The sequence below is a fragment of the Macaca nemestrina genome, chromosome 14 (genome assembly GCF_043159975.1).
Source record: "Macaca nemestrina isolate mMacNem1 chromosome 14, mMacNem.hap1, whole genome shotgun sequence".
Classification (NCBI taxonomy): domain Eukaryota; kingdom Metazoa; phylum Chordata; class Mammalia; order Primates; family Cercopithecidae; genus Macaca; species Macaca nemestrina.
The window spans coordinates 51519101-51651452 of record NC_092138.1 but is presented as its reverse complement, the minus strand read 5'-3'; the positions used below and the strand labels follow the sequence as shown (position 1 = coordinate 51651452).

At 39.2% G+C, this 132352-nt stretch overlaps 1 protein-coding gene and 1 pseudogene across 1 annotated transcript; one reads left to right on the top strand and one right to left on the bottom strand.

Moving 5' to 3' along the window:
- Positions 1 to 27058: 27058 nt before the first annotated feature.
- On the bottom strand, positions 27059 to 79410 carry MTA (methylthioadenosine phosphorylase). Its single transcript, XM_011770480.3, has 8 exons — positions 79252 to 79410; positions 66875 to 66961; positions 65627 to 65685; positions 64206 to 64373; positions 51423 to 51525; positions 34607 to 34846; positions 29986 to 30108; positions 27059 to 27436 (listed from the first exon to the last, which is right to left on the bottom strand). Exons 1-8 carry the CDS (start codon positions 79282 to 79284, stop codon positions 27398 to 27400), a joined length of 852 nt encoding a protein of 283 aa, XP_011768782.1. The 5' UTR covers positions 79285 to 79410; the 3' UTR covers positions 27059 to 27397.
- Positions 69211 to 70733, top strand: LOC112429600 (tubulin beta chain-like; annotated as a pseudogene).
- Positions 79411 to 132352: the final 52942 nt, after the last annotated feature.

Genomic DNA, 132352 nt, shown 5'->3' with positions numbered 1-132352 from the left:
TTGTTGTCAACTTTGTCAAAGATCAGATGATTGTAGGTGTGCAGCTTTATTTTTGAGTTCTCTAAATCTGTTCCACTGATTTGTGTTTGTTTTGTACCAGTATCGATATGGTTTGGCTCTGTGTTCCCATCCAAATCTCACCTTGAATTGTAATCCGCATAATCCCCATGTGTCAAGGGCGGGACCAGGTGGAGATAATTGGATGGGGGTGGTTTCCCCATGTTGTTCTCATGACAATGAGTGAGTCTCACAAGATCTGATGGTTTTATAAGCATCTGGCATGTCCCTTGCTTGCACTCACTCTGTCCTGCCACCCTGTAAAGAAGGTGTCTTGCTTCCCGTTCACCTTCTACCATGATTGTAAGTTTCCTGAGGCCTTCCCAGCCATGCTGAACTGTGAGTCAACTGAACCTCTCTCCTTTATAAATTACCCAATCTTGGGCAGTTCTTTCTTTCTTTTTTTATTATTGTACTTTAAGTTCTAGGGTACATGTGCACAAGGTGCGGGTTTGTTACATATGTATACATGTGCCATGTTGGTGTGCTGCACCTGTTAACTTATCACTTACATTAGGTGTATCTCCTAATGCTATTCCTCCCCCCTCCCCCCACCCTGCGACAGGCCCCGGTGTGTGATATTCCCCACTGTGTGTCCAAGTGTTCTCATTGTTCAATTCTCACCTATGAGTGAGAACATGCGGTGTTTGGTTTTCTGTTCTTGCGATAGTTTGCTCAGAATGATGGTTTCCAGCTTCATCCATGTCCCTACAAAGGACATGAACTCATCCTTTTTTATGGCTGCATGGTATATATGTGCCACATTTTCTTAATCCAGTCTATCATTGATGGACATCTGGGTTGGTTCCAAGTCTTTGCTATTGTGAATAGTGCCACAATAAACATACATGTGCATGTGTCTTTATAGCAGCATGATTTATAACCCTTTGGTTATATGCCCAGTAATGGGATGGCTGGGTCAAATGGTATTTCTAGTTCTAGATCCTTGACGAATCACCACACTGTCTTCCACAATTGTTGAACTAGTTTACAGTCCCACCAAGTGTAAAAGTGTTCCTATTTCTCCACATCCTCTCTAGCACCTGTTGTTTTCTGACTTTTTAATGATTGCCATTCCAACTGGTGTGAGATGGTATCTCATTGTGGTTTTGATGTGCAGAAACTTCTGCAGACTTAAACGTCCCTGTCTGACAACTTTGAAGAGAGTAGTGCTTCTACTAGCACAGAGTTTGAGATCTGAGAACAGATAGACTGCCTCCTCAAGTGGGTCCCTGACCCCCGAGTACCCTCACTGGGAGACACCTCCCAGGAGGTGCCGACTGATGCCTCATACAGCCGGATGCCCCTCGGAGACGAAGCTTCCAGAGGAAGGATCAGACAGCAACATTTTCCATTCTGCAATATTTGCTGTTCTCTAGCCTCTGCTGGTGATACCCAGGCAAACAGGGTCTGTAGTGGACCTCCAGCAAACTCCAACAGACCTGCAGCTGAGGGGCCTGACTGTTAGAAGGAAAACTAACAAACAGAAAGGACATCCACATCAAAACCCCATCTGTACGTCACCATCATCAAAGACCAAAGGGAGATAAAACCACAAAGCTGGGGAGAAACCAGAGCAGAAAAGCTGAAAATTCTAAAAATCAGAGTGCCTCTTCTCTTCCAAAGGAACGCAGCTCTGTGCCAGCAAGGGAACAAAGCTGGATGGAGAATGACTTTGACAAGTTGAGAGAAGAAGGTTTCAGATGATCAAATACCATGTGAATGGGACTGCATTCACAATATGGCTCTCAGCTTGGATGTTATTGATGTATTGAAATACTACTGACTTTTATACATTGATTTTCTACCCTAAACTGTTGAAGTTTTTTTTTTTTTAATCAGAGGTAGGAGGCTTTGGAAAGACACTATGGAGTTTTCTAGGTAGAGATTCATGTTTGTGAAGAGAGATAGTTGACTTCTTTTTTTTTCTATTTGGAAACTGTTATTTCTTTCACTTGCCTTATTGCTCTGGCTAGGACGTCCAGTACTATGTTGAATAGGAGTGGTGAGAGTGGGTATCCTTGTCTTGTTTCAGTTCTCAAGGGGAATGCTTCCAGCTGTTGCCTGTTGAGCATGTCAGCTGTGGGTTTGTCAAAGATGGCTCTTATTATTTTGAAGTATGCTCCTTCAATACCTAGTTTGTTGATTTTTTTTTTTTAACGTGAAAGGATGTTGAATTTTGTCAAAAGTCTTTTCTGCATTCATTGAAATAATGTGGTATTTGATTTTTGCTTTGCTTTTGTGACAAATCACATTTATTGATTTGTGTATATTGAACCAACCTTGCAGAACAAGAAAAGGCTACTTGATCATGGTGGATTAGCTTTTTGATATAATGCTGGATTTCATTTGCTAGCATTTTGTTGAGTATTTTTGTATATATATTCACCAGGAATGTTGGCCAGAATTTCTGTGTGTGCGTGTGTGTCTGCCAGGTTTTGGTATCAGAATGATGCTAGCCTCATAGAATGAGTTAGAGAGGAGTCCCTCCTCCTTCGATTTTTTTTTTTTTTGAATAGTTTCAGTAGGATTGGTAATAGCTTTTGTTTTTTACATATGGTAGAATTCAGCTGTGAATCCATCTAATCTAAGGCTTCTGTTTGACAGGCTTTTTGTTACTGATTCAATTTTGGAACTCATTATTGGTTTGTTCAGGGTTTCAATTTTTTCCAGGTTTAATCTTGAGAGGTTGTATGGCTCCCAGAATTTATCCATTCCTTCTAGGTTTTCTAGTTTGTGTGCACAGAAATGTTCATTTAATCTTTGAGGGTTTTTTATATTTCTGTGGGGTTGATAGTAATGTTCCTTTGGTCATTTCCGATTGTGTTTCTTTAGATCTTCTCTCTTTTTTTATAAGTCTAGAAAGCACTCTTTCAATCTTATTTAATTTTTCAGAAAACCAACTTTTGGTTTCATCGATGTTTGAAAACAATTGTATGTATTTTGCACATTAACTTTGTTCAGTTAAGTTCTGATTTTGGTTATTTCTTTTCTCCTTCTAGCTTTTGGGTTGATTTGCTCTTGTTTTTCTAGATCCTCTAGGTATAATGTCAGATTGTTTATTTGAGATTATTTGTGTTTTTGTTTTTGTACCAGTGCTGATATGGTTAGGATCTGTGTTCCCACCCAAACCTCACCTTGAATTGTAATCCCCATGATCCCCATGTGTCAAGGGCAGGACCAGGTGGAGGTAATTGGATTGGCAATTTTAATGTCGGCATTTAGCACTGTATGTTTTTTTCTCAACACTAGATTCTGGTATGTTGTACTTTTGTTTTCATTCGTTTCAAAGAATTTCTTAATTTCTGCCTTAATTTCATTGTTTAGCCAAAAGCCATTTAGGAGAAGGTTGTTTAATTTGCTTGGTAGATTTTTCTCCATCCCTTTACTTTGAGCCTGTGGGTCATTGCATACGAGATGGGTCTCTTGAAGATAGCATAGAGTTGAGTCTTGCTTCTTTATCCAACTTGCCACTGTGTGCCTTTTTAGTGGGGCATTTAGCCCATTTAGGTTAATATTGCTATGTGCAGATTTGATCCTGTCACTGTGTTGTTAGCTGGTTGCTATGGAAACTTGATTATGTAGTTGCTTTATAACGTAAATAGTCTATATACTTAAGTGTGTTTTTATGGTGGCTGGTAACAGTCTTTTGATTCTGCATTGAGCACCTCCTTTAGGACTTGTATGGTAGGTTTGATGGTAACAAATTCCCTTAGCATTTGCTTTTCTGAAAAAGATTTTATTTCTCATGTTCTTATGAAGTTTAGTTTGGCTGGATAAAATTCTTGGTTAAAATTTCTTTAAGAATGTTGAATATAGGCCACAATTTCTTCTGGCTTATATTGTTTCTGCTGAAAGGTCCATTTGTTAGCCCGATGGGGGTCCCTTTGTCAGTGACCTTCCTATTCTCTCTAGCTGCTTTTAGTATTTTTTTCTTTTGTGTTGACGTTGGAGAATCTGATGACTATGTGTCTTAGGGATGGTCATTTTGTATAGTATCTCACAGGGTTTCTCTAAATTTCCTGCATTTGAATGTTCGCCTCTCTAGCAAGGCTGGGAAAACTTTTGTGCACAGTCTCATTAAATATATTTTACAGGTTTCTTGCTCTTGCTCCCTTTCTGTCAGGGATGCCAGTCATTCATAGGTTTGGTCTCTTTATATAACTCAACATTTCTTGGAGGTTTTTTTCATTCTTTTTTCTTTATTTTTGTCTGATTGAGTTGATCTGAAGAACTGGTCTTCAAGCTCTGAGATTATTTCCATAGCTTGGTTTACTCTGCTGTTAATCCTGATTGTATTGTGGAATTTTTGTAGTGAGTTTTTCAGCTCTATCAGATAAGTTTGGTTTTTTCTTAAAATGGCTATTTTGATCTTTTAGCTCTTGTATCATTTTACTGTATTCCTTAGATTACTTGGAGTAGGCATCATCTTTCTCCTGAATCTCAATAATCTTCATTGCCATCCGGATTCTGAATTCAATGTTTGTCATTTTAGCCATTTCAGCCTGGTTAAGAAACATTGCAAGGAATCTAGTGTGGTTATTTTGAGGTAAGAAGACACTTTGGCTTTTTGAATTGCCATCATTTTTGTGCTGGTTCTTTTTCATCTGTGTGGCTTGATGTTTCTTGAATCTTTGAACTTACTGCCTTTCGGTTGGGAATTTTTGCTTTTATATTCGTTGGTTCCCCTGATGGTTTGACTATGGCCATATAACCTTCTTTCAAGGTTATGTTAGAAGAGCTGTTCTCAAACTATGATTCCTAGACCAGCAGCATCAAAGTCACATGGCAACTATTAGAAATGCAAAATATTGGGGAAAATGGTGGCTAGAAGGCAGGACTAATTTGCAGCTCCCACTTGGACGAACAGAACAGTATGTGGAGGCTTACATCATAAACTTTTGCTCCAAGAACTACCACAAGAATGTACCAGGAAAACTGAAATAATTCACAGACCTTTTGAAGGAAACAGCTTGCCACTGCAAGCTCTGTGAGACAGTCAAAAAACTGGGAGCGCCCAAAGTGTCAGGGGGAAGGTCCACCTCTAAACACACATCCTCACTAGGGAACCTGAAAATTCAGATCACAGAAGAAGGATTTAACCTTACCTAGAGCTGAAACGAATTTAGAGAACACAGCAAAATGTAAAGGTAGAAGAAGCAGCAGTAAGAGCCCTGTGGGCACTCCTGATCCCCAGGGAAGCCATTTCTGACTTTTTCTCACAAGGGTCCTTGGGGAGGGCTGCCAGTGGAATTGGGAAAGAACCACAGGGAGAAGAAAACATCCAGTTGAACTTTGTAATAATTTTGACCAACCATGAACTTTCCTGGGCAGAATCCAGAAGTGAGAGGTCAATGAGAAGTGCAGATATGAGTGCAGAAGCCATGGCAAGTGAGAAGGGATGGGGCCTGAAAGCCCTGCTTGGATTCTCAGCAAGGAGGCATGTAGCCTGGGGCAAGATCTCAGGCCTGATTGCTGGTTGCCTGAATATAAACTTGGTGCTGTTGGTGGGAGTGAGACTGGCCTTGCTGGCTGCATGGGAACTGGGTGAGGCTGGGCACCACTAGCTTTCCCCCACTTCCGGGCGACCTATATGATGCAGGAGAGGCAGCCATAATCCACCTGGGAACATAACTCCATTGGATTGAGAACCACACCCCATTCCCCACAGCAGCTACAGCAAGTCCCACCCAAGGACAGTCTGAGCTCAGACACACCTAATCCTGCCCCCATCTGATGGTCTTTCTCTACCTGCCCTGGTAGCTGAAGACAAAAGACATAATCTCTTGGGAGCTCTATGGTCTTTCCTATCACCTGAGAAACCTGAAAAAATTGCCCAGGTAATTTCCTATCACCTGAGAAACCAAGTAGAAGAAAGAACTCCAGAGCTTGAAGACAAGGCTTTTGAATTAACCCAATCTGACAAAGACAAAGAAAAAAGGATTCTAAAAAATGAATAAAGTCCAAAAAGTTTGGGTTTATGTTAAATGACCAAACCTAAGAATAACTGATATTCTTGAGAAGGAAAATAAATCTAAAAGTTTGGAAAATTTATTTGGGGAAATAAAGAAAATTTCCCCGGCTTTGTCAGAGATCTAGACATTCAAATAGAAGAAGTTCAAAGAAAACCCAGGAAATTCATCTCAAAAAGATCATCACCTAGACACATAGTCATCAGGTTATCTAAAGTCAATATGAAGGAAATAATTTTAACAGCTGTGAAGCAAAAGCATCATGTAACCTATAAAGGAAAACCTATCAGATTAACAGCAGATTTCTCAGCAGAAACCCTACAAGCTAGAAGAGTGGGGTCTTATCTTTAGCCTCCTTAAGCAAAACAGTTATCAGCCAAAGAAACTTTTATCCAGCAAAAGTAAGCCTCATAAACGAAGGAAAAATAAAGTCTGTTTCAAACAAACGAATGCTGAGAGAACTCACCATTACCAAGCCAGCACTAAGAACTGATAAAAGGAGTTCTAAATGAAACAAAATCTCAAAATACACCAAAATAGAACCTCCATAGAGCATAAATCCCAATGGGCCTATAAAACAATAACACAGTGAGAGAAAAAAAAAAAAAAACCCACACAAAATATTCAGGCAACAGCTAGCACAATAAACAGAATAGTACTTTACTTCTCACTTACCCATGCTAAAGATGAATGTAAATGGCCAAAATGTTCCACTTAAAGATACAAAATGGTAGCATGGATAAGAATTCACCAACCAAGTATCTGCTGTCTTCAAGAGACTCACCTAACACAAAGGGACTGACATAAACTTAAGGTAAAGTGGTGGAAAAAGATATTCTATTCAAATGGATGCTGGAAGCAAGCATGAGTCACTATTTTTATATCAGACAAAACAGACTTTAAACCAACAACAGTTCAAAAAGACCAAGAGGGACATTATGCAATGATAAAAGACTAGTCCAAGAGGCAAATATCACAATCCCAAATATATATATACATCCAACACTGGAGGTTCCAATTTTAAAAAACAATTACTACTAGACCTAAGAAATGAGATAGACAACACCACAATAATAGTGGGGCCTTCAATACTTCACTGACAGCACTAGACTGATTATGAAGACAGAACAACAAAGAAACAATAGACTTATCTATACCCTAGAACAAATGGAATTAATACATTTACAGAGCATTCTACCCAACAATTGTAGAATACACATTCTATTCATCAGTACATGGAACATTCTCCAAGATAGAGCATATGATATACCCCAAAACAAATCTCAACAAATTTAAGAAAATCAAAATTATGTCAAGTACTCTTTCAGACCACAGTGGAACAAAAGTGGAAATCAACTCCAAAAGGAATCCTCAAAAGCATGAAAATACATGGAAATTAAATAACCTGCTCCTGAATGATCATTGGGTCAACAGTGAAATCAGGGTGGAAATTAAAAAATTCTTTGAGCTGAATGATAATAGTGACCCAATCTATCAAAACCTCTGGAATACAGCAAAAGCAGTGCTAATTGGAAAGTTTACAGCATTAAATGCCTACATCAAAAAGTCTGAAAGAGCACGAATAGACAATTGAAGGTCACACCTCAAAGAAGTACAGAAACAGGAACAAATCAAACCCAAGCCCAGAGGGAGAAAAGAAATAGCAAAGAACAGAGCAGAACTAAATTAAATGAAATAAAGAATTACAAAAGACAAATGAAACAAAAATCTGGTTCTTTGAAATGGTAAACAAAATAAATAGACCATTAGTGAGATTAACCAAGAAAAGAAGAGACAAGATCCAAATAAGCTCAATTAGAAATGAAATGATATAAATTCAACTGATATCACAGAAATACAAAAGATCATTCAGGGCCACTATGAACACTTTTATGCGCACAAACAGGAAAACCTAGAAGAGATGACTAAATTCCTGGAAATATATAACTCTCCTGGATTAAATCAGGGAGAAACAGAAACTCTAAACAGATCAATAATAAGCAGTGAGATTAAAATAGTAATTTTTAAAAATTGCGAGCAAAATCAAGTCCAGGACCAGATTGATTCACAGCTGAATTCTGTCAGATATTCAAAGAATTTGTACCAATCCTACTGAAACTATTCCAAAAGATAAGAAGGGAATCCTCCTTAAATCATTCTATGAAGCCAGTATCACCCTAATACCAACACTAGGAAAGACATAACCAAAAAAGAAAACTACAGACCAATATCCCACATGAACATAGATGCAAAAATCTTCAACAAAATTCTAGCTGACCAAGTCCAACAGCATATCAAAAAGATAATACCCCATGATCAAGTGGGTTTCATACCAGGGATTCAGGGATAGTTTAACATGTGCAATTCAATAAATGTGATACAACACATAAACAGAATCAAAACCAAAAATCACAGGATCATCTCAATAGATGCACAAAAAAAGCCTTTGAAAAAATCCAGCATTCCTTTATGGTTAAAACTGTCAGCAAAATTGGCATACCTTAAGGTAGTAGAATCCATCTACAAGCCTACAGCCAACATTATACTGAACAGGGAAAAGATGAAAGCATTCCCCCTGAGAACTGGAACAAGGCAAAACAAGACAATCATGCCCACTTTCACCACTTCTATTAAACATAGTTCTGGAAGTCCTAGTCAGAGCAATCAGACAAAAGAAAGAAATAAAGAGTAAAAACTCACCAAAGTGGAAGTCGAACTGTCGCTTTTCACTGATGATATGATCGTATACCTAGAAAATCCTAAAGACTGATCCAAAAAGCTCCTAGATCTGATAAATTAATCCAGTAAAGTTTCAGGATACAATATCAATGTACACAAATCAGTAGTACTGCCATATTCCAACAGTGACCAAACTGAGATTCAAATCAAGAACTGAAACCCTTTTACAGTAGCTGCAAACTCCCCCCCGCCAAACTTTGGATATACCTAACCAAGGATGTGAAAGCTCTCTATAAGGAAAACTACAAAACACTGCTGAAAGAAATCACAGATGACACAAACAAATGGAAACACATCCCATGTTCATGGATAGGGAAAACGAATATTGTGAAAATGACCATACTGACAAAAGCAATGTACAAATTCATTGCAATTCGTATCAATATACCACCATCAGTCTTCACAGAACTAGAAAAAACAACCCTAAAATTAATATGGAATTATAAAATAGCCCACATAGCCAAAGCAAGACTAAGCAAAAAGAACAAATCTGAAGGTATCATATTATCCAACTTCAAACTATTCTATAAGGCTATGGTGACCAAAACAGCATGGTACTGGTATAAAAATAGGCACATATGCCAATGGAACAGAATAGAGTACCCAGAAATAAAGTCCAATACTTACCTCCAACTAATCTTTGAGAAAGCAAACAGAAACGTAAAGTGGGGAAAGGACACCCTATTCAACTAATGGTGCTAGATAATTAGCAAGCCATATAGAAGAATGAAACTGGATCCTCATCTCTCACCTTATACAAAAGTCAACTCAAGATGGACCAAAGACCTGAAACCATAAAAATTATGGAAGATAACATCAGAAATACCCTTCCAGACATTGGCTTAGGCAAAAAGTTCATGACCAAGAACCCAAAAGCAAATGCAACAAAAACAAAGATAAATAGATGGTACTTAATGTAATGAAAAAGGTTCTGCACAGCAAAAAGAAATAATCAGCAGAGTAAACAGATAACCCACAGAGTAGAAGAAAATCTTCACCAACTATGCATCTGACAAAAGACTAATATCCAGAATCCACAAGGAACTGAAACAAATCAGCAAGAATAAAACAATCCCATCAAAAAGCAGGCTAAGGACATGAATAAACAATTCTAAAACAAGATATACAAATGGCCAACAAACATGAAAAAATGCTCAACATCAGTAATTATCAGGGAAATGTAAGACAAAACTACAAAATGATATGACCTTACTCCTGCAAGGATGGCCATAATTAAAAAATAAAAATAAAAAAATAGATGTTGGCATTGATGTGGTGAAACAAAACACTTTTACATTGCTGGTGGGAATGTAAACTAGTACAACCACTGTGGAAAACAGTATGGAGATTCCTTAAAAAAAACTAAAAGTAGATCTACCATTTGATCCAGCAATCCCACGACTGGGTATCTACCTCTACCCAGAGGAAAAGAAGTCATTATATGAAAAAGACACTTGCACAGGCATGTTTATAGCAGGACAATTCAGAGCTGCAAAAATATGGAACTAGCTCAAATTCCCATCATTCAAAGAGTGGATGAAGAAAACGTGATATGTGTACACACACACACACACACCATGGAATACTACTCAGCTATAAAAAGGAATGAAATAATGGCATTTGCAGCAACCTGGATGGAGTTGGGAACCATTATTAAAAGTGAAGTAACTAAGGAACAGAAAAACAAACATCGTATATTTTCACTTAGAGCTATGCTATGAGGATGCAAAGCCACAAGAATGATACAATGAACTTTGGGGACTCAGTGGGGAAGGGTGGGAGGTGGGTGAGGGATAAAAGACTGGATATTGGGTACAGTGTACACTGCTTGGGTGATAGGTGCACCAAAATCTTGGAAATCAACACTAAAGACCATCCTCAGGTAACAACACCTGTTCCCCAAAAACTACTGAAATAAAAAAAGAAATGCAAATTATTGGGCCCCACCCCAGACCTACTAAATCAGAATCTTGGGGGATGGTGCCCAGAACTTTTAGGTTCTACTAATCCTGCCCAATCTCTTAAGAACAAATATATTGGAGTATACAAGATTCAAAGAAGAGCTTTCTCCAAAGTATTCTTTGGAAATAATTACATAAAATTATGATTATTCCTTCCATAAATGTATGATATACTTTGCCTATAAAATCTCTGGGTGGGCCTGGCTGGATTTTGTTGTTTCCTGGCATAAACTGTTTTTCTTTTTAAAAGATATAACACATATAGACAGAAAAGCACATAAAATTTATATATAAAGTATGAATTGTAAATAAGCATTTATAAAGCAAACATCAGCTTAACTATCATCAGATTGAGAGAGATAGTTCTGGTACCCTGAAAGCCCCTCCCACCATATATTCCTTGTCTATCATAACCCTTTTGATGGTATTCAAAGGCGGGAACTTTGGGAGGTAACAAGGGTTAGACGAGGTCATGGAAGTGGAGCCCCCATGATGGGATTAATGTCCTTATAAGAAGAGAAAGAAACTAGAGTTCACTAGTGGCCGTGTGAGGCTACAGCAAGAATTCTACAAGCCGAAAAGTGGGGCTCCACTACATACCACATCTGCCAATACTTTATCTTGGACTTCCCAGTCTTTAGAACTGTGAGAAATAAATGTTTGTTGTTTAAGCCATTCAGTCTATAGTATTTTTACAATAAATAGCTTGAATTGACTAAGACATGTAATTTGTATTATACAGTGTCTTGCTGTTTTTCACTTAACATTATGTTTGAAAGTTTCAGCCATATTGTTGCACAAGCTCTACTTTGTTGATTTTAATTGATGTTATTATTCCATTATACCACAATCCATTTATCCATTCTGAGCATTGTGTTGTGTCTATTTGGGGCAATTAAAATAAAGCGTCTATGACCGTTTTTATATATGTGTTGGTGTATCCAACACAAATTCATGCCTTTCAAATTACAGGGTATTTCCATTAGCAATTGTTCACTTTTCAGCTCTAAATGCACTCTTCAATATATGGTCTACAATTAATAATAGAATTCTCCCAAGTGCTTCTCTTTTAAAGTGAGCATTACGCTAACTATTTTTCAGGGAGGATGTTGACAGGACATTGCAGGATAAAGAAGTTTCTTGCAATTTTTTCAGAGGTATGGATGTGAGGACATCCACTAGAACCCACTAAGGCCTAAGATTACTCTGCAATATTGCAGCCTCAGCTTGATGATAACCTTTCCACAGCCCTCTGGACATAAAAACCAAAGCTCCCACATGACCTTTACAACAGCCCCCTGTGGCACAGAGGCTCACAACACAGAGCTACCACTTCCTGTGCGGGCTCCCGTGTGTGGGTATGCTCTGGTCTCCTGCTTTCATCCCCAGCTTCCTATTGCAGGCCACACTAGGTATTGCTGATTGCCTGTTTCCCTACCTGTACACTAGAGGGTTCCCTATTGTTTGCTTGGAAACTCTAGACCAGCTGTGGTCTGGCTACATCAGCAGATATTTTTTTGCTATCTAATGGCCAAACACACGTTCTCCAATGAGGTCTGAAACTCTTTCAGGTTTGTCTTTCCTTAGGTACTCTTTCCTCATATTTTATAGTTGCTATTTAATCATAGGTACTAAGTCTGATATTTAACTTCCATGTTTAGCCTACTGTGGGGTTTCTATCTCCTGATTGGATCCAGACTGCTACAGTAAGCTTATCTTCAATTTAGTTGGATAATGTCATATTATTTTCTCAATGTGGTTTATCAATTTATGCTGTCACTAGCACTGTATGAGAATTCTTGATGCTCAAACTTGGAGTTGTCAGACTTAATTTTTTGTTCAACTGATGGGGTGTAGAGGTATCTCATTGTATCTCATTGTAGAGGTATCTCTAAATTTTCATTTCTCTTATCACTAAGCATTTATTCATAAAGTGATTGACCATGCAGGGTTTCTCTTTTATTGAACTGACTATTTAAGTCTTTTGCTCCCTTTTCTAATTGATTGTCTGCCTTTTTTCAGTGATTTGTGAAGGTGTTTTTGGATACTCTGGATATCAGGTTTTTTTTTTTCATTTATAAGTATTGCATATATCTTCTCCTGTCCTGTAACTTATTTTTAAATGTATCCTCGTTGTTTTCTACTTCATTAATTTAATTAAGTTCTGCTTTTCTTTTTAAATCACTTCTTGAGTTAGGGGCCTCACTTCTTAATTTTTTGTTTTTCTTTTTGAAAATAAGCATTAAAAACTATAAATTTCCCTCTGAATATATTTGGCTACATCTCATGGTTTGATAGGAAACCAAAATTCCTCTGCAGTGGAACAGCCCTTGCTACTCTCAGACTAACAAAGGAACAAAGATCCTAAGTGCCCTATCCATACCTCCAATAAACTGTTGTTGACACAAGGAGAGAAGGCCAGTCTGTCTCCTGTGGGTCTCACCCATCCCCTTGCTCATCACCAGACAGGATACCCCCAGCTTGGGCCCACATCACAGACCATCCATCCTAGGCTGATTACACTGAGTGATTGCTGATCTGCATCTCTGGGGTGGAGCCTCCACCAGGAGACAAGCAAAAGACCCTTGGCCACAGCCACTACTAAGGTCCCTTCCTCTGCTGCCTCCAAGTTGGGGCGGGAACATAAACCTTGAGATCACCAATGACAGTCAAGCTGAGAGCCAAATCAGGAATGCAATCCCATTCACAACTACCACAAGAAGAATAAAATACCTAGGAATACCTAGGAATACAGGTAACCACGAAAATGAAAGATTTCCACAAGGAGAATTACAAAACACTGCTCAAAGAAATCAGAGATGACAGAAACAAATGGAAAAGTATTCCATGCTCATGAACAGGAATAATCAGTATCATTAAAATGACCACACTGCCCAAAGCAATTTAGAGATCGAATGCTATTCCTATCAAACTACCAATGACAATTTTTCACAGAAAATTTTTTTTTTTTTAATTCACATGGAACCACAAAAAAGAGCCCAAATAGCCAAGGCAATCCTATGCAAAGAGAACAAAGCTGGAGGCATCACGTTACCCAACTTCAAACTATAATCCAAACTACAGTAACCAAAATAGCAAAGTACTGGTAGAAAAATGGATACATAGACCAATGGAACAGAACAGAGAGCCCAGAAATGAGGCTGCACATCTATGACTGATCTTTGACAAAATTGACAAAAACAAGCAATGGCGAAAAGATTCCCTATTCAATAAATGGTGTTGGGATAACTGGGTAGTCATATGCATAGGATTGAAGCTGGATCCCTTTCTTATACCATATAAAAAAATCAACTGAAGATGGATTAAAGACTTAAATGTATAACTCTAAACTATAAAATCCCTGGAAGACAACCTAGGCAATACCATCCTGGACATAGGAACGAGCAAATATTTCATGACAAAGATACCAAAAGCTATTAACAACAAAAGCAAAAATTGACAAGTGTGATCTAATTAAACTTAAGAGCTTCTGCACAGCAGAAGAAACTATCGACAGAGTAAACAGACAACCTATAGAATGGGAGAAAATATTTGCAAACTATGTATTTGACAAACATCTAATATACAGCATCTATAAGGAACTTAAATTCACAAGAAAAAAACAACCCCATTTAAAAGTGGACAAAGGAAATGAACAGGCACTTTCTAAAGAAGACATACATGTGGCCAACAATCATACTTTAAAAAAGCTTGGTATTACTGATCATTAGAGAAATGTAAATCAAAACCACAATGACACACCATCTCACAGCACTCAGAATAGCTATTATTAAAAAGTAAAAAAAAAACAGATGCTGACAAGGTTGTGAAGAAAAAGGGAATACTGATACACCGGTGTGAGTCGAAATTAGTTCAATCATTGTGAGAAGCAGTGTGGGGATTTTTCAAAGAGCTAAAAACAGAACTACCATTTGACCCAGCAATCTCATTACTAGGTATATACCCAGGGGAACATACATCAATCTATCATAAAGACACATGTAGCACTACTCACAAAAGCAAAGAAGTGGAATCAACCTAAATGGCCACCAATGACAGACTGGACAAAGAAAATGTGGTACATATGTACCATGGAATACTATGCAGCCATTAAAATGAAGGAGACCATGTCTTTTGTTGGAACATAGATGGAGCTGGATGCCATTATCCTTAGTAAAGTAACACAGAAACAGAAAACCAAATACCACATGTTCATACTTACAGGTGGGAGCTAGATGATAAGAACTCACAGACACAAAGAAGACACAACAGACACTGTGGCCTACTTGAGGGTAAAGGGTGGGAGGAGGATGAGGAGCAGAGAAAATAACAATTTTTGCAATCTATCCATCTGACAAAGGGCTAATATCCAAAATCTACAAGGAATTTAAACAAATTTACAAGAAAAAAACAAACAACCCCAACAAAGAGTGGGCAAAGGATATGAACAGACACTTCTCAAAAGAAAATATTTATGCAGTCAACAAACATGAAGAAAAGCTCATCATCACTGGTCATTAGAGAAACGCAAATCAAAACCACAATGAGATAACATCTCATACCAGTTAGAATGGCTATCATTAAAAAGTCAGGAAACAATACAGTGTGGTGATTCCCCAAGGATCTAGAACTAGAAATACCATTTGACCCAGCAATCCCATTACTGGTCATATACCCAAAGGATTATAAATCATTCTACTATAAAGACACATGCACACGTATGTTTATTAGCGAAGACTTGGAACCAACCCAAATGTCCATCAATGATAGACCTGATAAAGAAAAGGTGGCACATATACACCATGGAATACTATGCAGCCATAAAAAAGGATGTTTTTTTTTCATGTCCTTTGCAGAGACATGAAGCTGGAAATCATCATTCTCAGCAAACTAACACAAGAACAGAAAACCAAACACTGCATGTTCTCACTCATAAGTGGGAGCTGAACAATGAGAACACATGGACACAGGGAGGGGAACATCACACACTGGGGCCTGTCAGGGTGTGGGCTAGGGGAGGGATAGCCTTAGGAAAAATACCTAAAGTAGAATGACGGGTTGATGGGTACAGCAAACCACCATGGCACGTGTATATCTATGTAACAAACCTGCATGTTCTGCACATGTATCCCAGCACTTAAAGTATAATTTTTTTAAAAAAGAAAAATGATTAAAAAATAATTTTCACTAGTCTTTCCGGATGAATCCAGAGTTCTTTTCTACACAGAAGAAACTACCATCAGAGTGAACAGGCAACCTACAGAATGAGTGAAAATTATTTTAAAACAACCATTCAAAGTGTCTGGAAATCGTCCGTGAACATACAGCAAGTTAAGAAACATTCAAGGACATTTACTAAAAGAGATGGCGTAGAATAAAAGAAACACAAAATATGTGTTAACCAATTGCCATGTACAGACTTTACTTGGATCCTGATTTAAATAAACAACATGTAAAAAATGGCATTTATAATACATTTGAAATTTTGAATACTATTTTCTGACTTAAGAAATTTTTATTTTTTATGTGTGCTAGTGGTATTGTGGTTATCTTACAAATATTTATCCTTTAATAGTATCATTGAAATATTCATAGATGAAATCATACATGAGAAATGCTTCAAAATAACATCGGAGGTGAATAGTCAGTGGGATTATAGAATAAACAGATTGTCTATGAAGTAATTCTTGAAGCCGGGTGGCAGACAGGGGTTCACTATATTGATCTTTGTATTTCTGTATACATTTGAAGTTGACTTTCGTATCACTTACTGCTTTAGTCTTGTAATCTTGATTCCTAAGGGGTGGGAATTTATAAACTAAAGTGAGGTCAAAGAGAGCAGCTAATGAACACATCATCACATTCCGATGTGTGGAGTTTTTAAGGCTGAATCATCTATAAAATGGAGGGCACAGTTTGATAACACTATTTCCTGTTAATCTTCCGTAAATGAAATCATCAAATGTTTTTATTTTTTATTCTGAAAAAAAAGTGCTCTGCAACAAAATGCTTACTAAACCAAGAACAGGTCCCCTTTTCACTTATATGCTGAATTCTGAAACATTTTCATTTTGATATTTATACTTTTTCAAAAATAACTTCCTTAGGATCCAATTAGTATGACTGTTGTTCAACTTCTATAGCTGTTCCTTTTAAATTGCTGATTGAGATAAAATGAACATTGCTGTCTTAGTCCTTTTGGGTGGCTATAACGACGTATCTTAGACTGAGTAACTTAAAAACAATAGAAAGTTGTTTCTTACAGTTCTGGGGGGTGGAAGTCCAAGATCAAGGCACCAGCAGATTCAGTGTCTGATGACGGCCCACTCTACTTCATAGATGCCACCTTCTAGACGTGTTCTCACATGGCAGAAGGGGCAAAAGAGCTCCCTCAGGCCTCATTTATGAACTAATCTCATTTATGAAGGAAAAACGATCACCACCTAATCACCACCAAAGGCTCTACCTCTTGATACGATTGCATTGGAGATTAGATTTCAATATATGGATTTTATGAGGACACAGAAATTCAGACCACAGCAGCTGTTCATTAAGTGCAAATCATGTGCCAGGCCCTCAGGAGTGGCATCTAAATTAGTTCACAATTTAATAGAAGCCTACAGTCTCAAGAAGACAAACTATAAGATAAAAAACAAAGTAAATAACTGTCAAGACAACAGAATACATTTTATATAATTTTTTTCCAACTTAAAACACAGTATTCAGAATTCCAAATTCCTTCCATCCTAGGTACTTTTTCAACTTAATTACATCCTGATTAACTCTCACATCTGTTAAGGTAATAAGGGGGCATGAATTAGGAAAAGAGGAGAGAATAGGAAGAAGGCTCTAGTAATGTTAAGGAACCAATGTATTTATAAACATTCATTCCCTTGGAAAATGTGGACTTGGGTGTCTGTCATGCCAGGACACCATGATCCTTACCAGGCATGAACTGTTAGAGAGGGCCAGACCCCAGACTCACACTCCTCCTGCGAGGGAGTGCTCACTATCTGAGGAGGTAGAATTTTACACAGTAAAATTATGTATTACAAATGGCCTATGAGTAATATGAGCTCCAGGTGGTTTGGGAGTACAAAAGAGGAAATATTTGCTGTAGACTGCTCTGACAAGAATCCTGGGAAGAAGCAATTTGAGTTGGAAACAGAAGGATGGCTAAAACTTCTATAGGCATAAATTTCATAGATTTATAAATTTATTTAACATATATATGTTATATATATATATATAGACACACATAGTATCACTTAAATGACAGGTACTGTCTGAAGAGTCTGGGGACACAAAAGTAAACAAGGTAGAAATAATTCCTGAACCATCAGACAATGAATCAGACAATTATAATACAGTATGACTAGTAACGTAACAGAGCAGGGTGTTTGCAAAGTGCAGAGAAAGGGCTAATTCAGACAGTGAGTCAGATAAAAATAGATGATGGTGGAGCAAAGAAGAGTCTTCCAAGTGGAGGGACAACTTACAAAAGGCTAGAGACAAGGAGGAGGCTGGCCTGCTTGGAGATGGAGTCAAAGAGTCATGCTAATACATCACTAGCCAAGTGTGCCTGTTGAACACTTGAAATGTAGCTAGTGCAACTGAGCAAATGAAATTAATTTTATTTAGTTTTAATTAAGTTAAATTTAAAAGTTGATAGCCACTTCAATATAACTGGAACAACTTAGGTATGTGAGTCTATTTTTTCAAAGTAAATTTTACGAATTTTAAACACAGATAGAACATTTCTTATAAAAATTTAGCCTTATAGCCAGGCATGGTGGCTGACGGCTGTAATCCTAGCACTTTGTAAGACCGAGGCTGGCGGATCACTTGAGGTCAGGAGTTTGAGACCAGCCTGGCCAACATGGTGAAACCCTGTCTCTACTAAAAATACAAAAATTAGCTGGGCATGGTGGCAGGCACCTGTGATCCCAGCTACTTGGGAGGCTGAGGCAGAAGAATTGCTTGAACCCGGGAGGTGGAGGTTGCAGTAAGCCGAGAACATGCCACTGCACTCCAGCCTGGGAGACAGAGACTCCATCCAAAAAAAAAAAAAAAAAAATTAACCTCTGAATTGAGATGTACTGTTAGTATTAAAATATGATTCCAAAGGTTTAGTATTTGAATAATATAACATTTCATAATTTTAAAATATTACATGTCTCCATAACATTTTGGATATATTAAAATATATTACAAATAATTTCAACTGTTTTTTAATTTGTAAATATGGCTCCTAGAAAATTTAAAATTACATATTGGCTCACATATTTCTATCAGACAGCACTGATTTAGAGTGCCATGAGGTGTAGGAGGTGAGAAACAGGCTGGAGTAAGTCACAACATGCAGGGCTTTGCAAGTCATATGTATTGGGAAGCTGTACATTCAAGATAGTATTGGCTGGAAGCCTACTAAATCCCAAGCACTAGTCTGGTCATTTGGGATATCAGTAAATGACAAGTTTCCTGCTGTCACAGAGGTTCTATATTTTGGAGGAACTGTGTGTGTTGGGAGTCACAAAACAATAAACAAATATATACAAACACTAGAGTATGTAGGGAGAAGTTAAGAGCTATGGGAAAATTGAAAGGTTGTGCTTGTAAGAGTCCTTAGGAGTACTTTGGGCACGGAGTGAGGGGTATTATCTGTTAAAATACGATATTTGGGGTTGACCCACTAAGGTGATTCTGGAGCAAAGATTTGAAGGAGGTGCTGTAGTGAGGCCAGGTGGTTATCTGCTGGGAGAGTTTTCCAGGTAGAAGGAACACAAACCAAATACTCTAATGTTAAAGGCAGGAGGAGGCCTGGTGTGTTCTTGGAAAAGGGCTGGAGCAGAGTGAGTGAGAAGACAGTAGTGAGAGGAAGTCAGAGAGGTAGGAGGGCAAGTGCAAATCACATGAGGATTCATAGGCTATCATAAAGATGTGGGATTTTAATACAAGTGAAATAGCATTTTGAGCAGATCATTCTGCCTCCTGGGTTGCTTGATCTAGGGAACAAAAGTAGATGCAGGACCTGTTAGGGGTTATTACAGTATCCAGGTGAGATGAGAGTGGCTCAGACTAGGTTGGAAGCAGTAGCTGTGGTGAGGAATAGTCAGTATCTTGACACATTTGGATGGTAAATAAATTTTTCCTGGTTTGAATGTGGGTTTTGAAAAGAAGAGTCAAGGACTTCAAGTTTTTAGTCTGAAGAACTAGAAGGATGGAACTGCTAGACTGAGATGGGAAAGCGGGTGTAGGGGAAGTTGAGGAGTGACCACGAAGGAACAAGTGAAGATGGAGAAGTTCAAGGATTGAGCCCTAGAGCAGGCAATGTTAAAAGATCAGGGAGAAACCAGCAAAGGAGACTAAGAAGCAACAACCATCAATGAAGGAAGAAAATCAAGAGTGTGGTGTCCTTGGAAGTCAAGTAAAGAAAGCTTCCAAAGAAGAGGAAGGGGTCAAGTGTATCAAATGTGGCTGATAGGAAATGAAGGGTTAAGTGTGAAAATTGACAATTAGTAAATCGGCGACCTTGAGAATCTTGGTGGTGCTGAAGGTGGTGCACTGGCAAAATCTGAAATGAAGAGGACTAAGGAAAGTCTGGAGAAGAGGAATTGCAGGCAGGAGAATCAACTCAAGGGACTTTATGCCAACGAAAAGCTTAAAAATGAGACAGCACATAGAACTGGGGTCAAGAATTCAATGGGAGAAATAAGCATATTTGTGTGCTGAAAAAGTGATTCAATAATAAGGAGAAAAATGATTATGAAAGGGGTAGTTACTAGACTGATGTCCTTACTAGGTGAGAAGCATGGGGTCTGGTGGTGCATAAGAGAATGATTAGGGAGAAACACCTATGACAGTAGTTCTAAGTGGGACCAGCATCATCTGGAACTTGTTGGAAATGCAAATTATCAGGCCATGCCCCAGATGTCCTGAATCGGAAACTCTGGGGTGGCGCCATGCAACCTGTTTTAATAAGCCCTCCAGGTGATGATGATGCATGCTCCCGTTTGAGAAGAACTGTCACAGATGGTAACAAGAGGGAAAACAGTTTGGGAGAGAACAGAGAGGGGGTCTTGAAAGTGTGCTGCTGATGTTTCAGTTCTGTCCGTGAAGAGGGAACTAAAGTCACCTGCTGAAAGTGAAAATGGGGAGGTGTTTGGGAGAGCTGATGAAGGGTTTTAAGTAGGAAAGAAATATAATCAGATTTTTATTTACACAAATATTTGTTGAGCTTGTGCTAAATACAAGGAAAAGAGGCTCCTAAACTGATGAGTTAAAAAAACAACTTCCTGTCTTTACAAAAGCTTACAGAACAGTGAGGGAGGCACATGTCTGTAAGAGAATGACAGCCCCTAAACAAAGTTATCATTCAAGGCTTTCTCCTAAATAGTTAGATATACTTAACCCATTTAAGTATTACATATGTGGCACGGTTTTTTTCAGTCCCTTCACCCTTCTCTTGGTGCTTTTTAGATAGTCATCCTCCTGAAAGCATGGTGCCCAGAACTGGATACAGTGCCTCAAGCATAACCTATCAGAAGTTAAGGCCAAGAATCATATATTTTATGTCATGTTACATGAACTGCTATGAAGCTAGGTCTCCTCTAGTATCCACTCCTTAAAATATATACATTAAAGGAACAGTTGCCTACGGTGAAAAGTTCAACCACTATAGAAAGGTATGAAGTCGACAGTTTAAGTCTCTTGATTCATCCCTCAGAATCTATCAATAAGTTTCTTTCCAGAAACTTTCGGGAAATATAAACATCCTATCTATACATCACCACAAACTTATACTTATTTTACTCTATGTATTTTTGATTTCCACTTTTGTCATGAACATTGTTCCATACTGGTGCATAAACAGATATCTATTCTTTTTGACAACTTCACATTACTTATTTGAATTGATGTACCTTAGTTTATTCAGAACATCCTATGACCCTGAGAATTTTAGTCATTCCCAAGCTTTTGCCTATAACAGTTCCAAGATGCACTTATATCTGCAAAATATTTTTAGGTATCAAATGTAACCTGCTGTTCCAGCCTTTTTCAATCTTTTTGGTTAACATTCTGTATATAAACAATTCAGGCTGTCATCTTTTTTTTAAAGTTTATTTTTATGTTAAAAATATATGTTTGTAAATGTCAAAATTAACCAAGCCCTGACACCTGACAAGACTTACAAGAAAGGAAAATCACAGACCAATCTGTCCCATGAGCATAGATGTAAAAATCAAACAAAATATCTGCAAACCAAATCCAGCATTATATAAAAGGGATAACATACCATTACTAAGTAAGGTTTGTACCAGGAATGCAAGATCAGTTTAACATTAAAGAATCTACATTAACGAAATAAAAGAAAAAAATCAAGATTTTTTCAGTAGATGCAGGAAAAAGTACTTGGCGAAATTCAAGCGCACTCATGACACTCTTGGCAAAATAGGAATAAAAGAGATCTTCAATCTGATAAAAACATGAAACAGAAAAAACTTATAGCTAACATATTTTAATAGTGAAAAATTAGACGCTGTCCCCTGCTGTTGAGAGTAAGACAAGAATAACAACTCACACCACTTCTATTCAACATTAGGTTGAAGGTCCTAGCCAATACAACAAAGCAAAAAGAAATAAAAGGTAAAGACTGGAAAGAAGAAGTAAACTGTTGTTAATCATATATGAAATGATTGTGTACACAAGGTATCCCTAAGGCACTTGCAATAAAATAAAAATAAGAACTACTACTGAACTAACTGAATTTAATAAGATTACAGAATATAAAGTCAATATAAAAAAATAAAACGTATTTCTGTATACCAGCAATAAACTTAAAAATGAAATTAAAGTACTATTTACAATGACATTTCCACAAAATATTTAGGAATACATTTAACAAAAGATATACAAGACTTCTTCACTAAAATTACAAAACATTGCTGAGATAAATTTTAAATTTTAAAAGACCCAAATAACTGCAGAAACATACCATGTTCATGGATTGAAAGGTTCAATATTGTAAATTCTTCCCAAATCGACCTAAAAATTCAGTGCAATCCCAATAGCAATTCCAGCAGATTTTTTTTCTTAAAGAAAAATGGACAAGCTTAATATAAACTTTATAAAGAAAGGACCTGATAGACAAAACAATCTTGGAAAAGACTGCAGGGCTTAACAATACTTAATTTCAAGACACCATAAAGCCACAATAATCAAGACAGTAGAGTACTGGCATAAGAAGAGACACAGATAAATGACATAAATAGATCATCCAGATCCATAGATAAACGGTAAATTGATTTTGACAAGGGCACACAGGTAATTCAATCAGTAGGCAAAGATTTCTTGGAATACACAAAAAGTACCAACCATAAAAAAAATTGATAAACTAGGCTTCGTCAAAATGAAACACTTGTTCTTTGAAAGATATCATTAAGAAAATGAAAGGGCAAGCTAAAGACTAAGAATAGTCACAATACATATATCTGAAAAAGAGTATATCCAGAATAAACAATTCTTACAATTCAATAATAAAGCAAAACAATCTAATTTTTAAATAAAAATATTTGTACAGATAGTTCACAAAATATGTGAATGGCCAATAAGCACATGAAAAGAAGTTCAACATTTTCAATCAGAAAAGTGCAAATCAAAACCACAGTGAGATATCAAAATAAGACCCAACAGAATGGCTAAAATTAAAAACGCTGACAATACCAAGCTTTGTCAAGAATTCTTGTAAATTACTGGTGGAACTGTGAAACCCCATCTCTACTAAAAAATACAAAAAAACTAGCTGGGCGAGGTGGCAGGTGCCTGTAGTCCCGGCTACTCGGGAGGCTGAGGCAGGAGAATGGCGTAAACCCAGGAGGCGGAGCTTGTAGTGAGCCGAGATCCGGCCACTGCACTCCAGCCTGGGCGACAGAGCGAGACTCCGTCTCAAAAAAAAAAAAAAAAAAAAAAAAAAAAAAAAATTACTGGTGGGAGTGTAGGCATTTGCACAAGTGAAAATATGTTCACAAAAACACTTGTAATTTCATGCTTATAGCAGCTTTATTCGTAAAATTCCTCAAATGGAAACAATTCAAACATTCATCAACAGGTGAACAGAAAATCAAATTGTAAGATAGGCATATGACAGAATACTACTAGGCACAAAAGGGCACAAGCTAGAGATGCATGCAACAACATGAGTGAATCTCCAAAACAAAGAAATAATGCACGCTGAAATTGTCTTTCTGAAGAAATTCCCCTCATTCTTCTGGATCCCAAGGTTCTCAAAGGCATAGCTGGCAACAGGCCCTGAAACGGCTTCCTCTGGACTACCCTACTAGTCTTGGTAGATTTCCTCTATCTTTGGCATTCCTTTTTTTCTTCCACGGTCTTCATTCACTGCTGTCCTTCTTGCCTATCTTGAATTATTCTATACTATTATGAGGACAACACAGGTTCTTCCATGTTGAAACTTCAGTTCTTTGCCTTGCTGGGCCAATACATATATTAAGCCGGATTCCATGCACACTGGTGTTCCAAGGTGCAACAATCTTCAAAACATTTGAGGAGTGTATTAGTCTGTTCTCACACTGCTGTAAAGGACTACCCAAGACTGGGTAATTTATAATGGAAAGAGGTTTAATTAACTCACAGTTCCACATGGCTGGGAAAGCCTCAGGAAACTTACAACCTTGGTGGAAGGCGAAACAAACACGTCCTTCTTCACATGATGGCAGGAAGAAGTGCTGAGCAAAAGGGGGAAAAGCCCCTTATAAAACCAACAGGTCTTGTGAGAACTCATTATCATGAGAACAGCAGCGTGGGGGTAACCACCCCCATGATTCAACTACCTCCCACTGGGTCCCTCCCACAACATGTGGGGATTATGGGAACTACAATTCAAGATGATATTTGGGTGGGAACACAGACAAAACACATCAAGGAGGCACTCTAGAAATTGTGGCACAAACTCCTCAGTCCGTGACTTCCTAACCTAGCAGATGCTCCTCGAAACCTTATCAAATTGTTTCACTGGATAAGTGCTGGCTAAATGCTTGTTGAGAAAATTAAAAACATGTTCAGGCCACTGTCACAAGAATGAATAATTATTTGGAAAATACGTGTTGCTGTGGTCACAACCATGCCCCTGAAGTAACAGCCAGAGAAGAGGCTCCAGGAGCATCCTGTGGATGCCAGAGCAGGCTCACATGGCACTTGCAGGGTGGCTGGCTCAGGGCACGTTGGGGGTCACCTTAGTCACTCCCTCTTCAAGGAAGTTCGCTGTCCTCTGCTCCTGAGGGTGCCACTGTCCCGGAGTTTTCTTCCTTGAACCAAGCCATGGTAGCTACCTCTGGCCCTGCACAGCGACTCATGCTAATGAAGGGGGCAGTGAACAGGGTACAGGTCATAAGGACCATGACCCTCGGGGACCACAGGGCCAGGATGTCACTCTCAAAACCATGAAAATCAATGCCAAACACAACAGCAGATTATGCCAACAAAGACTTCTATGTACATGCAAATCTATTAATCAGTAAGGGCTAAGTCACTAAACTACAGCTTCTCATGATGCTCACCATTCATCCTTTGGGGAAACCAAAATGCTCACAACTGACCATGGTGTTCACTTAATATACTAGCTTAAATAATAATTAAAAAAAAAACTAGTACAGCATCACAAGTGAGAAGTGTTCCAGGAAGTGTTCTTCAACAATATCCTCAAGCATAAGGTATGAGGAAAAGTATATTGGCTTTGCGTAAGGCATGAATGATTGGGTGAAAGAAGAGTATACTGCATTCATTTGGTTAGTCTGAAAATGATGTTGCTAGAGAAGGCTATTTAATCAAGAAAAGTACCTCTGCAAGTTGGAGAGAACTGTACTTTCTGAACACAGCAGGAAAAATGCCCATATTTTTGCCCTGACATTCAGACACCTACTAAGAATGAGGAAAAGTAAGGTACCATCTATGTACCATATTGTAGCGAAAACAATCACAGGTTACAGAGCTAGAGAAGCCTGGGTTCAGGTTCATTAAGTTCTCTACGGATTGCTAATGGATAACCAGAGTTGAAATTTAATACTACATGAGGGAATCCAAGGGTCATAATCATACTTGACCCAAATGGCTCACACTAATGACTCAGATTAATAATGGAGAGTAACTGTTTTGTTTACAATCAGCAGCTTATTATCTTGAAGTCAATCTCACAGACACAAACAAACACATTGACTTTACAAACTTTTTAAATAAAAGGTTCTGTATCCTGATCCTTAAGTATCCTGTAATAGTCTACAGTGAAAAGAAAATAATTCTGAGGAAAAATATCTCCCCATGATAAAAACCTGAAGAAAACAAAAAGCCATTTTTATAAAATTAACAATAAAAAAGAGTTAAAAAAGCAAGCTTCCACTTTATTAAAAAGCAAAAATCACCAACTTGTGTAAAATAATTTAACTCATAAAAAGGAGAATCAAACATTACTTCTTAAAATATCAGACACCATAAAATGTGCCTTCAGTCTTTTAAATAGTTTGCTTTTAGACTACCTCACTATTAAACACCTAGCTCTTCTCAGAAAGCTGTTGCAAACCCAAGTATTGTTCTGACTCTACAGAAATCAATGATCCTCTTCTTTTGCAGAATAAAGATGTAACTCCCTTAAATGACATTCACCTTAATATTACCGTCTTAAATTCTGCTTCATTACCAGAAACAATGTTTTCAAGAACTGGATCTTTCTAAATCCATTTTTATTTTTACAACAACTTTACTATTTGATTATATTCATTGTAGAAAAATGTGAAGACACAGAAAGATTCAAAGAAAATAAAAATGATCCCAGTATCCCTCCCCTAAATACAATAACAAGATTATATATATATTTCTTTCTAGTTTTGTTGTATATTTACACAGCATTTAAAAGCAAAACTAGTACTATAAAATGCTCCCGCATCCTTTTTTCATTTCATATATAGAGCAACCATGTCTTTTTAGGACATTAAAATATGCAAAAAGGATTTTCAGTTGGCTGATTCACAATCTAATTATAACTAAGACATAATTTGCCTCCAATTGCTGGGTATTCAGATTGTTTTAATTATTTGTTATTATAACTATCATTATTAAACACCCTTCTTTATATGTAATTCTTTGTATGTATCTCTGATACGGTTTTAAAGAGAAATTCCTAGATGTAGAGTTCCCAGCACAAAGTACATCAGTATTTTTAAGTCTTTTGATGCATTTTACCAAATCGCCCTCCAGAAATACTGTACCAATTTATAGTCGCATCAATAAATAACCAAAGAGTCCCATTTCTTCCTCATATTCTTTGGCAGTATAGGAAAGTAGAGATTACCCTCCAACCTTTATTGTTGCAAATTTAATAGGGGGAGAAGATAATGGTGGTTTTTTTTTTCCCTCTACAATGTAATATTTTTTCCCACATGTTTACTGATCATTTGCTTTTCTTCTGTATTTTGAAGTTGTCCAAGTCATTGAGGAGTCTCTAATACACACAATGTCTTGTCTTTCTTACAACATGCTCTTTGACAGGCAAGGGAATGAAAGCTGCATGTCTTTCCCATATTTTTTTCAAGTTAAGCAGGAATTTCCAAAATGACTGGAATTAGAATGTCTTCTTTTCTCCTGGGCAGTCATGCTACTTTAATGTCTTGGTAATAAAACAGAAAACTGGGCCATATTCTGAAAGGAAGAAAGGAGGCAGTGATATTCACATGTAGGCGTAATTACTGAGATGTTTGTTTAAAAAAAACAGATTTTGATTTTCTAGATCAAAGTGAGGACTCAGGAAACATACACTTTAAATAAATTCTACAGATAATTTTCAAGTTCACTAACCAGATGTGGAACTTTAGGTACTCTAAACTCTTGGTTCCTCACCTCCCTTTCCTGTTAAGTGAGGTTAATAATGCTTACCTCAGAGCATTGTTCTGATAATCACTTACTGCCACACCAACCCCCAGCCTGGATTATTGTTTATGCAACCTCTATCCCTTATCCTTATCCCACTGTAAGAAATCATTGAAATTTTTATGTGTATCTCCAAACACCATAGTATCATCATCACAAGTCTTTAACTCTGCAAACCAGACCTTGACATATAGTAGGTGCTAAGTGTTTCTGAAATGACTTAGTGAGGGAATGAATGATATATATTTCAGTGCTTAGAGGACTAAAAATACTACCCCAGAATAAGGGATTATTACTATGGTGTTCCTTAATGTTACAGAATGAAGGCCAAGATTCTCAGTTTTGTCTAGAGCAGGAATTCCTAATTTTTTTTTTCTCTCTCTCTCTCTCTATATATATATATTTATATCTATCTATCTATCTATCTATCTATCTATCTATCTATCTATCTATCTATCTATCTATCTATCTCATAACCCCCTTTGAAAATCTGATGAAAGTTATGTAAACTAAGCCTCTTTAAAAATGCATACAAATAAAACCACACAATTTCAGAAGCTCCAGGAAAGGAGAACACTGATTTCTACTCTCCAAGCATTTTTACTTAAAAATAAAGCTAAAACAGTAAATATATTACTTGAGAAATTAACTTCAAGCTTTTGAAAGACTATGGTCAAAGTGGGGTCAGTTGGGAGACTTAAATAAATGAACTTGGCTGGGCGCAGTGGCTCACGCCTGTAATCCCAGCACCTTGGGGGGCCGAAGTGGGTGGATCACGAGGTCAGGAGTTTGAGACCAGCCTGATCAACATGATGAAACCCCGTCTCTACTAAAAACACAAAAATTAGCTGGGCATGGTGGCACATGCCTGTAATCCTAGCTACTCAGGAGGCTGAAGCAGGAGAATCGCTTGAACCTGGGAGGCGGAGGTTGCAGTGAGCTGAGATCGTGCCACTGCCCTCCAGCCTGGGTGACAGAATGAGACTCCGTCTCTAACAAACAAACAAGCAAACTTCTATGACATTTTGCTAATAATAGTACGAGTCACATTTCTGGCAAACCAACATGCGTTTTTTATGCAAGCTCCAGTTGTGCCACTTGACTGCACTCAAATGTATTTTTTCCCTTTTAATTCTAATAATAAGGGTTTCCTGCATCTCTATTATGATAAAACACTTCATGGGGGAAAGGGGATATCATTTATTCATTAAATAACATTTAGCTCCTAGGTATACAGTGTTGAAACCAATAGATTTGTTTCTTAGTAGGGAAGATAAACTACAAATTCCAACATTCCTGACTGTCAGTCCTAACTGCTGAGAGACACCTTAGTTACAGTGGTGTGCTGGATCCTGTTCGTACCAGCTTGCAAGAGCTGACTGTGTGTATCACTTCTCAACTTGTCAGTGGCTTCACATTAGTAGTGTGAAATTGGCCGTACTGGAGCACTTGTACTATGTAAATCAGCAAACATTACAAATCAAGGGTCTGCCATGCCCAGTGATTGGCAGTCACTTACCACCATACAACGTCCTCATTATACTAAAACTGTGGCTCTCTTATTCCAGAGCTCCTAGGTGGTAATTCAGGTAGGGAGGGCTTAGATCAACCTTTCAAATCCTCTCTCCACCACCGCCAGAAGACCCAAAAGTACAGGTGTATTCTAGGAGACTTCGAGGTATGGTCCTCTTTGCATAGTAGGGGAATGCAATATCTGATCAGTTTGAGACAAGTCTTTCCCTATGTGGTTAAGAAGAGTCACAAAGTGCCCAAACAAAAATCATGCAACTCTGAGTTTATCAGTTACTTTAAATTATATTCTGAGAATTAATACTAGAGTTGGAAAGCTACCAATCTACAAACATCCCAGAGGTATCATTAATTACTGTTTAGTTTGATGCATGATTAACCTTAAGCAGATATTTTCTGGCACCATTTTGGTACTATTGTCAGAATTTTGGCTTTAAAGGATTGCCACAAATTTGAATGGATCTGCCAAAGAGAAAACAGCTTTGTCAACAATGTAAGCAATATGCAGAGAAAGCACTATCAGTCTTCTGAAGTAAGACTTAGGGATATTACAGAGCAGGATAATGTGGAAATCTGGTACACTAGATAATAAAACTCTCTCAATGGTCTTGCATTACCAGCCAGAAAATATGACTACTCAATTTCACAAGTGGTTAGTATGGTAGTAGATGTCACAAAAACTTGTTGAAAACATCTAGGGCATAAAATACATGAGGACCAAAGGTGAAATGCATGTAAGAAAAGAATAGAGAGTCTACAGACATGCCTGATTGTACATGGCTGACACTTACCTTCAGGTTATGGAGGGTTTCTGACCATTCCGTGGACCCTATCTGAGGTATAGTAGTCAGCAGTAAGCTTTTGGCTTTATTAGCATTTTCTTTCAGGGTCTTTAAGACCCGGTCCACCGAAACCTAGAGAAACAACAGCACTGGAGGTTACTAGAACTTAAAATCCCACTGCTTGTCATAAAACATTTTTCTGAGTTCCAGCCTTGCTACAGTCTAAATGTTTGTGTCCCCTCAATTTATCTGTTGAAACCTAATCCTCAATGTAGGAGATTTGGAGGTTGGGCACTTGGGAGGCAATTAGGTCATGAAGGCAGAGTCCTCGTGGATAGGATTAATGACCTTACAAAAGAGGCCCCAGTGCCATTCTTCGAGGGCCCCTTCCACCATGTGAGGTTCTAATGAGAAGATGGCTGTCTATGAGAAAGTGGGCTCTCACTAGACACCAAATGTGCCAGTCCCTTGATCTTGGACTTCTCAACTTCCAGAAATGTGAAAAATAAACTTCTGTTATTCAGAAGCCACCCATGTTATGGTATTTTGTTACAACAGTCCAGAGTAAGAAAAACATGACTTGTGAAGGCTTTTTATTCTACATTTAAACCCCTGAGTTCAAGTTCTGCATTTATCAAGATGGTCTTAGTCCTAGGAGACCTAGGGAGGTCCCGGAGAAACTCAGTGACATCTCTGAAAAGCACTGATGAATTCTGATATGATTTGGATCTGTGTCCTCACCAAATCTTATGTCGAACTGTTGGAGGTGGGGCCTGGTGGGAGGCGGTTGGATCATGGGGTTGGATTTCTCATGGTTTAGCAGCATCCTCAGGTGCTGTTCTACTGACAGTGGGTTCTTGTGAGATCTGATTGTTGAAAAGTGTACAGCACCTCTCCCCTCTCTCTCTCTCTTGCTCCTGCTCCCACCATGTGAGATGCCTCACTCTCCTTTTGCCTTCCACCATGATTGGAAGTTTCCTGAGGGCTCCCAAGAAGCTGAGCAGATGCCACCATCACACTTCCTGTACAGCCTGTAGAACCATAAGCCAATTAAACCTCTTTTCTTTATAAATTACCCAGTTTTAGGTATTTCTCCATAGCAATGTGATAACAGACTAATACAGATTTCAATATGGTATCTGAGAAAATATCTCAGATGTATAATGGGTTAGTATGGTCTAGAAAGATGTGGCTGTTCTCTTCATGTCCACAGTTGAATGGATTACAATGTTAAAACTGTTGCTACACTGGATAATCCAACAGAAGTATGTTTCTCCTTAGAAAATTATTCCAGCTAATAAAGAAAAATATTATGGAATTAAAATACCACCATTTTTATGGCTCCCAGTGAATTAATGGATTGGCTGCTAACATCACAAACAGAACCAAACAAACAAAATCCCAAATAAACCACTCATTATGTGCTTCCTGATGAAAAAATAAAATGCTACCTTAAGACACCTGAATCTGATTAAATATCTAAATCTAGCTACCAATTTATAGACAACACAGAGGACAGAGAACCCTATTAAACTACTCCAAGGAGACGATTTCAGCAATTCAGACTGTGGGAAACTCAACAGGACAAATGATCTGGTTCCTTCATAAAAGCTTGCAACCAAAAAAATAATTTAAGGCATTTAACAAGAAATTTAAATTTTGGCTGGGTATATTAAAGAATTATTATTGGAGAATGAAAATGATAATGTGCTCATGTTAGATACCTCCTGAAGTGTTTATGGATAAAATTATTGATGGGAGCAATAATCATGTTGGTTGTAAGTTAATATAATGGTTGAAGCTAGATGCTGAATTCATGGAAGCTCGTGCTATTGGCTACTTCTGTATATGACTAAAATAGCTTCATAAGAAAAAGTTGAAGAAAGTGAATATAAAATTACCATCAAAGATAGAGTACTTGACATGCCTTCCTACGCTTCGAAGAAATCCAACATTCAGGGACACAAGGATTACACCTTTCTATTTCCTTAAGTATAGTCCAGACCCTACCCAGAAACACCAAGATGTGTGTAGGAAAAAATGATGAAGACTGCAGCAGAGGGGAGTCTGCACTACTATGGGAACACAAAGCAGTGACAGGCTGGGTATCTGCCAGGTACATGTAAATGATGTATTTTAAGCTGAGTCTTTGGATGTAGAGACATGAAGCATCCAAGAAATTTGCCTTGTATTTACTTATTTCCTTATATATTTTTCCTGTGACTGGTTATTTCTGTATAGATACTGACCTCCCTTTTCTTTGTTCCAGCTGTTGGGCTTCACCCAGAACGTCCTTTCCACAATAAACCCTCTGTTCAAGGTGCAGTTCAATGCTTTTCCCCGATACTACCCACCTCTCAGGCCCCCGTACTCCATCAGTCACCGTGTGATGACCACCCTCTTATGAGCCAGCATTATACCAGTTGTTTTACATATATCATTTGGTTTAATTCTTCCAGTAATCCTTCAAGGTCTAACTGACTAAACAATGACTAAACAACCTCCACTCCTCACCCAGAGCCCTGGCTTCATTCTACAGAAGAGTAAACAAGTGAAATAACTCGCCCAATGTGACAAGCAAATGGAGCAACTAGAATCTGAAGATGGGTTTAGAAAACTCCAAATCCTTCTTGCCACGCCAGGCTGCACATCTGCACAAAGCACAACGATACACACGATTGGCTGAAATAATGCCATCTTTATGTGGGCCCTCCTTGTGGCATTTAACACTGTCTTCAAGCCTTTCCACTTACAGAGCTTAATTTCTCTGCTTTTCAAAAGTAGCTCCAGCTGACTATTTCCCCAACCTCCTTTGGCTACTAAAGGAAATCACTGCTGGTTCTACAAAGGAGGAGACATATGTTATTAGACTGAGCAGAAAGCCACAGGCAGGAAGCAAACCGCTCTCAGGGTGTGGCAGGGGCTGGAGTTTCCTATTAATTGGAAGCAGCTTCTTGACATTACGAGGCTGAGTTGTTCCTTAGGTTACCAAAGCTGCCAAATAAGATATTATGTTGTGACTTAATGTAAGAATTTGCAAATCTCTTACATAAAAGGCATCCTAGTACTAAGCAAACAGTCTATTACACTGAGGAGTCATCATAAGGAATTCATGAAAAACAAAGAACCTGAGTTCATCTACGACCCAAAATACTGTACACATGGATGGACAGATGGCAAAAAGATCTAACCCCATTTTACGTGAAATTAGATAGTAAAACAAACAACTCTCTAAAACAGTGGTACAATATTAGTCCTCTTTGGAGACGTCACTTACCCTAAATGTGCTCAGAAAGGTCACCCCTAAATTTTTTCCCTACTTCAAAAGTGACTGCAGTTTTGTCCCTTTCTTTATCTTAAAATGAGATAAATGACAGGACAAATGATCTAGTTTCTTCAAGTAATACAAGGAATAAAAAGAGAAAGAGGTGAAAATCAGATTAAAAGAGACAAGAGGTATATCATTAAAATACAATGTATGGATTGTAAGGGATTCTGATTTGATCAAATTGTTAAAAATTATGAGACTGAAGGAAAAAGGAATAGTCTGAATAGTTGATTATATTAAGAAATTAATATCACTATTTTTGTACAATGATGGCATGGTTATAACTTAATTTTAAAAAGACCTTTTAGGAAAATATTTACTTCACAATGAGGGCAGGGGAGAGGGAATTAGGTAGGGACGTACCTATGACACAAGATTGCCCATGGCTAATTGTGGAACCTAAGTGATGGGTACCTGGAATTCATTATATTCCTCCCTGTACTTACACAGATGTTTAAAGTTTTGTTTTGTTTTGGAAGCTGACATTGTTTCAGTGTCCTCAAATTCCAGCTGGATCCTGCTGCCTTCTCTGCCTGAACCCCTCACTGAACTTCCATCTGAAACCCTTACCATGGTCTATAAGGCCTGGCCCGGCTGTATCGCATCCTTCCTCTCTCTCCCTTCTCCCCGGTCTCCCTCCTTTCCACTCTACTCAATCATGCCCTTCTTGCCCATCACACTTAAAACAGGAAGGCTTCTCATACTTCAAATATTTAGTCTGGTCAACTCTATTCAGTTGACCTACTGTACCCTTGTACCTCGCCATTCTATTTCTTTATAACCATTAGCTTTCTTATATTGGTTTGCTTAACTTCTATCTCCATTAACAGAATGTTGTCTCCTTAAGGACTTGTCTATTTGCTGTCACATTTCTATGCTGAACATAGTATCCAGCCACGGTAGGTTAAATAGATGGATGTGAACATACAGCCCTCTCACGAGGAAAGGGTTAAGTTATAGATTTTTTTCCTTCTTGAAAACAAAAAGTAGCACAGCAGAAGAAATTGGCAATCAAAATACACCTTTATCCTTAAAATAAGGACCAGGTCATGGCATGATTCTCAACACATCTACATGCCTACAATGTACTATTCACTGTTAATCCTTGGGTAAAAGTGTCTCTTTCTTTCCTATGATCTTTGTTCTTACCTTCCAATAGGAACTATAGAAAATGTTGACAACTTAAAACCTTGTAGAAAGGCACTTTCTGAAACTAATGTAATAGAAACAAACAGTTAAGACATCCTCTTATTGGCACCCAGAAACCCATGCTATATGTGCTCAGAAGAGAATTCCACCTACTGCTTCCTCATGCTCCTTCCAGCAGTCATAATCTGTCGCCATGGCGATACTTGCGTAACAGATTCCAGCCTCCTTAGCAAGAACCACCTCTGGAACTGTGGTCATGTTGATTACATCCGCCCCCCAGGTGCGGAACATGAAGCTTTCTGCCCGGGAGCTAAAACGAGGTCCCTCGATTGTGACCACTGTTCCCTTGGAGTGGCACCGGAGTCCTAGCTTCTTAGCAGTCTCTATAAGAACCTAGAAAAGAAAAACCAGAAACTTCAAAACATACAAGCACATGCACAACTTAAGGCTGCATTTCCCCCCAGTGTTTAACAAGTTGACTTCTTAAAGACGATATGTCACCATAATAAATGCCTACTATCTGCCAGGCTCTCAGAAACAACATAGAGGACCACAGAAGGGTGTTTCCTGGACCCTTTCTCATTTACATAATCCTCTTGTTTCCCCAGCCCTTTGCATATAGAAACTAATAGCTACACAAGTGAGCACCCAGCTCTTTCTACTCACCAGGCATTTGTTTATATGCTTTAATCTCATCTGCTTCTTAACAACTTTAAGAGACTAAGCTGGTTTGAGAATACAGACTTGAGTCTTAACTTTCAACCTCGCAGGCTAAGCTAAGATGCCTCTCATTGCTCATCTTCTCAAACAGGTGTGTTGAGTTCTACTTCCAGGTTCCTGAAAAGTTAATTCTCATTACTTTTAAAAACACAGAATCTGAAGACTTCTGTAAAAGCTTTTTCTGGTTAGAAAGTGATTTCTCTTTTGCCTACTGCCTTTCCACAGACTTGTGCTGATTGTTTTTCTATCCAGGGATAAACATCTTGGAATTCCTTTAGCAGCAAGGTTAGGCATGGGTTTTTAGAAACATCATTGAAAAGTTTGATGGTTTTCTCCAGTGTTTTATCTAATACTTCACATCTAATCTTCAAGTTATTAATTACCTTCATTTTTTCTTAGCTTATGCTTCAATATTCCCTTTAAATTAAAAAAAAGTCTTTTCAACTTAACTGTTAACTTACTGAAGAACTGTTGAAAAATCATCTCTGTATGCCTTAGTTTTCTCAAGTGTAAACTGAGAATAATGATATCGCATAACTCAAATATATGAGGAAGATTAAATGAACTAAGGTATACACAAGCAGAGAAGCATGCCAGGTACGCTGTATGCACTAAGCTGGTCTTCTAACAATTATTAATACTCGCAGCTTCTACACATATTTGGCTAACCTTCCTGGGATACTCTATAAATAAAGTGGAGTGACCCAAAGTCAAAGTCTCTAATCTGGGCAAAGTCTCACCTGCACGTGTGCTCATCACATAAACAAATTAACTTATTTCCTTAAAAAATAACTTACACTATGCCACTGCAATGGGAAACAGAATTTTAACAAGAGTCTTGGCAACTCAAAATTTAGCAAGCTATGGACAATGAACAGTTGATGCTACATCATGTTTATCTTATAAATGCTGAAAATACAATTATGCTTAATTAACACTTTTCCCTAAAAAGTGTATGTTACGAATGCAAAAGCCTAAATCTCTACCCCCACTCCCTTTTCCCCTCAAAATTAAGACATACCAAGCCCACTCCTGCTGGTTCAATAATGTCTTTAAAGATCCCGAATAACTGAGTTGTATGCCTTGGCTAAAGTTCAGAGTGCTTCTAGAGATGAATGGCTCTTGACAAGTCCTCATCGTCACTCTGGCACTTTGGGAGATAGGTACCATGCTTGTGAGGAGGAGGAAGAAATGGAGGCTATTAATATGTGTCAGCCACCTGAACGAGCATTTTGCACTCCTTTAAGAACAGCTAACACTATCTTAAGGTAGCAAAAAATATCAAATACAGGGTCAAGGTCCAGGTCTGAGGTTAAGATGATTTCATTTTCTTACTTCGTGTAATCACTGTGAACTACTAAAAAGACGGATGTGGTAGTGAAACTACCACAACCCTCACCAAGGAACTAGCAGTATTAGATCACCAGCCTAAATAGATTTAATGTCAGGACTTTCAATATTAACTCCTAAAATGAATAGAAGTAACACTGCTTTTGGAACACATATTTGTACATGGTACAAAACTTAAATAGTACAAGTAAAACCACTGTCCCTTCCCAAGGGAAACCACTATTACCAGGCTTTTTTTTCATTTCGATAGTTTTTGGGGAGCAGGTGGTTTATTGTGATATGTATAAGTTCTTTAGTAGTGACTTCTGGGATTTTGATGCACCTGTCACCCAAGAAATGTACATTGTACCCAATGTGTAGTCTTTTATCACTGATCCTCCTCTCCCACTTCCCCACGAGGCCCCAAAGTCCATTATATCATTTTTTTTTTTTTTGAGACGGAGTTTCACTCTGTTGCCCACGCTGGAGTGCATTAGCGCGATCTTGGCTCACTGAAATCTCCACCTCTCAGGTTCAAGCAGTTCTCTGCCTCAGCCTCCTGATTAGCTGGGATTACAGGTGCCCGCCACCACGGGCAGCTAATTTTATTTTATTTTTTTGTATTTTAGTAGAGACCCCTTTCACCATCTTGGCCAGGCTGGTCTTGAATTCCTGACCTCCTGAGCCACCCACCTCAGCCTCCCAAAGTGGTGGGATTACAGGCATAAGCCACCGCATCCAGCCCCATTTGCGCCCGGCCCCATTATATCATTCTTATGCCTTTGCATCCCCATAGCTTAGCTCCCACTTACAAATGAGAACATAATGATATTTGGTTTTCCATTCCCGAGTTACTTCACTGAGAATAATGGTCTCCAACTCCATCCAGGTTGCTGCAAGTGCCATAATTTTGTTCCTTTTTTATGGCTAAGTGGTATTCCATTGTATTAGAGTTCTCTAGAGGGACATAACTAATAAAAGGAAGTTTATTAAGTATTAACTCATGTGATCACAAGGTCCCACAATGGGCCATTTGCAGGCTGAGGAGCAAGGAGAGCCAGTCCAAGGTCCAAAACGAAGAACTTGGAGTTTGATGTTGGAGGGCAGGAAGCATAAAGCATGGGAGAAAGATGTAGACTGGGGGACTAGGCTAGTCTCTCTTTTAACATTCTTCTGCCTGCTTATATTCTAGCCATGCTGGCAGCTGATTAGATTGTGCCCACCAGATTAACGGTGGGTCTGCCTTTCCAAGCCCACTGACTCAAATGTTAATCTCCTTTGGCAACACCCTCACAGACACATCCAGGATCAATACTTTGTATCCTTCAATCCAATCAAGTTGACACTCAGTATTAACCATCACAAGTCCACATGAATCCATATACATCTCCTGAGATAATAATCTTCAAATAAAGATAATAAGGTCATAATTACACCTAACATAATACAACTATCCTTTGTGCAACTAGAAATGCACCAAACACCAATCCAAATACTACTACATAAAGTTAGCAATATTTAAATGTTGATGTGAAGTCAATAAATCTTATGTCATATGATAAAGGAGAAAGAAAATAAAATGAAGATATTTTCTTAGTACAATTGTATACATGCACAAACTGTGTTTAACAAGAGGAGGAGGAAATACTCATGACAATTACAGTCCTCATTTCCATAGCTGGTCACAGGGTTGTAGCTGGTATCGATGACTACCTTCTTCTACTACCCATTCCGTATTCCCTTTGCCTTCAGCAAGCACCTCAGTAGGTTGTGGTTTTTTTCCTGGTGGAGTGACTGAAATCTTCATTCCTGAATAAACTGGGTCATTTGTAGTCCTGCCTGGATTGCGCTGTTGTAGTTTCCCAATGACCTTAATTACAGGGCAGGGTAATACTAAGAGACACCCTAATGGATCTCCTGTATTCCATGCATACTTTTCTTTACCTCCATTGGGGATTAGTAGACTGATTTCATCTTGATAGTCCGGGTCAATCACTCCAACCAGCACTGTAATTCCCTTCTTAGCCTGTTGACTTAAAGGTAGGAGGAGCCCAAAGTATCCAGGTGGCAAGGATGGAGGCTATGCATGGGCACAGCAACGTGCCTTCAGGACCTGCTTGAGCCTAGTCATATATATATATACACACACACACACCATTTTCAGTTGATAACTGAATGCTGCTGTGCACAACCCACTTTATGGCTAGACGAGTGAGAAAGCCCCCAGTTCATGATAGGCAGTTCAGGTGGCATGGTGACTTGATGACCCATAGTCAAATGTTCACTTTCCACCAAAGTCCAGTAACAGGCCAAGGGCAGTCTCTCAAAAGGAGAGTAGTTATCTGCAGAAGACGGCAGGACCTTGCTCCAAAATCCTAGAGGGCCTCACTGTAATTCACCTATGGGGGTCTGCCAAAGGCTCCAAACAGCATCCCTATCTGCCACTGACACCTCAAGCACCACTGGATTTGCTGGGTTATACGGCCCAAATGGCACAAAAGTTTGCACAGCAGCCTGGAACTGTTGCAGAGCCTTCTCCTGTTCTGGACCCACTCAAAATTGGCAGCCTTTTGGGTCACTCGATAGATGGGCCAGAGTAACACACTCAAATGAGGAATGTGTTGCCTCTAAAACCCAAATAGGCTCACTAGGCCTCTTTCTTATGCCTCTTTCTTGGTTGTAGGAGGGGACAAATGTAGCAACTTATCCTTCACCTTAGAAGGAGTATCTCGACAGGCCCCACACCACTGGACCCCTTAGAAATTTTACTGAGGTAGAAAGTCTCCGAATTTTAGTCAGATTTATTTCCTGTCCTCTGGCATGCAAAGGCCTCACCAATAAGTCCAGTGTGTTTGCTACTTCTTTCTCACTGGATCCAATCAGCATACTGTCATCAATATAATGGACCATTGTGATATCCTGTGGAAGCAAAAAGCGATCAAGGTCTCTCTGAATAAGATTATGACACAAAACTGGAGAGCTGATATACCCCTGAGGTAGGACAGTAAAGGTATACTGCTGGCCTTGCCAGATGAAGGCAAATTGCTTCTGGTGGGCCTTATGGACAGGAATGGAGGAAAAGGCATTTCCAAATCAATGGCTACATACCAGGTACCAGGAGAAGTGTTAATTTGCTCAAGTAATGAAACCACATCTGGTACAACAGCTGCAACTGGAGTCATCACTTGGTTAAGCTTATTATAATCCACTGTCACTCTCCCCAAGATCCATCTGTCTTCTGTATGGGCCAAATGGGAGAGCTAAATGGGGATGTGGTAGGAATCACCACCCCTGAGTTTTTCAAGTCCTTAATGGTGGTACTAATCTCTGCAATCCCTCCAGGGATGTGCTATTGTTTTTGCTTTACTATTTCTCTAGGTAGAGGCAGCTCGAAAGGCTGCCATTTGGCCTTTCCCACCATAATAGCCATTACCTTACCAGTCAGGGAGCCAATGTGGGGGTTCTGCCACCTGCTAAGTATGTCTATGCCAGTTATGCATTCTGGCACTGGGGAAATGACCACAGGATGAGTCTGGGCACCCATAATACCCACTGCAAGTCAGACCTGAGCTAAAACTCCATTAATTACCTGACTTCCATAAGCCCCTACTTTAACTGGAGGACCACATTACGTTTTGGGTTCCCTGGAATCAATGTCAGCTCACAGCCAGTGTCCAGTAGTCCCTGAAATGTCTGATTATTTCCCTTTCCCCAATGCACAGTTACCCTAGTAAAAGGTCGGAGGTCTCCTTGGGGAAGGATGGGAGAAAGATTCAAAGCATAAATTGCTGGTAATATAGTGGGGTCCTTCCTCAAGGGGACCCAGCCTCCCCTTCATTCAAGGGGTTCTGGGTCTGTAAACTAGCTCAAGTCTGGAAATTGGTTGAGGGGCTGTGATTCTGTTTTTATAATTCAAATTAGTCTTTTGTCCATTTGACCTAGAAGTTTCTGCTTATATAAATTAAGTAGGAATCAGTAGGCCTCCTATCAATTTTACTTCTAGGAATGCTGTAATTAATTAGCCAATGCCAGAGCTTTACACGAGTCAGACTATTCTGATTGCCGTTTTGCCTCTGCCGCCCATTATGGTAGCTATGCCCACTTTGCCTTTGACGGTTGAGTGCTGCCATGGCCCCTGCCACCTTGGAATCCAATTATTCCCACTGTATTTAAGTTTTATAGTTGAGTGACTGTGGTTCCCACAGTTAGATCTGACATACAGAGAAGAGCAATTACAGGGCTCTTCAAAGATCCCAGTGCTGCCCTCACAAATCTTTCTGCAAGGCATTGGTCAAGGGCATATTTTCTGGACCACCCGGGATGAATAGGTCTAAAGTGACTAATCCACTCCACCATCTGAATTTCCATAAGCCTTTGGATCCCCTCCTCTAAATTAAACCAAGGGAGATCAGGCATTTCCAGCTTGTTCACAGTGGGCCACCTTTTAATCCACATTTCAGCTAACCAAGCAAGTAAACAATTAGAACCTTTTTTAACTCCCAGAGCTGCAACATTAAATGCAGAGTCCCTACTTAGTGGGCCCAAATCAATAAATTCAGCCTGATCCAACTCCATTTTTCCTTCGACCATTATCCCACACCATTAGTATCCATTCCCATGCCTGTTCTCCAGATTTCTGTTTATATAAATCAGAAAACTCAAGCGGTTCTTTTTGAATGTAGCGCACCACCTCATGGGTCACAATCTCAACCTCACCACTAGGGGCCTGCTGAGACTTCAGTCCAGTTATAGATCTAGAAGCAAATGGTGGTTTTAGGGGTGGCTCCTGAGAAGAATCAACATTATCTTGCCTGGCAACTGCCTCAGGGGAGGCCATCACTCTTGCCTCAGGCCGCACAGGGTTTATCTCCTCAGACAAAGGTGAAAAGGCTGATGGCAGCATAGGTCAGGGAGGGAATGTTGCCACTTCTGGGGATGGGAAAGCTGCTTCTTCTGGAAAATAAGGTACATCAGTTTTTTCAAACTTAGGGTCCCCAGCTTCATCAGGGTCCTACCACACATCCCAGTTCCAAGTTGCAGGGTCCTTTCATTTTCAATCAATGCTCTCAGTTTAACAGTAGACACCTGGCGAGGCTGTGCATCTACCTTTCACTGCAGGTCGGCCATGCACATGATAAGAGCTTGTGTCTGTTTTTCCACAATTTCAGCTCTTTCTCTACAGGAGATAGGACTCTCATTCAGAGCAATCTTAGCAGATTTGAGGTTCAGTATCTGCTTCTGGAGCTGAGAGACAGAATCCCTGAGTTCATTATTTTCTTTCATCACTTTGTCCACTGAACTTAGGAGAACCAACCAGCTTCATTATGTTCCCTGGTTCTCCACACATGGTCAAAGTTATTATGTACAGAGTCACTAAGGGTGATTCCACACATGGTCAAAGGTATTATGTAGAGTCCTTGCCTCTCATGAGTGATGAATCAGGAGTCTCAAATGTATTTATTTTGCATAACTCTCTAAACAGTTCATGCCAAGGACTATTGGTGTTCTCCATATTATTAGAAGTAGAGTCCTTAGCATCTTTGGGTCTAATCACATTAAGCAGCCAACTCCAGAAACCCCCATACCAACAAAAGAACTCCATCATTAATATTCTGTTCCTCTATAACCAGTCCTGGTACTAAAATCTGTATAGGTCAGGATTCTCTAGAGGGACAGAACTAATGGGACAGATAGAGAAAGGGGAGTTTATTAAGTATTAACTCACATTATCACAAGGTCCCACAATAGGCCATCTGCAGGCTGAGGAGCAAGGAGAGCCAGTCAAAGTTCCAAAAATGAAGAACTTGGAGTCTGATGTTTGAGCACAGGAAGTATCCAGCACAGGAGAAAGATATAGGCTGGGAGGCTAGGCCAGTCTCTTTTTTCACATTTTTCTGCCTGCTTATATTCTAGCCATGCTGGCAGCTGATTAGACTGTGCCCACCCACATTAAGGGTGGGTCTGCCTTTCCCAGCCCACTGACTCAAATGTTACTCTCCTTTGGCAACACCTTCACAGGCACAACCAGGATCAATACTATGTATCCTTCAATCCAATCAAGCTGACACTCAGTATAAATCATCACACCCATGCTGTATATATACCACATTTTCTTCATTCACTCATTGGTCAATGGGCATTTAGGTTGGTTCCATAGTTTTTACAATTGCAAGTTGTGCTGCTACAAACATCTGTGTGCAAGTGTCTTTTTCATATAATGACTTATTTTCCTCTGGGTAGACGCACAGGAGTGGGATTGCTGGATCCACATGGTAGTTCTACTTTCAGTTTTGTAAGGAATCTCTATATGGTTTTCCAATGTACTAGTTTACATTCATACCAGCAGTGTAAAAGTGTTCCCTTTACACCACATCTACACCAACATCTATTATTTTTTGATTTTCAAATTATGGCCATTCTTGCAGGAGTAAGGTGGTATCGCATTGTGGTTTTAAACTGCATTTCCTGGATTAGTGATTTTGAGCATTTTTTCATATGTTTATTGACCATGTGTTTTGAAAACTACCTATTCATGTACTCAGCCCACTTTTTAATGGTTTTTTTTTTTTTTTTTTTTTCCTTGCTGATTTGTTTCAATTCCCTGTAGATTCTGGATACCGGTCCTCTGTTGAATGCATAGTTTGTGAATATTTTCTCCCTTTCTGTGGGTGGTCAGTTTATTCTGCTGATTATTATTTTTTGTTGTTGTGCTGAAGCATTTTAGATTAATTAAATTGCATCTATTTGTCTTAGTTTTTGTTGCATTTGCTTTTGGGTTGTTGATCATGAACTCCTTGCCTAAGCCAAGGCCTAGATAGGTTTTTCCAATGTTATCTTCTAGCACTTTTATGGTTTCAGATCTTAGATTTAAGTCTTTGATCCATCTTGAATTGATTTTTATATAAGATGAGAGATGAAGATCCAGTTTCATTCTTCTACATCTGGCTTGCCAATTATCCTGCATCCTTTGTTAAACAGGGTGCCCTTTCCCCAGTGTATGTTTTTGTTTTGCTTTTTCAAAGATCAGTTGGCTGTAAATATTTGGCCTTATTTTTGGGTACACTATTCTCTTCCACTGGTCTATATGTCTACTTTTATACCAGTACCATGCTGTTTTGGTAACTATAGCCTTGTAGCATAGTTTGTTGTCAGGTAATGTGATACCTCCAGATTGTTCTTTTTGCTTAGTCTTGCTTTGGCTATGTGGGCTCTTTTTTGGTCTCATATAAATTTTAGGATTTTTTTTTTTTAATATTTCTGTGAAGAACAATGGTACTACTCTGAAGGAAATTGCATCGAATTTGTGGATTGCTTTTGGCAGTATGGTCATTCTTACAATATTAATTCTACCCATCCATGAGCATGGGATGTTTCCATTTTTTTGTATTATCTATAATTTCTTTCAGCAGTGTTCTGTAGTTTTCCTTGTAGAGATCTTTCATGTCGTTGGCTAGGCATTTTACTTTTTTTTTCCTGCAACTGTTATAGAACAGGTTGAGTTCTTGATTTGATTCTCAGCTTGGTTGCTGTTGGTGTATAAAAGTGCTATTGATTTGAGTATATTAGTTTTGTATCTTGAAACTTTGCTGAATTCATTTATCTAGGAGCTTTTTGGATGAGTCTTTAGGGTTTTCCAGGTATATGACCGTATCATTGGTGAACAGCAACAGTTTGACTTCCTCTTTACCGATTTTTTACCCTTTATTTCTTTCTCTTGTCTGATTGCTCTGGCGAGGACTTCCCGTACTATGCTGAAGAGAAGTGGTGAAAGTGTGAATCTTGTCTTGTTTCAGTTCTCAGAGGGAATGCTTTCAACTTTTCCCTGTTCCATATAACATTGGCTGTGGGTTTGTCATAGATGGCTTTTTTTTTTTTTTTTTTTTTTTTTTTTGAGACAGAGTCTCACTCTGTCGCCCAGGCTGGAGTGCATGACGTGATCTTGGCTCACTGCAAGCTCTGCCTCCTGGGTTCACGCCATTCTCCTGCCTCAACCTCCCAAGTAGCTAGGACTACAGGTGCCCGCCACCAGACCCGGCTAATTTTTTGTATTTTCAGTAGAGACAGGGTTTCACCGTGTTAGCCAGGATGGTCTTGATCTCCTGACCTCGTGATCCGCCTGCCTCGGTCTCCCAAAGTGCTGGGACTACACGCGTGAGCCACTGTGCCCGGCCCATAGATGGCTTTTATTACCTTGAGGTATGTCCCTTCTATGCCAATTTTGCTGAGGGTTTTAATTATAACTAGATGCAGGATTGTGTCAAATGCTTTTTCTGCATCTATTGAGATGACCATATGATTTTTGTTTTAAATTCTGTTTATGTGATGTATCACATTTATTGACCTGCCTATGTTAAACCATCCTTTCATCGCTGGTATGAAACCCACTTGCTCATGGTGTATTATCTTTTTCATATGCTGTTGGATTTGGCTAGCTAGTAATTTGTTGAGGATTTCTGCATCAATGTACATCAGGGATATTGGTCTGTAGTTCTCTTTTTGTTATGTTCTTTTCTGATTTTGTAGTTAGGGGGATACTGGCTTCATGGAATGAATTAGAAAGGATTCCTGCTTTCTCTGTCTTTTGGAATAGTTTCAGTAAGATTGGTACCAGTTCTTCTTTGAATGTCTGATAGAATTCAGCAGTGAATCCCTCTGGTCTTAGATGCTTTCTTTGCTGGCAATTTTTTAAAATTACTGTTTAAATTTTGCTACTTGTTATTAGTCTGTTCAGAGTTTCTGTTTCTTCCTGATTTAATTGGGGAGTATTGTATATTTCCAAGAATTTACTCATCTCTTCTAAGATTTTCTAGTTTGTGTGCATAAAGGTGTTCATATTAGCCTTAAATAGTCTTTTATATTCTGTGGTATTGGCTGTAATATCTCCTGTTTCATTTCTCATTGAGCTTATTTGGATCTTGTCTCTTCTTGGTTAATTTCACTAATGGTCTATCAATTTTAAATTTTCAAATATTTATGTTTCATTTATCTTTTGTATTTTTTTGTTTCAATTTCATTTAGTTCTGCTCTGATCTCTGCTGTTTCTTTTATTCTGCCAGGTTTGGGTTTGGTTTGTTCTTGTTTTTCTAGTTCCTTGAGATGTGACCTTAGATTGTTGATTTGTCCTCCTTCAGACTTTTTGATGTAGGAATTTAATGCTATGAACTTTCCCATTAGCACCACTTTTTCTGTATCCCAGAGGTTTTGATAAGTTGTGTCACTATAATCATTCAGCTCAAAGAATATTTTAATTTCCATCTTGACTTTATTGTTGACCTAATGATCATTCAGGAGCAGATTATTTAATTTCCATGTATTTGTATAGTTTTGAGGATTCCTCTTGAGTGGAGCTAATTTCCAATATTATTTCACTGTGATCTGAGAGATTGAAATAATTTTGATTTTCTTAAATTTGTTGAGACTTCTTTTGTGGCATATGTTCTATTTTGAAGAATGTTCCATGTGCTGATGAAAAGAATGTATATTCTGCAGTTGTTGAGTAGAATGTTCTATACATATCTATCAAGTCCATTTGTTCTAGGTTATAGTTTAAATCCATTATTTCTTTGTTGACTTTCTGTCTTGATGACTTGTCTAGTGCCGTCAGTGGGGTACTTGAGTCCCCCACTATTATTGTGTTGCCATCTATCTCATTTCTTAGATCTATTAGTAATTGTCTGATATATTTGGGAGCTCAAGTGTTAAGTGCATATATATTTAGAACTGTGATACTTTCCTGTTGGACTACTCCTTTTACCATTATATAATGTCCCTCTTTGCTTTAACTGTTGTTGCTTTAAAGTCTGTTTTTTTTTTTAAATATAAAAATAGCTATTCCTTCTTGCTTTTGGTTTCCATTTGCATGGAATATCTTTTTCCATCCTTTTACCTTAAGTTTATGTGAGTTCACATGTGCTAGGTGACTCTCTTGAAGAATGCAGATACTTAGTTGGTAGATTTTTATCCATTCTGCCATTGCGTACCTTTTTTTAAGTGAAGCATTTAGGTCATTTACATTCGACATCAGTATTGGGATGTGAGGTACTGTTCTATTCATCATGCTAGTTTTTGCCCAAAGATGTTGTTCTTTTGCCATTGTATTATTGTTTTATAGGTCTTGTGAGATTTATGATTCAATGAGGTTCTATTTTGGTGTATTCTGAGGTTTTGTTTCAAGATTTAGAACTCCCTTAAGCATTTCCTGTAGTGCTGGCTCAATAGTGGCAAATTCTCTCAGCATTTTTTTTGTCTGAAAAAGACTATCTCTCCTTCAATTATGAAGCTTATGAAGCTTAGTTTTACTGGATACAAAATTCTTGGCTGAGAATAATTTTGTTTCAAGAGGTTAAAAATGGGACTCCAATCCCTTCTGGCTTCTAAGATTTCTGTGAGAAATCTGCTATTAACTTGATATGTTTTCCTTTACAGGTTATCTGATGTTCTTGTCTCACAGCTCTTAAAATTCTTTCATCTTGACTTTAGATAGCCTGATAAATATGTGCCTAGCTGATCATCTTTTTGCAATAAATTTCTCAGGTGTTCTTTGATCTTCTTGTATTTGGATGTCAAGATCTTTAGCAAGGCCAACAAAGTTTTCCTCAAATTAAGTTTTCCAAACTTTTAGATTTCTCTTCTTCTGCAGGAATATCAATTATTCTTAGGTTTTGCCATTTAACATAAACCCAAATTTCTTGAAGGCTTTGTTCATTTTAAAATTCTTTTTCTTTGTCTGATTCAGTTAATTCAAGAGCCTTGTCTTCAAGCTCTGAAGTTCTTTCTTCTACTTGTTCTAGTCTGTTGTTGAAGCTTTCCACTGCATTTTGTATTTCTCTAAGTGTGTCTTTCATTTCCTGAAGCTGTGATTTATTTTTTCTTTATATTTCTCTGGAGAAGTTTTCATCCATATCCTGTATTGTTTTTTAAAATTTCTTTATGCTGGTTTTCACCTTTCTCTGCTATTTCCTTGAGTAGCTTAATAACCAACCTTCTGAATTCCTTATCTGGCAATTCAGAGATTTCTTCTTGGTTTGGATCCCTTGCTAGGGAGCTGGTGTGATCTTTTGAGGATGTTACAGAATCCCATTTTGTCATATTACCAGAATTGCTTTTCTGGTTCCTTGTCATTTTGGTAGACTATTTCAGTGGAGAGGCTGAAACTCAAGGCCTGCTGTTCAGATTTTCTTGTCCCATGGGGTGATCCCTTGATGTGGGCTCTCCCCTTTCCCCTAGGGATGGGGCTTCCTGAGAGCTAGACTGCAGTGACTGTTCCTGCTCTTCTGGGTTTAGCCACCCATTGAGGCTACCAGGCTCTGGACTGGTGCTGGGGGATGTCTGCAATGAGTACTGTGATGTGATCCATCTTCAGGTCTCCAAGCTGTGGCTACCAGCACCTGTTCTGGTAGAGGTGGCAGGGAAGTGAAGTAAACTGCAAGACTCATTGGTTGTAGGTATATTTAGTGTGCTGGCTCTCTTGAATGCTGCTTATGCTAGCAGTGAAGTTGTCATGTGGACACATTCAGGATCTCTGGTTAGCTAGGATGTTGCAGGCAGTGAAATTAGGTGTTGTCTTTTCTGTCCTGGGATCAGGGTTATTCTTTCATGAGTTGCTGTAATGGCCTGAGTTGACAGCCAGCCAGGAGGTGGTGTTTTCAAGAGGGCACCAGCTGCAGTAGTTGCAGGGGGCTCTAAGCTTGCCCTAAGATGCCCAAGGTAACTATTTTGGTTTCTCAGGCAATAGGCAGGGCAATAAAGCTCCAAAGAGTTTCTATGTTTTGTGTTTGGCTTCCAGGGTGGGTAGGGAAATACTATCAGGTGGGGGCAGGGTTAGGTGGTTCTGGGCTCAGACTCTTCTTGGTCAGGGCTTGCTGTAGCCACTGTGGGAAATTAAGGGTTGGGGATGGTTTGTCAGGCCACTGGGTTTAAGTTCCAGAGGGGATCTTGACTGCCTCTGCTGTATCATAAACTTCACCAGGGTAATGGGGGATAGCCAGCAGCAAGAGGTCTCATCCAGCTACTATGCAATTGGTGAGGCTAGTTTCACTCCTGCAGTGCCCTGCTTAGACCTTGCCCCAGGATATGAGTTACCCCACTGGGAAAGCAAGCATGGCCTTTGGACCTCACCCCTTCCTGTCTGCCCACTCCATTGGCAGCAGCTCCCGTACTCACTTGTATCTGCCACGGCTCCCACTAGTCCCCTGGACTCTGCCCAAGAAAATTTGTGCCCAGCTGAAACCACTACTGATTTCATTTGGGAGCTTCCTTTGCCCTGCCACCACTCTCCAACTCCACTGGCTGCCTTTCCTGAGGGCCACTGTGAGATACAGTCAGGGTTGGCTTCCCTGGACTCAAGCTGGAGACTAGGAGTACATCCAAAGCACTTCCCGCTGCTACTTCTACTTTCATATTTCACATAACCCCCTAAATCCGTTTCATCTTTAGGTAAGGTTAAATTCTTCTTCCATGATCTGGATTTTTAGATTTCCCCAGTGGGGATGTGTATTCAGAGGTAGGTTCTCCCCGACTCACACTTTGGGAACTCAGTTTTTTTGCCTGTTTTGCAGAATTTGCAGTGGTGTGCCACTTCTTTCAAAGGATCTTTGAATTCTTTTGGTTTTCCTGGTAAGTTCCTGGTTCTTGGAACAGAAGATCATAGTGTCTCTATATGCCATTCTGTCCATCCATGTGGAGCTGCATGTTAGCCCTGTCTTTTTTTTTTTGAAATGGAGTTGGAGTTTCTGTCACCCAGGCTGGAGTGCAGTGGCACGATCTTGGCTCACCGCAACCTCTGCCTCCCGGGTTCAAGCGATTCTCCTGCCTCAGCCTCCCAAGTAGCTGGGACTATAGGCGCCTGCCACCATGCCTGGCTAATTTTTCGTATTTTTAGTAGAGACAGGGTTTCACCATGTTAGCCAGGAAGTTCTTGATTTTCTGACCTCGTGATCTGCCTGCCTTGGCCTCCCAAAGTGCTGGGATCACAGGTGTGAGCCACCGTGGTGGCCAGCCCTGTCTCTTATCTGCCATCTTCCCCATTTCCTGTTACTAGCTTTTTTTTGTTAACTTTCCAAAAATATTTTATTTGCATATAAATATTTACATACTTACTTCTTTGTATATATACATACTTTAACATAAATGGTAGAATATGGTACAACCACTGAGTATCTTACTTGCCACTTGACAATTCATCATGACAGTCCTATTCCATCAGTACATGAAAGATCATGTGGATGTTAAAAGTGAAAATTACCAACTGGCAGCACTATTTACTCTTCATGTTTTTGGACAATATTTAAAAATTTCTTTCTGAATGCTTATTTTGCCATTTTCTTAAACTGTCTTCCCCAGTATTCTCTCAGTCTTTATGTAGGGTTCTTTAGCTGAATTAATTTGGCTTCAAGGGAGGCTAACTTGGATTACTGGAAATTATCACCACAGACTCACATTTACATGTGCTCTCTATAGTTCCATTGTGCTTCCCCCACCTACCTCTACTCCTAGTTCCCCAAATCACTGTATTTTGCCTGAGAACTGACTCAGATTCATACCAGCATGCATACTGTCTCCTTAGACTTTTTCTTCCCAAGCTGCCCCCATTTTGAAGTGGACAAGAATTTTATCCATACTCCATTTCCCCCAGGATAGCAAATTTATTATGTGGACTGATCTGTGCTTCAGAGGAAGACTAGCAGCATTCTGATACATTCTGTGGATAACTATCCAGAAACATGCTATATATACATATACAAACTTTGCCTGCCACTTTTTTTTTTTTTTAAAAAACAAGTAAAAAACATACTTTCCTAGAAGTCAGAGAAAAATCCATGTGCAGTGGTAACTCTGAAATGGCTTCACTCAGTACTCAGTTTTATATTCCAAATTCTTGTTTGAGACTAGAAATATTTCTCCCATCCCTGTGTCCTCAGTTTTGGTGCCCTTGCTGTTAATTATAAGGAAATGGGTTTTCTGTGATTATGTAGGATAAAACATAAATGCTAAAAGAAATCATCTCCTCTCTATATGCAGGTGTTAACATTATCTGAATGACTAACATGGTTAGGTATTTATATTCTCTAAGTTAACTTATAAGGGAGATTTTTTGAAGCAGTTAATCTCTAACAATACTTCTGATCTTTTGAGTTGTACCTGACTTTCAAACCTGGGATTATAAGAGAAGTAGCACATGTGGACCAAGCCACGGACTTCTTAGTCATGGTAGCCATTTTTGTTCCTTGGGAACTAAAACGATGATTCCACACCTTATACCACCACTGGCCCTTGTGGGGCTGTCCCCATAGTTCTGATTTGGCTATACAGAAGTCTGGGCAGTAATGACCAAACTCAGGTCAAAGGCAACAGCTGCCAATCTGACCATTTTTAGAAGATCAATAACAGTAATTTAATTCATAAAAGCAGTTACCAGCCATTGGATGTTCCACAACTGACAGGCATGGTTCAGAGACTTCATTAAGTATTAACTCTCTCATCCCTCACACAGTCTTATAAGGTACATGCTATAATTATCTTCATTTTAGAAGATAACTGAAACCCACAGATGTCAAATAATTTGTCCTCTTGGACACAGCTACTTTGTTGAAGAGCAGAGATTTGATCCCAAGTAATCTGGCTCCAGACTGCATACTCTTGAATAATGTGATATTCTATGTTAAATCATTTAAAACTTATCCAGATAGCAAAATCAAAACTTATTAAAAAGGTAGGTTGCAACTTTGAGTGGTTTAGCTTAAAATGAGAGTAACAGAGGCATTATGAGCAACAGGAAAAAACTCTTCATAAAACTTTGCATAATATAAAGCAAACTTGAATGAGGATATGGGGCCACCTGCTCTGCCAATTAACCAGATGCCAGATGCCACCCCAAGCCCATATGATTTATTCTGGTACACCTTGCAGAAAGACTACACACCTCTCTCGTTTTGGGGCAAAACGGCTCAGCCATTGGAATATGGCACACTCCTCTGGCACAAGAATGACTTCCATCATAGAAGGACTGAGGTCTCATAGTGGTCCTACAAAATAAAGCAAAAAAGGTTTTTGTTTGTTTTAAGGCCATCTTTCCATCCTCCAAGGGCTGGTGAGTCAACTTTATCTAGGTCAATATTTTGGTCTTTACTCTAGACTCAATTCCTCTGGATAAGCTGAAGACAATTGTTTACAAAAGCTTCAGGGTGGTATTCAGCTTTTTTGGCTCTGGGGGGGCAGCAACACACCACACAACAAGAATTAAAATGTCTGTGGTCTGGCAGCCGTGATGGGGTAACCACTTTGGATTGCAGGTGCAACTCAACTGTGGGCTCAGAAAGGCCAGGTAAAACACTTAAGAAGTCAATACGAAAATGTTTCATCATCACAGATGTGGAAAATCATATAGTTAACACCATATACACATCAGCCAGATTCAACAATTTCTTAAATTTTGTCCAACTTGCTTCCTCTATTAGCTTTTTCACAGACACAAATCTCAGGCTTTGACTCAGAGCAGATGCAAATTTCCCCAATGTCTTAAGAAAATTTGTTTTTAAACAGTTGCTTTGTTAGTTTCAGGGTCCAAACAAGTACTTACCTTGCATTTAATTCCCATGTCTCTAAGAGTAATTCCTGCCTGTAACGCCAACTACACTGTTTCATGCCAGTGACCCACTGAAATAAACAGCCACTTGTCTTGCTCCATATTTAGGAATCTGTTTGCTGCCTCATTTAGATTGTTCTTTTTCCCAGCCGTAATTAATTCTAAAGTGTCTTAGTTCAAGTCCTATAACAAAACAGTTGTGAATCCATAAGAGAGGCTAAAATTAATCTAGCACCAAGTCACCTGGAAATTTCTTGTCAGAAGTTTTCAGAACAAGCCACTTTCTCTGTGCATTCAATTATTCTAAATTTGAACTGATGAGTAACACAGGGAGGAGGGGACAGCATGGGAAAGATGGGTCAAGGGAAGCCAACAGGGGCAGGTAGATAACATGATGTCCTCTTCCAGGGGTGGGAGGCAGCACTGAGAAATAGTTTCGCTGGTTCCGTTTACACAGCTGGCATGTCTACTGGCCAAAATTAACCTGTCACTTCTAGTCCATCACACACTAAACAGTGGCATTAGCTGGCACCAAGGCCACCTCACTCAGAAATAAGGCTTCAGTGCTCTGGAGGAATGAAAACCCCATCCGAGCTTCTCCCAACCCTCTGTCATATGTGCTTTAGGGGAAATGCTAAGTTAACCCCAAAGCAATTCCAGATGGAGTTGAAGAACAGGTCAAATGACTGTTTCAGCCTGCATAAACAGAGGCTTTTCTCTTTTTGAAAGATTAACCAATAAAACAGTGCCACGTACTCAACTTCAGCTCTGGCTTTGTTTCAGCCTTTGATGAGTCAAGCATTAGCAACATCCCCACTTATAACTATGATATGAAAACAGGGCCACAAAAGCCTCCAGTGGCTATACTCCAACTGACTTCCACACCATAACACTCACATCTCATCTACCTCTGCCCATCTCTTGTCTATCCCCACCCACTTGCCTTGGAACCCCCGCCTTTGTTTTGAACTTTTTAACATTAAGAATAACATGTATTTATGTTAAACTTCATGCAACGTTAACATGCACCTGATAATTACTAACTACAGTCTTAATTTCCTCTCATGCATTTTTCTTTCTCAACAAAGCTCCCTAACTACTAGCTATGTGGACTTAAACCAAATTGCCATATCTTTTTGAGTCTTCATTTTCCAATTGTAAAACATAGTATTCATCCACCTATTTACAAGGATGTCAGGAAGATTAAGTCAACCAAGATGTCCAGATAACTCATAGCAGCTCACAAGTGTGGGTCTGGGCTAGAGACAGAATTGGAGTCAGCACCAGATGGGGCCTCACAACACTCAACTTTGTAAGGTGCAAGCAAAGAGTTTAGCTCTGGGGAAGAAGCAAGGCCTTAAAACCATTTTTGGGCTATACTATCAAGACACTAGAAGGGAATGTGCAAATGAGGAACACCTCTTATAGTTTGCCCACCTGTTTGCAGTTTTCTGCGTCATCAAATTAATTGGCAATACATCCAGTATTGAAACGTTTAATGACCTAAACTTAAATTCCTATAAACAGCAACACACCTGCACAGCATAACAGGATGTGTCATTGTTAATGCTGAATGAAATTCTGACCAAGAGCAATGGGGTTTACAATCACAGCTGAGGGGAGTGGATGATGCCCTCAAAAGAAATTCTAGAATGAAATGTGTATAACTTTAATAGCACCAGTCCTCCTTCTGAAGGTCTCTATCAGAGAAATCAGAAGTTTTACAACTTAGCAAGAAGCCTGGAATAAGTCTGCCAGTCACACCCCACAAAATGGGGACTGTTGCCCAATTAAGCCTGCCTGTTCACTTCCAAGTTCCAGCCAAAACAGCTCTTCTATATTAAGAATCATATTTCTCCCTCATGCTGAATTTTCTGAGTGACACAGAGAAAACACAGGAAACATAGTTTTGTCCCTGGATTCAAATGAATTTTTGTGTGGTCTTGGGCAAATTACTGAGCTTCTTCAAGTTCTTTCTTCATGAGGTATTAGCAACATCCCTATTGCTACGGTCTGAAGTTTTGTGTCCTCCCAAAATTCCTATGCTGAAATCCAAACTTCCAAGATGTGATGGTATTAGGAGATGGAGCCTTTTGGAGGTGATTAGGCAGCTCTCTCATGATTGGGATCAGACCTCTTATCTTATAAAAGAGATCCCAGAGAGCTAGGTCGTCCTTCTACCACCATGTAAGGACACAATGAAAAGGTGCCATCTGTGAGAAAGAGGGTCCTCATCAGACACCAAATCTGCTGGCAACTTCCCAGCCTCCAGGACTGTGAGAAATTTCTGTTGTTTAGAAGCTACCCAGTCTATGGTATTCCATTATATCAACCTGAACAGACTAAGACACACATTTACACCCTTGCTTAAATATAAAAACAAGGCTGCAAAAACCTCCAGTGGCTACCTCCCAATAGATGATGATGATGCAATAACATCTCCATTTTAGATTTCAAATAATGGCCCCTCCAAAGATGTCCACATGCTAACCTTTAGAACTTATGAGTATATTACTTTAGATGGCAAAGGGGAACTAAGAGAGCAAATGGAATTAAGGTTGCTAACAAGCTGACTTTAAAATAGAAAGGTTATTCTGGATTAACTAGGTGTGTGGCATGTCTTCACATGAGTCCTCACATGTGGAAGACGGAGGCAGAAGAGTCAATGTCAGCATGATGACAGGTGAGGACTCCACTGCCATTGCTGGCTCTGAAGATGGATGAGGGCCATAAGCTAAGGAATGTGAGTGGCAAAGGGCAGGGAAAGGGATTCTCCTCTAAGCCTCCAGAAAGGAATGCAGCCCTGCTGACAATTTTTTTAGTTTCAGTGAGACCCATGATACACTCCTAATTTACAAAACTAAAAGGTAAGGTCTGCTTCTTACTCTTGCTTTAACCAGTAAACCCCTCTAGCTAGGCAAGGGGACTAATTTTTATCTCCCAATTAGCTTGGGATCCTACTGGAAAACATGGATTTCAGGGACTGACTTATCCACTGGCTTTACCACTCACTAGCTGTGTGCCTCTGGGAAAGTCACTCTCGTCTCTCTGCACCTCAGTTGTATCAGTTTCCTTAAACGGGCGCAATCCCACTGACCTATAAAGTCCCCGTGAGAACCGAATGAGACTACATGAAGCAAGTGCTTGGCATTTGTCACTATCATTTATGGAAAATATGCTTCTGAACATTTCTTCTGCCAATCCCAAAGTATGACATATTGATGGGCCTCAAGTCAAGGGTATCCAACAAATTGCTTAAGGTTGTCAAGCAGGGATATGTGATAAGAAGTTAGCCGACAAATTTAAAAAAAAACCTGCCTATGGAAAAGTAAAGGAGACAAAATGATGTGTTCTGGCAAGAAAAATGAGTTCAAGACAGTTAAAGAGAGAACACTGGCACTTTCAAAGAGAGGGAGAAAAGCCTAGCCATAGATTGACTGGTAGGTTGTTTCTTGAATCAAGACTCTTACATTGGCTTGAAGATAGCCGTTGGTTAATACGTTTCCTTTGAGGAAATGTGGTGTTGCAAACAAGCTGAGGGCAAGCACCCATCCCCCAGCAGAAGCAAACACAATCATCGACCTCTGAGGACGTTTCAGAATATGGTCTGTATCCACAACAAGCCCCAACATGCAGAATCATGAGTCAATTAATTTACTGGCAGAGCAGAATAACGGCTGCTCATAAGGAGGATGGTTTAGGGGAAGTGAATCTACCCATCATTTAAAATATATCCCAAAAATCAAACAGCAGCGTGAATAGGCAGTCATGAGAAAAAATTCGGACAGAAACAACATCAGACTAAGAAGTGGAACAATTCTGTCTTAATAACCAGAAGTAAGTGAGGCTCACACATGTAATCCCAGCACTACAGGGGGCCAAGGTGGTTGCAGCCTTTGAGTTTAGACGTTCAGGACCAGCCCAGGCAACATAGTGAAACCCCGTCTCTACAAAAACATACGAAAAATTAGCTGGGAGTGGCGTCACACGCTTGTAGTCCCAGTACTTGGGGGCCTGAGGTGGCAAGATCACCTGAGCCTGGGAGGTCGAGAGGCTCTAGTGAGCTGTGGTGCCACGGTACTCCAGCATGGGCAACAGAGTGAGATCTTGTCTCAAAAAAAGAGAAGTGAAAACTTATGAATTTGGAGCAATATCATTAAGATCCTCCTACTGTTCTAATATCAACAGTGCCCCTGAGTGCTGATGGTGGCATAAAAAAGGAGGAAAACCAATGGATGTTTATATCCCAGTCAAGCAAGGCTGCTTAATAAACAGGTAAGTTTTCCCTTATTTTCTATTATATTTCATGAGATCATGCTAAACAGTAGCACAAAAATAAAAATCCACACTCTACACAGGTGGTGACAACAATCTCTTTGGGCCTCAGTTTTCTCACTTTTTGTAAAAGGGAAGGATAAGGTAGACAGAAGATGTCTTCTACAGCTATGATAATAAGCAGTGTCAGAAACATAGTAAGGGCCTAAGTTTCCTCAACTATAAACTGGAATGACTGCTGTATGCCATAAGTGGGATTAACTGATTGTGACACCTAATAGGAACTCAAAAATTGGTAGTGTAGGATTTTTAATAACAGGATATATTATGGGAAGTTAATAACACAACTAGGTTATGGAATAGAACGTAAGAATGAATCTCATCCAGGGGAACAGTGGACACCACTTCAAGGACAGCTACAGACAAGAGGATGGCAAAGAATGGGGATGCAAGTAACTGGGGAAAGGGAAGGTGAAGGAAGATGATGAGTTCATGCTTAAGTTTCTGTCTTCTCTATAAAGGTGGAGGTGACATTCTCAGCTAAAGAGTGAGGGAAATGAGGAAGAAGCAGTAAGAACAGTAAGGGTTAAAAATAGCTGTTGACAGGAATGAGAGAAGGAGCTAAATAAAGGCTTCTTGCGTAACTCTTTACCGTAAAACACTTTCTAGTCATCAAGAGACAGAAAGAGAATGACAAAATACTTGACATCAGAGCATACTCCCAACCTCAGGGACCAGAGCTTTATGCTATGACATAAAGTTCTAGGGGAAGCCCAGGCAGGGCTGGTCTCTGGGAGAAGGAAACAAGACTGACATAACTGATCCTTCAGCACTGTGTTTACAGCGGGGCTTTCCTGATGAGTAAGAATGCGTGACAAAAGCGAAGTCGAACCCCTCCCAGTTCTAGCAAGAAAATAAGTTGAAGAAATCATCTGAAGAGGGGAGGATACCAGAACTTTTAGGAATCAATTCAACACTCTCATTTAGCAGATGAGGACATTAAGTGACAAACGAATTTCACAGCACAGCCAGGAAAGAATTCTGGATGTCCTCACTTCTAAGCTGGGATTCTTTCACTGCATTCTTTGAGAAGGTAGAATCCAAACACGGGCCTTGGGCACAACAGGCCAATATGTTATTAGCCACATTTTACAGAAACTACTTAGCTCCAGGAATCACACTGTGCTTCCTTTAATATTCAGTTTTTGGTCATATTTTTCTCATTGTAAAAAAAAAAAAAAAATCAATGTCTGCAAAACATTCCTGATAAAGAAGACTATTAAAAAAGAAATCTCATCCTTCTCCTTACTGATATGTTTGCAAGTTTCATCTTGAGATACTTCTGACAGTGACAGCAGTTGAGCAAGTCCTACTCATCTGATCCTTTTTTAAAAAATATGTAGCTGGGTGCAGAGGCTCATGCCTATAATCCCAGCACTTTGGGGAGGCCAAAGCAGGAAGATTGCTTGAGGCCAGGAGTTTGAAACCAGCCTGGGCAACATAGTGAGACCCCCATCTCCTTAAAAAAAAAAAAATTAGCCAAGCATAGTGGCAAATTCCTGTAATCCTAGCTACTAGAGGGGCTGAGGTGTGTGGATTGCTTAAGCCCAGGAGGTCGAGGCTGCAGTGGGCCTTGATCAGGCCACTGCACTCTAACCCGGGCAAGATCCTATCTAAAAAAGCAACAAAAAAATACAATGTGGGCATCTTTTCAAACAGTTTATAGATCTTGTTTTTCTTAGATTTGCATAATAAATATGGTGTACTGATTTCCTACAATCATCAGGATTAATGGTAAAGAGAAAGAAGAGCAAGTGTAGAAATTGCTGGAATCCCCTGCCCATGTATCTTTAATGGCATGGACAGTTAGTAGTTGGGGGTGAAAGAAAGGCCATATCACCAGTTCCCCCACACATACAAATGATTGTGTAGAGGTATCTCACAAGAACTGGGCTAGAAAATGGAGGGCCCATGTACCACAAGTACAGGAGGAAACAACAAAATGCCTCATGATTTGAATAAAGCAGCTGGCAGGAAACAGTCTTGCTTTGCTCCAATGGCAAAAATCTCATTAAAAACCAATCCTGTGCACCACTTTATAATGCATCATCGAAGTTGAGCTTTAGAAGTCGGGTGGGTGCGGGAGGCAGGAAAGAGTCATGCCTTTCTTCTCCATGGCTGATGAATAAAAACTAAGCGAAGGCCAGTGATGCGTAGTCATGCTCCTAAATTTCTCTAAGTCTCATTTACTTTGACTCTTCTATGAGGTCTTTTTTCCCCCATAAACAGAACATCTTGCTTCAGTTTCCCATAAGTGACTCAGTGAGAGCCAGGTGTGCATACATACAAGGGTGTGTACCACAGGAGAGAAGTTCCAAAATTATGAACTTGGAGTACATATCTTATGAGAGCCTTTTAATGTATAAATAGCCTGATGACTTTCTTTCAGGACAGACCAAAGGTCAAATACTTTCCCCAGTTCAAACAGACTGTTTAATCGCTGCAAAGAAGTGGAACAAATCCCACTGCTAACCATCTTTTACCCTCAGTGGCCAAATGACTTGTGGCTCTAACAATGGGGACCTTGTACAAGTTAAAAGAAATGGATTAATCTAACACAATCCAGCAGGAGGCATAGGCACTGAAGAAACCTACTGCAGACAAGCCTTCTAGACAAAGTGTTTGGTAGAGATTCTGATTTTCCTATTTTTAATTTTTGGTTTGGGAAGAACACTACACACAGAGGCCAGGACCGATGGCAAGGAAGCATCAGGAAACTCGTCCCTGTGCAACAAAAATGGGAAAATGAAAAATATAACCCATTCTTTTGGGTTCCAGAGCAAGATATATGTTGCTTTCTATGGATGCTCTTCCACAAATGAAAGATTATTATTTTCACTTTAATTGCTATGGAATTTCCTCGAATGAGAAAGACACAAAGACTGACTGCACATACGCAAACATACTTGAGCCTACTGCACTCTCTATCTCTCTTTCCAGGACAGTCATACCCAGAGTTCCCCTTTTCTCATGCCCAGGCTTTTTAACTTCATCAGCTGTAATGTAGCATGAGAAAGAGAAGAAAAAATATTTTCAGAAAAGAATGACGTTTTTCTTAAAAGAGCTTCCAGCATTGTCAGAGTCCTTCAAGAGTATATTTCATTACCAGAGCAGAAATCTAATGTTTCTAAAAACAACCCTAAAAATCAGCCACATGTCTTTCTTAAGTCTGAGGTTGGTCCCCCTGCCCTGCTCATGCTGGCACTGAAGGAAAAGAAAGTGATGTGCTTTAGCTTGGCCATCTATAAAATAAGAATAGCCATATTATTAAACAATCTCGATAGCCTTTGAAGCACACTTTAGGATGAGGATTTTTTTTTTTTTTTTTTCTGAGACAACGTGCTGACAAAGTTATGGCAATAGGTCAATGTGTGTGGTTCTAGATAAGTCCCTGGAGAGAATACAAGGGCAGTGTAGGGAAAAGGAGCCTGGGCCAGGCACAGTGGCTCACAATTGTAACCCCAGCACTTTGGGAGGCCAAGATGAGTGGATCACTTGAGGCAAGAAGTACAAGACCAGCTTAGCCAACATGGTGAGACCCCATCCCTACTAAAAGTACAAAAATTAGCCAGGTATGGTAGTGTATACCTGTAATCCCAGCTACTCAGGAGGTTGAGGCATGAAAATTGCTTGAACCCAGGAGGCGAGGTTGCAGTGAGCTGAGATTGCATCACTGCAGTCTAGCCTGGGTGACAGAGTGGGACTGTCTCAAAAAAAAAACAAAAAACAAAAAAAACAAAACACACATACACACACAAAAGAGTGAATGTGTGAGAGAGAGAGAGAGAGAGATGGTACAATTCAGCCCTCCATTTGGAAGAAAGAACCAACATGCAGTGGGTAAAGTGACTTGCCCAGGGCCAAACAGAGTCAAGATGAAACCTCCTGATTCAATGCTCCTGCCCCAGCTGCCCTGGAATCTATAATCCACCGGGTGGCTTTACAGGATGTTACAATTCTGTTAAACAAGTTGAGGCTGTGGGTATGACTCTGGGAAACCCCAGGCTAAAAATGGCACAGCCTGTAGCTATTTGTATCTGATGCCATCAGCAAGTGGAGGTAGGAGATGCCTGTCTCAACACACCAAGATTCACTTTACTAAGAAATGTGCTATCAGTAAAACACATAGAGGGCATTACCCACAAGGCAAAAAGTTCTGATTCTCTTCTGCTATAAGATGTTCAAACACATAATGAATCATATACGTGCTCAAGCCTGGTTAACTGGAACCCACTCAGCTCAATCAAAGGCAGTAGCACTTAAAAGATGCATCCAACAGCAATATGATGTTAGCCACCTAGGTAATTTAAAAATGTCTAGTGGTCACTGAAAAAGTAAAAGAGAAACAGGTAAAATTAACTTTAAAATCTTGTCTAACCTAATATATTCAAAACGTTATCACTGCAAATAAGTAATCAATGTAAAAATTGAGATTTCATGCTAAATTATATTCTCTTAGGGATCCTTCTTTTTTTTTTGAGACGGAGTTTCACTCTTGTTGCCTAGGCTGGAGTGCAATGGAGTAATCTCGGCTCACTGTAACCTCTGCCTCCCAGGTTCAAGCGATTCTCCTGCCTCAGGCTCCCGAGTAGCTGGGATTATAGGTGCTTACCACCACACCTGGCTAATTTTTTTTTGTATTTTTAGTAAAGACGGGGTTTCACCATGTTGATGAACTCCTGACCTCAGGTGATCTGCCTGCGTCAGCCTCCCCAAAATGTTGGGATTACAGGCGTGAGCCACCGCGCCCTACCAGGGATCCTTCTTTTAACAGATTCTTTTCTCCTGCTGTTGTAAAGTAGTATCAACTAGCGGACCCTCCAGCCAGTCCGCCCACACTCTCAATAATGGCACTCAGTTATTCAGAAGGTTAACACATGCAAGATCCCACAAAAGGCACTTGTTAGAGACTTTGAACTTCCAAGGAAACATTAAGAAGGCAGGTTATCCATATGTCTCATAAACAGAAAAATACTAGAAGATCTTAAGGTTACCTGGCCAAGATGCGCTAAGATAGAATGAAACCAGATCTGATGGCAATACCTGTTCTCTTTCTAGTCTCCATCTTCTGACCCAACTGCTTTCTTGAAAGAGCCAGTATGTGACTAAAAGATCTGGGAAATGCAACAGCATATAGTTATATCATTTAACTAACAAATTAACCCAAGGCTCAGTGCCCAATTCGGACTTTACAGTATCATCTGTAATACTTCATAAATCTGGATCATCCTGAATATGGAGTTTTGTATTCTGCTCTATTTAGCAATCATATTATAATCATTTTCTTAAACTATTACCTCCAAACACATGGACATTGACAGCCATTGAGATTATGATCAAGATGTTTCCAAAATACAAACTCCAGCCTATCCCTCTATTCAAATGACTATGTTCAAGCCCTCAAAAAATACTGACAGAGCAAAGATGGGCCAGGAACTGTGGGCGTTGGTGATATGGTGCAAACAGGGCAGACAGGGTCTCTTATCTCATATGACATATTCTAGAGGGAAACAGGTCATAAATATATAGTGTCAGGTATAAATACATGATAAGGACATAACTCAGGGTGAGAGACATGTAACCACTTTAGTCTAAACCAATTATTTATTAGGTTGAACCACATGAAACTGCTGATATTCAACCATTTCTGACCAACGGGATGGGCAATTTCAAAACAGTTTCATTCCGTCAGGAAACAACCAAGAATGCTTCTGATGGACCAGAAATTATAATGAATCCCTGAAAGGCAGAAGACACAGTGGCCTGGACTGGACAACCCTCTCTCCCACAGCAGAAGCTCTAGGAGAGGGCTGTGAGTGCCGTAAGCTCAGAGATAACTGACGGGAGGAGCAGCATGGACTGAGGTGGTAGGCAGGGTGATTGGATGGGGGACTGTGGAAGGATCCCCAAATGATTTAACTCTGTGCTACTCCCCACTCTCCACCCAGCCCAGGAGGCTCCTGTCTTCATCCAGAGCATTTTGAGAGGCAATTATTTCTACTAGGAATAGGGGAGGGGGTGGCCCTAGTACAGCGGCCCCCAACCTTTTTGGCACCACGTAAGGAAACTAACTGAAAGAAAGTTCCAAAAACACAACCTGATTAAAAAAGTAGGCAAAGGACTTGAATAGACATTCCTCAAAAGAAGACACATAAATGGACAACAGCTGTATGAAAAATGCTCAACATCACTAGTCATTAGGAAAATGCAAATAAAAACCACAATAAGGTATCACCTCACACCTGTTTGAATGGCTTTTTTTTTTTTGCTGTCATCCAGGCTGGAGTGCAGTGGTGCATTCATGAATCATTCTAGCCTTGACCTCCCAGGCTCAAGCGATCCGCCCACCTCAGTCTCCTAAGTAGCTGGGACAACAGGTGTATACCAACACACCTGGCTAATTTTTGTTTTATTTTTTATAGAGACAAGGTCCCATTATGTTGCCCAAGCTGGTTTCAAACTCCTGGGCTCAAGCAATCCTCTTGCTTCAACCTCTCAAAGTGCTAGGATTACAGGCGGGAACCACTGTGCCAGGCCACAAATGACCTTTATTGAAAAGACAAAACATAGTAAGTGTTGATGAGGATGTGACAAAAACAGAACCTTTGTATACTGCTGGTAGGAATATAAATACAGCCGTTACTAAAATTCCCCAAAAAACTAAAAACATCAACTACCACGTGATCCAACAATCCCATCTCAGGGTGTATAAGGAAATGAAATTTTATGTCAAGAAAGACATCAGCCCTTCTATGGTCCCTGCAGCATTATTCACAATAGCCAAGACATGGAAGCATCATAAATGTCCAACAACAGATGGACAGATAAAGAAGAGGTGGTCGATATACACAACGAAATACCATTTAGCCTTAAAAGAGAAGGCAATTCTGTCAATTGCCACAACATGGGTGAACCTGCAGGACATTATGTTAAGTGAAATAAACCATTCACAGAAAGACAAATACTGCATGATCTCACGTATATGTGGAATCTAACTAAGTCAAACTAATGGAAGTAAAGAGTAGAAAGGTTACCAGGGGCTGGGGTTTTGGGAGATGTTGATCAAAGCACAAAATTTCAGTTAGACAGGAGGAATAAGTTTTTGAGATTATACTGCAGGGTGATTATAACTAATGACAACGTATTATGTATTTCAAAATTGTTAAAGTAAAAATCAAATGTTCTCAGCACCAAAGATGATATGTGGGGTAATACGTTAATTAGCTTTGCTAATCATTGTACAATGTATACATGTATCAAAACATAATGTTATACCTCATATATACATTTATCATTTGTCAATTAAAATTCAAAAACAAAAACTCACAATGAAAAGCTTAAAGCAGGTTGGGTGCGGTGGCTCACGCCTGTAATCCTAGCACTTTGCACTTTGGGAGGTCGAGGTAAGTGATTTCCTGAGGTCAGGAGTTCAAGACCAGCCTGACCAATATGGTGAAACTCCATCTCTACTAAAAACACAAAAATTAGCTGGGCATTATGGCAGGCGCCTGTAGTCCCAGCTACTCGGGAGGCTAAGACAGAAGAATTGCTTGAACCTGGAAGGCGGAGGTTGCAGTGAGCCGAGTTCATGCCATTGCACTCCAGCCTGGGTGATGAGTGAGGCTCTGTCCCCCCGCCCAAAAAAAAAAAGAAAAAAAAAATGGCAAGAAAGTCTGTGGCCCTGCCCTCCCGGTTTCCCTGCTGGTTCCCAAACATCGTCCATTTGAGCTGGAAATGACCAGCTACAAGCTACAATAGCCTAAAGCATTTTGTATGACTGCTTACCTGTCAATGAATTGATCAATAATGACAATATCACCGGGCTGAATCTCCTCCCTCAAGGATCCACAGGCTGTGGTCACTATGACATGTGTGCAGCCCTCTTCCTTCAAAGCCCAGATGTTCGCCTGGTAGTTGACCTTTGAAGGCATGATGGTGTGCTGCCTTCCATGCCTAAGGAAGGACAGAAGAAATCGTCAACCTGTGATGAACACACCACCAACTGTTTTCTCCTAGAGTCCAGAAAAAATTAAGTGATTCTCTAGCAATGACCACAGACTAACACAGGGGGTCTCCTAGAACCCACTCCAGAGACCAACTAAAACTAAAATTTAGGTTCCCTGGATTCTGAGAAGCCACTTCTGTTTCAAAAATGTAGACTGGCAGACAGAGCGTAGTGTGGTTCCCACTGTCATGCTCTGTATAAAGTGTCAGTGAACCTGGGACTTGCATCTGGCCATTAGAAAATGGCAAATGGGCTATAAGTCACTCCCATGATTAGGCTCTACCTTGCAAGCATGCACGTGAGATTCTCCTACTGGCCTCCTGCATGCTTGCAAGGTACAGCCTAGCCATGGAGGTGACTTCTAGCACCTTTGCCATACCCTAATAGCAAGCAGCAAGCTGCTGCCAAATGAACAGCCTGTGGAGCAGGCCACACGACGGAATGTGAACCACCTCTAGGAGCCAAAGGCCTCTGCCCTGTAACTTCTAGGAAGTGAATTCTCCTACAGCCACATGAGCTTGAACAAGGACCTCAAGCTCCAGATGGGAACTCAGGCCTTGAATATGCCTTGTGGGGCCTTGTGCAACCACAAGCAGAGGACCTGCTAAGCTGTGCCAGACTTCTGACCAACAGGAACCAGGAGATCATGTGTGCTCTTTTAAGCTGCTAAATTTGTGATAATTTGTTACACAACAGTAGAGAACTCATACATATATCTTGACTAATTTCTAACAATGGGATAAAAATGACTTGGCCTCCTCTGTAATACGGAGCAGCACCAGCCTCCTTAAGGAAACAACAGCACAGACACAAGTAACCCACTTCAGAAGCCCTAAGCCCACTCTCCACAGATATATAACTACTACTAGCAAGAGGTCATTAATGATGGATTGTTTTTCTTTATCTTTATAAGAAAGGGGGAAAAATGAACAAAACATTTCTTCTTTCATTTAGAACTAAAACCAGAGCTTTGATTTTAGTCATCTGATCTACTTTCCCAATCTAAGGGGCAAGGGCATGAGATCTTTGATCTCCTAAGTCAATATAACTTAACCAAAAATGAAACATTGTAAATAAAGGTTACTAAGATGTTCTGATTCTGTCAACATATAAAAACTCATACCTGTATCTTTACTCTTTCCAGAATTTAAGTTTAAATTATCCTTTAGTAGTAACATCCAAAAAGCTTACAATACCATACCTTGCAAGAAGGACGCAATCAACATTTTTTATCTTCCCCAAAATTAAGGCATCAGATGGCTGCATACAATGAAAAAATGTCAATTAATTCAGTGATTTAAAAACAGGTATGTAAATTAAAATTATTCAACCACAACAGTACTCATGGAATCTGAAGAGTCTGAGGACACAACTTAGAGAAGAGGCAAGATCTGATTATCAATATAATCATTTAATCAATCACTTATTGATCCCTCTTGCAAGCATAGATTCACAGGACTCAAGGTTACCATGAGTACCTGTGTAGGTACCATTTAGTCAGATCTATTCGTAACGAGTACCCCAGGGGACTATGACGGTAGACTGGTCAAACTTAGATGTGTCAAGGTTATTGGGCAGGTTCAAGAACAGGTATGAGGGTGAAAGGCAGAAAGGATAAGAAGTCACTGTCATGACACTAAGAACTCAGCACTGGAAATGTCTGCTTGTGTTAACCAGGTCTAAGATGATCCTGGAAATGACTTGAGGTAACAAAGGTTGGAAAGACCCTTAGAACCAAGGGGTTTAAGAAAATGAACCAAGATGACTGCAGGACTGGGAGCACGCAAGGTCAACCTAAGAATTTAGCTGAAAAGGAGGGTTTGGTTGGGACAGCCAGATAGAGAGATCTTACAGAAGGACCAGAGGACGTAGCAATATGAAATTAGGAGAATGCAGACACCCTCACCCTGGCATAGGCTAAGTGACACGGGATTGGAGAACAAGCAACCTCTCCTATAAAAGGAGGAACGTTTTATTTCTAGCTCAGTTATGCATTCAACTAACATGAGGCATGTTCTCATTCCCCAAAACAGTTCTTTTCACTCAAATGCCACTTCATAATAATTCATCCTATTAGTCATCGGCCTGTCCCATAATTAGTGTGGTGTGACCTATTGGCCCCATATTAGGTGATTTGAATGTAGATTTGAAAAGTACAGTCTGGAATGAGTCTGTGGTCTGAAATGAGTATCCGATTTCTAGCAACAGAATTTGAGAAGTGATGTACATATCCAGTAGCCATTTTCTCAAAACATCAAAGTCTGAGGCATCCGTCAGATACCTTCTCAGCTGATGGAACCCAACAGTAGCACTTCTGGCCCTCTCTGCTGTGAGCAGACAGCCCTGGGCTGCCAAAACAAAAGCAATTTTTTTTTTTTTTAATTTAAAAATCAAGCCAGCAAGGAGAAATGAAAAAACTAACATGTCTCCACTAATTGGACATATTAACCTTGCCAAATGGAGTATCCACATATTTTTCAGTTCTTCCTTCTAAAATTTCTGGATCATCCAGGCCTGTTCCACCAATTATTCCAATCTAAGAGAGAAAAAGACAGAGAAGATTATTGTATTTGGTAATTTTTATTAGAAATAAAATTCTAAGCAAATTCATTTATTCATATGCTCTTCTCCATTCCTACCAAGCCCTATTTTTTTGAAATCTGAAAATTACTGAACAACAATCCACAAATATTTCAAAGCCTTCTATAAAAACCAACAAATATTTGAAGGCCTTCTATATTCTAGAAATAACCAAAATGTAGGGCACCTTTTTGGACTACATCACATTTACTTCTGACTGTCTAAATTACAAGTCAGCACAGACAGGTACTTTAACCAACTCAAGTTAGAAAGTCAAACCTAAAAGTAGGCAAATATGGTAGTGGAAAGTACCTTCTAATCAATTTTGTTTCTCTGTCAAATGGACTACAGAGTAAAGAATGTCCAGAAGACTGCTGCGATATAAAATATTAGGTATTCCATTTGGTAGTGATTTCTCCTCACTGTTCTATTTGATAAAGAAATGAGAGATTATCTTTCCCACGCCATTAGAATCACAGAGCTAGGAGAGAATGCAGACAGAGGAGACTGAAATAGCATGAAAAGTTACCCGCATATACATTTATGAAAACAATCATTCATATATGTATGCAAATTCACATTTACATATTGTAGATATACATATAGGATACTCATGTATACTACTCAGTAAATACATTTATGTAAACATAAATAAGTAATTCAAAAGGTAGTTATAAGTTTTTTTTAAGTTCATGAATTGTATTGCATTTTTCAGAGATTATCTTGAAAGTCCTTGTCTGAGTTAAAGAAACCTGAGAGTTGATCTAATTTGATGATTAAGAAACAGAAACAAGAACAATTATAAAAATAAATAAATATTAACTAAACTGTTAAAACTAAAAATTAAGTAACAAATCATTAGGGAAATTTCCTTGGGCTGGTACTTCCTAAAGGACAAAGTAAATAGTGCCAGGCTAACTTTATAGAAACCTAATTAATGCAAAGTGACCTGGGCATTGTTGTTTTTCAATGAAAAGCTTTAAATCTATTGTCACTTGGGTAACTAAATAAATTAGGCCTCAAGAAAAAATTCCAGAGTTAAGAATTCAGTGAACATCTGAATTAAATAATTTTCAGGTCAGGTTACACAAGTTGAGTCCTATCAACACGTAAAAAAATGGTTACCTTTCTGCCTCAGTTTCCTGAAAAAAACAAAAAACAAAAAAACAAAAGCAACAACAACAAAAAACAAACAAGAAAATAAGGACAATTTAGTGAAGTTTTTAATGAAGAACTCTGCCTGTTTCCCGTGACATGGTTACATAATTTGTGACTGTCCACCACAATTTCCTTAAGTGGCAAAGCCAGGTTTTGATGTTGGCGCCATCTTGTGGAGGTATATTATTAAAACCACAACAGGTTAACGTACTTTATGTCAATGAACTTAACATTATTGTTAAAGGGTAACCAGTATTATAGCTTTCAAATCAACAGAAGTGTTCACTTAAGTCAATAAATTTAAATAACGGCACTTCAATAGAAAATAACAAAAATTCATGCTGTTTTAGGAAATCCCAACCCTTCCTTAGCCTGGCTTCTCCAACTTACCCTTCATTCCATGGACCTCTGAAGCACCACAGGTCACGAGGAAGCTAAGAAACCATCCAGCTCCCATCCTCACCTGGGACACAGATATGAACTGCTGACTCTGAAATTACTCTCAGCCAACTCCCTGGGATTCAGTTACTAGATTTTATCACTACTTTGACCTGGCTGTCTCTGGGTGTTCCCTGAGCCATGGCATCTCAGATTCCGGATTCAACACTGGATGCTCGGGATCAAATACACAAATCAAGTTGGGCTTTGTTTGGAGCCACCCTCTGAGTTTACGTGAACTTGTCCAGCATTGTAGCAGTTGTTGAGAAATGCTAACCAGGTGTCCTGCTGAAATTCAGAGCCCCTGAGCTCACTCTCAGCAGCCCCAAGCTTCAGTCTGCACCACCTGACTGCATAATGACTCTGCACTAGGTAGCTGGCAACTCAGCCCTCAGCAAGGAACGTGTAGTAGCCCTGGACATGAAAGCAAGAGTGGCTACTGCTCTGGAATGATCTGCTGGCAAGCCCATCCATTCACTTAACTAGGTCCAGTTGTTTATGGAAACCTACATTGTGCGACGGATACAGGGACACGCGTAGCAACTGAGTCACGCCATCCCAGGAAACTGGACCTCTAAGATGGAGGCCAGCAGGGCCAAGATGTGGCCAATGTCGCCACCTGCTGGCTCCACAGCAAAGTACAACTGGGACGAAGTACCCAAGCACTGATGGCCCAATGCTATCCACATTCCCTTGAGTCTCTAAGTTTGTGTCAACTCAATACTGCCTTAGTAATAAAGTAACTGTGTCTGTGGACTTACATGTTATAGGCACTGTGCTAAGTGCTTCAGTGGTCTTACCTTATTTCATCATCACGACCATAAGATGGGCCCTACAGAATGCTACCCATTTTACAAACGAAGAAAGAGAAGCATAAAAACTAAAAACATCCAAGAGCAAATCATAAGGAGCAAAGCTGGGATAGAAATCCAGGTCTTTCAAGCTTAACCACCACGATCTGCCCTCTCCCAATATCCCCTGGAGTCCTTCATAACATTACACCTTATTAGAAAAGTTTTTTTGGTCTCCATGTTATGAGGCATCATGCTCAGAGAGGTCAAGTTCATGACGAAGGTCACAGAACAAGCACAGAAACAGTGACTCCAGTATCTGAGTGAATCGTCTCAGAGGGGAGGAAAACTCTCAATGACTTCATCCACGCTCAGGAAACAATGACAAGACCCTGCCAGGCCTCCTGGGCCGGAAGCGTCAGTCCCCAGTTCAGTTAATTCTAGACTGTGTAAGAAATGTGTTCAAGACCTGAGATGGAATTTCTGCCCAGCCAGGACTTCTTTATTACACAAGATAGAGTTCTGAAATATGGAGTCAATCAAGGTCCTTGAAAGATTTTAAAAGCTAGTGGCTCATGCCACACTTTTCCACTGACTGATCATCAAACCAAACTTCTCAAAACTAGACTTTCTGCATTGATAATAAAGCTCTCTATGACATCTGCTTCAGAACCCTAAAGCTGCCCACACCTACCTACAGTGACTTGAACCACCTGGTGTCTGCAACCATGAGTGGGGTCACCATCTGTCTGCACTTCCCTGGCCAACTCAATGCTGACTTGCAGAAGCTGGCCGTGAACATGGTCCTATTCCCCCACTTGCACTTCATGTTTGGTTTCGCCCTGCTGACCAGCCAGGACAACCGGCAGTACCAGGCCCTGATGGTGCATAAGCCCACCTGGCAGATGTTTGATGCCAAGAACATGATGGCTGCCTGCAACCTCTGCCATGGCTGCTACCTAATGGCGGCTGCCATGTTCAGGGGTCACATGTCCATGAAGGAGGTGGACAGGCAAATGCTTAATGCCCAAAACATGACAGCAGCTACTTTGTTGGTTGGATCCCCCAAGATATAAAAACAGCTGTATGGACTTCCCACCCTGGGGGCTAAAGATGTCTGCCACCTTCACTGGCAACAACACTGCTATTTAGGATCTGATCAAGTCCATCTCAGAGCAGTTCACAGGTGTGTTTCGGTGCAAAGCTTTCCTGTACTGGTACACGGGCAAGGGCATGGACGAGATGGAATTCACTGAGGCTGAGAGCAACATGAACAACCTGGTGTCTGAATACCAGCAGTAGCAGGAGGCCACGGATGAGGAGGAAGAAGAGTTTGAGTGAGCCAAGGAAGAGGTAGGTGGCCTAAAGCCTTCTGTTACTGTGTAAAGGGTGGAAGTGATGTGAACCCTTTATTCACACACAATCTGTTCTATGACAGATATGTCTTACTGTATGTGCACTTGCTGTTCTTTGTGTCTTGACATCACATGTTCTAAAGACACCCCAAAGAAAGCATTTTCATAGTGAAAAAAAAATTTTTGTTCAAGAGCAAATCAATCCAAGGGTCTGACTTCTCTAAGACTGTGAAAGCATTTATCCAAATACCAGCTCACCTGCTCAGAACGGTTACTTCCAGCAATGTGGAAAGGGTGCATACTAGCCCCTACTCTGTGTCTATTTCCACTAGTACCTGGCTACAAAGGATTTTACCAACCCTTCTTCGTCCCAGAAACCATTCACCATCACTTTGAGGCCTGGGCGCACTGCCGTAAGGAACCCAGCACTCTATAATGGCATTCTCAAAATACCATGACCCCAAGCATTTGAGACCAGCTCATGCCAGGGAGATGGGCTCCCTCTGAGTGCCTCAAGCTCATGATGAGGTAAGTGAGCCAGAGCCGGAGCTGGCACAGCCCGATCTGAGCATTGCAGTCCTTCAGATCTGGTTGCCATAACAATTTTGGCAAGCACAGCAGACAGAAGCCCTCATTATTAGGCTGACACGGCTTTGAGGCCTGTCAGGGCCTTGCAAAATCCCGGAAGCCTAGCTGTATGGGAGGGAGCAACCAACTGTCTCAGGCTGGGAGGACTGTTAAAAACCTGCAATAGGGTCCACAGGGATAGCTGGGGGCTTCATCTCAGAAAAGACACCCCCCTCTGTAGGCCACCCTTGTAGGTAATGGTTATGGATGGAACTGTGTCTCCCCTAAGTTCATATGTTGAAGTTCCAACTCTCAGTACCTCAGAATGTGACTGTATTTGCAGTTTTTAAAGACGTAATTCAGATCAAATGAGGTCACTGGGATGGGCCCTAATACAGTATAGCTCATGCTATGGTTTGAATGTGGTCATCTTCAAAACTCATGTTGAGGCTTGTTCCCCAAATACAGTGATGCTGGGAGGTAATACCTTTAAGAGGAGTTTGAATCATAAGCTGCGGTAATAATCCACCCCCATTAAGGGATGAATGCAGTCCCAGGGGAGGGTGTTCTTGCTCTCATTGGGTTGGATTAGTTCCAGTAAGAGTGGGTTGTTATGAAGCAGAGTTTGTCTCTCTCTTTTTTGTGTTTCCTTTTCCTATCTCCCTGGTCTCCCTTTCATTTCTTTTACATAAACCTCTTTTCTTTATAAATTACCCTGTCTCAGGTATTCTGTTACAGCAACAGAAAACAGACTAAGAAAACTGTTGTCCGTATAAGAGATTGAGATATAAGCACATACAGAGGGAAGACCCTGTGAAGACAAATGGAGAACATTGCCATCTACAAGCCAAGGAGACTGACCTTACAAGAAATCCACCTTGATCTCACCTTGATCTTGGACTTCTAACCTCCAGAGCTGTGAGGAGATAATGCTTCTGCTGCATAAGCTACCCAGTCTGTAGTGCTTTGTTATAGCAGTCCTAGCGAACTAATACAGTGACTCTATATTTTAGTCGGATAAGCTTGGACGACCCAAGGGCTCAAAACATCCATGGTTTTTATTTGACCAAACGCCCCTTGTAAAGTACAGATAGCAGTCTAAAGGACAGACACCCTCTTGAAGACACACTTCACCTGCTGAAATGGCCAGATATTTTCAGAGGAGGATTTTCCCTAATGCATACTGTATTTGTTAGAGCTCTCCTATGCTTGTGGAACAACAGTGGGACCCATCCACTCTCCTGAGCCAGCTGCTGGATACTAGGACGTTCCCCCTCTCCTGCTTTCAATACCAAAGCCCAGGCCCCAGCGATTCTGATTAGCTGGGCAAGGCGTAGTTTGTTTTTAAAGCTCTGCAGGTGGTTCTAAAGCGCCCTCAGAACTGAGCAACTTGCTCTAGGGCCTAGACCATAAATTTCTAAAACATGGGCTAAGTGTGGTAAGCTGAATAATGCCCCTGCCCCAAAGAGATCCTAGCTACATCCTAATTCCCAGAACCTGCCTCAAATATGATTAAATCCAGGATCTTGAGATGGGGAGATTATACTAGATTATCTGGGTGGGACCTAAATGAAATCACAAGGAGGCAAGAAGGTCAAATGAGGAAGAAAGTGATATAATGATAGAAGCAGAGGGAGAGAAAAGGGGACATGATGTGGGGCCATGGGCCAAGAAGTCCTGGTGTCTCCAGAAGCTTAAAAAGGCAAGGAAATGGGTTTTCCCCATAAGCAACAGAAACTTATCTCCTCATAGTTCTGGAGGCTAGAAGTCCAACATTAAGGTGAGATTGAGATTGGTTTCTTCTAAGGTCAGTCTCCTTGGCTTGGAGATGGCAGCGTTCTCCACGTGTCTTCACATGGTCTTCCCTCTCTATGTGTCTGTGTCCCAATCTCTTACAAGCACAACAGTTTTCTTAGTCTGTTTTCTGCTTCTATAATAGAATACCGGAGACAGGGTAATTTATAAAGAAAAGAGGCTTATTTAGCTCATGGTTCTACAGGTTCAGAAAACTGAAAAGGCAAGGAAATGGATTTTATAAGAGGAACCAGCCCGACAGACACTTTAATTTTAGCCCTGTAAGACTCATTTTGGATTTGTGGACTCCAGAACTGTAAGAGAATACATCTCTGTGTGTGTGTGTGTGTGTGTGTGTGTGTGTGTGTGTGTGTGTGTGTGTGTGTGTTTGAAATAGTCTCACTTTGTCACCCAGGCTGCTGGAGCTCAGTGGTGAAATCTCAGCTCATTGCAGCCTCAACCTCCTGGGTTCAAGTGATTCTCCTGTCCCCAAGGAGGTGGAACTATAAGCATGCACCACAATGCCTGGCTAATTTTTTTTTGTATTTTTTGCAGAGATGGGGTTTCACCATACTGCCCAGGCTGGTCTTGAACTCCTTAGCTCAAGCGACCTACCCACCTCAGCCTCCCAAACCGCCATGATTACAGGCATGAGCCACCGCGCCCGGCCTCATTTGCGTTGTCTTAAGCCACTCCATTTGTGAAAATTGTTAGAGCAGCAACATGAAACTATTACACTAAGGGAAGAGCTTCTTAAAAATGCAGATGGTCACCCTTTCCAAAGCTCTCTAGGTCAGTGGCTGTCAAACTTCAGTGGACATCTGAATATTCTAAGGCTTGTCAAAACCTAGATTGCTGGGCCCCAGCCCCAGAGTTTCTGATTCACTGGGACTGGGGTGGGGCCTATGAACTTGCATTTCTAGCAAATGACCAGGTGATATGAATGCATGACACACTTTGAGAACCACTGCTTTAGATGCTTTTGAGGCACAGACTGGAATGCCACGACAACAACCACAGGTAAGGATCCAGGATCCACTGCATACAAACATTTTCCTTAACTGCTTCCTCAACTGCACCTATAGGGGTAAGATTTTTACTTAATCCATACAATTATCAAGAGAATAAAGGGAAATAATGTATTAATATCAGTCACTGTTTCTGTATGCCCTACCACTCCTGGCAAAAATAAAAAATCAAAATAAACTTCCCCAAAGCAACAAAAAAAGCCCTTATTTCCTCCTTTTACTCTGCTGAGCAGTACAAAACCTGGCTGCTCCTACCTCTCTTCGGCAGGTAGTCTTTTTGTGATTTTGCCTTAGGGTCCTCAACTAAATGTCAAACAGCTCTCCTGGGGGTGTCTGGAAACAGGGCTATTTCTGGCTGTTGTCATGACTATGGGGAGTGCTAATGGCATTTCTGCGGAGGGGGTTAAGGGTTGTACTCCATGTCCCGCAATGCTTGGGACAGTCCTGCAAAAGAAGTAATTATCCTGCCCAAAATGCCCTTGTGTCCCTAGGCAAAAAAATGAAGGCTCGTTGGTCATCTGATTTTCAACTGGGGCCTATGGGTTGTCCTCAGTTTCAGATGGCCACACTAGGACTTTCAGGCTGAAGGCCCTTGTAGGCCACACTCGAGACAGCCAAGCGGAGAGTGTAAAGGCCCATGTTCCAAGGTCTACAAACCATGACTTGTCCATCTCCCTTAATATCATTATGTTTACAGCTCACTACCAACCCACAATGGGACCATATCCCCTCCTTGTCACAGCAACCATGATTAACCAGTTGTTGTTATTATTATTATCATCATTATTATTTTGAGGCAGGATCTTACTCTTGTCGCCCAGGCTGGAGTGCAATGGCGCAATCTCTGCTCACGGCAACCTCTGCCTTCTGGGTTTAAGGGATTCGCCCACCTTGGCCGCCTGAGTAGCTGGGATTACAGGCGTGCAGCACCATGCCGAGTTAATTTTTGTATTTTTTGTAGAGATGGGGTTTCATCATGTTGCCCAGGCTGGTCCTGAACTTCTGAGCTCAGGTGATCTGCCCATCTGGGCCTCCCAAAGTGTTGGGATTACACGCATGAGCCGCTGCGCCTGGCCAAGTCTTATTTTTAATCTCCCAGAGTGAAAGCTGGGAGGCTGCCCAGGGGAGTCATGGTACACTGCTGGAGCCCTCCAGAATGCCCTCTATTTGGGTGCCAAAGACTAGTTTGGCCCTCTCTCAGGAATACTACCTGCCCTTGGCTGATGCTGGAGGACAATGTCTCCCTGAGGTCCTCTCAGACAATAGCGGTGTTAATCCCATAGCCTCTGGCTCCTGCTGCCTCTCTCCATGGCTACCCCCCAAGTAATAGTCTTACTCCCTGCCTGGACCACCTCTCACTGCAGTGAACCACAAAAAAGCCTGTTTCAATTACTCTCACTCCAGGTGGTTTTCTCCTTCCCTCAACCTGCCACCCACTCTGCTCCTACAGCAAAGAGACCCCTCAGCATCTCAGCCTCTGGCCCCCTAACCAGCAGTATCTGGGAGGAAGGAATCCTACACTCACCCTCCTTGGCTCCAAGGAGTCACTCATGGCCCCTTATCGCCCACTTTGAAATGACCCACCAGTACCACCATCTTTTTGCTTTTCCAGGTCAAAAGCAGAAATCATCCTGTTCTTCTTCCCGCACTCCCCACATCTTACCTGCAAATTCTATCCCCAATCTCATTATTCCTCACCATCTCCATGGCTCCCACCCTAGACTTCAGCACCAACACCAAGACTTCTGGCCTGATCTCTTAGCTCTTCCCCTGCCCACTGGCTATTCTGTACACAACAGCCAGGGTAACCATTTTAAAATGTAAATCAAATGCCACCTGCTGCTCTTCAACAGTTTCCAAAACATTTAAAATCAAAATTCTTGATTGTGGTCTATAAGGATGGCCTTATGAGCTGCATCCACCCAATTCTCACTGTGCATCCGTAATTTCCATTCTCACTACATTGAGCTCACTGCTGCGACACCTTGGTTTTTGCTCTCCTACCCCCATCTCTCTCCTCAGGTCTTCACTTGGATCTTTATCCTTATTTTCACTATCAGCTTGTTTAAGTCCATTCAGGCTGCTATAACAAGGTATCTTAGGACTGCGTGGCTTATAAACAGCAGAAATTTCTCATAGTCTGGAGGCTTAGCAAGTCTAAGGTCACAGCAGATTCAGTGTCTGGGGAAGGCCCACGTTTTGGCTCATAGATGGTGTCCTCTCACTTAGTGGAGGGAATAAGGCAGCTCTCTAGGGCACTGATTCCATTCATGAGGGCTCCACCTTTATGACCCAATCATGCCCAAAGGCCCCATCTTCTAATACCATCACATTGGCGATTAGGTTTCAACATACAGATTTTGGAGGCAGACTACTGCATAGCTTAAAATCCACCTCCCTAGGAGTCTTTTCTGACACCCCTCACCCAATGGAATCTTACTGCTGTTTCACTTTCATGTCAGTTGGTTTTCCACCCTGACTAGAATATAAACTTGAAGAAAATAAAGGCCTTGCTTACTCAAAGATGCATCCCCAGTGTCTGGCAGGTATTCAATAAATATTTTTGAATAGGATTCCACCAGTAGATGGCTAGATTTGAAAGATTCGCCAACTATTATACTGTCAATCCAAAACTCAGTGGAATCTTTCACTTGCATGAGTTAACTGCACCTCTTAAATTGAGGATGAATTTAAGATCCATTCCCTGTTCATATCTCTATTTTAAAAAGAGAGGTACTTGGGCTGACATTAAAGGAGTACCTAGAACTGGACTGAATGTGTTACACATTACTGTATTTAAATCCAGCCACCTCTCAAAGGACCTGCCAGCGACACCAATGGGGCTCAGACACACATGTGCCTCCTACACCTCTACCTGGGTGGTGTCCAGCAGGCACTGGAGACAGCCTGCTTTCTGCTCGCACTCTGCCTCCCTCTTCAAGATGGACATTCTATCAAGTGCTCATTTTAATTGTGCATTAAGTCACAAGAAAACAGGGCAAAGAGACCACACTTCAGATTTCAGAAATGCCTCACATCTAGTTGGTGGAATGCCAGGCTCTAGGCCCAATTGTGTCCTTATCTAGGTCCAGCTGTGTAATTCTGGACACCTTAGCTGACCTTTCTGGACCTCAACTTTACACCCGCAAAAGGGATTTGTGTGGTTATACGGATGGTCTTGAAGGAACATTTTCCAGTCCCATTATTCTATAATTTGGGAATAGGATGTGGTTTTTTTTTTAACTTATTTTGCTCTGGACACTGGCACCTCACATTTTCTATACAGAATGTTGCCTTAGAAGTCTGGGGAATATGGTGCTGGCATCATGGAATCTCAACAGCAAAGCTGTCATCTGTTCTAAACTGAAGGAGAAATCAGCAGGCAGTCCTGGCACCATATGTATCTCTTAATTTTATATCCAGAAGCTTGCCAAGATAAAAAATACACATTATTCAATATTTACATCAGGTCTCTGAGAATCACACTGCCCATTCTGCACTTAAATGCACTGCATTAATTTGAAGGGAAACCGTGTGGCAGGGAGAATGCTAATCAGATTGAAGTAAGACTGTTTCAAACACCATCTCTCTATTTTTAATGGCATTCGAAGTGTATTCCTGCAAGGGTAAGGTGAAATGATACCTAACACAATAACTTAATAATTGTTGGGGAAAAGGTCACTCAAAATTAATCTCAGTTCCCCCACTTATAAGCACTACCACTTAATAAGCTTCAACCATGTGCAACATAGACAATTTAATTCTAGCTCTCCCAGCAAATTCGGCAGTAAAATTCTCAGTTTATAGATGAGCACCCAAGAGTAGTCACATACTTCACACGAGCTTCATGAAAACCATTTCTGCCTTGTTTCCGCCAAACCATGAAGGCAGGGGCGAGCCCTTCTATAAATAGTTGCTGGATGCAAGATTCTTCTCAAAATGACAAAATAAGTTTCATATGTAAGGCTGGATGCAACACCCTTCACCATTCCTCTCATTCTAAGTGGCTCATTTAAACCTGCAAGGGCTTAATAAACTAATCTGGCTGATTACACACTGACCGCAGAGATTCGCCTTCTCCCGGGAAAACTGCAGTCGAGTGTAGGGTATCGAGATGCTCTGGAGAAGATCGCAGACCTTCCTATCCCACAGGTCAAAAATTTCTAAAAATCAAACAAGTTAACTGCGTTCTTAGCCAGTAATAAACTCCCTAGAAGAGGTCTTAAGTTTTAGCGTCAATTTTTCTTTATGTGCTGTAATTCTCTCTCGGAATACTAACCAGGAGAGAAGTATTTAAAACCCCAGGGAAGCCAGCTGCTACTCTCAGAACTTGAGCCCTCTCCAGCACAAAGCTTCCCACCGCACAATGATTCCTTGTATCGAGACCTCTCAGGGCCTAGGGCACAAGGAAATTGAATTCTAACTTGCAAGGCTGCAAAACAAAGCAGTTTGAAGCCAGACGCCTCCAAACGGTGCAGCCCTAAAAAGGGACGCCTGTACTTTTCGAAGAAAGTCTCAGAACCCCTACAGCATTGCGCTGCTGGGGAAAACTTCAGCACGGAGGCCTACGTTCGGAGGAAGAAGCCGGAAGCATGCAAAAGAGCAAGTAAGCAGTTCTCCCACGTGGGCCACAGGCAGCAAGCAGAGTCAGAGAGCGGAAGCTGGAGTCCCGCAAGGCACTAGGAGATGGTCACAGAAGCTGCAGGCGCCCGGACACCTGCTGGCTCTAGCCGGGTGTCTTTCTCGGGAGAAGAGTGGTGCTCAGGAATGGTGGCGGCCTGGGCGCAGCCTCTCCCATCCACGACACCTCTCTCTAAAGGGGTGCCTACGCCCTACGGGCAGCGGGTGCAGATGAGCCAAAAGGTGGTGTGTGTGTGTGTGTGTGTGTGTGTGTGTGTGTGTGTGTGTGTGTGTGTGTATCGGGGAGGGGATCATTCGCAAGCGTACCCTTTCCTCGAGCGGCAAGTGAGTCCCGAGTGCCCAGCCCCAGTCCCTCCCCGCCGCGGCAGGGGCGCGCGGGCCGGGCGTATGGCCCCGGGAGGCGCGGTACTCCGGGGCGGGGGCGAGAAGGCACCCGGCAGGGCGAACCGCTGCGGCTGGGAGGGCTCATCTCACCTTCACGGCGGTGGTGGTGGTGCCAGAGGCCATATCTGCACGGGAAAGGAAGCTGCAGTGGGCGAGCGCTCGGGACTAAGAGAACCAAAGGGACCGAAGAGCTGCAACCGTGCCAACCTCACAGAGCGGGACTGAGCAGTGCGGGGACCCGGGGCGGGCCTTGACTCCTCCTCTTCCTCCCCGGGACAGCTGGATTGGCTGCTTGTGTGGGATCTCCCCCGCCACCCCTTCCCCAAATCGAAGTTCCCGCGTTCCGCCTCTTTTGCAGACCTTTCCGGTTCTCCGGGTATTTGTCGGTTTTTTTTTTTTTTTTAATCCCCAGTTGTAACTAACGGATAATGATAATAATGGAGACAATTTATCGAGCGCTGTATTGTTCCAGACTGCGTGTTTTGGACTTTAATTGGCTTACTTAACATTCACAAAAACCCTGTAAGGAACAGCAGCACTCCCTGCTTGGCCGGATATTCGTGGCGTCAGAGGCCTCAGCAGCAAAATCTGGCCCGGCGGCGTTCCACAAGTTCACGCGCAAGGGAAAATCCTCACCAAGGACGGAACTGGCCGGCCAGAGATTCTCTCAGGCAGTTAACGCGGGGCGGCTGCCGTGGCGGGGGCGTGGTTTGCACTTCCTACGGCTGCGAACCCACCGGGGGTTTGCGTATTTGCCTTGATTCCTGGAGGACACAGCTGGGATGGACTTGACCCAAGACTCAGGGATGACGAAAGGGAAATAAACAGAGTAACGTTCTACTGGATAATCTTTCTGATTTACGAACTATGATTTACTTATCTTCAATGTGAGGAGCGGCTTTAAGGCGTTTGAGACCGTGCGCAACTCCCAGACTGCTCTACCCGACTGGGGGCATCTTTAACCCTTTCTACGCCGGAGCGCTATCCAGTACACCTGGATTCAGAATCCAGACTAAGGTCTCCATCATTCAACACTAGCAGGACACACACACACACACACACACACACACACACACACACACCCCACCAACACCAGCCCTTTACAGGGAGAATCCCTCATGCTCAAAGCCCCCATCCCTTCCCTACTGGGATAATCCAATTTAACCTTCCTTGATGGATTAAGCGTTCTGCAACAAAACAATGGTTGACAAGGATCTTAAGGGTGGACTCTGAGATGTAGAAATGCTGCAAATTAGCCTGGAGGTGGGAGGCGGGCCGAGAAAGGGGATGCTTTCCTCTTACAGCAGCAAAACACGGAAACGAAACACAAGTACAATTTAATTCAAAATACCACTGTGTGATGTTAGCCTCATAGAACCTGTTTACTTAAACAGTATAAATTTCGTCCTCTTATTACTATATGCTTTAGGTCTAAATTTTCTCACAATGTAAAGTTTTCTTTATTCTGTTACAATCATCTATTTCTTTTAAGTTATAAAATGCAATGGTAAAAGAGGAATGAAAGTAGAATTCGGATGCTCCTTTGAGAAACAGGAGACAGGGAGTCCTTCGTGGATGAAGACAATGTAGCTTTCTAGGGGCCTTTCTGCTGATTGCTCTATTGAGGGGCAGGAAGCCCACCACTCAGAAGTGAACCATTGAGGACACAAGGATGCCCTGGGCTTTATGGCTGCTACCTAAGTAGGGGGTTCTAGCCAACTTAAGTGACTTGATATGATTAGCAAGTCCAGTTTCTACTCAGCACTGCCTCTCTGCTAAAAGTTAGATGCTGTAACCAAGTTAGATCTTGTAAGCTTAAAATACCCCTAGGCATAGGAGTTGGAAACTTGGAGAGGACCAGGCTGGACTTCTGGACTTTTCTACTATAACTTGCAGGTAAGGGCTCAAGCATTTGCTCTTGAAGATGTGATGTCTGTGAAGAGGAAATTCTTCTAAAGTTTGAATTTCATATACACTTACATGTGACAAAATATTATTCTACTTTTGATATTTTTCCAACCAGTTAAGATTGTAAAAAAGCATTCTCAGTTCAAAGTTGTACAAAAGCAGGTGGAGAGCTGGGTTTGGCTGAGGTCTTGGGCCATTGTTTTCTGCTCAGGGTAGTGCCTGAATCACATGACCCCTTGCTACCCAGACTTGGATAACCCTTGGACAGGCTTGTGAGACAGTGCTTTCTTTAGTGCAGTATCTTTGAAAAGGTAGGCAGTAATATTTTTGCCTTATTTCCAAGTTTTGGGTCATGTTTTTTCTTAACAAGTCCTAAAAAGGAAGACAAAATTTTCATTAATTTTCAATACGCAAACATTTTCAGTGGTCTCCCTTTTTGATTACTATGTCAACAAGACAAGGAGAGTCGGTCTGTCTAGGAGCATAGATTTTGCCCTGCCCTTCTGTTCTTATCCTATAAATCCCCCTCTGTTAACCTGTACCCTTGCTTTTCTGAAGATAATTATAAAGAACTAGGTCATCTTACAATAATTCTGATTATGAAACAGTATGAAGGTTTCAACAGCTTCTCCCCTTTTTGATAATCTCTCATAAATGTCTTCCCAGCTTCTAGGTCCTAGCCAACAAAGTACTGAAATGGTTATCACCAGTAGCTGACTATACTGGGTCTTGAGCAATGGTTCTTCAGTGTCCTACGGTTCCCTTTTACTAAACATGTTATTTTTGAAGTCTTCTCCAAACCATTCCAGAATCATCAAATATTCAAGAGGAAGTGTTCATACAAATGCATGAAATGTATCACCTCAACCAACTGCATCAGCTTTCCCACTGAATTGTTATATTTCTGTGCCTGGCCATTGTGTCTGTCCTCGATGGGTACTATAAAATGGGCCCAAGCTGGCTGGTAACCCATCCTCATCTGGAGGTATTAAAGCTGGCAAGTTTCCATGGCCTAAGAAACTCACATAACTCCCCACTACCTTATAGATATTTGGGCCAAAATAAAAATTCTAAATAACATGGACGTGTACTTAGAGATCCCCAATTATGTGTTAATCAGATCTTTTTACAATACACCTGTATCACAGCCACAATGAGTAGGGACATTTTGGCCACTACTTTTGACAATGGATTAGAGTCCCATCCTGGCAGCTTAGTGAAAAAACTAAAATTCTATTAGCAAGCAGCCACTCTAGATTTAGCAGAACATTGTTGAAAAAAATATCTGGGGGAACAATAAGTAAACTAATTGTAATAATGATGGTAAGACATTTAAAAAATTATTGCATCTTCAAATTCTCAGCCGGGCAAGCCTATGTCAGCGTGAGAAGCCAAAGATGTCTGAACTGGTATAAATTCAGGTTCAAAATTCACAACATCACCATTGTGCACAGTGTGGTCATTGGGAAGAAAAAAACCCCAAAGAGACTCAATGCCCTTAATAAAATTGTGTCCAGAGAAACTTCTCCACAGGCAATTATCAGAATAATCAACTTCTCTTTACCCCACCCAAGAAGGAAAAAAAAATGTACTGAAAAGAAAATAGTGGCTAGTGTTTATTAAGATAAGAAGCAAAAGATGTGCAAGTATGTACCAGGCCAGTCCTAAGGTAACATTCTGAAAAAAATTGAATATAATTGCAGAATATAATTTCGTCTGCAATCCAAGTTCTCTTAACACTCTTGATTGTAAATAACTGAAGAAATTCTTGATCTAAAAAATACAGCTATGTGTCTTTACTCTGACTCTACAGTATAGACCATGATGCCACATAAACATTAACATTTTAGTAACTAGAGACTTAGATGTTTTTGTCATAGAAAGCCTAACTAATTGAACCTTTCTAAATTTCTTATAGGTTAGTACGTGACTATTACTCTAAAATTTTAAGGAAATAAGAACAAAAAGAAAAGTGTTCCATTCTCCCATTATCATAATGATAAACAAAATAAGTAGTATGTCACAGGTGAAGAAAATATTACTGAAATCTGATTTTAAAAAATGCATTTATTGCAGGTACTTTATAGAGGGAATTACAAGTGATATAGTAGCTTTCTCAAAAAATATTTACGTCACATTTTAGGTGGCAAGTCCTTATAATGACCTTTAATGAAAGTGGAAATTATAAAGTGTAACCTGGCATCTGTGTTTTTGGTTGAGGAAAGAACCCCATGCTTTAAAATGAGATAAGCAGGGTCAGTTTTGACAGTCTGCTTTAAAGTTGGTTTGCTCCAGATAGTTGGAATTTCCCATATGTTTCTTGTTGCAATAGAATCAAGTTCTCCTTCAGTTTTCTTTATTCATTCCTTCTATTTGAAGTCCCTTTTACCCTAGAAATAGCCTTCATTGCAAGTCACCTTGTCTTGTTTTCAAAGTTCACTTCAAATTGTATCTCCCCTATCATTTCTGAAACTCTACTGAAGATGACTTAAGTTGCATATAATTTGGATTTTTTGAAGTAAAATCTCACCAGTTTTTCACTTTTCTTAGATTAATTCTGCACATTAAAAGCATATTCAGATCAACAGAATGGCCATCTACCCTGGAATCCCAGGATCTTCACATCCTATAAGGTAGGTATTATTATTTCTATTAAGGATAAGCAAAGTGCAAGATTAAGCCCTGAACCCTGTACCTCCCTCAGTGAAAGAGAGAGTATGTTCAATCTTGCTCTAAAGAGATATGATTCTCAGCTTCTGTGCTATTTATAGAAAAGGGCCAAAAAGTAATAGATACCCAGATGTATTTTAATGTCACAGATGCAACATAATCTCTCCTTAGCATGTCAGGATCTAAGCTACGATGAGAGACCCATATAATGAGCTCTTATGTGACCCACTGCTCTTTATTCCACTTTAAAAACTTAAGGCACACCTGTATACAGTGAAAAACATTAAAATGTAGGAAATAAATCTAAGAGCGTTGCTTTTCTTCTCTGCCAAATCCATATACCATCTGTACATACAATCCTAAAAACAAATCGGGAACAAAGTCATGTTTGTCTTCTGAGCATCTCAATAGCAACAACAAAACAGCTAATACTTATTAAGAGCCACATATTCTTCATTTAATCCTCACAGCTATTAATGTGGTTGCTATTATAATTTCCATTTTACAGAGGAGGGGAGAGAGATAAGTTGAATTGCTATAACTTCATCTTTTCTGCTTATTTGCCTCTCCCCAAAGCTTCCTTGTCTGTTTGGAATCTTCAGGACTTCCCTCTCTCTAGCCCATCAAAATGTCAATCCAACCTGTCAAACCTGTTAAGTTGCCAAAATCAGCTTAAAATGTTACCTCACCCAGGGGTTTATGAATTTTACACTATTAAGCCTTAAACTGAGATAATAAAATTCTAGGTCAGATGTGATGTTTGAGAAAGGACAAGTGTAGGTTTTATTATCACTATCATTGCATGAGGAACATGAGGCTCAGAGCATTTAAGAAGTCTTCTCCAATTTATGTAACTAAAGTAATTGAGATTCAGCCCTGAATCTGTCCTAATTGCAAAGTCTGAACTCTTGATTAATTATTATTTTTTCCAGTGTTGAGATTCAGAAAACAACACCCCAAAAATGAAGGCCTCAGAAGCAGCCTCAAAAGCAAGAGTTTTTCTCTGACCTTCTCCTGCCTGTCTTTCACTCCCATTCTCCCCCTGATGCTACCATAGAAACTAGAATCCTTCTTCCCCAAGGTGGATAATAGAAACCAGAAGACTTTTTCCCTAAAGCCAGCCATAAAACTTAAACATATTTCTCTAACCTTCCCTCTGCCTTTCTGTGTAAAAGATAAGAACCAAAAAATATGCAAATATGGCCATGAAGAAATTATCTGACCTATCTTGTTTGGCTGTGGGTTATAAGACCCCCATTCCAGAGAGAGACCTGCCCCACACCCATAAGGAAGGAATGCTACACAGAGAGGCCGAGAAGAATCTAGACAGACAGCTTTGCTGGGTTTCCCTACTCAGTCTGTTAGCAGTATGTCATCCCCTTTTTGTCCAATCATATTTCTACGTGGCTGTCCATACTTTGTTGAACCTGTGAAAGAAGTATAAATCATTTAGCCAAGGGAAAAAATGAGTAAGCCAAGGGAAAAGCCAAGCCAGGAACTATGTTAGGAAAACCTGCTTCCCATTTTATTCCTGGATAAGATAGCTACAAATATAAGAAGCTACATACCTCCCTCACAGTTTGCCCAAGGAAATTCGTTGTGGACGAAAGACAGGCAGAACTCAAAGTCATCCCTCTGAGGCTCACCTGAGACAACTGCATATCTGATTGCTTCCTCTGCCCTATTGTTTATGTAAAAATGCAAATTCATTGAACCAGACTAAATTGTGTATGCAGTGGAAGGCTGATCATGGACCTGAGGCTGTGTCACTGGCGCATCCTTAACCTTGGGCAAAATAATCTTTTGAAATTGACTGAGACCTGTCTCAGATATTTTGGGTTAACAAAGCTAATCATAAAAATGGAAAATTTTCCCTGCATCTTTGGGTCTTCATTCTGAAGGCTCCCGTGTGAAATTTTTATGCCTTTTCTCCAACGGGAAAGTTTCTCTACACTGTCATGTGCTGGTCCTTAAACTTAGTGCTAAGAGAGAAAGATGTATGATCTATATACTCTCTGAGCCCTTAATAAACTCCTGATCTGGTGAGAGGAGTCAGAAAGAGAAGTCAAATATTATAAAACAACGTGATAAGGGTGAGGTTAGATACTGTGAAAACACAGAGCTGGGCACCTTTTAGAGTTTTCCTGGAGAAAGTGAGCCTTAAGGGATGAACTAAGAAATTAGAGAGGTGAGGGGTGTGTGTGTGTGTTGCTGGCGGGGAAGTTGGATATGAAGGAAATTGAAGTGTAGGAGACAGGCATTTAGATAATTAATCATGTGGTCCATTAATATTAAGAAAAATAAATTTGATTAGATTTGATTATTAGGAAGTAGTTAGTGACCTTTATCCTGAGCGAAAACAAGCATTTGTTTCAGATCCAGAAAAAATAGTATGAAGGAAATGCCAAAGCCAATGAGATGCCATTAAAATGACTTTAGAGTTGTGACCTCTTGGAAACATTAAAAGCAACCCATGATGTTGGTGGTGGTGACTTGTATCTACCCAAATCAGGCAATAAAGAAAGTGAGAAAGAATCACAAAATCACTTCGATGGTATAAACTTGAGGTCCCTGGTTGATGCAACAGTTATAAAAAACCTCAGAGGTCCCCTTGCAACACAGATGGAATCACTGAGGAAGCAGATCACTCTCAGGACCTGTATCTGGTCTCGCTCACATCTCTGACCTATATAGCCATATTGTGAGCATAAACACTTGACCACAAAGCTCTGCTCATCCAAATTATAAATGATTCCCTACACTTGGATCAGGAAGGAGTGACCATCAGCCTGGTTTGGCTGGGATAGTCCTGGTTTATACCTATTGAAGATCAATTAACAAGTTTTAATTATTTTTTGTGTTTCCCTTTTCCCTCTCAAATATGTCCCAGTTTAGAAAATAAATTTTATGCTCACTCTAGGTAAGTGCTTTTCCACCATAGGATGGTTTTGAATTAAATATAGAAATGTTGAAATAAAGCCAACATAGCATTAATACATTTGTGCTAAATTTAAAGAAAAACTCTGTTTCTTATTTAAAACTTTATACAGTATATAAAATACATAGAATTTCAGAGGTTATCCTCATAAGTCCAGTTGAATGTGCAATTGATTTTAAGTATGATTTTAAGCCAAAAGGCAAAAATAATTTGACAAAGTTTCTGTATATTATCAGATTATATAAGATACTTTGATTTGTTATATTTCCTGAGTATAAATAATTTTACTTCAAGCATTATCTGAGTTCTTGGAAACATTTTGTTTATAGGTATTATAAATTTGTCATGTCAGATATTTGAAATGCTTAAAAATTAAACTCAAATTTTTGAAAAACTATTTAAAATATTTAATTGAATATAATTAAAGTACTGAGGAAAATTATTCTGTTCAATATAGAAATGTTAATCCAAAAATAGCTAATACAGTAATCAATAAAAAAGTGAAGGTGATATTTCTCATTGTACTCAACTTGTAAACAGGATAACAAGATTTGTAAGTTGAACAGAAATGCTTAAGGAAGACTTGTTTTTAAATTTTCTGACTTTTAATATAATTTAAAACCCAAATAGCTTTTAAATACTTCACACACAGAGCTCTCACCCTTATTTTACCCTGGACTTTTTTTTTTCAAATATCCAATACAAAACTCACATGGACTATTGCCTCAAGAACGAAACTCCGGCAAATTGGAGAGAGGGTGAGCAGCCTGTGGATGAGGAAAATAAACAACAAACCTGTCCTTCATAAAGTCTGGATGAAGAGGGAGGAGATACTGGGAGATGAACAGCAGAGGATAGGTAATCAATGGGGTTTTTTTTTTTTTCTTTTACTAGTGAGAGAGTTTTGAGTATGTTTGTAAGCAGGTGAAAAGAAGTTCACATGGAAGACACTAAGAAAGATATAGCTAATGGCACAAGATCCCAGAGGAATGGGATCAGAAGCTCTGACCGAAATCATAGTCCTCTATTAGAATGGAGACATGGGGCTGGAAGAAAGGAGGTAAGAATGGGGCCTCTAGATAATGTAAGAATAGATGCTGTGAACCTAAGGAAGACCACTCTTGATGGTATCATTTTCTCAATAAATTAAGAGATAAGGGTTGCATAATGAGTTTGAGAAAAGATGACAAAGATTTGACCATATGAGAAATAGGGACCATGAATTAGAAATGGTACCAATCTGCAAGGGCGTATAATTTTTTTCTGACAGCCCCTCAATCTTGTCTGATCAGATAGGACCTCAAGGAATTGAGGATGTTGGGGAGGTATGAGTTTATCTTATCAATCAAAGAAATCCAGCCCCTGTGGGGAACAATGAAGCCATGAAGGACCTGGATGATGGATGAAGGTGGAGGATCAAGGGGGTGGAGGATCAAGGGACTGGAGGGCTTAAAGGTGTCTAAGAGCCATGAGGGTAGGGTGAAGGAATATGAAAGAGGGAAGGAGAGGAGGTCCTGGAGGGAAATATCAGAGCTCAAGGTTTTAGAAGAGTAGTAAGTTCTAAAGGTTATGGCAAGATCCAAGAAGTGAGCAATTGAATTAGTCAGATAGGGTGAAAGGGGGAAGGTGTTTTTTTTTTTTTTTTTTTTTTTTTTTTAAATCTCTGTGTATGTATTGTCTACATTCATATTGCATCTCCTGGAACTGTGGCAGATAGGACTTGGGGTAAGGGCAAGACCATGATACAAGGTCTAGCTGTTGGAGGGACTGGTAAATCAAAGCTACAGGGATGATCAGAGGATGGTAGAGCTAGATGGAAGAGACCGCCTTCTAAGAGATTTGTTTTTCTAGAGGCCATGGAAGCAAACCAACCTGGAGTTGGCAATGAGAAACCAGGAGAATGCTACCCTTCATCACAGTCCCCTAGTATGTAGGGAATGGAAGAATATCAACTTCCTTAAGAGAAAGCTGTAGAGTAAAAGGATAGACTAGATTTTAGTAAAAGAAAAGAGATGGAAAGGGTGACTTAAAATAGGGGTGAAGTGGTACAGAGGCTTGCTAATTACTAAACTAGCACTTCATAAGAATGTAATGGGAAATGATTTGTAAAGTACTGAGGGAAAGTGGAAGCGGCGTTTTTGCTTACTGTATTTTTCTTAATTTATTGTTAATTGACAAATAATTGTATATACTCAGGAGGTGTGATGTAATAATATATATGAACTTATATGCACATTGTAGAATAATTACATCAAAGTGACATATTTTCTACCTCAGATACTTAGCATTTCTTTATGTAAGAACATTTAAAATCTCTTTTAGCAATTTTGAAATATATAAAACATTATTCTTAATTATAGTCACCATGCTGTGCAATAGATCACAGACTTATTTCTTCTGTGTTAACTGAAACTTTGTGCCCTTTGATCAACATCTTCCCTTTCCCCATCCAAATAATCACTACCTCCAAATCCCCAGCCTCTGGTAGGCACCATTCTTCTACTCTCTACATCTGTGAGTTTGACTTTTTTAGATTCCATGTATAAGTAAGATCATGCAGTACAGTATTTGTGTTTCTCTGCCTGGCCTATTCCACTTAGGCATAATTTTCTCCCAGTTCATCCTCATTGTCACAAAGGGCAGAATTTCTTTCTTTTTCTAAAGGTTGAATAATATTCAATGTGTATCATCTTTATCCATTCATTCATAATGGACACTTACATTGCTTTCATATCTTGGCTGTTGTGAATAAGGCTTCAATAAACATGGAAGTGCACATATCTCCTTTACATACTCATTTCATTTTCTTTGGGTATATGCCCAGAAGTGGAATTTCTGGATCATATGGTAATTGTATTTTTATTTGTTTGAGGAAACTTTGTACTGTTTTCTGAAGTGGTTGTACTAATTTACCTTCCTACCAACTGTGTACAAGGGTTCCCTTTTCTCCGCATTCCCCTCCAACACTTGTTCTCTTTCATCTTTTTGATAATAGCCATTCTAATAGACATGATTTGATATCTCATTGTGATTTTAATTTGCATTTCCCTGATGATTGATGATGTTGAATAGTTTTTCATGTATCTGCTGGCCATTTGTCTTCTTTTGAGAAATGTCAGCTTTGGTCCTTTGCCCATTTTAAAAAATCAGGTTATTTGTTTTCTTGCCACTGAATTGTTTTAGTTCCTTATATATTTTGCATATTAGGTCCTTATCAGAAGTAAGGTTTGCAAATATTTTATCCCAATTCATGGGTTGTTTCTTTATTATTTATTTTGCTGTCCAGAAGCTTTTTCTGTTTGATACAGTCCCATTTGTCTATTTTTTCTTTTATTGCCTATGCTTTTCAGGGTGTATCCAAGAAACCATCGTCCAGACCAGTGTCACAGGGCTTTTCCTCTATGTTTTCTTTTATAAATTTTACAGTTTTGGGCTTTACATTTAAATCTGCAATCTATTTTGAGTTGATTTTTGTATATGGAGTGAGATGAGGGTGTAATTTCATTCTTCTGTGGGTGAATATCCAGTTTTTCCAACACCACTTACTGGAGAGACTGTCATTGTACCTATTGTTTGTTCTTGACATCTTTGTCAAAACTAAATTGACCACAAATACGAGTTTATTTCTGGAATTTCTGTTGTGTTCCACTGTTCTATATGTCTCTTTCTATGCCAATACCATTCTAGGATTTTTAAATTCTTGTTTTTCCTTTTCTTTTTAGTTGGCACAAAATAATTTTATGTATTGTGGGATACAGCAATAGTTTGGTACATGTATATCATGTTGTTTGGGAAAAACTCTTAAACCATTTTTCCTGTGCTCTCACACCATAACAATCGCACAGGAGACTTCTGTGATCCCAAAATATGTGCTTATTTTCCCCCTCCAGCAAGCAAGCAGTCAATTTTGCAGCAGGACCCAACTGGGTGTCCTCTAATTTAATTCCAACTATCTGCCCAGATATAGCATCAGATCCCACAGGTTAGGAGCTTACTCCCACAAGACTATCCCCTCCTTCCCCCCAGTTGCAAGTCCGGGCTTCTGGAACTTCGGACTGACAGGCTTCAAGTTGGGGTTCCCATGACCCCTTCTTTGGGTTCGATTAATTTGCTAAAGTGGCTCACAGCACTCAGGGAAACACGTTTACTGATTTATTACAAAGGGTATTTGAAAGGATATGAATAAACATCCAGATAAAGAGATACATAAAGTGAGGCCTAGAAGGGTCCTGAGCACAGGAGCTTCTGTTCCCATGCAGCTGGGGTGCACCACTTTCCTGGCACGTAGATGAGCTCTTCACTCCATATCATGGAGATAATGGCAGTCCTGTTGTACTGGTGATTGTTTCAGGTGGCTAGATTGATGAGTAGTCATGGAGTATTGGTGATCATCTAAGAAGCTTCTTATCCAACCGTGAAAATCTCTCTTGCTGGCTAATGGAGCAGAGGTGTGCGAAGGGAAATATGATGTTGCTGAGGGCTTCCTAGAGCTTCCCAAAGGTCATGTACCGGATACAAAATTTTATCCTAGACCATCTGACAATAATTGCCACAATTAAATTAAAGCATTAGACACAAATCTTGCTCATAAAGTAATATATTCCCATTAACCTCATTTATCTCTTTATTTAAAAGTGTTGGCCGGGCGTGGTGGCTCCCGCCTATAATCCCAACACTTTGGGAGGCCGAGGCAGGTGGATCACCTGAGGTTGGGAGTTCGAGACCAACCTGACCAACATGGAGAAACCCCGTCTCTACTAAAAAATACAAAAATTAGCTGGGTGTGGTGGCACATGCTGGTAATCCGAGCTACTCAGGAGGCTGAGGCAGGAGAATCGCTTGAACACGGGAGGCAGAGGTTGCGGTGAACCGAGACTGGGTCATTGCACTCCAGCCTGAGCAGCAAGAGTGAAATTCCCTCTCAAAAAAATAAAAAGTGTTACATTTATAATGCGCTTAAAGAGGAAGCAACAAGTTGTCTGTTCTGTGTGTCATGAGTGGATTATGTCATGTTCACTGAGCCAGCGCCCCCTCTCCTTCCTCCCCTCTCTCCCCTTCGCCTTCTACCCTCTTTTCCTCTCTTCCTCAGATTGCTTATAAGGCCAGCCATCATAGATTTGGTACAACTGAACTGAGAAACTCAAAGGACACTTAAAAACAGATTTCAGTTTAACTTTGTCTTGAGATTCTTCCTTTTTCTTTCCTTGTCATGTTGGTCACAATTTGATATCCAGTTATCTCAAATAGAGCGTAATTCATAGATTCATGATATAGTTATGTTCATTAGATGAATGAATAAGTGAATGAATGAATGAATGAAGAACACATTATTATGTTTTTAGTTTTAGCAAAAGAGAAAGTTCAGAAATACTAAGGAATCTGAACACCAGGGGGCATCAAAAGTTTGCTTTTTTTTCCCTCAAATCTGCCGTTTAAAATAGTCTAAAGCTTGAGTCATATTGGCTTCATAAGAGAAAACACGAGAGAGAAAGGTGGAAGAGGAAGAGAGAAGTTATAACTTAAAGGTTAATTCTAAAGTGGTAAGTGTACTCTACTGCAGTTTACTTAAGTTACTTCTAGAGCAGTGCATGTGGTTTTTCTCATACAGTTATACACCAATGACCAGCAGATGACACCACTTCTTATGACCAGCAGATGGCACCACTTGACCTCATGGGTCAAGGAATATAGTGTAGGACCAGATTTTGGAGGAGAAAAAAACTATATATAGGGGATGAAATCTTTCACAAACTTTCTGTACAAAAACTACTAAAGTAAAATAAATATTAAGTAGAGGATTAAGTCCTCCAGGTCTCAAATACCTTAATTTTTAAAAGGTAGAATTTTAACCAGAGGTATATTGTTCATTTTAAAACAAAGTAATAACTAAAATGTTTTTAAATGTCAAGTTTAAGCCTCAGAAAAGGTGAGCTGTAATTGATAGAAATAATTTGGATTTCACTGTGTACTTTTAGAATATTCCTTTATCAGATTTTTCAATGACCAATTAATTCACAGATATTAGCCAAAAGAAAGACAGTTGCACACAGACACAATACTGTTGGATTACTGATTAATAGCACTAAATGATTTCCTCCATTGTCCTTGGCTGTATAATTTAAGTGTCAACAGAGTACTTCAGATTCTCTTATGTACTATCAGTTATTTACCTTTTCTCAACATTTAACTACTTTAGTTGGATACTTCTAATCAGATAAAAACCGCAGCAATGTCCGTAGAGTACCTGTAGTGCAAAGGAAAATGCAGACCCATTGGTTTTTGAGAGTGACAGCACTTGACCCAAAACTTTAAACATGCTTGTGAAACTTCCATGTGGGTGAAGGAGCAGAGACCAGACTAGCACTTAGTTTCTTTTTAGATCTTCCATGCCTTAGTCATGCAGATAAGTAGTAACTGCTTGAATAGGAATAAAAAGCATTCCGTTGGATTTCTGTGTATAATGAAAAGTCCCCGTCTTCGGCTCTTTGATTTCCCACATGAAGCTCAGCTTGGATATTACTATAATAACAAAGAGCACTAGAAAAAACAAAAGGGCATATTTGCTTAAATTGCTGTTTGCATCAAAAGAAACTGCCTAATGGGGTTATCACTGGGTCAGACTGCACTCTGTTTTCACCAACGCTGAATCAAGACCAGATGAATTCAGGAGGGCTGGGTGGGATTAGAGTCTTTAAGCACCAGTATTTTAATAAAATTCTTCTTGGCAAAGCTATCTGTGAGCCCTTCTATTTTGTTAGCAACGGAAAGACGTAAGAAAGAGATTGGAAATACTGAAGTGATCAACTAGTAGGAAATGACCCTTAGGTTTAATTTTATTTCCAAAAAATTACACTGTGCCATATGAGAGAAAACATCGTCTAGACCCATACTCTCTGACTCTACACTATTTGGTGTTGAAGCTTATGAGACTCTGCTTCAGTTCCTTCATCTGTAAAATTAGGGTAATTATCCAGGGTTTGTGTGAGAATTCAAGTTAATACTTGTAAAGCACTTGGAACATGGTAAGCACTGAATGCGTTAATTATGATGATGATGATGATGGTATACTAGCTACTGCATGAGGTGCTGAGAATACAGAGATTGAAAAGATACCATCTCTGCCTTTGGGGAACTTAGAGTCTTTTAGGAGGAATCAAGAAAATAAATAAGAGCAAAATGTTATAGATATAATAAGGAGGTTATATAGAGTTTTGGGATAGGGGGTGACAAGGGAGGGTATGGTGAGTTTGGCCTGGGTAGGGGTGAGGGATGCCTTGAAGAAAGATCCTTCAGCGGAACTGTGCAATATGTATTTGCAGGCAAGAAAAGGGAACAAGGAAGGACTTTTGGACATGTGGTGAAGGCAGGGCTGGGCAACACATGTTGAAGGGCACCAAAGTAGGAACCAGTGTGGTACATTCAAAGAACTGCCATTCTTGGAATATGATCAGAGCACAGGGTGTGAGTATAAGGGGTCAGAGTGAAAGATGAAGCCCTTCGGGTGGACATAAGTCAAAGTCCAGCATTGGAAACAGGAATCTAGGGGTTAATTTGGAAATTAGATGAGGTTTGTTTGGCTCATTCATTATTAATTTATTTATTAGAGACAAGTTCTCACTGTATTACCCAGGGGGACCTCAAACTCCTGAGCTCTGGGAATCTTCCTACGTAAACCTCCCAGGTAGCTGGAATTACAGACATATGCCACCCTGTGTGGCTAGTGTTTCTTAAAAATAAGCTGTAAACATTTACAACTTAGAACCTCCACGTGAAAAAAATAGGAATTTCCAAGCTTTCTAGAAAATTTGGAGTGTCTTGCAATATCATTCTCTAATTCCAACACAGTATCAGTGGATGACCTGCGCACTGCCCAGTTTGTCCCTGGCCTCTTCCTCTCACATTCAGTCCCAGCCTTGCCTCTAATCCCGTGAGCACTGGTGTTTCTGACCTTTACATAGCACGCTAAAGACTTCTGATTTTATTCTACAGGGCATGCAGAGCATTGAAATGTTTTAAGCAGGAGGTTCTACTGTAATCTGACTTACGTTTTTGTGTGGAGGAGGGATTGAAGGACAAGATGCTAAATTGTTTTCATCTTTTAACAAAAGTTCTGTCATAAGCAATGACTGGACACATATGAGGGCAATTGAGTATCATTGGATTTTACTATTAAATTTCTTTAGAAAATAGAATCTGTTCTTTGAAAATTGGAATCTTTAATCTTCTTATGGAAGACTGACCAATCTTCTAGTCAACCCTGTATTCTTTTTATTTTCAAGAGTAAGCAAAAGATCTAAAATTTTAAGAGGAAAGCCCATCCTTCTCTGGCAGCTCCTTTAAGGATCAACAGATAGTCCTCTTGGAACTGATAATGAAATATAATCCAATCTTAACATACCTGGAAAAGGGCTAAAGGGAATGCATACGTTTCAATAGGGGAGGAACTGGTACAAAACAATAGTTAGCAAGAGGCAACAAAGAATTTCTGGCAGAGTGGGTTTTGCTATCTAAAACTTGCTTTTTCTAATAGAGACAACCTCTCATCTCCAGATACTCCATGACTTTCCGGAAGAAAGGCATATAACTTAAATTGAAGTGATAGATGAAATAAACCCGTGGCTTTTTTGGCTTTTGGGTCAGGCCCCTGTGAAGTTAGCAAAGGCAGCAGAAGCAGCTATGCTTGCATCAGAATGCAGAATGATGCCCATCCTCAGGAATCATTTCACACCCACTTCCTTTCCCATCCATGGAGTAAGGGGACAGGGAAGTCAATTATGAGAAGGGGGATGAACTAATCCTATACTCATTCTCTGGCTTTCTGTAAAAACACTGGTTGGTTTTTAGCAGGAAAGTTATGCTGGTTATATTAGTCAGGATTCTCTAAAAAAACAACTAGTAGGATGTGTGTGTGCATGTGTCAAGTGTATGTCACATATACATACATATGTATGTGTGTAAGTATATGTCACACGCATGTACTTATATACATATGCATGTATATATTTATATCTATATAGTTGTAGGAGCTAAGTCTGAAATTGTGGGGCAGGTTTACAGTCTGGAGATTCCAGGAAGAGTTGATGCTGCAGTCTTGAGTCTGAAGACAGTCTGGTGGCAGAATTCCTGCTTTCTTAGGAGACCTCAGTCTTTTTTCTTAAGCCTTCAATTGATTGGATGAGGCCCACTTACGTAATAGATGGTAATCTGCTTTATTCAATCTACTGATGTAAATGTTAATCACGTCTAAAAAGAACCTTTGCAACAACATCTAGACTGGTGTTTGACCAAAGTACTGGTCAAACTAAAGTACTGTCATAGCCTAGCCAAGATGACACATAAAATTAATGACCACATTGGGGTCCAGACTGGTCTGCATGATTTAGGCTGGAGAGGAGAGGAAGACCCTGCTACTGAGCTATGCCCATCTCTGAGAAACCAAATTTTATCTTGCACATTATATCTGATACTCATTGAACAAACATGGAAAAACCTGCTCTGTGCAAAGTTCTTTGCCAATTATTCTCTGCTTTTAGGAGGTCTTTTGCTGTTGTAAATTGGAGGAAGAGTACAGATGCAGACAGACACTCTGGGAAGCAACTTAGTATGGTGGAAAGGCACTGGGTTGTAGAGACAAGAGTACCGGTTTTGGCTGTGTGACTTTGTGCAAGTTTTCACACTTCTACACTCATTGGTGATTCCATTTTATCAAGATCTGCAAACTGTCTAAGCCTTATATTTATCTGTAAAACCATCATCAACATCATCATCAGCAGCAGCAGCATTGCCCCAGGATTTAATGGAATAAAACATGTAACAATTTCTGATATATTACAAGTCACCAACAATAGTTCTTTGTCTTCCTTCTCTATCACATTGCTAAGTAAAAAGGGGTGTGAGAAACTATGATGAGGGGCAGAGTGAGGGAAATGGCACCAGGCATGATGTTGCAGCCTTGAGTCTGAAGGTAGACGGGAAGCAGAAAATTGGAACATTTAATCAAGTGTACCCCATAGTCAGCTGGCCAGCTGACTCTACGGGGCAGGTCTGTGGTGCAGGTGAGGCTTCATATTTATCTACTATTTGGTAAAAATGAGGTGCTGTTCCTGAAATCTAGAATCCTGATGGTATGACTATAAACATTTCAGAATGATTCTCACCCTTTTCAATCCCTTATGCCGCAATCTCCATTTATAGTTTTGAGTTTTGAATTTTAAGCCATGTTCTAAAAATTCCAAAGTTCAACTCTTAGAAAATCCCAAGTAGTCTAAGAGTGTTTTACACCAAAATAGTCACAAGATTATGTTAGACAAGTTAAAATACATGCATTTTAGTATATACTTTGCACACCCTCTCTGAAATGTCTTGTTCAAAAACAGAAAACTCAAAGCTGCTCAAATGTTTGTTATGGTCTCTTAGTTCGATAACTGAAAGTGACAGGCTCTACTTTTTCCATAGGCTCCCACAGCAGTTTGTGGGTTGGGCTAACATCATGTTGCTTTTCTCTCACTGCATTCTCTGGCGTGTGTGTGTTCTACAGAATACCTATATTTGGTCCACAGATGTCCAGTGAAAAGAAAAAGAAAAGTTTATGGTTTTTGATGCCTTCTTAAAAACATGCACAATAGGTTTTCTAGTCTGTATAAGATGGGAAAAGGGATGGTAAGGGGATCACATACTTTATCCTAGTCCTTCAAAGGTGAATTCATTGCTTCACCCTGTGATTTGATGGAGGTAGACATTATTATTTTAACTTGACCATCGGTTGCTAGTTAATAGTACCTGCACATACTATCACTAGTGGTAGATAACAATGGGAAAGCTGATACTAGTATCTCTGTAACTTTGTTAGAGTTTTGGGCAAGTGAGCCAAAGCAAGTTCTACCCCCAAGTAGATCTCCATTTATCCTCAGAGACACAAAGGTCATGAGACTGGAGAGGACCAGGTCATGATTAGAGAATAATTATGAAGGGATGACATTATATACATTTGGTTAGCTCAGCTGTTCATAACTGTGGATGCAGATCACACAGATAAATGCATAGCTGATTAAACTGGCATCCCACTCTTACTGGTGCTGTGCCAATCTGGGGGCCATTTCCAAACAAGAACATAAGAATTCAACTCAAGGGAGTCAGAGTTGTATAAATTCCAGGCTATCATATGTGGAAAATACAGACTTCAAAACAAGGTACTTAGAGAAGGAATTGGAAAAACTAGAGATTGATAAAGATGGAGGTGCAGTAAGAAATAAAGTAAAAAAAAAAAAAAAGGCTTTTTGGCACATTTCCATTACCACCTTGAGCATACAAGAAGTCCTCTGCAGATGCTCATTGAATGAATGAATTGAAAGATATCCCTCTCCTCCTGCCAAAAGAAAAGAAAACAGAAAGACGAAAGTCACAAGGCCCTAAAAGCAATTCTAGAGAAAAACAGAAAGGAAAAGAAGTTACCTGAAGTTCAGATAAGAGGGGAAATAACAGTTGAAAGAAAAGCTTAAAAATTGGAAGAAAAGGAAGAGGTTTGATTCAACTGGAGGATTCAACAAGCTTTTCCTCCCCAAATTCTTGCTACATATAATGGCATGATACAGAGCTAAGTATATTTTATGAATTATTTTATTTCTCAAAGCAATATGAGATGTCTACTCATATTATGCCCATTGTACAGATGAGATCAGAATCAAGTCTGGACCAAGTGTGTGTGAGACCAGAGGTATACTTGTAGCTATTGTCCAAGATGGACAGTAAATTATATGATACCCTAGCTGTAGGGTCCGCTTGAATGAATAAGACACAGATTTTGGCCTCTAAGGAGCTTATACTCTAGTGGAGGAAATCAACCTGCAAACAATTTTAATTCAAAGCAGAGTGACATGAGAGTGTACTTAAGGGGCAAAGTGGGAAGTTTATGGCCCAGAGAAGAAGCACTTAATTCTGCTTTGTGGGTGGGTTTAAACAACCAGTGTTAGGGAAGAAATAAATGGGAATGTAGTTTTCCCCACCAATTTTCTGTGTGTGTCCTAGAAATAATTCCTAAAAAGGGATCTTACAGCCGGACAGACCAATTAAAGGTGAATATATTCTAACCTCTGCCTTACATAGAAATTAAATCCTAGCAAACCCTCTATAGGTTTAAGGAAGTAAATTTCTATTCCCATGAAAGACAGCAGGTACTTCCTAGTCATTTCACATCATGATCACTTTAAGGAAAGCCAAAAAAGCTGACTGGGAAAAAAACAAAAACAAACAAACAAAAAACAACAACAAAAAACCCTTTCAGCTGTTAAAGCTGAGACCTGTGAAATCTTTCCTAAATTTTTGTTTAAATTGTTATAAATTTGATGCTGAATCATACTTTATTTACAAAAACATCCTGTGTCCCAATGAAATCTTTCTTTATGCCGTTTCCAAGTAGACCCACTTTCTTAAAAATAAATTTGTAACACTGTTTTTTTAAAGAGAAATCTCAACTAGCAGATGTATATCTATTATCAAAATATAATGTCATGTATATAATACACAAATTTTCTCCAACATAGCAATGCCTCTTAATATATTAAAATTATTCCTTTATAAATTATATATAATTTTTCTCAGCATAGCATTAAAGATGGTTAATGTAATCTAGTGTTTTGCACTTCATAGAAAAAAAAATCCCATTAGGAGAAATTCAAAATGTTTTACAAATATGCCACGGAGTAGGTTTTAATCATTGCCCTTCTCTTCATTTGGACAGTAAGTGAAAGCAAGACTATTGGTTGAAATGACTTATGCAAAGGTGAGAAGCACTAACAAAGTTTAGCCCTGACTCTGACCGCTAACACCGTCATTCTGTCCCAGAAGCCATGTCATCTAACTGCTGGTCAGTCATGAAGAAAGCATTTCTGGAGCCTCACCCCTAAATGAATTTGCTTGGCAATAGGTAGAGGGGATAAATTAGTGACTTCCTTCTACCTACTGAACAACTTGCTGAATATCTTGTACACGACCCAGGTCACTGAGATACAATCTAAGAAAAAAAAAAAAAAATCAGCACATTCTGAAGAGAATGAAAGCAGTTTCTATTCCAAAGATAAATCAATGGAGTTGTCATAGGTAGAAATTAGTTTTTGTGTATTTGTTGTTTTCTTCTTCTGTCTCAGGTCTCTCTCATTATTGCTGAAGACTTATAGGAAAAGTGACTAAAATATTTAAATGTTTATATATTGGAAAATTTTTTTAAAGAATATTGATTCTTAGGAATGAGCTAGGTAAGAGGACTAATTTGGAGAGATTAATCAGTATTTGGGGTTTACTGAAAATGTCACCACAATCCAGTGGCCCCAAGCTATGCAAGACAAACCAGTATATTATTTCTCTAAAAGGAATCTAAACTGAGTGTATATACACGATGACACTCAGCTTTACCTTTGTTCTCGAGTGAAAGTAAAAGAGATTGGTATGTCATCTGTTAACAATGCTCAAGTTAGAGAATTCCCTGCAGGATTTTACTTATGAAAAGATAAAAAAGAAAAAAAAAAGTTGTTACACATTTTTTTCTAACCTGTGCCTCTGCAATCAAGGAAAGTATGATCTTCTATAATTTGATTGTAGTTGTTTCTTTAGCGTGGGAGTGTTCACCTACAGTAGAGTGCAGTGTGTTCACCAGGTAAATGAGAACATATGATAATAATCTTTGTCCCAACAGGCATGGTAGAGCTGATTGTTCCTGGAAGCTGGCGGCATTCACTCTCTTTAATCAAGTTATAGCTGAAACTGGTTTATTAGGAATGATACTAAGATGTGGAGTGCTGATTCTTGTTTTCCCAGGTGCTTTTAAAACTAAGTAATCCTCAAAGAGTTAGAGAAATCACCACAGAATTTGGTAAAGCACTACAGAGATATGTTTTCTAAACATTTAGCTTTTTTGGAGTGGAAAAGATGACAGAAAATTCCTTTGTTTAAAAATAATTTGAGCAATATTTCAATCATAATATAGGACAGCATGAAAAAGAAAAATAATCTATAGTTCTACTTTCATGAGGTCACATTGCATAGGTTTGAATTCCACTCTTCCCTTTTGTAGCTGAGTGAACTTGAAAGACTTTATTGAGCTTCTTTGCACTTCAGTTTCCTCACCTATAAAAGGGAGATATTAATAGTAGCTAACGAATGAGGTTGTTTCAGGATTATATTAGATTAAATATACAAAGAACTTAGAACAGTGTTGACACATGGTAAGTGCTTAGTAAATATTAGCTACTACTATTGTCAATTTTGAAATGAATATATTAAGAATGTAGCTCCTTTTAATCTTAGTCCAAATTCTGTATGTGTTTAAGGGGTGTAATCTCAGTACGCATACCATTTTAAACTTATTTTTCTTTTTACTGCATAAATATCTTTTTGATGTGGCTGTATAGACTTTATAAGTATTACTTTTAATAGCTCCATGAAGTTGTTGCGTCATTATGTCCTGTAATAGTGCAAGAATGCCACATACCTTTTATAGTATTACAATACTTTTGTTGTAATATGTACAGGTTGTTCCTATTATTATTTTATTATATATGCAAGATAGCACTCAGATTAACCCTTGTTTTTGAGTGAGGCAAAATATAATTATATTTCATAACTGTAAAGTAGTATCACAATGAACATGTTGGAAAATTTATATTAATTCTATTGATTTTTTGCTTAAGGAATAGAATTGCTAAAGATAAAATATGAACTTTTAGAAGAATGACATTTCAATAAAACTTTCTAAAATGGTTGCCCTAAGTTACAATATCATAAGTATTATGTGAATATTTTACAGCATATCCTCACTAGAATTTGTGTTATTATTTGATAGATATGAACAAATGTTTATATCTCTTCTTATGTGAAGTCTTGTTCATATCATTTGACCTCTAAACTCTTGAAATTCTTTTATTTTCTTTTATATTGAGACAGAGTCTCACTCTGTCATCTGGGCTGAAATGCAGTGGTGCAATCATGAATCACTGCAGCCTTGATCTCCTGGGTTCAGGCGATCCACCCACCTCAGCCTCCAGGTGGCCGAGATTGCAGGCATGTGCACCCACACCTAGCTAATTTTTTAATTTTCTGTAGAGATGGGGTCTCCCTACATTGCCAAGGCTGGTCTTGAACTCCTGGGCCCAAGTAATCCTCCCAGGTTGGCTTCCCGAAGTGTGGAGATTAAGGTGTGAGCCACCTGGCTTGGGCAGAATTATTTTCGTATACACTTAAATTTAGATATGAATCCTTTTTTTTTTTTTTTACGTCTGATGAAATGATTTTCCCTTCCATTGCAGTTTTTTGATTTATATAATTGTGATTTTTCAAATTTTTACATATTTGAAAATTTGTCTTTGAATCTTTTTTATTATATCTGGTTTCATCTAGATAAAATTATCTTGTTCTATTTTTTCTTATAAATAAATTGTTAACTTTGGGGTTTATTGTGATATACCATATAAGAATGATTGAAAAAAAACATTGCTGCAAACCATCACATCGAACATCTGGTATTTGGTTTTATGAGATAATAATTATAAGTAAGGGAGAAATACAACAGGATTCTACTTACTATTGAAGCTGAGAGCAGAAGGCAGATTTTTTGAAGAGAGGGTCTCTTTACTTTCCACATTGCTTTAAATCTCCCTGATCCAAACAACAAGCTCTGAGAAAGGGAAAAAAATCTATGCCCCAAATAGAGCAGAGTTTAGAACTAAAGACAATGCTAGCATCTCATTGTCTGCTTAGGTTAGCTGATCTAATTTATCTTTTCTTTTCATGAAACTAATCTCAAGCAAACACACTGTTCACACTTTTAAGGGACGCTTAATGTGCTTAGTGCAAGCTAGAAATATTGATTTCTTAATGTTACACTTAAACACATATATTATTGCATCAATTCCTGGCAGAAACTATTTTAATTCTTTGAACTAGTAAAAAAGGAAAGTCCTGTTTGTGGTTAAAAATATGAGTGCATTTAGTAACACTTCCGGCCTGGTAAAATTACAATCCAGAAATGCTAACAAAAAATTTTTCCTTATTTGGTTACTTCACTTTAGCACAACAAAACCTTGTCTTTGGTTCTTTAAGCAGTTAACTTCAGTACATCAAATGTTTCTTAATCTAGGTGCTGAAAATTAAAAGATAAATAAGAAAAGGTTTCTGCTGGGGCAATTTAAAGCCTAGTGCAGACAGATACAGAAAACTGATTGCAACATAATTTGGTAAATCTTAAGGACCAGACCATTTAACTGCTTTTGTCAAAGATTTTAAAGGAGACTCACAGTTTACAGTTAACAGTAGCGGGGCTATTATCCTATCTCCCTTTTGACACTGCCCCCAGCTTGACTTAAAAGGGTTTCAGAACCTCCCAGTCTCCTTTCCCACCACCCCAAGCACCTAGCTCCTCAACCTGCCCCATCATCACATACCACCCAAGGATCCTATTCCCAAGAAGGAAGATATACTTAGAATGAATTTTCCACGTTTCCTTCAGTGGTGATGGAACTAATCATCATGTTTCATACTCCTTTTGGTCTCAGCCACCATAGAAGTCCAAGCATTCCAGGTCATCACGGGAACTCTCCTCCATATATTTCTGTATATCCCTTGATCTGACTCAATCTCCCATTCCTTCCAAAACTGCAGTCTCTTCCAATGCAGCTGCTGGAATTCAGGGCTTGGGAAGCACAGTCTCTTTTATTTTCTAACTCTTCTCTGAACAACACCTTCACCTTCTTGCTCTAAGCCCTGGCTCACCACCCAACCCAACCCATATCCTGTTTACCATCAGCCTTTTCAGGGGTGGTTGTTTTTGCTCCCACACCCTATGCTTCCAGGTCCTGGAGGTAGGGACAGGAATACTCCTTGTTTCTCATTGTTTATCCTCTTTCAAAAACCCTTCATCTCCTATTTTCCAAGCCATTCCACTTCATGATGGAAGATTTTAGCAGCTGGCTCATTGCATTTCCTTGTACCATGACTCCTGTCATTATATTTAATGATGTCAACATTTATGTATGTCATTATTTTTCAAATTTGACTGCACATTTTTGTTACCTCATGATGTTTTAAAAATCCTACCTGTGTTCAGTTCCTCCCCCAAGCCAAAGAGGTACTGATTTAGTTTAGTCAAGGTAGGATTTAGATACCAGATTTTGTTTTGCTTTAAAAAAACAAAAAAACAAAAAACCCCACAACTCCTATGATCTGAGTATGCAGCAGGGTTCAGCACCACTTACTTAGATCAGTTCTACAGTAAGCCTTTTCAATGATTTGACCTTCTGACTCCAATATCTCTTTCTTTCCCCAAGCCCATCATGTTCACCCTAGTCATACCCTAGAGTTTGTCATTATCAGTAACCTCCAATATCTAGTTTTTCATCATTCCACTTTCAGATATTCACAGCATCTCTTTCTGCCTCCTCACTTAAGTACATCATTGCAGTAATTTATGGACTCACTCCCAGCCTTTGTCCTAATCATCTCCCTCGCTTGTCTTTACTTCTTTCCCTATTCTTCTTAGATTCCATGGTTTTTCACTATAACTCTTCTGCATGTACCCTCAACTCTTTTGTCCTTCTCTCTCCCCATTATATTTGCCTAGCAAAATACAAACCCTGATTATATTTAACTCGCTTAATCTATATCTGCATTCAAGCAGCTAAATGGGATAAGAGAACAACACACACATTTACTTTACGTTATGGCCACAAATCTCTGGTGGGTCCTCAACACTTCAGGAAATTTTTTGTAGTAGAATTCTCTGGTCAGTTCTTTTTCCAGATAACTGTTTGGTATCTTCCCCCCTTTTTAAACCTCCAGCATTCCCTCCTTGTCTTCATTTTCAACTGATAACCTGGATTTTTATTTCATAAGAAAATAGAAGTAAGCAGAAGAGAACTACTTCCCTTTCCCTTTACCAAATCTATCAACCTCCTTGCTCCTCACCCAAGTGCTCCATCTTCTCTTTGGTCACAGATAATAAACAGCTCCTGCAGCCTGGCTCCTCACCCGCTTCCACCTGTGCCAGGGCTTTACTCCTCTAATCATCTTTTTTCTCCTGAACATGACTCTTCCCTCTTACTGTAGATCATTCCCATCAGCATACAAATAGATCCCCCATCTCAGCAAAACAAACCCAATCCTTTCCTAGACTTCCGGTTGCATTCTAGCTCCAGTTGCATTCCTCAACTCTTCTTCATAGCAAGTTTCTTGGGAATTTTCTCTACTCACTCTAACTTTCTCACTTCTCATCTCTTTAGCCCACTTCAGTTGGGATTTAGTCGTCATCACTCTCCTGAAATTGCTCTGTCAAATCACCAGCAATCTCCATGTTGCTAAGAGCACCAGTTAATTTTCAATCTTCATTTTATGCAACCTCACAGCAGATTTGGCACAATCATCATCCACCCTGAAGCATTTTCTTCTCGAGCCCTTCTGGATACCACTATCTCCTAGTTGTTGTTCCATCTCATGGCTGTTGCATCCTGGTTTTCTTTGCACACTCTACCTTTCTCAATATTAGAGCGCTCCCGCTTGATGTTCTTGCTTGGTCCTGCCTTCTTCACTCCCTGTACTCACTTCCTAGACCATTTCATCCAGGCACATGTCCTCACATAGCATCTTCATGCTGGTGATAATCCCCCTCCATCCTTTCTCCTAAGCTCTAGGTTTAAATATCCAGTTGCCTAGTATGTACATTCATTTGTGTTATCTAAAAAGCATAACATGTTAAAACCAAAATTATTTTTTTCTTCTCACGTCTGCTCTTTATATGGATTCCTGTTGGCATATCCATCCCCTAAATTGCACAATCAAATATCTAGGCACTATCCTTTTTCTTTATTTTCTCAAATTTGACTTTTTTCCTTCTCTTTTCCTTCCTTCCTTCCTTCCTTCCTTCCTTCCTTCCTTCCTTCCTTCCTTCCTTCCTTCCTCCCTCCCTCCCTCCCTCCCTCCCTCTCTCCCTCCCTCCCTCCCTCCCTCCCTCCCTCCCTCCCTCCTTCCTTCCTTCCTTCCCTTCTTTCCTTCTTTTTTTTCTTAAGGCTCTTACTCTGTTACCCAGTGTGGAGTGCAGTGGCATGGTAACGGCCCACTGCAGCTTTATCTTCCTGGGCTCAAGCAATCCTCCCACCTCAGGCTCCCGAGTAGCTGAGACTACAGGTATGCATCACCACATCTGGTTATTTTTTTTCTATTTTTTGTAGAGATGGGGTGTCTTGCTGTGTTGCCTGGGCTGGTCTTGAACTCCTGGGCTCAAGCAATCTTCCTGCCTCAGCCTTTGTAACTGCTGGGATCATAGGCAAGAGCCATGCTGCCTGGCTCACATTTGACATTTCTATCATCAAGAAGTCTTGTCACCTCTACTTAAAGTGCCTTGAATTTGAGAATTCTCACTGTCTCCACCTCTATCATTTTGGTCCACACTATTATTATATCTGACTGTTGCGTTAATCTCCTAACGTGTCTTCCTATTTCTGTTCTTGCATCCTTTCAATCAATTCTTCACATGGCAGCACATTGTTTTCAAAATATAAATTTGTTCAATTAACCTGGCTTAAACCATCCCATAGTTTGCTGTTACACCGAGAACAGGGTAAGTCCTTACTAATGCTCACAAGGCTGTTTGTGATCTGGCCCTGACCCACCTTTCTTTATTATTATTATTATTATTATTATTATTATTATTATTACTATACTTTAAGTTCTAGGGTACATGTGCACAACATACAGGTTTGTTACGTATGTATATATGTACCATGTTGGTGTGCTGCACCCATTAACTCGTCATTTACATTAGGTATATCTCCTAATGCTATCCCTCCCCCCTCCCCCCACCCCACAACAGGCCCTGGTGTGTAAGATCCTTTCTGATGTCATCTCTACCAGCCCTCCTTTACTCCAAGCTGGCTGAATTTGCTTTCTGGAGTGCACCAAGCTTGCTCCATCTTTTGGGTCTTTGTACTTGATCCTTACACAGCTTATTCCCTTATTTCTTAGAAGAGATGCCTCCCAATTCCCAGATCTCCCTTATCTAAAGTGAAGCTAAGGCTGCCTATTTTATATTCTCTTACTTTCTGATATTTCCTCCATAATTCTCATTGGTACTTGAACTTAAATATTTATTTGTTTACTTTATTATTTGTTTCTCTTGCTAGAATGTAAGCCTCCTGAGGTTAGAAATTTTATGTCTTGCTTATAGTAGCATCCCCAATGCTTACATGAGAGATCCTCAGTACGTATTTGTTCAATAAATTAATAAAATGTTATCACTAAAACTGATGTTAATATTCATGAAAAGAGATTACCTTACTGATGTTACCTCATTATTCATTGAAAACAAACATGAAACTATTCATGTGTTCATGTGCCACTTAAAACCATCTTGCCTACTTTTGAATGCCACTCCAGGTACAACACTTTGATTAGCACTATTTTCTATCCTGTGAACATTTCAACCCAGGGTTTGTTGGCCCTGATTGGTTCAATCAGGCATGGGTACCTGGCCAAAAAACAACCAGTTTATTATAGTTTGATTATCAACTGAATTTGAAACTGGCCAAATCATGCATTATGACCTAGTTAGGCTGAAGCATGCTTTTGGGTAGGATGGAATACCTAGCAACTGACTATCATTACTGTCTTATTTATAATATTAGAAAACTTAAATTATCTTGAATGTCCAATATAAGAGGACTGGGTCAATACATAGTATGAGATGCTTACTGTATAGTGTGTATTTTGAGTGAAAAAATCAGAGAGCACAATTGTTTATGCAGTATGACTTTGGTTTTATTAATTTTTTCTCTTTGTATATATATTTTCGCAAAGAAAAAAACAACCCAAAAATTTAATAGGGCTTCTTTTTTCCTAGATGCTACCAATGAGGATTGTAGGAACATCCCATTGTAGGTGGTTTTATTTCTTCCATATAGTCTTATAAATATTTTCAAATTAATTTAATTAGAATAAAAATCATGTTATTTAGAAACTTTCCATAAAAAGAGCATGCTAACATTTTATGCATTGTTTAAAACTAATTTATATTCTTGCATTATATGTGCATTGCATATAAAACTATGTAAAGTATTATATTTAGTTATGCATTATATATTTATATCAAGTAACAGATTAGAATGGATTGTATATATTATTTCTACACACACATAATTTCATAGATTAGTGAATTATTTGGCAGCACTTGAACTACTACTTCAGTTCAAATTCTGAAGAGTGTTTTATGGTGATTCCTTTAAATAATTGCCAAACATTTGCTTTTGTTCTAAAGAAACCACAATAAAGATAAATAAGTCTAAGTGCAATTATATCAATTTATGAGAATTAAAAAGTTAAAGGCCTAGTGTTTAAAAGTCAAACTGTGGAGTGATGAGAGCTTCATTGTAACATTATCATTTGTTTTATAAATTCAAACATATTCCTGGTTAGATTATAATGACCTCCTCTTTAACCTCTAAATACTGCATGCATATAAAGTAGAAAAGTCAGCTGTTACACAGTAAGTCTCTAAGAGTAGTTTATTAGAATTCAAATATTGAGGCTCAGGACTGATAATTATGTGGAAGAACAACCTAAAGATGATGTGTAAGAGCATAATAAACATAAATTTTGAGTTGAGAAGTAAAAGTAATGGGCTCAGTTTGTATTTAATTAGGAAGTCTTTCAGTTTCTCTAAAATTCAGGCTCAGCCATAATTCTTTTGTTCATTTATTTGACAGATATTTATAGAGCATCTGCTATGCCAACTGCTAAGATTCCAGTGGTGAAAAAGAGAGATGCATCCTACCTTTTTGAAATAGACTGTATGCTAGTAAATAATTACACAATTTTTCAGAAAATTTTAATTATAATCCATATGAAAACACTGAAGTGGGGTAACATCCCATCTGAGGTGAGATGTAGAGCCTCAAGGAATCTTTTCTTAGTAATATTTAAAGCTTCTCAACCCTATTGACCTAAAGCACTCTGGCAAGGGGTGAAATCTCTTTCTTCATAGCCTAGTTGGAAACTGATTGTACAATTAGACACTGACATGCTCAAAATTTCTTACTTCAATTTCCTTTATGCTATAGCACAGAATACTGAGTTGAAGAAGAGGAATGAGAACAAAGTCAGGGACTTGCCAACCAATGAGAAAGTCCCCAATGTAATGGCTCCAAAATGCCATTGATGCCTACTGACTATTCTAAATAGACAAATAGAAACATTTCTAGGGCGGGATGCTGGGTGAAAGGACAGAGAGAAGGGGAAAGACTAAGGGTGTAGAAGGAAATCAGTTTCCATTGTTTTCAGACCACTATTATGTGCCAGCAGTATTATATGTGTAATATCTAATATTTGCAAGAATTCTGCACACAGATATTGTCGTAATTTAAAGGTGAGGAAACAGGCCAAGAAACTTTGAAGGACTTGGTCAGGATTACTTCGCAAGTACATTACAGATCTGTGATTAAAATCTAAGTCTTTCAAACTCTATACCTAACATCATTTATATATTCTTCACTAGTAGCAGAATATATACACAGGTGGGAAATGAGGAGAATAACGATAGAAGGAGGTGCCAATGTATTATAATTATGCTAAAAATGCAAGAATTAAAAATGCTAGCAAATAAAACCATCTAATGTAATCTAAATTTGGAACTGCCTAATTTGATTTATTGCTGGGAACTCATAGCTCTTCCAACTGCAGTTTTTTTTCTTCACCCTCCTTTACCTTACTCCTTCCAGGAATTGGTTCACCAAGAAGCTTAATCTATTCTGTGATATGGGCCACTCTGTAGATTGAATTTTTGGTCTCAATTCTTCATTGTCCCATGACAGGTTTATCTTATTCCCTCTCTTGCCTTGCTCTCATGTGAGTGAAGTGTATTTTTCCTACTCTTTGACTTTGGGCTTAAACATATAACTTGCTTTGACTACTGGGATGTTAGTGAAACAGAGACCAGAAATGTACCTGAATGGTTCTGCTTGGTCTCCTGGGCTGAAGCATTTCACCATAAGCACTTGCCCTGGACGGCAGGTTCCCCATCAGTCTAGCCTGAACAAAAAACTTGGAGACTTGAAGTGAACCTGCAGTCAAGAGCCAAGGCCAACCAACCCACAGCTTGAAAGACAGCTTCAATTAGCCAAACCATATGAGTTACAGATCCACAAGTGTAAGAATAAATGTTGTTGTAAGATGCTGAGTTTGGGGGATCATTTTTTATGCAGCAATACTGTGGCTCTAGGCAACTTATGTAACCATGATGTCCATATAAAATTACTGGAGACATATAAGAAGAAACATATCTTTATTATTTCTGAGTCATCCAAGGCAGGAAAATAATGAAGGGCTGTGACTAAGAGATTTGAATAGATGGCCTGAGCACCTATGAGAGGACTGTTCCTGAATGCTTATTTGCTGGACTGGGGTCACTCCAGAGTAAGAGGTGGAGGGGAGACCTGTCGGTGTGAGAGCTCTTTCCCAGCCAGACGCTTAAGCTTAGCCCTAGGAGACAAACAAAAGCTGCCTGTCAGTAGAAATAAGATAAGGAACAAAGGATTAAGGCAGTGGTTGTGTTGGCTCTCTGCTCTACTGCCTTACAAATAAGATTAGTAAATTGCTAAACATAGTTTTTGTGTTACTAGTTGACTTCATTTAATTTCCCTATAGAATAGTATATTCAGCCAAATAGGGCTTAGGCCTCATTGGATTTATCAGTATATACTTTGCTTATGAAGTAAGCTAGAGATTAAAGTCACTGGAACAAAGCACTAAAAATGAAAGTGCTTGAGGCAATTTTAGTCTCAGTCTAGATCATTGCCTGGTGAAGGATTTATCACAGAAATAACTTATTTAAAAATATGCAGGTGAGGTTTTTACTGTCATATTTAACAAAAACACACATGGGGCTTATCATGAAATATGCTAGTGTGATGTGTCTGTCACCCCTGAGGAATCTGGCATCAACACTAAAGCTCTGCTATATGATGCCAAAGACACTATTATGAAGTAGTTTACTGAAAGAGATATAACTACCTAATTTATACCGCACACATCAGAAAACAGCACTTTAACTCAAAAAATCCATATTTTGTTTCCAGTTTAAAGTTATTTTCTGATAGACTTAAACCAAATTCAATGCTTTTTAAATTTCAGATGTTAAATTGTTTTAGTTCTAGAATTTTTCATTTGGTTGTTGTTGTTGTTCTTTTCAGTTTACAAATCTCTCCTAGAATTTCTCCCCTTTTCACCCACTGAAACCATATTTGAAATAATTGTCATGATTATTTTAAGGTTCATTTACTGACCAGAATTGTAGACCTATTTCTGTTAACCAATTTTCTCATTTTTTGTACACATTTACTTGTTTCTTTACATTACCAGTAATTTTTAATGGCATTTGGGATATCATAGATAATACATTGTAGAGATTCTGGATTATACTATATTTCTTTAAAGGGTATATTGGAAAACCTTTTCTATAAAGGGATAGATGATAAATATTTTAGGCCTTGTAGGCCACCTTTGGTTATTGGTATTTCTTCCCTTTCCCTTCCTCTTCCTTTTCTTCTTCCCCAACCCTTCCTCTTTCTTTTCTTCTTCCTCTTCTCTTTCCTCCTCTCCTTCCTTCCTCTTCCTCCTCCACCCTTTAAGAATGTAATAATCTTTCTTATCTCGAGGGTCATACGAAAAGAGGCCATAGGTTTTAGTTTGCTAACTGTCACGCTAAATAGAGGTAGTGTTATTCTAGCAGATAGCTAAATTATAGGCAGATGATTTTGAACTTGTGGGGTTTGGTTTTACAATTTGCTAAATTAAGCCTGTTTTAGTTTTGCCTCGAGTTGAAGAGCAAATAATCCCTTAGTCCTGGAATGTAATCTTGTCTTTATATGTATAACCTTTCTGGAATTTCAATGGAAAATTACAGTGTTTTGAAGCCCCTCTAATTTAGTTGAACTTGAACTCTAAACTGTTTCTCTGCAGTAGGTAGCAGCTGAAATACATGATCGGTTTTTTATCCTTTCAGTGTTTCAGCTGTGGTTTTCCTCAGCTTCCTTGGAGTCTCCCCCATGCACAAGCAGTCAGCCAAGGATTTGAGGGGGATATTATTATGCAACTTTGGAGGCTTCCCCTTTTGTGACTCCATCTTCCCCTTCTGTGATTCCATTTCCTGAAAAGGAAATTCCTAATATGACTTCAATAAGAAGGCAAGTTTTGTTTTGTTTTAGTTCTATATTCTAAACATTGTGGGGACCAGAGAGGGGCCTCTTGGGGAAAAACTATAAAACCCATGTGACTCTCTAATTTCCAGGTTTAATTCACCACTAGTTTCTGTCTGCTTTTGATCACTCTTTAGTGCCTTTAAATTTTTGTTTTTAAAATACTTTGTACACAATTTATAATTGTTTTCTGAGGATGGGTTCATCTGATACAAGATATTCTGTCATACTGGAAGTCTCTGCAATCATAATATTTGAATTTCCCTTACAATTTTACAAATAAAGAATAAAAACTATATAGTGAAAGAAGCAGGAATGATGATCAAGGGGTTTAGACAGAGTGTGACCTGGTCTGAACAGTGTTTTAGATTCATCTGTCTGGTTGAAGGGTGAATGATGGTTTGAAAGAAAAGTGAGAATTCAATTCAGAGAGTCCAGTTAGGGAAACATTGCAATAATTCAGCTGAGTGATATCAAGGGCTAGAAGATATATCTATATAACAAAATTTGGACTTGAGCAATATTTAGGAATTATAGTTGGCTGAATCCAGAGATTGACTAGATGTCAGGGGTGAGGTCTAGCATGCTTCCCAGATTTTGTTTTGGTGCCTAGTAGCTAGGGCGAACCATTAATGACCCAGGGAACATAGGAGGGTAAACAAGTTTAGGGGCAGAAGAGGTGAGAAATTTGTATTGTGTTACACATACACATCTAGGGCAGATCTATAAATGAGACAGATGCCAAAGTCTTTACTCAGTGTAGATTTGCTTTGAATATTTTTAGAAAAAATGAATCAAAACTGTAAATAGTATTTCATAATAATGTATTGATTATTAGGGCTTCACATTCATTATCATTTTCCCTAGTACTGTTGGGTTTCTAAAATATATTCCTGGCATATTAATACTGATCAGGACAGAATTCCAACATTCATTTTTAATATTTTTGTTTCCTTTCATCCCCTGTAGCATTCATTATATGATGAGGTAAGATTGGTCTGATAGGAATTGTTGGTATGGAACCATTTTTCATTATCTTTCTCTTATCAATAATTTATATAGATACAGAACATATATTACATATTTTTAAAGCACCACATATAAACATGGACAATTCTCCTATGTCATGAATAGATTAATATTCTATGTTCTTTTGGTAATTCTTAAGATAGAATTTAGCTATGTAAATCCATTAAGTTTTTTGTTTGTTTCAATTCTTACTATATAAAATATATAAATTGTTCATACCTCTTAGAAAATGTATGTCACATAGAGTATATTCTTTTGCTGTATAATTCAAACTGCTTTGCACTCAAATTTTCTGAATCTGAACTTTTTCAAATTATGCTAAGGAGTTTAATATTTATACTCAGATCTTTTATAGAATATTAAATATATAAACCTTGGATTTCTTCCTACATGTGGGGGTGGCTAACTAAACTCTGAATCAAGATAGTTATTTCACAAAAAAATACTGTGAATTGAGCTTACAGCTAGAGGTGACTTAAAAAATTAAATGGCCTCTCAGCACTGAACGACTAGTTAATACCTATAAAATCATTGAACAAGAAAGACTCTGAATGATTTATTTTTTAGTCTTTGATAAAAACAAAGTTCTATGCTTAAATTCCTGGAACCATATTTGTTTTGTTTTGTTTTGAGACAGCATCTTGCTCTGTTGCTCAGGCTGGAATGCAGTTGCACCATCATGGCTCACTGCAGTCTCAATCTCCCCGGCTTAAGTGATCCTTCCACCTCAGCTTCTCAAGTATCTGGGACTCCAGGTGCATGCCACTATGCCTGGCTAGCTTTGTATTTTATGTAGAGACAGGATTTCACTTTGTTGCCCAGGCTGGCCTTGAACTCCTAGGCTCAAGTGATCTACCCACCTCAGCCTCCCAAAGTGCTCAGATTATAGGCGTGAGCCACCAGGCCCAGCCTGGATTATATTTTTGATTTTCAGTATATTCCCTTACTTTCAGGCTATCATCTTAATTCCCCTGTATCCATTGTCTAGCTTCCCTTTTTCTCCTTCCCATTGGCGTTCAATCAATCTACAGTAATTGACTCTTTAGAAATTTCCTAACTCCATCCAGTCTTCCCTGTTTCCTCAGCTACTATCCTAGTACAAGTTGCAACTACTTTTCGTAGCCTCTTACCTGGTCTCCTTACATCCTAACTTGCCCCTAATTCATTGGTCAAATTGTTGCCAGTGATGTCCTTTCTAAAATAAGAAGACCTTCAATGGCTATTTTCCTTAGGGAAAAAAAAATTACGAATTCCTTAACATGGCTTGCAATTTTCACCCCAATATGACCTTGGGTTTCATACTCACCTCATATCATTTCACTCTCTCCATTTGAATTCCAGCCATTCTAAGTTGCTGTCAGTTCCATGTTTTTCCACCATGCTCTCATTTGCGCTAGTAAATGAACGCTTTGGTGAGTGCTTCAAACCTCCTTCTTTTCATGACTAATTCCAACTCACCCTTTGGGTACCTTTGAGGCAGCACTTCTTCCAGAAGTCCTTTTCTTTACTTTTCCTTGATACTAGAATATCCTGAATTTCCTCTGTCATAATATACCCCAAACTTTGTCATAACTTCTTCTCTAATTAGCTGACTGATTCAATACTGCATGCTCCATGGGAGCAGAAACAGTGTCTTCGCAGCTCTAGTTATCTAGTATTTAGCAGATTCTCAATAAATACTGTATGCAAATTATCTCCTCTTTTCTAAAATCTCTTGACAACAAACCTTTTACTAGTCTAACAGATTTAAAGACCTAGGTTCAGAAATTAGATTCTTAGACTTAACTTGAATCCCATTTGTACTGATTTGAGCCTCATCTGAATCCCCTTGGTTTCAGTGGGAAAACGGGAGCCTTCTGACACCCTACCATCATTATCTCTTTTAATTATATCTAAAGAGGCTGAAAAACTTGGGGAATGTTTGCCGAGTGAGAGTATGTAGACTATTTTTCCTCCTTGAGCAGTTAATCAGCATCTTTCAAAAACGTCCATTGAGGATTATGACCTGCTTAAAATACCAAGCTTGTGTCTGTAGTGAAAAATCAGAAAGAATCCCACTTAAATTTCAACACGAAAGCAACTTTGAAAACCACAGCTGAATGAGAGCAGGGTTTATTCATTCTGAAAGCCACGATGATATCCCAACACTTTCACTCATGATGATTCAGGTAAGAAACCTTGTGGATTTGACATTAGTTACATGAAAGTGTCATCACAGCTCTGCTTCTTGTGGTAGGGGCAATTCAAAACAGATAGAAATAACAAGAGCAATAGAAATATAGTTGATGAAGCCTGCATGGCTGAGATGGAAAGCTTGCATTTGCAGCTACAAATTTAGAACAGTTGCAAAGTGCACAAAACTCTTCACCTTAGATTATCCTGTTACCAGAGAATTGACTAGTCAAGTATAGAGCAGTGTGGGGTATTGTAAAAATCAACAGCAAGGGTTAGAAATATAAAAATTCAGGACACAAGGGAGGGGCAAATCCAGACTAGTACTGACACAGATACCTACTCTGGCCACAGCTGCTTAAGAACATCACCTACACTTTTGAAAAAGAATTGGTTGTTAATATCGGAGCATATAGCAGTTACAATTTTATAACTTCTTTTTAATTTGTTATATACTTTTAGACTATGTAAGTAGTCTATATGAAGTATAGACTCTTTAAACAATTCAAAGACTCTTATGAAAATATTTCCAATGGTCTTGAAGAAAATAGAAAACTCCAGTCAGTCATCAATTTATTATGTTCATTGCATTTAGATATTCCTGAAACTTCCTGAGATTGATGAACTGTTTCAGTTTTCTTTCAGATTTTGTATTTAAATTGATAGTCTTTCAAGTATTTCACATAGATGGGTATGTTTAGCATCTTTACTCCAAACCAGTTGCCAATAAAATATGAAAACGAGGACAGATTTGAAAACTGGATGTGGAAATAAAACTCTAAAGTCATAGTCCTGGTTCCCACATTCCATCCCCACCCCAACCACTGCCACTCTCTCATTCCCACCTGTCTCTCTGACAGGTAGTGGTAAATGGAATCCAAGGTAAAAATTTAGGAAAATTTAAGCATATTTTTGTTTTATTCATATCCCTCCCACTACTCAAAAAAAGCGAAACCTCTAAATAATTAAGGCAATGTGTTGCATTTTTTTCCTGCTGATGGACAACATTAATTCCTTATGAAACAATAAAGTCTGAAGTGTTTTCGGGGAAATTCTCCGTAAGCTTTTTAAATAAATTGTTTGTCAATGAAACCTTACCTCTAAAAGTTTGTTTCCTCTAATACATGGGCATAATACTGCTCTGTACAAGAAAATGCTGGCATATATATATATATATATATATATACACACACACACACATATCTACAAACACATACATATACACAAATACATATACATATAAATATACGTATACATATACATATACAGTAACTTGTTGAAAGTCCTTTAAGGCAGTGAAAAAGATGGCTATCTGCTTGGGAAAATAGAGCATGTAGGATGCATGATATATAGATATAGACATTGTGTAATATATTATATGTAATTATATATGTCATAATATAAATAATAATATATAGTATTTAAAATACATTACGTATAATGATATATTTTATATCTATATATGTATTTATATAGACATATCTATATATCTATGTATATTGATATATATAAATTTATGTTGATATAAATACACACATATATATATATTTAAACAGATTCTCAGGATCCTAGTAATGGTGATGGCTGACAGACGTCTTGAATAGACACAATTATCCCTCTGAACCTATCTGGAGGTGACATCCAGCCTTACGTCCCTGAAGTACAAACAAGTGCCTTTCAGGGTTGGAGACTAGTGCAGAAGCGAGTCCTGTGGCTAGAAATGGATGTGCTCTGTCAGCTTTTTACATGTAGGGAGTGCTTGGTCCTTGTTTTCAGCAGATTTCCTTTCACCACGGTGACTATCTGGATAGGGAATAGCTGAAAGCATGTGAATTAATGAAAGAGGAACTGCTCCCCTTGATGTTCAAGTGAGCTTTTCTAAGATATGCTTCCTATCACTCAGTACTAACCCACTCAAAGTGGATTCAAAATATTTTCTCCACTATTGGTTCTTTTAGAGCTTTATTTTAGCTATCATATTTTATACAGCTTTCATGTCTGATTTTAGTAGTTCTCTTGAAGAAAGGTATACAATTTAGAGACCACATTAAAGGCAAGACTTTTACCTTGGTATTGGAAAGGGAAATGTATCCAAAGAAACAAGTAGAAGGGGATAAATATTCATGCTTCATTTACTGATGTCTAATCATGTGTCTGTGGAGCAGAAGCCTGATCCCGATATTTGGCTTACGAGCTGTGGGTTTCCCAGTGGACATCTCATACAGCAATTTTTAAAAAGAGGTTTAGATCAGAGATCCCTTATGAAAAGTTGACAAATGTAATAAACCTTCTCCCCAGAAAAAAAGGGAATCCCTTAAAATTCACTGGTGGGCCCTAAATTAGAAATCTATTCTATCAAGTGTAAAGGAAATAAAATGGTGTAGTTAAATCTTGGTAGCATAGTTATTCTTTCTTGTCCAAGCACTATAATCTAGGTGGAGCTTCTGCAAATATGAACTGCTATATTAAGCTATCTGGCCTGCTGTAACAAAATACGCTATACTGGGTGGCTTAAATAACAGAAATGTATTTTCTCACAGTTCTGGAGGCTGGTAGTTCAAGATCACGGTGCCAGTGCAGTTGGGTTCTGGTGAAGAATTTCCTCCTGGCTTGTGGAAGGTGCCTTCTTGCTATGTCCTCACAGAGGGGAAGATCAGAGAACTGCAGCATCACAGTAAAGGCAAGTAAGGGCAAGCAGCCATTTGTAAAACTTGTTGACATGATTTTTTTTGCCTCTTGTAGAAATACATTGAGAAAATGCGCTTCTTTAAATCCATACTTTGAGAAAGTTTATAAACAAAAGCCAAGAACTACCTGTGATTAGTAATAAGGTTCCTGAATTACAAGAGGATGACCTAGCACAGATTAGACTGTGTAGACAGGAAAACACTAGGTTATGCAAAAGAGGGAACAGATGAATCTAGAACTATTTTCTTGACCTCAGTGGTCAAGATTTATCAGCTCTTTCTTAGGGAGGCATGTGTAGACATAAATTTTAGAGTTAACTGAGTGAAGGAATAAATGATAAACCATTTTTGGATTTTATTTTATTTTATTTATTTATTTTTTTGTGATGGAGTCTCTCTCTGTCGCCCAGGCTGGAGTGTAGTGGTGCAATCTTGGCTCACTGCAACCTCCGCCTTCTGGGTTCAAGCGATTCTTCTGCCTCAGCCTCCCAAATAGCTGGGAATACAGATGTGCACCACCATGCCTGACTAATTTTTGTGTTTTTAGTAGAGATGGGGTTTCGCCATGTTGGCCAGCTGCTCTCAAACTCCTGACCTCAAGTGATCCACCCCACTTGGCCTCCCAAAGTGCTGGGATTACAGGCATGAGCCACTGCACTCAGTCTTGGATTTTATTTATAATATAAATGTTTTCTCATTTTTTTTTAACCACTTTTTTTTGTTGCCATCAAAAAGTTTTTAAGTTAATAAAAGTTTTTAAGTTTTAAAAAGTTTTTAAGTTAAAAAAAGTTTTTAAGTTTTTTACCACTCTTTTTTTGTTGCCATCAAAAAGTTTTTAGTACTCACATAAGTGTGCTGAGGTTAGGTACACCAGAATGGAATATAAGAAGTATGACTCAGGTTTCTTGAGTAGGTAAAAATTTGTTAGGAGTGCCTCCAATAAATATCTGTTTTTAAAAGTCTAATTTATTTCCGAGCTATAGGTTGCATTTAGAAGACTGGGACTCCAATCCTGGGCGCTCTCTCTCCCTCTCTTAACTGCCCAGTGCCTAATTCTCCACAGCACAGGAACACTCACATATTTCTGGGACAAAGGCAAATATACACAGGCTCCTCAGGTTAACACGGCAATGAGCCCTCCTGACGGGGAAAAGGAAGCCAACATGTTTTAGCAATCACTTTTCCATAATAAACTGTAATGCTTTTGCAGAAGGTGGGTCCTGACACAAGGCTTTTTGGGGATTAAGTAGATTTTAGTCATCAAGCTTGATTCCAGGTAGGGCTTTGATATATTTTCTTTATGTCAGATACTGTATGTTTTTTTAAAAAGAAGTATGATTTCTCTAGGGCAGATGTTTGATGGAAATTTATGGGCAAATTAGATAATCACTGAACTGATTCATTCTCTTGGTGTGTAACATTTAAATATTGATTGTGACAGTCTCTGCCTTCAAAGAACTTACAGGCTAGTTACTGAGACACACAGCAAATTACAATGTAATGTGGAAAATGCTATCAGTGCAGTGGGAACCCATAGCAAGGGGTGCCTCAGTAAGATACTTGGGGGTAGGGCATAGGAAGACTGCAGCTTGGGCAGCATCTGTGTTGTCCTGGTAAAGGGAAAGTTATTAGTAGGTGAAGGACCTTAAGAGTGAAGGTAACACAGCCTTGGCACTGGGGTGAAGGGTGCACACAACTAATACCTAATGATAAGTAATGAAAGGCACAGTGAGAAGTATGGATCACACTAGATACCTGGAAAGTAATGGAGAACCAGAAATTGTTCAAAGACTACTGTTGATCCCAGTGCTCTTCAGTATAGCATCAACGCACTTTCAAGGAAATAAGTGTGCACATCAACTTCCTTCCTTTCCCTGCACAGACACTTTCATCTGAGTGGGCCAAAGTTAGACTCAACCATTCAGGGCCTGAGATTCATTTCTTAAGACCAGTGCTGTTCAAGAGAAATATAATGCATGCCATGTGAGCTACATATGCATTTTTTTTTACCATTCACATTAGAAAAATAAAAAGAAACAGGTGAAATTAATTTTACTAATATACTGCAACTCAATAGATCAAAATATCATTTCAACAAGTAATCAACATAAAATTGAGATGTTTTGCTTTTTGATACTGATGTATTTTATACATATATGTAGATATATATAGATATTTGTACTATCTCCTAAATCCAGTGTGAAGTTTTGCACTCACAGCACATCTCAATTCAGATTATTCACACTTTATATGCACAATAGCAACATATGGCTGAGGGTTACTGACAGATTAAAGCTACCCAGACCACTCCATGCACAAGAGTATAACTGTATTTTGGTTCATCTCTTCACCAATTAAGGATGCCAAGTCCTCTGGTGTCCTAGAAATCATTCTGTTATTCAGGCATTTACTCATTCATTCATGCCCTTGTTCTTTGAACAAACGTTTACTGAGCACCTCCTATATGTGAAATACTTTACTGTGAGAAGGAGAACATTGGCCATAAAAATGAATAATACCGTCTAGTATCAGAAAGAGAGGCGGAAACAAATATTCACAAGATGTTATGACAACAGCAATAACTGGAGCAGTGATTGTCCATGGAATAGGAAGTGGATATACCAGAGTTTATGATGGGGTAGGGGTGGGGAAGGGGAGTTGTCGGTGTTTCAAGTTAAACTCATACCCTGGAAATTTCAACCTCACAAGAGAGAACCATTGTTGCCTCACCCATAGGAAGCCCCTTCTCATATAAAACCCCACTGAGACAGCATAACTGATAGGATCATGCCAAATCCCAGGGGTGCTAATGTGCAAAGAAGGTTGCAGAACATTGAATTAAGAGGATATACAAATTTCTATGGGACACTGGGGGGATCCTGAAGGACTTCATTGAAAAGGTGGTAATTTTGTTGCATTTTGAAGCATAAGTTTATCAATTTAAAGGAGAGCATTCTAGGAAAAGAATACAAAGAATACAATGTGCAAAGGCACGGAAGTGGGGAAGGAGGAAATGTGTTATATTTAGTTAACAATAAAGATTGATATACCTGCAGCATAGGGTGGTGTGTGTGTGTGTGTGTATGTGTGTGTGTGTGTGTGTGTGTGTGTAAAGTGGGTTAGACATATTTGATAATATAGTTTGATGAGTTATGTGTACTCCATTAAAAAGTTCTCACCCTGTGTTTTAGGGAATTAACATTATTTCTTCCCACAAACAATACTTTCTTCATAGTCAAGTTCAAATTTCAGGAAAATCCTTGATTATAATTACATATCTCTGGCTTCTCTTCTACCCCTATCTCTTCTTTTCTAGACAATTGAATTTTCAGACATTAATATGAACCAGTGACTGAAAAAAATTTCCTCTGTCAACTAGTTTATCTTCTTACTGAATGAATAGTCAAATTCAATTGGATTAAACAAGCAGTAATACCACTGTCAAAAGCCATTAGCAATATAAGAGCCTCAAGCCATAAAGAACTGTTTTTGTATATCTTAGAGTTTTCCTCATGAAAGGAAAAACTCAAACTAAAGGAAATAATGTGTTTCATTACAAGCTCTGAGTCCTTTAGGGTCTTCTCATCAGCTCTGTGGTTTATTTTTTTTTTCTTTTATTTTTCTCAAGATTAAGAGCAGTGCTGTCTGCTTGATTATCTCAAAAGTACAATGTTTTCTTGGCGGGATTAAAAACCTGGATGTAAAGAAGCTTGCACACTATCCAAAGTTTGAAATAAAAAACAATGAGGGGACATAATGAAAACCAAGGAGGAGGGGTAGGGAACTTGAAACCTCCTTTTTCCATTTGAGAGATAATTTTATCTACTTCTTGGAGCCATTGTTGTACTTTCACTGACAGAATGACACCTTACATTTCCTAAATTTGTATCTCAGCCAATTTTCTGCAGATATACAGGTAGAGAGGTTGGCTACTGTAATTGACAAGATGTCAGTGACTCATGGGACTGTCAGGAATACAAAACAGTGGCAAAACTACATACAAACTGTAAATGAACCATAAATGAACCTACACTTAAACAATCCTAGTGCCACTTTCAACTGATCATTTTGCTTTAAAAAATACTGTTGCAGACTAAAGTGATGCATGATGTCTTCTATTTAATAACTACTAAAATCCCAAGAAAATAGAGATTGCTTACGCCTGCCTGATGCATTTTCCAATATACATACCATCCCTGCTACAATGGTCAATCAAGCCAGATAGACAAAATGAAACATAAACCCTGATATGGCTTGGTTCTGTGTCCCCACCCAAATCTCATGTAGAATTGTAATTCCCAAATTCCCAGTGTTTGGGGAGGAACCTGGTGGGAGGTGATTGAATCATGGGGATGGATTTCCTCCTTGCTGTTATCATGACAGCGAGTGAGTTCTCATGAGACCTACTTGTTTAAAATTATGTAGCACTTACTCTTTCGTGCTCTCTGTCCTACTCCTCCATGTAGTACATGCTTGCTTCCTCTTCACCCTTCCACCATGATTGTAGGTTTCCTGAGGCCTCCCAGCCATGCTCCCTGTACAACATGCAGAACTGTGAGTCAATTAAACCTCTTTGCTTCATAAATTACCCAGTGTCATGTAGTTCTTTATAGCAGTGTGAGAATGGACTAATACAAACCCATACCACATTTTCCCTTCTCTTTTGAACCTGATCATCTCAGTCACATGATGATCCTGGGTTGAAGTAAATGAAAACAGAAAAAAAATAAAAATAAAAATAAGAGAGTTTTACTGCCTCCTGAGACTTAATTTTCAAAAAGTGCTAGAGGGCAATATTAAAATAACAAGGGTGTATCAATCAGGCACTCTTGCTCTCCAGTGCCTCTGAAAGATTTTCTCTCTTGTGAAGTTTAGTCGTAAGGATGTGAACTCTAGTCTTAACTGAATCTTCTTGTATTAGAGATTTGGCTAAATCCCTCAAGTTTAATCTTGACCTTTGTTTAGAAAATAAATGGTGGGTCTCCAATGACAACCTCTGAGAGTTCAGTTTACAAGGAGCTCTATCAAGGATCCTTAAACACTACACATGTATTTCTTGTGAGAAAATGCTTTAACGCATTGAAGCACAGGGGAAATAAGTTGCTGATAGGCCTTTTCCTTCCAAACTGTGTTATGGCAACAATGCTAGACAGGAATAAGACTTGCTTAAATGGCTCTGTTTGTCTTCCCTGTCCTGCTCAGCACTGGAATCTTGAGCATAAGGGTCAGTTAGAATTTTTCTGACTTGGATTCTCATCTTTGATGCCTAAAGGGACCTCCTATACTCTAGCCTTTATGAACAATACAGGAGTTTTAGTTGAAATAATTGAAATAGCACATTGGGATGGAAACTGTATAGAAGTTACAGTACCTTAAGCATAATTATTTATAAACTCTAAGTAAAATAATTGTAGGTTTCTGTCAAAATTTCTAATCCTTCCTTTCCAACAGTTAGCAAAGTGTATGTCCAATTTGGTTTCATTTGTGTTTCTTTTCATTTGTTATCTATAGCCCACTTATTTCTATGATTCTTGCTGTTCCCAACTGACCTTCATTAAAATGATCATTTCTTTTTATACCTGTTTGTTAGTAATAGCAAAAAAATCTTGATTATTGAATTATTTTACTTAGATCTCGAAGTGTATTGAAGGAAGGTGATGGTCCCCCACACTGTTGGCCTCAAGACCCCTCCAGAATGATTTACCTTTCTGTTTGTCTGGATCTACTGTTTTTTGTCACTCTTGGGCATCATCTGACTGCTATCTTTCATTCAGTCTGTTCTGTCTACAATCTCCGTAATAGTAGAACTAGGGGGAATTGTTAATTCTATTCCCTTTGGAAGGAAGAAAAGCTTCCAGACTGAGTTTGAATTGAAAACTGAATCTTGCACATGGTAGAGAAATGGATGCCAAGATAACTTCTATGTAAATACTATTAAATTTCTTCCTAAGCTACGGGGGTTATGTTCAGGGCTGTTATTATTATTATTATTATTTTTAAATCATATGTGACATCTTCAGTGTCACAAAGCATTTTAAAGTAACAGACAGAGAGCCAAATCATGAATGAACTTCCATTCACAATTGCTTCAAAGAGAATAAAATACCTAGGAATCCAACTGACAAGGGATGTAAAGGACCTCTTCAAGGAGAACTACAAACCACTGCTCAGTGAAATAAAAGAGGACACAAACAAATGGAAGAACATACCATGCTCATGGATAGGAAGAATCAATATCGTGAAAATGGCCATACTGCCCAAGGTTATTTATAGATTCAATGCCATCCCCATCAAGCTACCAATGAGTTTCTTCACAGAATTGGAAAAAACTGCTTTAAAGTTCATATGGAACCAAAAAAGAGCCCGCATCTCCAAGACAATCCTAAGTCAAAAGAACAAAGCTGGAGGCATCACGCTACCTGACTTCAAACTATACTACAAGGCTACAGTAACCAAAACAGCAGGTACTGGTACCAAAACAGAGATATAGACCAATGGAACAGAACAGAGTCCTCAGAAATAATACCACACATCTACAGCCATCTGATCTTTGACAAATCTGAGAGAAACAAGAAATGGGGAAAGGATTCCCTATTTAATAAATGGTGCTGGGAAAATTGGCTAACCATAAGTAGAAAGCTGAAACTGGATCCTTTCCTTTCTCCTTATATGAAAATTAATTCAAGATGGATTAGAGACTTAAATGTTAGACCTAATACCATAAAAACCCTAGAGGAAAACCTAGGTAATACCATTCAGGACATAGGCATGGGCAAAGACTTCATGTCTATAACACCAAAAGCAATGGCAGCAAAAGCCAAAATTGACAAATGGGATCTCATTAAACTAAAGAGCTTCTGCACAGCAAAAGACACTACCATCAGAGTGAACAGGCAACCTACAGAATGGGAGAACATTTTTGCAATCTACTCATCTGACAGAGGGCTAATATCCAGAACCTACAAAGAACTCAAACAAATTTACAAGAAAAAAACAAACAACCCCATCAAAAAGTGGGCAAAGGATATGAACAGACATTTCTCAAAAGAAGACATTCATACAGCCAACAGACACATGAAAAAATGCTCATCATCACTGGCCATCAGAGAAATGCAAATCAAAACCACAATGAGATACCATCTCACACCAGTTAGAATGGCGATCATTAAAAGGTCAGGAAACAACAGGTGCTGGAGAGGATGTGGAGAAATAGGAACACTTTTACATTGTTGGTGGGATTGTAAACTAGTTCAACCATTATGGAAAACAGTATGGTGATTCCTCAAGGATCTAGAACTAGATGTACCATATGACCCAGCCATCCCATTACTGGGTATATACCCAAAGGATTATAAATCATGCTGCTATAAAGACACATGCACACGTATGTTTATTGCGGCACTATTCACAATAGCAAAGACTTGGAATCAACCCAAATGTCCATCAGTGACAGACTGGATTAAGAAAATGTGGCACATATACACCATGGAATACTTTGCAGCCATAAAAAAGGATGAGTTTGTGTCCTTTGTAGGGACATGGATGCAGCTGGAAACCATCATTCTTAGCAAACTATCACAAGAACAGAAAACCAAACACTGCATGTTCTCACTCATAGGTGGGAACTGAACAATGAGATCACTTGGACTCAGGAAGGGGAACATCACACACCGGGGCCTATCATGGGGAGGGGGGAGGGGAGAGGGATTGCATTGGGAGTTATACCTGATGTAAATGACGAGTTGATGGGTGCCGACGAGTTGATGGGTGCAGCACAGCAACATGGCACAAGTATACATATGTAACAAAGCTGCACATTATGCACATGTACCCTAGAACTTAAAGTATAATAATAATACTAATAAATAAATTAAAAAAAAGAACATCCAGACATACTCCCCAGAAGCTCTTAAAATGCAAAAAATAATTTAATAAACATATTCTGATACTTTAAGAAGAGATGCATGGAGCATGAAATCAAGCAAACTTCAATAATCAATCTACACAAATACATTTATGGAACACCTGTATCATACTTCCATTGACTTGCCTATATCCTATTAGCAATGATGGATTATGTACAAAGAATTATTTTTGCTGTTGGTTATATCATCATTTGTGATATAAGGTGATTTTCATGCAATTATAACATACTTTAAAAATGCTTACTGTGCAGGTTCTGTCAGATAAATATGGCACAATAAAGAAAAAACATTTTGAACACTGATAGCATAGCATATATTTTAAAGATAAATTAGAAGCAAGTGTATGTGAGTGTATACCTGTTGATCAAGGAGGCCTTGATGTTTCCCTCAGCTTGACTAAACTTGACAGGCTTCTTCCAGACTCTGAGCCCCTGACCTCTTTTTTTCTAGAGCATTTACACAAGAAAAAATTGTAATTGTAAATCCTTTCTCTACCCTTTTGAGATGTAAATATTTTTAAAAGCCTCTTGCCTGTTGTACTACTCAGGGAAGTCTTTTTCAAGGAGCTGTGAGCCAACCCTTTGAAATGTAATAATCATGAAAGATAGCACCCCTGTCTACCAGTCTCTAAGGGAGGGTAGGAGCCTAACTTCAGTGGGTGCCAATTAGCAAGCAGAGATAACCTAATCACAGAGAAAAGTATTTTGCAAACTCAGTGTGCTTCACACACCCCAGTGATCAACGTGCCCCCATCCTCCAGTGTTCTCTAGTTCCCTTCCACTAGCTCATACTAGTCCCAAAGTTCCTCCCACCCCTTGTTATAGTGGTGTTGAGCAGGCTGATTTCTGGCCTCTCTCTCCTATTGTAATTGCCTTGAATAAAGTTTGTCCTTGCTGTTTAACTTTGTCAGATTCAATTTTTGCTTTCACAATATATATGTATACTCACCTTCATATAGCTAACATACAGTTACTGATTGAAAGCCACTTGGAAAAAACAAAAAACATTAATGCCTCATAATATTATAGTCTCTAAAGGGTTCAGGTTTATGCATGCATTCTGGGGTATATATTGTATGAGAACATATACCACGACTTTAATTGTTTTTAATTCTTGTATTGCCTTTCTATCTCACTTTTCTATTTTTCCACATGGGTAATGATAAATATTCCACTTTTCTTTTTATCATTATCAACGTACTATGTATTTAACTTATTTATTTGTTATTTTCTATCTTCTCTGCCTAGAATGAAGCTCCATGGGAGCAGGGATTTTTATGTGTTTTGTTCACTGTTGTATCTTCAGTGCCTAGCTCATGGAGTTGCTCACTATCAGTTGAATAAATGAATGAATTAGCTATTAATATTTTTGTTATTGTTATTGTTAGTATAAGCTTCTGTTTTGTCTAGGAATTCTAAAAGCTAACCCAGGATTGAGCCAGAAGGCTGCAGACTGCTTCAGAGTGGGCTCTTTTCAGGGTTATTTTATACAGTCACACTCTGGTGTGTTGTCATCAGCCTATACTGAGGGAAAAATGCATGTATTGCTAGAATATTATCGAGGATATTATTCATTATTTTTGTGATGTCCTCTTTGTGCAGACCAATAGTGAAATTTGTCTCTGCTGTCAGTTTCAGAAATTTTCAGGCCATCGGTTCATTTTCGATTTGTGGATACTGGAACCCCAGTAGCTGATGGTGTTTTCTTCCTTGTGTCAGCTGCCAGAAAGCATAGAACAAAATGTGTGTTCTATCACTACCAAGGATGGCGTTTATGCTATGCACTGATCTGTCCCTACGTGTTTGCTTTGCAACTGTTCTTTTCCCTTTGCCTTACTTTTGTTAATTGTCTTAAATTCGTGTTATATCAGTCTAGTGTCTTCAGTCCTTTTTTCTGAGATGTAAAAGTTGATCTAAATTTTAGTAACATTAAAGTTAGTAAGCTTTTTATTAATAAAATTACTCTTATGGAGATGATAATAACAATTTAGTATTTAGAAATGCTTTCCTAGTCATAATGTATTCAGTTCTTACACAAGTGATGAGAGACAGGCAGCCTAGGAATTGTATTTTCATACTGTAGCCAGGGAAACTGAATCATAGAATGATCATGTGCTTTACCCAAATTTAAATGGCTAACTAAACTGAGGAAGCCAGAGAGAATCCAGACCTTCAAATTGTTCCTCCAAAGATCTCACTTTTGGTTGATATTCCTTCACTTGGCTCAACTTTTCTGGTTAGATAAACATTTTTCACATAACGTCTGGCTCAGCAGCACTTCCATTGGATGACATGTGGCTTCCATTTTTGCCATGGAATTGCACCATATATGAGTATTTAACTTAGAGACAGACTTGAGAATCAAATTCAACTGCAGAAACAGAATAGGGCCTGGGCTCTGGAGTCAAGACTGTGTTCAAATCCTAGATCTGCTAATTACTAGCTGTAGAAGCCTATGAAAGTTGCCCAACATTTCTGTGCCCTAGTTTCTCACATCATCTATAAAACAGAAATGAAGATACTAAGAATACCTAGGTCATTGGATTGTTTGGAGAAGACAATGAGAGGATACATTTAAAGCTCCTAGAACAGTACTGGGAACATAGTAGGCACTGAACAATTGTTAATTGTTTTCTTAGGCCAGGTCCCAGGGAAATGAGCCAAACCTCAGCTTGTGTACTAAAATATAACGTAGTTATTTGCAACTGGGAAGCAAGAGAGAAGAATAAAAGAGAAATGAAGTTGGGATAAAAGTAAAGAAAATGCAAGGTAGTATGTTTTTAAGCTGGCCATGATGTCATAAGAAAACAAAGATGAATGCTCAATCTTGTGGGACTTCATCCATGTAGGCTATATGGAATCACTGCATTCAGGGACAGTCCATTGAGCACAAGGGAGTAGAAGAGGTTTTTTGTTTTTTTTTTTGGTTTTTTTTTTTTTCCTTAATCCTTATCTTCTGTTTCTCATTGATCAAAGTTCAGTCCATGGGACATTAACTCTCCTCTACTTCTAGCAGGTCGTGTTACCTGGCCAGATCCCATGTCCTCAGATGTAGCATGGGCCTCATCTGAGCTCAGAAGTGTGAAGAACCAAAGCCTTTGTAAGTTTGGCTGCCTAGGATGAGCATCAGAGCTGCTGCAATTTCTGCCATGGGGAGTGCAGTAAATGCTGAATATGAACCTATATCTCATCCCAGGGGAGCTGAAGCAGTTGCTAGTGTTAAGAGGTGCAGGGGTATTGGAGGTGGCTGGGACTTTTCATTGAGAAAGTGGCTAAAGTCCAGGGATAGGCGAGGCTAAGAAAATGTAGGGAAGTACTAAATTAGGTCCGTTACTACCATTACCTCCTGAAATCTTCTGTAGTAGACACAGACACCCACTGTTCGGATGTCTCTTCAAGAAGGGACTTGCTGCTATGATGAACTCCATTAGCTGAAGGCCTTCAGCTATGATCACCTTCACAATCCATCTTAGTTTTCAAGTAAAGGGCAAATCCATCTGGGGAACTCTGGAATAAACAAGGTGTTGGTGGCCAAGGTTTTATACTTCTCAGGATGGCTCTGGCCAGAAATTGAACAAGGCAGGGGTAACAAGGACTTAGCCTTTTCCACCAAGCTCTTGATGACATTACCAAGCAAATCTTGCTCTACATCTCCACTTTGGCCTAGACCTTGTCAGCCTGCAACAGGTTTGATGGCTATCTCTGCCCAATCCTGCCTTCTTTTCTTTCATTTTACTTCCCAATAAATATACCTTTCACATTTCTTGGTACATCACAGGGTCTGCTTTCCAGGGAGGCCAATCCCAACACTTCCCTAAAGCAAACACATGTATTAAGATATATTAATTATATGAAGGCTAAATCCTAAAATAGAAAGGAGGAAATACTTTAGTCAAGCAGAAGCTACCTGGGAAAATTTTTAATACAAATGAATAGTCATCAGTGTATATTTACTATACAAAAGGGCCAACCATAGGTTCTTATTAGATACCAATAATGTATTCAAAATTAATTTTAAAAAGCTTAGAAAATATGACTATGAGAAAACAAAATTTTTCTTATTGTAAATTATATAATATTAACAAGAACTGCCTTTTTGAAGACCTACTATGTGCTAGGTATTGTGGTAATCATATCATATATACTTTCTTATTTAATCTTTGCAATAACTCTGTGCTATTTTCTCTTGGTTTAGACAAGAAAATCAAGGCACAGAAACTAAGAAAATTGTCAAAGATCTGACAGAGGCAGGATTTAGATCTAGGTAAGATCTAGGAAGCTCAAATTCTTCACCATTACTTTATGACAACAGCTTGCAAATGCCAATGTTGTACATGCATCAGGCTGAACACTACATGTACTATTTAATCCTCATGACAGCCCCTTGGAGCACGTGCAGTTGTTATCCACAATTGAGGCCAAACGACTTTGTATGACTCAGGAAGGTCAAGCCTAACAGGTAAAAGAGTTGGGGTTCAAAACCAAGACAATTTTGTTTCAGAGCTTATCACTATTCTATGCTGTCTCCATCAGATGTAGTTTGCCCTTGACCTGCAGTAATCTATCTTACAGAAATCCATGGTATGAGCATTATCGGTTATACTCAAGTTAAAGTCATCCACAGTAAAACTGAGAACTGCCTATCAATTTTGCTAAAGGACATACTGTACTTCCTTAACTTGAGTCTCAACTTAGTGTTGACATGGGGGATCCTATACGTCAAGATTATTTGCCTATTAAACTTGTCATCTGCTTTTATAGAAATTCAAGTTTAATATGTGGTAAGCCTCAGAAAGCCGTGCATGCTTTGATATGCTTAGAGATTTTCCAGGTGTTCAAATGATAGTTAAGACCGGTAGACCGGTCTTAACTTTACACTGAAACATTTAACCAGAACAGTCTCTGGGTCTGAGTCTTTCCTTTTTGGGATGTAACAGGGAAACGAGTAGACAGAATGTCTGTCTAATTGCCATTTCTCCAAACACCACTGTCATGTCTCTGGGCCATTCCTCAAGCTATTCCCTTTTACTGGAATTATTTTCGCTCGTTTCACTATCTGACTAAATCCTTTTGAGTCTTAAAGATCTGGCTCAACCCTTACTTTTTCCTGTGAAAACTTCCCAACCCTTTTCCTCTGGACTGCGACTAACCATACTCTTTGCAAGAATGAGTAACTTCTGTGCTTTCACTTTTTTATACCTCAATTACAGAATCTTTCATTATGTATATGGTATATGTTCATCTTTCATTGTTGGTTCTTTGAAGGCAAGAGCCAAGTATTTTAATGATTCTTGAACTTGCTGTGCCTAGTGTAATATCTGGTACATATGGGTGCTCAGATTGTTCCATTGTTATTTAAGAATCAGAATATTCAAAGGCACAAGAGAAACATTACCTATCTAACCACATTCTATGGGACTGGAATTTCCAATAGGCATGTCAGGAACAATTCACTAACCACAAGTCGGTAAATAATTTTTTCTGGGACAATGTGAGGGCAGGGACCGTGTCTATCTTATTTCACAACAGCATCTCCAGCTTCTAGTGTCATATCTGGCACATAGTAAGTTGCTGATCCAACGCTATGAAACTATTATTTTCACAATGCTGCCATACACACACTATGTACACTCCCACCAGTATATTATTACTATGAGAATGCTTTTATTTTAGAAGTTACATTCCCATGCCAAACTAATTGGGAGAAACTCTTAGTTGAGACATCGACTTGGCAACCTGCTATATCAATGTACACACAAATTTCTTTTTTCAGACTCTCCATGATATAATTTTGCAACAATCAAGATTTCCATGACTTTTCCAATCTCCCATTCTTTATTGGCTCTTATTACAACTAATTGTAAAATAGAGTTCTTGTAAATCACACCTTTATGTGAGCACTGAAGAATAGCCTAATGAACTAATGGGCTAGGTTTACTGTATCTCACTGAAATACCTCTTCTTGTCTGGCAGCTCTTCCACCAGTACATTCAAATTGAACGTAATCAAAAGACTCCACAGCTGGGGAGTCTTTTTATGCTTCTGAACACAAATTCAACCCTTTATACCCACACCCACCCACTCATTCACCCATGTCTTTTCCCAGCCTGAGCTTCATAATGGATGTGATGCCACATCTACAATGACCCTTTCCTTCTCCCCTGAGGGTCCTCATATATCCTTCAGTAAACTCAGTGCCATGTAATTGTTGAACAAATAGGTCATGAATCAGCCTGCAAGTGTAGATGATGATAGCTTGTTTAAAGTGAGAATGATGGAAGGGCCCCAGAGAAAATAAGAAAGGTAGAAATTTGCCAGAAGTCAACTGAAAAAAATTGGAGTTTTCATCACTATGTTCTTTTAGTACAGGTTTTAGCTTCCCCTCAAAACATACAGCTTTTCTCTTTATAAAGTAATTTTCTACATGAATATTTATAGCAACATTGTTCATAATAGCCAAGAGGTGGAGATAACCTAAATATCCATTAACCGATTAACGGATAAACAAAATGTGGTATATTCATACAATGGAGTAGTAATTGGGCATGAAAAGGAATGCATTACTTCTTGACTAATACATACGATGACAATGAGGAATCCTGAAATCACGCTAATGAAGAAAACCAAGAACACACCACAC

What these genes read in the sequence shown, in the direction of transcription:
- MTA (XM_011770480.3), bottom strand. Translation starts at nt 79,284, where the DNA reads ATGGCCTCTGGCACCACCACCACCGCCGTGAAG. An exon ending in CCACCACCACCGCCGTGAAG is followed by an intron (nt 66,962 to 79,251) that starts GTGAGATGAGCC and finishes TTTCTCTCTTAG; the next exon opens with ATTGGAATAATTGGTGGAAC. An exon ending in TTTGCCCCAAAACGAGAGAG is followed by an intron (nt 34,847 to 51,422) that starts GTGTGTAGTCTT and finishes TTTCTTTTCTAG; the next exon opens with GTTCTTATAGAGACTGCTAA.